Raw genomic sequence first — 114,990 nt, forward strand, 5'->3', positions numbered from 1 at the left:
TTTCATGCCATTGTCACTGTAGACCCACACAGGGGATTACTGCTGACTTGAACAATACCAATATGTGCCTGTACATCGTCTGTGTACTCTTGCAGTCTTGAAAACAGACGCTGGATTGTTGTGGATTACGTAATGCTTACTCTCTGATTGATACCGATCACAGATTGACGCATATAGAACATATTGAAAAGAAGAGTCAGCTGGGTTTAACTCTGCTGTTAAGTTCTATTGTTATGTTTCACAGATTAAAGATAGTATGCAGCAGAGAGGGTTCGGGTGATCCTGGCACAGTCAGGCTGGTAAGGCTCATCATCAGCTCAGGGCCCTTGCCCCCTCTACACGCAGCCCAGACAGCGAATGGGACTTCTCCCAGGAAACGCTGCCTAGTCGAACCCACCAAGAACTTGCCTGAGAATATGAAGGCTCCCCAACACTGCAGCCTTCTGCATTACTCAGAGTGTCAGAAGGGCTGTACTCCCGGTGGAGAACCCGGGCACTCTCCTGATCTGCGCCAAGAGATCAGGAGGTACCAAACCAAGGGCACCGAGAACAATGGGGATCCTGGCGACAGTGTACTTAGGATGCAAGCGAAACATTTCAAAGGCGAGGTCCGCATATTTATCATGCTTTTCCTGAATCTTGCCAATCACATTGGTGTCAAAAGGGACAGAAAATTCAATGATATAAATAAATTCATTGGCTTTATCAAAAAGGACAAGATCAGGTTTGTTGGCTGGAATTCTTCTGAGGCTGTATATGGGCCTAATCCAGAGAAGTTTGAAAGCATCATTTTCCATGACGCCCTGGACATGTTCAGGGTCGTACCATGGATGGACCTCGGAGTCAAAGCCACAGGCATGTCTGAGACGGTAGTAAAAGCAACGAGCTATGCCATCATGTCGTTAAAGATATGCTGTTTGTGCCAAGGAAGGGCATCCAACGACAAGGTGTTGGACAGTCTCCGTGAATTCTTTGCAAAGTCGACATTTCATATTGATATTTTCTTTAAGAATCACACTTAGGCGATTATTATCATTAGCCTTCTGCATTACCCAGAGTGTCAGACTCACCCACACTGCAGCCTTCTGCATTACCCAGAGTGTCGGATTCACCCACACTGCAACCTTCTGCATTACCCAGAGTGTCGGATTCACCCACACTGCAGCCTTCTGCATTACCCAGAGTGTCAGATTCACCAGCACTGCAGCCTTCTGCATTACCCAGAGCGTCAGATTCACCAACACTGCAGCCTTCTGCATTACCCAGAGTGTCAGACTCACTAACACTGCAGCCTTCTGCATTACCCAAAGCGTCAGATTCACTAACACTGCAGCCTTCTGCATTACCAGCAGCCTTCTGCATTACCCAGAGTGTAAGATTCACTAACACTGCAGCCTTCTGCATTACCCAGTCGGACTCACTAACACTGCAGCCTTCTGCATTACCCAGAGTGTCAGATTCACCCACACTGCAGCCTTCTGCATTACCCAGAGTGTCAGATTCACCTAACACTGCACTGCATTACCCCTTCTGCATCAGACTCACTAACATTACCCAGAGTGTCAGATTCACTAACACTGCAGCCTTCTGCATTACCCAGAGTGTCAGACCTCACCAACACTGCAGCCTTCTGCATTACCCAGAGTGTGTCACTGCACTACACTAACAGAGTGTCAGACTCAGAGTGTGGACTCACTAACACTGCAGCCTTCTGTATTACCCAAAGCGTGTCAGATTCACTAACACTGCAGCCTTCTGCACCCAGAGTGTAAGATTCACCAACACTGCAGCCTTCAGAGTGTGCATTACTTTCACTAACACTGCCTTTTGTATTACCCAAAGCGTCAGATTCACCAACACTGCAGCCTTCTGCATTACCCAGAGTGTCAGGCTCACCAACACTGCAGCCTTCTGCATTACCCAGAGTGTCAGACTCACTAACACTGCAGCCTTCTGCATTACCCAGAGTGTCAGACTCACTAACACTGCAGCCTTCTGCATTACCCAGAGTGTCAGACTCACTAACACTGCAGCCTTCTGCATTACCCAGAGTGTAAGACTCACTAACACTGCAGCCTTCTGCATTACCCAGAGTGTAAGGCTCACTAACACTGCAGCCTTCTGCATTACCCAGAGCGTCAGACTCACTAACACTGTAGCCTTCTGCATTACCCAGAGTGTCAGATTCACCAACACTGCAGCCTTCTGCATTACCCAGAGTGTCAGACTCACTAACACTGCAGCCTTCTGCATTACCCAGAGTGTAAGGCTCACTAACACTACAGCCTTCTGCATTACCCAGAGTAAGTAAGGCTCACTAACACTGCAGGCATTACCCTCACTCACTAACACACTGCAGGCCTTCTGCATTACCCAGAGTGTAAGGCTCACTAACACTGTAGCCTTCTGCATTACCCAGAGTGTCACTAACAGGCTTCACATTAAGGCTCACTAACACAGCCTTCTTCTGCATTACCCAGAGTGTCAGGTGAGTCAGCTCACTAACACTGCAGCCTTCTGCATTACCCAGAGTGTAAGGCTCACTAACACTGCAGCCTTCTGCATTACCCAGAGTGTAAGGCTCACTAACACTGCAGCCTTCTGCATTACCCAGAGTGTAAGGCTCACTAACACTGCAGCCTTCTGCATTACCCAGAGTGTAAGGCTCACTAACACTGCAGCCTTCTAACATTACAGCCAGCTACCCAGTGTAAGGCTCACTAACACTGCAGCCTTCTGCATTACCCAGAGTGTAAGGCTCACTAACACTGCAGCCTTCTGCATTAGCCTTCTGCATTACCAGAGTGTACTTCAGCATTGTCAGAGTCTTCTAACACTGCAGCCTTCTGCATTACCCAGAGTGTAAGGACTCACTAACACTGCAGCCTTCTGCAGCCTTCTGCATTACCCAGAGTGTAAGGCTCACTAACACTGCAGCCTTCTGTAAGGCTCACTGCAGCCTTCTGCATTACCCAGAGTGTAAGGCTCACTAACACTACAGCCTTCTGCATTACCCAGAGTGTCAGACTCACTAACACTGCAGCCTTCTGCATTACCCAGAGTGTAAGGCTCACTAACACTGCAGCCTTCTGCATTACCCAGAGCTGGACAGCCTTCAAACCAGGTGTCAGACTCACTAACACTAGCCTCTGCAGAATGTCTGTGTTCTCAAAAGTACTCTGATCAGTCAAAACCTAAACTACACAATGAATAGTTGGGCAGCTTGGTACTTCGTAAGAGAGGTTTTCGTATTTATCCTGCTAATCTTGAATCTTATCAATCGCAAAAGGGACAAAACTTAATGATGCTATAATTTCATTGGTTTTACGAAAAGAAAACTGGTAAGGCCTGGTTTGATGGCTTTAGTACGCCTGATGGTGTATACGGACCTGCTCCAAAGATGGAGTCAAAGTCACAAGCATGGCGAATACTGTAATCAAGATCAGTTCACCTCACATACCAAAGCTGGGCATCCAATCAGGATGTGCTCGTTAAATTCATTACATAATCTACATTTCATATTTACAGCCTGATACAATATAACGCACGGTGGGAAGTGACTGGTCCTGGGCAGCAATCAGAAAGCCTTCAGTTTCACGTTTCAGTCCAGTTAACTTCATGTTCTGAGCACATTGCACACAGACACGTCGCTGCAGTCGCTCAGAGGACCTTTCCATGAAAAACTGAGCCTGTCCCGATATGTGTGGCTCTGCCTGGTTTGAGAGTCGTTTGTTATTGCATATGGTGGATGGTCGTACACGTGTCTGGAGACAAAGGAACACAGTCATGGCTCGCCGCAATATCCAGGAGACGGTTCCCTTTTGGGGAGGGTCAATCGTGGTATGGGGATGCATTGTCTTGGAGCTGATTACAATTCGTGGTAACCTAAATGGGCCTGGGTATCGACAGGGTTCCTTGAGGCGGCTGTTGTCCCACATTTTCATAACCATCCACTAGCCCCAAGACCATTTTTATGGATGACAATACCTGGAGTCACAGAGCACGTGTTGTCACCCAGTTCTTGTAACAGAATGCTGTTGAGACCGTCCCATGGCCAGCCATGAGTCCAGGTCTGTACCCCATCGAGCATCTGTGGTGGGATACTTTAAGTGTTCGACAGAGAGACCCACCTGTCCAAACTCTTAGTGTATTGACTGTTGCTTTGCTCAAGGAAAGGAACAGGATTCCTCAGAATCAAATTGGTGACTGATCCAAAGAATGACATTTTCGGTTGATATGAGGGATGTTCAAACTTGAACAAACTGCGCTGAACAGTTGAGAGCCTTCTTAGCATCAAGAGTCATATGGTTTATAGACGCCTGCCATGTAAGGTTTGTAGAAAGTAGCATACCAAGGTGATGATGAACCTTTAATTGGAGCAAGTTTGTAGATCCACTTTTCCGTTCTAGAAAGTCTGCCCCCATGTTTAAATACAACAATGATTGTCTTGTTTAAATTTACTTGAAGATTCCTTGTTTCGCAGTAATTCTCCATAATGTCAATTTGCCTATGGAGTCCAATTACAGTATCAGAAAACGCAACAGCGTCATCAGCAACTAAAAGAAGGAACAGCTCGAGTAAGTCAGGGATGAACTTAGCAAGGCTGCGAAATGGATTTGGTTTGGAATACATCTTCAGTGTGTACATGTCATGTCGCATGGCTTAGAATCCATCCATTATTGGCGCTGCTCAGTTGACAAAACATTACTGTTACACTGCCGGCTTGATGGATGATAGCCAATCTACCATGTATAAACTCAGATTACATTAGTTACCGACCAGTAACCACGTGTTATCGACTGTTGGTTCCCGTGTTCCCAAACAGTGTAACAGGCTCGTCATATATACAAACTAAGGGAAGAAACTTGAATGAGTTACATATATGATTGATGCATTCCGTGAAGTATAAAGTATATACGGTCTGTGTAATCAATATGCAGTGAATTTATACAAGCTGTAGAATGCCACACATGCATGACACATGGGAACTGGAGATCAATCTGAAGACGTAATTAATAAATGATATACTGAAACATATAACACGCTATTAGTTGTGTGTGCAACGTCCTGGCAACGTGCCCGGGTTCCAGAGCACGTCTGCCAAAACTACTGCCCCAGGAAACTGAACATACGTCTATATATAGAATCGAATTCTTCTCAGAGAGCCGAACTGTTTTGCATTATATGCAGCCATTTACCGACGTGGGTTGGGCGAGGCCGTATATCTAAGTCAGGAGAGGGTGAGGAAGTTTCTACACGTCACCAGAATACTGCGTCAAGTGTACGTGTCACCAGAATTAAGTTGTCTTAGGACACGTGTTACCAAAATACTGTTTTATCTAAGTGCACGTGTCAGCGGATTAACGCTCGAAGTGTACGAGTCACGGGAATAATGACTGCTGTAAGTGCACGTGTCAGCGGATTAAAGTTCTGTCTAAGTGTACGAGTCACGGGAATAATGACTGCTGTAAGTGCACGTGTCAGCGGATTAACGCTCTAAGTGTACGAGTCACAGGAATAATGACTGCTGTAAGTGCACGTGTCAGCGGATTAACGCTCGAAGTGTACGAGTCACGGGAATAATGACTGATGTAAGTGCACGTGTCAGCGGATTAACGCTCTAAGTGTACGAGTCACAGGAATAAAGACTGCTGTAAGTGCACGTGTCAGCGGATTAACGCTCTAAGTGTACGCGTCACGGGAATAATGACTGCTGTAAGTGCACGTGTCACCAAAATAATCTTGTCTTAGTACACGTGTCACAAGAACAATGTCCGTCTCACTGCAAGTATCACCAGAGTAAGACCAGGGCCTGCTATGTGGGTTACCATTTGAGTATAGTATTATAACATGGCGCTCATACGAATAGAAATATGTGCTTCATAAACTTCACTTCCCGCAGTCACCCAAACAATGGAGTATTCTCAGCAAGGAGACGGCAGACATTAAATACAATCATTATGCTCTGATTGTGTAAAGCCATTGTTCATCCATTGTCTGCCTTGTGGATGTGATACTAAATATATTGGAGATTGGTTGAATGTGTATAGATCACGCCCCAGGGTTAAGTCACAGAGTGGTAGTGCCCCTAACAACGTCCTCCGTCCCAATCAATGACGATGACGGTGATGGTACGACGGTCCTCGCCATTAACAGACAACCGGAAGTCACTCGCTCCGTGCCGAGTGTAGATGAAGCGGCAACATTGTTGACTTTGTTGATCAGATTCGATCGCACTCAAGAAAAGCATGATGTAAACTCCTTCAAGACTTCAAGACGTAAAGACTTTGTTACCATGGAGAGATTAAAACAACAATACACCAGTTTCTTTCTCCGAAAGCACGAGTCATCTTAAGCTTATAGCTGTATGTAAACACCATTAGATCACAAATAGTTAAGAGGGTATATTTTTTTGCTTTAGACAAAATAGCTGGCAGGTTGATTATTTTATATTGATCACACGTTTTCAACGCAAAGATGTCACTTTGCAGTTATTGATCATTTTGTTGTGTTATGTTGGAAAATCGTTATGAGCATTGTTGACTTTTCCAAGTATAAAATAACGAGCGCTTATCTATTTCAGAAACTACTCAGTAAACCGTCGATATGGCAGAAAACACGTGTACGGACTCGAGAAACAGGAAGTGGAACATCTTTTTACAAGTTTAATAGTTAAGCTGCTGAGGTTGTAGTTACCCAATAGTTACCTAATAGTTACCCAACAGTCAATCCCCTTGCATACAAGGAAACAAGACACGTCTAAATATACAGAAATTCTGCACTCCGCGCTGACACACAATCTCTATTTTCAAAGAATTGATGTCGCAGAGTGTCTGCATTCGATTACAAAACAAATAGTTGGAAGGGATAACGACAGACACGCATGCACGTTTTTGGACAATGAATCTCAACTCACCAAACAACGAAAATGAATTATTTACGAAATAGCATGCATATGCTCAAAAGATCGGTATGTCGGTTCCCAGACCTGAATGTATGAGGCGCAATGTTCACATGGAAACGGTCTGGAGCCTTCTGGAATTCAAAGTCGAAGGACTCCTTGTCCTTGTTTCCTTGTGGTGTCCTTAGTTGAGTTCATACGCTGGCGATTTCATACCACATTGAATCGCGTCTGTGTAACCTAAGGGCAGTAAAGTCATCATTCCTGGCACATTTGCCAAAATCCTTCTCCGTAATACTCCAAAACTCCAAAGATATTTTACGTGTCGAAACGCCTAATCTCCAACATGCAGTCAGTATTAGTTAAAGGTAAGCTGGTAATGGTACTAAGTTCTCATATAAAACTAAATATATTAAGTACAGCGTCAACAACGTTAACGTAAATGCGATTCCACGAAGAGACACAACTTCCCCGACAGTAACATGCTAACCACCGACATTACAACCATTGTGATCCACACACCCTCCGCTGTAACCACTGTGACCATCGACTGACAGGGTCAAGGGCAGGACGATATGGCGACCATTGACAGCTGACAAGTATTGACAACCAACAACATGGTTTATACTATAAACTGCCAGCCAGCAACTAGCTAGTACATCCTACAATTGCACAGCAACAGATTAGAACAGTATCTCAGACTGAATGGCACAGTAACACATAGTTAGGACAGGATTGCACCTTATGTAAGACTGGATTTCATTGTATCTAGGACAGGATTGCACCTTATGTAAGACTGGATTTCATTGTATCTAGGACAAGATTGCACCTTATGTAAGACTGGATTTCATTGTATCTAGGACAGGATTGCACCTTATGTAAGACTGGATTTCATTGTATCTAGGACAGGATTGCACCTTATGTAAGACTGGATTTCATTGTATCTAGGACAGGATTGCACCTTAATTAAGACTAGATTTCATTGTATCTAGGACAGGGATGTACAGTATGTAAGACTGGATTTCATTGTACCAAGGACAGGATGGCACCTTACGTAAGGTGAGGTGAAATTGGGTTTAACGTCGTGCTTGAGAATATTTCGCTCATATGACGACGTGCATGCGTGTGTATGAGTATGTGCGGCTGCTTGTACTAGCCCAGACTGAAGCTGGTTTTATAGTGCTAGCCCACTGAGATACCATGCCGCAGTGAAGCATGAATACAACACTCAGACACAATATACTGACTCCGAGCCGACCAGTCCTTGTACCCATTAATGCCGAGCGCCAGGCAGGAACCAACAAGAACCATATTTTAACGTCTTTTGGTATGACGCGGTCGGGGATCGAACCCGCGACCTTCCGCTCTCCGGGCGGACGCTCTAACCACTACACCACGGAGGCGGTCACCTTACGTAAGACAGGCTTATACAATATGTAAGAGAGAGTTGTACAGCATGTAAGAGAGAGTTGTACAGTATGCAAGAGAGAGTTGTACAGCATGTAAGGGAGAGAGTTGTACAGTATGTAAGAGAGTTGTACACTATGCAAGAGAGTTGTACAATATGTAAGAGAGTTGTACAGTATGTAAGAGAGAGTTGTACAATATGTAAGAGAGAGTTGTACAGCATGTAAGGGAGAGAGTTGTACAGTATGTAAGAGAGTTGTACAATATGTAAGAGAGAGTTGTACAGCATGTAAGGGAGAGAGTTGTACAGTATGTAAGAGAGTTGTACAATATGTAAGAGAGAGTTGTACAGCATGTAAGAGAGTTGTACAATATGTAAGAGAGAGTTGTACAATATGTTATGTAAGAGAGAGTTGTACAGCATGTAAGAGAGTTGTACAATATGTAAGAGAGTTGTACAATATGTAAGAGAGTTGTGCAGTATGTAAGAGAGAGTTGTACAATACGTAAGAGAGAGTTGTACAGCATGTAAGAGAGTTGTACAATATGTAAGAGAGAGTTGTACAGTATGTAAGAGAGTTGTACAATATGCAAGAGAGAGTTGTACAGCATGTTGTAATGGGAGGGAGAGTTGTATGTAAAGAGAGAGTTGTATGTAAGGGAGAGTTGCACATGCAAAGAGATATGTACAATATGTAAGAGAGAGTTGTACAGTACATGTAGAGAGTTGTACAGTATGCAAGAGAGTTGTATGCAAGAGAGAGTTGTACAATATGTAAAGAGAGAGTTGTACAATATTGTACTATGTAAGAGAGTTGTAAGTTGTACAATATGTAAGAGAGAGTTGTACACTATGCAAGAGAGAGTTGTACAATATGTAAGAGAGTTGTACAATATGCAAGAGAGAGTTGTACAGCATGTAAGAGAGAGTTGTACAATATGCATGTAAGAGAGAGAGAGTTGTACACTATGTAAAGAGAGTTGTACAATATGTAAGAGAGAGTTGTACAGCATGTAAAGAGAGTTGTACAATATGTAAGAGAGAGTTGTACAGCATGTAAGAGAGTTGTACAATATGCAAGAGAGAGTTGTACAGCATGTAAGAGAGAGTTGTACAATATGTAAGAGAGAGTTGTACAATATGTAATGTGAGAGAGTTGTACAATATGTAAGAGAGAGTTGTACAGTATGTAAGAGAGTTGTACAACATGTAAAGATGTATGTAAGAGAGAGTTGTACAGTATGTAAGAGAGTTGTACAATATGTAAGAGAGAGTTGTAAAACATGTAAGGGAGAGAGTTGTACAATATGGAAGAGAGTTGTACACTATGCAAGAGAGAGTTGTATAATATGTAAGAGAGAGTTGTACAGCATGTAAGGGAGAGAGTTGTACAATATGTAAGAGAGAGTTGTACAATATGCAAGAGAGAGTTGTACAATATGCAAGAGAGAGTTGTACAATATGTAAGAGAGTTGTACACTATGCAAGAGAGTTGTACAATATGTAAGAGAGTTGTACAATATGTAAGAGAGAGTTGTACAATATATAAGAAAGAGTTGTACAGCATGTACGGGAGAGAGTTGTACAGTATGTAAGAGAGTTGTACACTATGCAAGAGAGAGTTGTACACTATGTAAGAGAGTTGTACAATGTTGTACAATATGTAAGAGAAAGTTTGTAAGAGAGAGAGTTGTACAGTATGTAAGAGAGTTGTACACTATGTAAGACAGGGACAGAATCAGAAAACACACCTGGAATCTACATTGGACTCTGATTTTAGCGGAGATTGGGGAAAGGATTGTATCACTTCTATTTCTGAAAGAGAAACAAATGAACCAAACTCAATTAAGTAACCTCATACAGAGTGGACTACCAAGTCTATATTCATTCTAAAACTCATCCGTTTGACTTGAGCTGTTAAAATGAGTCCTTACAATTTGACCTGCAGCTATCAATGGCCGTCTATTGATTGGTTCAGAATACCCGGTGGACTCACAACAAAGTGTTCAATGGAATCACCCTCGGGAAATGCGTAGTTTTCTTAAGTGGAAATAAGCATCTTTACATCGATAAGTTCAGAATTGTGAACGATCAGCGAGTGGCCTTTACTCGGGATGACTATCCTTCTTGCTTGACGAAGTCTGTGGATTAATCTATAATACTGCTTGGAAACGTAGCCCTGAGACGTGGAATCCCAATACACAGACTACACAAACATAGTTAGTTCAACGGCAGAGGGACGCTACTTACTGGACAGCTCACAGTTTCACTTGGGTATAGTCCCTGTCAGTACTGTCCACGATTATAGGATCACCACATAGCGTGAAAAGTGAGACAAATGTTTATCTGGGCAGTCTGTAATTATATGAACCACAGTTAAGTGTTGGTGGGAAGTAACCATGGGTATTGACCACCACACACTCAAGGAAGACAGTTCGAGATTTGGACACGCTAGACAACCGGGTAGACAGATAATAATAGTTTCTGAGTAATGATATCTAACTGAAACAGATATATTAGTAATTATAGGAATACGAGCCGCGATGCCCTGTAGCTCACCTGACTTTTAAAGAAACATATTTTGAAACTTAAACCTTTTTTGTTACCAACAGCTATAGAAGTTAGGGAAAGATTGATCGTTGAAGACAGCGACGTTGAGAGTAAATAGTGATGCCTTGATCGAATTTTGATATTCATGTTGTCATTGCATATACACAAAGTGTAAACCATATACTGTCTGTAAATGTGGATATTTTAAATGAGTGATATGAACAAGCTGATACGTCATCACAATCAAGAACCCGCATACCTATTTCAGCGTCATCACTCAAGCAACATCAGAGAACATATTTAAGAATACACAATGCCATTTAGGACTTGGCCAAATGTAACACGTTATATTTGGGATTACACTTTCTCAGTAAAGTACAGATTCAAGTACGTTTGTTGGACACAAAGTCGAGTGAGTGGCTGAGTGGGTTAGAAGGCTGACTTTGTGTGATGCAGCCTGACTCTGAGAGTGTGGGTTCGATTCCCGGATGGGGCTAGAATCTGTACTTCACTGAGAAAGTGTAATCCTAAATATAACGTGTTAGATATTTAAGAGCATGATAAACCAAAGCAACGGCTTGTTTTAATTGACCTGCAAGGGGTATCTGACAAACTAGCCAAAACACACTGGTAAACACGCTGGCCTGTCGCCCGGGGACGGTTAGGGAGTGTCGCCGGAACTTGGATCCTCTATCTAGACACTGGACCATCCCACCAACAGACTCTCTGGGCGTTGAACCTACGGGGTTTTTCAGATGGTTTCATTTCCTATTCCTCTTCGATGTGGACAGATAAGTTGTTGACATGGGTGCAGACTGGTGTGAGATTGGGTCTAACATACGCTCATTTCAGTTTGGGACCTATCTATTTGCATTGCGCATGACATCATGTTCAGTGTGGTGACACACGCGACTGTGCTGTTAGGGTTGAATCAGTCTCCAAATTCATAATTGCGCCGCACGTGGAACACGCGATAGGACTCACTACTAACCACATATATGCAAGGTGTCATTACCTTTAGAAACAAGATGGCTGATATATGTAGTAACATTGGGACAATAGGGATAACTGAAGTCCAGGTTGAGTTGGATCAAAATCAAACTGGAAAAAATCGTTTTACTCCGAAAACCAAGTACTTGGTGAGGATGAGCAACGTCACATGCAGGAACGGCGGAGTTATGTCTCAAAATGACGTTCTTGTCGGAGTGGTTATCATGTATGGTATGAATCACATTTTTTAATCCAAGGAGCTCTTTTCAGAGAGACCATGATCAGGCGAGGCGAGGCGAGGTTCACATGGCTGGGGACGTGAAGTAAAACGGGACTGAATGTCGTGGATTACAGCACATCTACTGGACATGCTGGTGTCGGTCTGGTGCTGGTGTTATGGCGCTAGAACACTGATATAGGCTGCTGCACTTTAACAGATTCCTTATCATTTAATAAGTACATTGCACAATAATATATGCTGACGTGGTAAAACTGACACTTCCAATGTCCGCGACATGGCCAATCACATCCGAGTTATGTCAGCACGGGACACCATCGGGAAAATAACTGCAGAAGTTAACGACGTTGTGACGCACTGACAACACGCCTCCACCTTCAGTCAGGTGAGCTGAAAAATCATATATAGTTTGAAATTTGGTTTCATTCTTGTGTCACAGTGAGGTAGTTTATAGCATCAGAAACAGGAGATAATCATCAGGCAATTAACCTGTGTTGGCATAGATGAAACAGCTGTCCGATACACCTCCCCTTCGGACTTGTGGCCAGCCCATACAACGTCACGTTCATACGTCTATCCCATACAACGTCAAGTTCATACGTCAATCACACACACAAGGTCAAGCCCATACAACGTCAATCTCATACGTCAAGCCCCTACAACGTCAAGCTCACACGTCAATCCTATACAAGGTCAAGCTCATGCATCAACCCCATACAAGGTCAAGCCCATACAACGTCAAGCCCATTCAACGTCAAGGTCATACGTCGATCCCATACAAGGTCAAGCTCACACGTCAATCCTTTACAAGGTCAAACCCATACAACACTAGGCCCATACTAAGTCACGTACATACAGCATACAGCCCGTATTTAGCATGATAATCATAACAGATACACCATTTTCAGATTTATCAGTTTTATTCAGTTTTGACAGAGAGCTGATACTGTCTCTTCAACCAGAATGACTTTTACTCAATATTGAAAACAAGTGAATACACAGTGAAAGACAAGATACGGCAGCTAATGTACACCTGTCAGCTTCAACCTCTAATGTGATGCTTATATTTATACAGACCAATTCTTAGGCATCCTGAGACACTTTGCATTATTCCTTGAGATTTAAAGTTTCCTAATCTCCTATCCAATGAACTTATGGTTAGCCTAAGTATCTTATATTCACCAGTTAATAATTGAGATCTAAACTGTTCTATCATGCTAATACAAATCAATATAGATCAATAATAAAAGTACACTGTTTAAATGCCTTGTAATATAAAAATATTGATATTGTACAGATCACATAGACAAACACTATATCCATTGCATAGTGGTGGTTAGGAGTGGCCACTGGACTCATGGAGGTATGTGTAACAGCAATACAACCACTACAGCAGCAGGCTCTTGTCCAGCTCCTAGGACAGTGATTCACAGCCTTGACCAGCCATTCACATAGACAACCATGCCAAGTTATAACCTGTCATGAAACAAGAAGTGACCAGTTGTTTTCAGAGACTGTATCTTAACAATAACTGGAGCTGCATGTGCAACTTTCCTGAGATTACACCTCTCACACTTACGATATACTTCACAATGAAGTTACTTCTACTTACATACATGCTTCTACTCACACAAATTACACACAAAATCTACAAAAGTATGATTATTTGACAAAACCAACTTAAGTGTTGTCTATTGTCTCAAGATCTATTATTAGTTGGCTAAAGTTGACAGTACACTACAGGATACACCTGCCCACTAGACAGTACACACCACGTGGTGCGTGCATCCGTGATGTACACACCACGTGCTGCGTGTATCCGTGACGTACACACAACATGCTGCATGTATCCGTAACGTACACACCACGTGGTGCATGTATCCGTGACATACACACCACGTGCTGCGTGTATCCGTGACGTACACACCACGTGCTGCGTCTATCTGTGACGTACACACCACGTGGTGCGTGTATCTGTGACGTAGCTAACTTAGAGTGTTTCTATTCCTGGACTGCTGACACTTTCACAGTTGTCTTCATGTAAACATTCTCATTACAGAAAAAGATGTTTCATGAAAATAAGCTTGATTATGCTTGAGTGATGAATACATAAGGAAATTACTATTTTAAAAGACCCTGTATTTGCTGTGTGATGAAACATTAAAACAAAACACGTTACCATGCCCTTCCCATGATGCTGTTGCCGATGTCAGCACCTGGCTTATCTTAAGTTGCGTATTGCTGTAATTCATGTCAGGAACAAAACACTTCTGTGCATAGTCGCAACATCACAAATGTCATATTACTTTAACATTTTGCATTAACAAACAAGTGCAGGAATTTGGCATTCATGAAAAAACAAACAAGTTGACTCCAGAACAGTGAAAGACACAGAAGCATCTGATGTGAACATCTCCTCCAGTACACACCCTGGTGTCACTATGTACCCTGATGTGACCCGGTCAACACCACTAGGACTACACTGGAATCTCCTCCAGTACACACCCTGGTGTCACTCAACACCCTGGTGTCACTCCAGTACACACCCTGGTGTCACTATGTACCCTGATGTGACCCGGTCAACACCACAAGGACTACACTGGACCCCGGACCTGCATATGTCCACCACACATCAGTCAGGCTTGGCCAGGGTCTGTGAGGTTATACAAGCCGAGTCCAGAGTAGCCATGCTGGACAGAGGTCCAGTCTAGAGTGGTAGTTGTGGACCAGATATGTGAATTTGTTGTAGATATTGGACGGATGAATCTGGTCTGCGTATGAAGATCAGTATGTATCACAGACATTGCTAATTGAATTACGTGAATAATGTATAAGTAATGGTCACTGTAAAGCAGATCTCTCCATTCCTACAGCTACATGCTGCCACAAGAGGACATATATACATCGGACTCCAGCCCCTCATTCTCTCTACACCTGTCATGATGCTGCCACAAGAGGACATATATACATCTGACTCCAGCCACTTCTCCAGCCCCTCATTCTCTCTACACCTATCATGATCACCAGTCCCACTGAAGCATAATGTGCCATTCAAAGGTAGAAACTTCAAGCCCATATAAACAAATCTACATAAATTGTTTGATTATAATCAAGGGAACAACAATTTAAAACTCTCAAATGCAATGTTTTCTACCTCAGACCTATGCCACAGTACTGCAGTCTATTTACTGACGGGTTATATTTAGCAACCAAACACCCCATACAGTTACCGGAATGTAAACAACGGAGATGATAAATGCTCACTTTCAGATCAGTGACATGCTCACTCACATATATGTACATGACGCATAACAATTCATTTGGTATAAAACAAATGGTACAATATGTTACAATTATTTAGGTAAAATGTGTATGTGTTATAAAAAATAAATAGTCTCTATATACAGGAATGTTGCTGCCAGCCAGATAGACAGGCAGTTGTGCAGCTAGCTGCTTGTGTATCACAGTGATGAGGATGCTGCAGCTGTTGCTGCTGGAGATGCTGTGTTCAGCGGGAAGGGGCACATGACTAAATAGTTCAATAAACACTTTGTATTTGGTTGGAATGTCCTCAAAGACCTTGTTATGGTCAGAATATAACGAGAGTGCTACTGACAGGTGGGAGGAGGGGAATTAAAATGTAACTAGCATAACACAGCAGTAGCAGCAGCAGCAGCAGGAACAGCTTGACAATGTCATGGCACTCTCGTCAGTGTAAGTTAAAACAGTACATTGATCTTGACACGAACATGAAGGACTGCTGTGTATTTGCACATGAGAACTTTCCATGGTCCTGTGTTGAACCAGCGTTTACTGAGCTGGAGCTGTTGCTAGTCACAGGCCTTCTTTCATCACCATCCTGTGAAGGGAACAGACCATAATTAATATGCAAATAAAATAATCAGTTGACAAAAAAGCACAAAGTAAACTCTTCCTATTTCAATTTTCTGATATGATCATCATAAAAACAGATCAGGTTAAATATTTCTGTTGTGTTGTTATAGATACAAGGATCAGTTTTCAGCAGGGCTGGCTATTGATACAGATCAATAACTGCTAAGTGATTATTAATCAATTTTCATTAAATATCGGAAAAGAAAGTTTGAGCAAAAATGAAAAAAAGAACCTGAAAAACAAATCCACATATTTTACATCAGTTGTGAGTGGTGACATATGTAAGCTTGGATTACTAACAAAACCTAACATCCTGAACATAATTTATAATTTAGAAGCAGCCCAGTTAAGAAAGATCCGACTTTGTGTAATGTGTGAATACATTAATACTTCATCACAGTAATTTATGTATGATATTATCGATGGCACAATTTAAAGATTGATTATCTAAAATAATTTTTTCGATATTTTCGATGATGAATCTTTTAAGACAGCTCTAGTTTTCACAGAGACAGAAGTTTATTACCACATGAGGTACATTAAACACACAAAATACAAGAAGACAGCACATCTAGTGTATTGTCTGAGGAAGTCAAGTTACTCTACAAGCAACACATGCCTCCAGCACTTCTACAACATGATGTCAGTGGTAAGAAATGCTAGGAAACAATACAGATAAACTGAAAATGTTAATGAAACCAGTACTGCTTGCATAAAAGGGAATATAAATATGTTCAGAGCAAATTGCATAAAGATTTCAGAGATTTAAAAATGATTTGGAAACAGTCCTGGAAAAATCTGATTACTTCCTATGGAAAGTTGTTGCGTGAGCAATTTGATATTCCTGTGTTACATGTAGACTGGCCAACCTATTCCACTTCCATACTCAGAAGGAATTTTGAGAGACAGTTAGGACACATGGTTCCTTGTATCTGGCCTCATATACTAACATGGCTTCACAATTTCATCAACTTTCTACAGAAACCAGTTTTGAGACCCGCTGTGGATGAATGTACAAAAATGACCTTGACTCACACAAACAGTTATTCCAAAGAGTTATCACCATTTCACACTTGTACATGATGTGGGCTGGCACACAGCAATCATACAACCCAATCTTCTGTCTACTTGCCATACTTGTCATATATTTCTCAAAATATTTTGCTAATGCTGTTTTAATCAAACTTAAAATATGCATAGTTTCAGATGGAGTGAAAAACCCCATTCAAAGAGTGTTAGTTTAGTTGTCACATGTGTGTGTGTGTGTGTGTGTTTGGTTACCCTGACCATGATGTGACTGGAAGCTGGCGGTTGAAAGCAGACACAAGATAATACATGTATGTATAACTGGCAAAATACAAAAATATGAATACCACTAAACTAGCATCACCCGAACCACAAATGGACACGACAGAACATACAGAACACCTGGTGTTGTACAGTGCAGATAGATCGTACAGAACATCAAGGGGAAATACATCAAGCTTTTTGGGAGCTAAGGGAGAAGTACACGACACTTTCTATGTGTCATTTATCAAAGGGGAAATACACAAACAGCTTTCATAATGTGACTTAATTTGAACACTTTCCAATGATTTTCACTCTAACAGTTTCATATGAAAGATTACAACAAAGCGACATCCCACTGTAGAATTCCCAGGTTACTGTACACGATGTATCAACAGGAAGAGGGAGGGAGCATCTGTACCACCTGCAGTGTCCCCATCACTACAACACAGACAAGTTACCTGTCTTGGACCGGGTCAGTCTACACCTGGCAAATAAAACATACAATTGAGTGCAGAGCATGGAAAGAACATGATTGCTGCCGCTGTGCACCAAGCAAGGGTACAAGCCACGGGTGGATGTACTAACTGTGGGGTAAGTGTAGATAGGGCAGGTTGCAGGACATTCTCACACACCCAGGGTAATCTCTCCAATGCTGCTCCAACTAAAACCTTCACCCCTCACGTCATCACAAAGTAATATGCACCAAACAAATGTTGATTGACTATTTACTTGTAGTGTCTTACCAAATCAGTAGAAGATGAATGCTTCATCTGTTACCCCCAAAAAACCTCCTCACTATCATGGAGTGGATGTACGGAACTATTTCTGCGTTGATCCAGAAACAGTCACCAAGTAACATCTTAACATTCTCCTGCCCAATAAGATCACAAACTGTCCAAATGTACACCACATGGACAGGTATAATGTGGTAACATTACTTAGGCATGATTCCTATCTGTGGATTCAGGTACTAACTGAATCAGCATGGAGACCCCCCCTAGGTGTGAGGGTGAGTTCAGAGGGTGGCGAGGCAACTCACCATCCCCACTCCGTGTGCGAATCTGGCCTGTGTGGATGTCATACTTGAGACTGTTGTAGAAGTTAAAATTGAGGTTTCCTTCATCATTTGAAGGAGTCCTGTAAGATCAGGGCAGGTTAGTGCATTTCAGTAACTGATCATGCTTAATTTCATTGAGCACATTGTTCTATACATGTGAAATACAAACTGCTGACCATTGGTGGTAGCTAATTACTTCGTCATATAAACAATTCCAGATCTCACAACAACATGTTTGTATCTCACAAGTATTATTTTCTGTACATAATTACACAGTTGAAGGTCATTAACCCGTACACCTCTTAACAGTCTCTGGATATATCCTGATGTTTGGCCTCCACATTACAAGACATGAGACAGCATTACATGACATTACATGACATTACATGACATTACATGACATTGACTATGAGGGTGTTGCTGTGAAGCTACGAGGCACACACACACAGGAGGGGGAGAAGGCTGGGACGTCGTACCTGGCTAGTCTGTGTGCTGGAGTCATCTTCCTTCCTCCTGCTGGCTGGATGGGGGGTTTGGGGGTGAATGTCTGTTTCCCAGGCTTCACCTCTGCAGGCTGAGCATAGTTAAGCGTCCTCTGAGCAGCGTGAGCCTGAGCAACCATTGCCTGGTGCTTAGCCTTACTCTGCTCAAGAAGCGCTTTGCTCTGCTCCATGAGCCTCTGCTGTTTGACGGACTGCTGCTGTGCCAGGTGATACTGCCGGCTGTTGGAGGAGGGGTTCTGGTAGTTCTGGGGCTGGACACCGGTCACCTGGCTGTACGCGGTCATCAGGTCACTCTGCCACTGAGCACCAGGATCGTCAATGAAACTGTTAAATGTTGCATTAGCATTGTCCATGTTAATATTAGTCTGCCTGTGTTTGCCGGTCATCTGGTGGTCTGTACGAAGCCGGTTGGACCCAGAAGATGAGGATGGGCGAGATCGAATTATTTGTTCCTCCATTGTTAAATATCTTTGTAGTGGCTGGACAGCGTCCTGTCTGCGGCTAGGCTGCTGTGACATTATGCTGGAGGAACTCCCACTAAGTTCACCTCCATTCAGTAAATAGTCACTGTTTTGTCTGGAGTGTGTGGCACTGCCTGGCCGGCTGCCAGTAGGGGTACCGAGAGGGTGGATGAGTTGGTCTGGCTGAAGGGCACTGGTGCCATTGAAGGCTGAGTACTGACGGGCTTGTTGTCGGACAGCTAAACGCTGCAGAGCGTCATGGATTGCCTGCTCATTGTAGGTGTCTGTAGACAAGAGCATGATCATCAGCCAACATACATGGATACAACTCATAGCTCAGCTTTATACTGCAAGATTTACACAGTAAGTTTTACAGAGCATTTATGTAACATGTTATACACAGCAAGTTTTACATAGCATTTACAGTACAACCAGAAATTATTGAGAATTTAAAGATTGTAATTTTTTTTAAAAATTACACTCATTACTCACATTTTAAATGTGAATATTAGCTGAACATAACTCCAGATTCAAAGACAGGTGAACAGTTAGTATTTTGTCAAGTCACCATGGGCAGCAATGCAGGCTTCAAGTCCATGCTGTCCCAATAACGGACCACTTCTTCTTTCATTTCAGCAATATTTGTCAGATTTTTTTTATTGACACTTTCCTTCATAAGTTCTGTTGGATTAGGTCAGGGCTATAGCTTGGCCAATCTAATAATGTCATATTTTGGGTCCGAAACCAGGCCTGTGAATGCTTTGAATGATGTTTTGGGTCGTTGTCCTGCGAATATCTGTGTACCGCTCACTGTTCATATTCCCTTCAAATACACAGAGAGGCGTTCCCCCTAACACAGATATGCCACCCTACACGTTAAATTTCGGACTGTACTTTGGGCGCTGATACAAAGGTTTTTCAGTTTGTTTGGTCCAGAATTTCAGGGTTTAGGAAACAGCCACACAGAACTTTCATCTGAGAAAATCACATTGTCCCAGTTAAAATTTCTATGCTGTAATGTAATTTTTGGAGTAAAATTGATATTTTATACTTATCCTGACTCATGCTCTTTTTGCTTGTCTTCTTCTTCTTGCGAACATAGTGGAACACTTGTATCTCCCTAATTGAAGCTCCCTTCAATTTAAAATCACTAATTAGTATTCACCACGAGTTACCTCCTTTCCACAAGCTGGCGGGGAGCAGAGAGCCACCCTCTACCCATGTGCCTCACTCTCTCCTCATATACTGAGCCCAACATTTGAATTTACAGGAAATCCAAAGTGTTATTTGGGGAGGATGGGAGGGCTGACCTCATGAGTCAGGATAAGTATAAAATATCAATTTTACTCCAAAATTACATATTTTTCCTTATCCTGACTCATGCTCTTGCTTGTAGCATCCTACAGCGGAGGTGGGAATATCTAATACTTTGGATTTTTAATAATTAGTGATTTGAACTGTGATGATTGTAATAACCCTATGGGAACTTCATAAAGGCACTGAATTGATGAATTCCTGCTGCTAACTTATCAGCTGCCATATAAAGGTTATTACCATGTACTTATTATGATAAAGTATATATAACATTAATACAATGCTTAAGACTAATAGACTTAAGCTTGTTAATATGCTAGTATAAACTCCTTAGAGTTTGTTAGCTAAAATACTTTAAGATATAACATAGTACTAAGCTTAAGATATGATTAAACTTAAGCTAATTATATAATAGCAAACTCTTTAGAGTTTGTTAGTTAATATACTTATATGATATAGATATAATGCTGAGCTTAAGATATGAATAAGCTTTAGCTACATATATAATAGCAAAAACTCTGTAGAGTTTGTTAGCTAATATATTTTTATAATATGAGTATAGTACTGTGCTTAAGCTATAATTAACTTAAGCTACATATATAATAGCCAAACTCTGTAGAGTTTGTTAGCTAATATATTTTTATAATATGAGTATAGTACTGTGCTTAAGCTATAATTAACTTAAGCTACATATATAATAGCCAAACTCTGTAGAGTTTGTTAGCTAATATATATTTATAATATTAGTATAGTACTGAGCTTAAGATATAATTAACTTAAGCTACATATATATAGCAAAACTCTGTAGGGTTTTGTTAGCTAATATATTTTTACAATATGAGTATAGTAGTGTGCTTAAGATATAATTAACTTAAGCTACATATATAATAGCAAAACTCCGTAGAGTTTGTTAGCTAATATATTTTACAATATGAGTATAGTAGTGTGCTTAAGATATAATGAACTTAAGCAACATATATAATAGCAGAACTCCGTAGAGTTTGTTAGCTAATATATTTTACAATATGAGTATAGTATTGTGCTTAAGATATTATTAACTTAAGCTACATATATAATAGCCAAAAAACTCTGTAGAGTTTATTAGCTAATATGTTTATAGTGTAACCATAGTACTAAGCTTATAGTACTGAGCTTAAGTTATGATGAAACTTAAGCTATATATATATAATAACAAAACTCCATTAGAGTTTTGTTAGCTATCTGCTATAATGTAACCATACTGCTTAAGATATGATGAAAACTTAAGCTAATTGTATAATAAGTGAAAACAACCCTTTAGAGTTTGTTAGCTATGATATAAACCTAGTATTGAGCTTATGAAGGAAAACTTAAGCTACATATATAATAGCAAGAACTCCGTAGAGTTTGTTAGCTAATACATGTTATAATGTAACTATAAAGCTTAAAATATGATGAAACTTAAGCGAAATATATAATAGCAAAACCCTCTTTTAGAGTTTTGATAGCTAATATACCTATATGATATAAACATAGTACTGCGCTTAAGATATGAATAAGCTTAAGTTACATATATAATAGCTAAAACTCTGTAGAGTTTGTTAGCTAATACATGTTATAATATAACCATATTGCTTAGAAATATGATGATACTTAAGCCAAATAGCAAAAAACTCTTTAGAGTTTGTTAGCTAATCTACTTATATGATATAAACATAGTACTAAGCTTAAGATATGAATAAGCTTAAGCTACCTATATAATAGCAAAACTCCTTAGAGTTTGTTAGCCAATATATTTTAATAATATGAGTATAGTACTATGCTTAAGGTATAATTAGCTTAAGTTACCTATATAATAGTAAAACTCCGTAGAGTTTGTTAGCTTAATTAACTTAAGCTATGTATAAAATAGCCAAAAACTCTGTAGAGTTTGTTAGCTGATGCATTTATCATGTAACCATAATATTACTCTTAAGATATGAATAACTTAAGGTAAATATATATAATAACAAACTCTGTAGAGTTGTTAACTTATATATTGTATGATGTAATAATCATAGTACTGTGATGATAAAAGGAACTTAAGTAAATTATATATAGCATGAAGCTATTTAGTATTGTTATAAGATAAGTAAAATCTGTTAGATTGACTTATCTTCTCGAGAACTGTCAGCTGTTGTGCGAGGACCATGGGATCGAATTGGTGTATACCTGAGGCGTCCTCGGTGGTGATATCTCTCAGATAATGGTTTGCAACCACCATATCGGATCTCAGAAATAAACCCTCCAATATTTCAATCACATTTGTGTGGAACAATTGTAGAAGTTAAGCTATAATATCATGAGTATTAAGCTCATGGAGGGTCGGAATAGGTCCATCCGCATATGCCGTAGTATGACAGTTCTGATCCAAATGGAGATATAGTACATGAGACTTCTCTCTGCGTAAGTTGATGATAGAGGAAATAATCTGTTGCATTTTTACTCCTGTTTGGTTTGGTGGAGATAAATTTACAGTGCTCTTGCTGGCCATCTTGATAGAATCATCGTATCATGGGGTCCAAGTATGTCATCAGGCGTGTTCATAAACCTCACTTGTGAGGTGTTGGAACACTATATTCATATCCCAGGTTGGGCGTGAAATTTCCGTTTATTCTCCAAACAGAAGTTTAGTAGGTTTACTAACCATCTAGTTGTGTTAGTTAAGCTTGATGAAATTCAGCTGTAGTCTGAAGCGCTGTGGATTTAGATCCACTTGTATCTTTCGTCTAGGTAATTAAGCTGCGAAGTCCTTGGCGATGTAGGTGCACAACCAGGTGTGTCTGTCCTCGTTGAACTTTATGTAAAATCGCCTGACTGCCGATCCCTCGTCTTAACTTGACAGGGGAGGTCTCTATCTTGAAGAAAGGCAGTCTAATCATGAATGTTCAGGTTAACTGGACTGTAATGAGGCTTGCTCGTTCACTGATATATAGTTGTCACTTGTGGCGTAAGTCTTGAACTGTGAATAGAGATCGACCTCTGTGTAGGTCGTTGTCCCTCATGGTCCAATCAGAACAAGGCATTTTGATTCTGTATAATACCAGCTGTGATGTCACCGGTGTAGCGGGGAAAAACCCACCTTGAATAAATTCTTGTCGTCGTTGATATTAGCATAAGCGTCGGTCTTCACCGTAGCTTCGAAGTTATCCGGTGACCACGTGTTTGAGGGTTAATGGTAACCGTTGCGAAACCTCCGGCGTATGAAATATCTCGCTCTGTAATTTTATGCTGGGTAGGTTATTTTCCTGGTTGTCGTGAAAGTAATTTCAGTTTTGAATATAATTCCGACTTCCTTATATATAAGGGTATAAACAACTTGCAAGTTGTGAGCTTGTAGACTGTATACATGAATGTATCGTCATAATTGTAGAATTAACGTTGAACTTGTTGTACATATTTCTTCTCAGAAACTTTGGCGATTAAGAGTTATACTCGCTGTAACAAGGCTGCTGTTCAATTTCGATATTGAATTGTCTGCAGATATGCGTAATGGTCGCATGTAGATAATCGTATCGTCGTCGGGATTGTATATTAGCAATTTATACGGAATAGTTGATTTCTGTGAAGATCTATGAAATGTCGTTGACTAATAATACAGCGGCGTTCTGTGTTGTAAATAGCCTGAGCAATTATCTTGGCGTAGGCTTATAGGCGGCATCTGGCATACAGTTGATAATCAACTTATGCGGCGTCTTGAACGGACTGACGAGTAGCTATATATGGCGAGTGGCTAGTATATGGAAACCTTGGAGGAGACTTCCTCGGTGAGCGCCGGAGACTTCGCGAAGTTCTCGAAGTATCCCTTCTAGATCTTCTGGGTGAAGTAGACTTGGAGCCACTTAGCCTTAGCGACCATCGCGAAGGTGTCGAGAATCAAAGCCCGATTAGTATATATATATATATATATATATAATATATATATATGGCGCTTGTTTCGTGAACAGCCTCTGTGTTTAACAGGATGTGGGATCGGCGGCGCTTGCCTAAGTATGGCGCATGGATCATCTTATCATATTCAGAAGTCGTGTTACGAAGTCTGGTGATAAGTGTCTAATTGATCGTTCTAGATCTATTTAGGCCAGCGAACATACGTCTCGTCATGGATTCAACAGAACCAATATCACGATTGTAGTTCTTATACTTGATATCGATGATCAACTTGTCTATGGGTTGATCTTCTCGGAGACTTGTGAGGAGCGTTGATAGTTTCGCGAAGCTCTTGTATAGTCCCTCGATGTCCTTCTAGATGATGATGATCTGGATTCAGGTGTCCTTGGCGCATGCCTTAGCGAAGCTTCCTCTGCGTCGGTCGGAGAGCGGCGATATGACCTTCAGCGAAGGCTTCCGTGATGTCTGATGGTCGAGTCCACATCTAGGGATGAAACCGCATAAGGTGATGATCTATCCTGCCTTAGCGAAGTCCTTCGCGAAGGCTGTATCTAGGTTCTTTCGCCTCGCCGCGAAGGCTGTACATCTAGGTCCTTTCGCCTTCGCGAAGGCCTTAGCGAAAGGCTGTACATCTAGGTCGCCGTCAAGGTGGTCCGTGACTTCCGCCAGCGAAGGTGACATCGTCCTGGCTGCTACGTTGGACGGGGGTGCCTCTGGGGTGCTGTCTACGTTGGAGCCTTCGCGAAAACTTCGGACCCTGCTACCGCAGATATTGGTCCTCCATGATGTTCATAATTTGTCGCATCATGTCTTCTGGGATGGTCTGCGGCGAGGTCGTCGGTGCTTTATCTGCGGTGTTAATGGAGGGTCCACGGAAAATCGTCCGACATCAGTGTAGAGGCATCAGGCTGCATGGTGATCTCTGCTGATGTCGTTGTAGCTAATCCCGGTCGTTTCTTGTGGCGTGCGTCGGGGATGATGATCAGCTGATCATCGTAGAGGTCCAGGTCATCGGCTGGAACAATCTCGGTTGAAAGTCCTAGTAGACCGTTGATTTTCCCTCAGAGGTCGGCGCTGCCCTGGGTGTGCGGCGTCTGCGTTGAGTGTTGGTAATGATGGGACCCTCAGGGCGATCATCGCATATCTGCGTTGGTACATCAGGCTGCATGCTGATCTGTGCCGACATCGGTCAATCTTTGATGTACATCGGTATGATGACCGGCTGATCATCATACAGGCCCAAAACCGATGGGAGCGGTCTCGGTTGTTGAGATGTAGTAGAAAAACCCTCTAGTCTTCTGCTGCGGCGATGGGATGTCTGGGAAGCAGAATGCTTCTTGGAGATGGCGGACTCGTCCCACACCTCTCCACCACTCTAGCGGAACACCACACGGGAGAGTCGGCCAACAGCAGTAGACTGGCGAGGGTTCCGTGTATCAGTCATACTAGACTCTGCTGCATCGCGACCTATCTGCTGTGCGTGCCAAGCGCAAAGTAAATATTAATAAAGAGGTAGAATTGGATAAATTAGTACCGCAACTGCAATGTGAATATAATAAACATGGCGCCGTACATCATATTAAAGGTGGATCAGCAGCAGCATAAAAGCGTAATCTGCAATAGTACAGAATTTTCATCAGCGTAATCCACTGAAACAAACACGGCGTCCGTGAATAAACTGTAGAAAAGCGACTAAATATCAATATATAATCGTTGAAGGATACTAGCTAAACCTCTATAGATGTCTATCACGAGGTAACTAACTAAATATAATCAAAGGATATAGTGTGTCGGGAGACACAGAGCTCTCACGTCCAGCTCACTGGAAGAAGAAGGAGAGAGAGAGGCACATGGGTAGAGGTGAAGCCCTCGTTCAGCTTGTGGAAAGGAGGTAACTTCGTGGTGAATACTAATTAGTGATTTTAAATTGAAGGGAGCTTCAATTAGGGAGATACAAGTGTTCCACTATGTTGCAGAAGAAGAAGAAGACAAGCAAAAGAGCATGAGTCAGGATAAGGAAAAAGCTACATTCACATACGGTATGAAGGTTCACAATCAACTTAGGACAGTACAGCATGTTTTATATTCACCCTCTCCATCCAATAACTGAAATCTCAGACTAAATATTGACAAAAATGGAAACAGAACCATGTATGAACTCTGTACACAGCAGTGGTCGACATGCAGTAGACATATTGAGGCGGATTTCAGACAAATATGTTAGTCTTTGATACATGCCAGTACATATCCCCGTACTGGAAACAGGGCAACTTACCAACACTGGGTTCTGACATACCAGAAACACACAATAACTTACTCACAGTGAATTCTGATGTACCACAAGGACACATACCTTACTCACAGTGAATTCTGATGTACCACAAGGACACAATAACTTACTCACAGTGAATTCTGACAAACCAGAAACACACAATAACTTACCCACTGTGAATTCTGATGTACCACAAGGACACAATAACTTACTCACAGTGAATTCTGATGTACCACAAGGACACAATAACTTACTCACAGTGAATTCTGATGTACCACAAGGACACAATACCTTACTCACAGTGAATTCTGATGTACCACAAGGACACAATACCTTACTCACAGTGAATTCTGATGTACCACAAGGACACAATACCTTACTCACAGTGAATTCTGATGTACCACAAGGACACAATAACTTACTCACAGTGAATTCTGATGTACCACAAGGACACAATACCTTACTCACAGTGAATTCTGACATACCAGAAACACACAATAACTTACCCACTGTGAATTCTGATGTACCACAAGGACACAATACCTTACTCACAGTGAATTCTGACATACCAGAAACACACAATAACTTACTCAAAGTGAATTCTGATGTACCACAAGGACACAATAACTTACTCACAGTGAATTCTTACATACCAGAAACACACAATAACTTACCCACTGTGAATTCTGATGTACCACAAGGACACAATACCTTACTCACAGTGAATTCTGATGTACCACAAGGACACAATAACTTACTCACAGTGAATTCTGACATACCAGAAACACACAATAACTTACCCACAGTGAATTCTGATGTACCACAAGGACACAATAACTTACTCACAGTGAATTCTGATGTACCACAAGGACACAATACCTTACTCACAGTGAATTCTGATGTACATCAAGGACACAATAACTTACTCACAGTGAATTCTGATGTACCACAAGGACACAATAACTTACTCACAGTGAATTCTGTTTACCACAAGGACACAATAACTTACTCACAGTGAATTCTGATGTACCACAAGGACACAATACCTTACTCACAGTGAATTCTGATGTACATCAAGGACACAATAACTTACTCACAGTGAATTCTGATGTACCACAAGGACACAATAACTTACTCACAGTGAATTCTGTTTACCAGGACACAATAACTTACCAACTGTGGATTCTGACCTATCAGCAGGACATAATACTTTACCAACACTAAATTCTGACATACAAAGACAAACTTACCAACTGTGGGTTCTGAAGTGGTGTAAGACGATGCTGATGAAGGCCGGGATTGTACTGAGGCTGATGATGGTCGAGCAAAGGGCGGCCGGCCACCTGGGTTAGTTGAAGACTAGGTTAAAGACTACATTCACACAGTCTACACAATACTGTATTGGTTACATGTGTCAGACGACAGGAGAATGATACCAGTACCATGATCATATGCTCATGAATTTCTTAATTTTATTGATGCCAATGTCAGCTTCTTAGCTGTTTTCTATTTTTTACTAGATATTTTACACAGCATATGTCACACGTAAAAAGCATTTATGAAAAGTAAGTATTTAGGTGTTTGGTTGTTCTATTTGTTTATTTGTTACTTAACACAGCACTCAGCATATTCCAGCTATATGGCTATATAAGTATAACTGAGTCTGGACCAGACAATCCAGTGATCAACATCATGAGCATCAATCTACACAATTGGGATATGATGACATGTGTCAACCAAGTCAGCGAGTTTGACCACCAAATCATGTTAATCGCCTCTTATGACAAGCAAAGGTTGCTGAAGATCACTTCTACCCCAGATCTTCATGGGTAAAGTATCTTAGTGAGTGTTGTTGAATGAGGTGTTGAAATCTGACAGCCTTCACTAGTGAAACAGAAATGATCAGGGACTATACTGAGTTCATGGAAATATTACATAGAGTGAAATGTGTTGCTATGTAAGTCCTCCATCTACTACTGAGCTCTGGGCCCAGTTTCACAAAGCAGAAGTAGTTTCCATTCTTTTACATAGGCTCACAGTCATCACGTCGACACTTAGACTGCTTTGTGAATCGGTGTCTGCACCATGTTCCCCTCCATGTTAATCTACCTACACAAACAGTGAGTTGGTCTGCTACACTAGTCTGCTGTCCTAGTCTGTGCTTACCTTTACAAAACTCACCATACACATTAGGAACATATGTAAAAGGGATGGTCTGAACATAAACCTCTGCAATAAATAGACCAAACAATACAGAAACGTGGTCCGCAAGCAGTTCTACACAAGCAGGAAGCAATCTGAAGCCCAACTACTTTGGTCTAGTGTGTGAGCAGGTTTCACTTTAACACCACCTTTCACAGTGATTCGTTATATCATGGTTTGACAGCATACTGTGACAGGTCTCCCACCTCCACCACTTCGGTGAAACACAAGAGCACAGGTACAGTGATGATAAACATAGAACATACTCAGGCCATTCAGGATTTGAAACCATGATCATAGGTCTATGTGTTTCCAAGGGATGAAATAATGGTCCAAATAAAATTGCTACATTACAAACAAAATGATGCAAGAGGCAAGTTGGGACCTGCAGATCTATGCCATGCCATCATCGGGTAGTGTAATATAAAACCTTCTGCCTTGACCATAGTTGTTACAGTCAGGAGAACATGAATACAACACAGGGAAGGCAAAATACATGTGAACATAATTAGAAATATAATACCATTTAAAATATCCTACTAAAGTTTACAAACTGAATTTTCAGATCTAAAAGTGAGAAATCAACTTCTCTCTGCTAAAATGCAATAAAAACCTCAAGTTGACAATGTTCTTTCTAACAGCCAACAAGCACTGCTAAGGAATCTACTACAGCTAGAAGCAGAAGAACCCAAAGGCCTAAAACTGAAAGGAAAACAAATGAGTTTTATATCTAAGTCTAATCTAACTTCCCACTTCACAATGTAGGTTCTTTTAGGGGATTCTCACATCACAATGAAGTTCACACTAGGGGATTTCCCACTTCAAAACTAAAGTTATATTAGGGAATGTCCTATTTCACAATGTAGGTCAAACTAGGGGATTTCCCATTTCACAATGTAGGTCAAACTAGCGGATTTCTCAGATAGGTAACAGAATGTAGGTAAAACATTCTAGGTCATGACTGTTAGATTCGTGGATTTCCTACTTCACAACATAATCTATAGTTGATTTACATGAGTTGTGTGGTCAGATTGTGAACATCATTCTTAGCACATCTGCAACATTAGAAGCCTCACCAGACAGTGCATCTGTTGTGAGTGATGATAGGGGAGTACCTGTTTTGTGATTGCTGACAATAGCAGACCTTGGTCGTGTCAGTTTCTGGCTGTATATGGACACAGCATTGTTGTAAGATGAAGGAGGGGCTAGATGGGCGGAGGCAGGCCGCGGCAAGCTGTGCGAACCCCCACTGTCATATCTAATATCAGCATTTGAAGCACTGCGCACTGAGTGGAGAAAGGGGACAGATTCATGCACAGAGTGATGTTAAATTACACTGGAAGAAATAATTAAATGCTTAGTGGAAACAAAGGAAACAGCATTTCTTTTATGCTTGGAAATCTTGAACAGTTATGCTTTCTTCCCCAAATCACACTACATTACATTGTCTCTGTTCCCTGCGTGAGGTGATGATGTCTTCCTTTGTTTTACTATAAAACGCTTCACAGCATAGTCAATGATGTGTACCAACGTTTGTGAAGTCATTCTGAACAGATTGTTAAATCAGAACATTAACAATTACTGAAACACTTTTGATCTTATGTAACTGTATGTGCAACATGTTAATTTAGTACTTCAAGGTCAACTAGTGCAGTGGGAAGATCTTGATTGTCCATGCTACTTCCTGTTAAGCCATCACCATGGGTGCTACAAGCCAAAGCCAATGAAGGGTTCATGTACAATTGAAAGTCTAAATACAACTTTTGCTTTTACAGATCATAATTTAGCAGAATTTAATAAGGATGAAATACTAAACGAGATTACTATCTAGTCTAATGTTATTTACAGAAGCATCTTATGTTAACTGTAACACTGACATGAATCCTTCTGTGCAGCACATGTCTAGCACTGCTGCCTGTAAGCGATCATACCTCGAGGGATGTCCTCCCAGTTGGAGTCATACGGCAACTCACTGGATTCTTTACGTTTCACAAGTGAACTATCGTTGCGGACACAACCAGACGGTGCTCCCCCAGCCTGACTATCAGAGGAGGTCTTGGCATTGCTTCCCAGGAAGATGCTGGCCGACTTGTTAAGCTTGGTGTAGGTTGTCAACACCTCCTCCAGTTCTGCTTCACTGCAAATACCCAGGCACAAATACACAATCCAGCTATCCATGACTACGATCACTTCATCATTCCATAAATGTTATACAGAAGTGAAATTAGAAGTTCGTGACTGAAAGTGTCAATTAGTGTTTGGTCAAGCATTTATAACATTTTGTCCAACAGATAACAGGAGGCCATTGTCCATTTGTTAGGAGGCAGAGTTTCTGCCATTGAAACTTTCCAGATGCACTCATCCCTGTGACATAGTTTGTGACAGTTCTTGCCAAGTAGTGTACACAAACAGTGCTTACCAAACAGCAATCATAATCAGTTCTTACAATGAAGCATTCACAAACAGTTCTCACCAAACAATGTTCACAAACAGTTCTCACCAAACAATGTTCACAAACAGTTCTCACCAAACAATGTTCACAAACAGTTCTCACCAAACAATGTTCACAAACAGTTCTCACCAAACAATGTTCACAAACAGTTCTCACCAAACAATGTTCACAAACAGTTCTCACCAAACAATGTTCACAAACAGTTCTCACCATGCAGTGTTCACAAACTTCTCAAACTTAGATTCATGGAGACCCTCCATACTGTCACTGCGACGCAGGTGTCTCCGATCTATCATCTTCCTCGCCCGGAGTTGCTCAGTCTCCTGAGATCACAGAATGCGAATAATTATTAGTTCTCCATGTGTTTGGACGATATTCAGCTTGTGGGACAGAACAGCAAATTACAATGTTACATAACTGATGGCATATTTAATTGGAAGGACAACAATATAGATCCAAACACTACTTCAAGACAGGTGCTATAACAAATCTCTACCTTGTTGTAGATGTGTACGAAGTCCCCCAGCTGTTTGGCCAGTATCCGCCTGCGATCTGACAACGGTAATTTCCGACTGGGGACAATGACTTTGAATGACTGCTGGAGATTTACAGCTGCTCGTTTGAGGAATCTCAGAACTAGATCCTGCAACAGATAGGAGCAGTGAATAAAACTAAACTACAACTTAATTCAAATGTCTTCAAAGTAAATGTAACTCAGATAAGCAATAAGCACTTTGAGTATCCATGGCAACACAAGCAGAAAGTCCTACCATCTGCTCATTGAGAGCCTCCACATCCTCCTGAGACAAGGCACCGGTGTCACTGATGAGCCTCTGCTGGACCCGGACCAGGTACATGGCAAACGCTGACCGTGCCTGGACCTTACTGCCAACAATTGAAACCAACACATTAGGACATCCATTCAGTCAGATACATCAAGCAACATTTGTGTCAGTATTCAAGCCATATCAGGTAAGGCAGAAATTCAAGAAGTGCCCCTCCCATACAAACTCAGTTGGGAAAATGTAGTATTCCTTGTAGTACTAAAAAAAAACAGATTGATGATGAATAACCAGTTGACCATTATTTTAACTCAGGATTTTGTGGATTAATCATGGACTGTTCACAAACAAACATTTAGTATTCTACAATTCTCTCAATGTGAGACTAAGAACTTATCAGTCCACTTCTGCACGCAATGTGGGAAAGATTCCTAAACAGAAGCATACTGACAACAACAGTGACTGATGGGCACCGAGTTTATCAACCCATATATTATCACAGACGGATTCTGGGTCGCTGGCAACAGAGACATATATACAGAGCATGTATTATGAGTCACTATGTCATCAATACCAGGGATCAGTCACGATGTCATCAATACCAAGGATCAGTCACTTTGTCATCAATACCAGGGATCAGTCACTATGTCATCAATACCAGGGATCAGTCACCATGTCATCAATACCAGGGATCAGTCACTATGTCATCAATACCAGGGATCAGTCACTATGTCATCAATACCAGGGATCAGTCACTGATGTCATCAATACCAGGGATCATGGATCAGTCAGTCACTGTGTCATCAATACCAGGGATCAGTCAATAGCTGTCATGTCAATACCAGAGATCAGTCACTGTGTCATCAATACCAGGGATCAGTCATGATGTCATCAATACCAGGGATCAGTCACTGTGTCATCAATACCAGGGATCAGTCATGATGTCATCAATACCAGAGATCAGTCACTATGTCATCAATACCAGGGATCAGTCACTATGTCATCAATACCAGGGATCAGTCACGATGTCATCAATACCAGGGATCAGTCAGTGTCATCAATACCAGGGGATCATCAATCAGGGATCAGTGTGTGTCATCAATACCAGGGATCAGTCACTATGTCATCAATACCAGGGATCAGTCACTATGTCATCAATACCAGGGTCATGTCATCAATACCAGGGATCAGTCACTATGTCATCAATACAAGGGATCAGTCACTATGTCATCAATACCAGGGATCAGTCAGTGTCATCAATACCAGGGATCAGTCAGTGTCATCAATACCAGGGATCAGTCAGTGTCATCAATACCAGGGATCAGTCACTATGTCATCAATACCAGGGATCAGTCACTATGTCATCAATACCAGGGATCAGTCAGTGTCATCAATACCAGGGATCAGTCACCAGGGATATGTCATCAATACCAGGGATCAGTCAGTGTCATCAATACCAGGGATCAGTCACTATGTCATCAATACCAGGGATCAGTCAGTATGTCATCAATACCAGGGATCAGTCACTATGTCATCAATACCAGGGATATGTCATCAATACCAGGGATCAGTCATGTCATGTCATCAGGGATCAGTCAGAGTCATCAATACCAGGGATCAGTCACTATGTCATCAATACCAGGGATCAGTCACTGATGTCATCAATACCAGGGATCAGTCACCACGATGTCATCAATACCAGGGATCAGTCACTATGTCATCAATGTCATCAATACCAGGATCAGTCACTATGTCATCAATACCAGGGATCAGTCAGTGTCATCAATACCAGGGATCAGTCACTATGTCATCAATACCAGGGATCAGTCACTATGTCATCATCAATACCAGGGATCAGTCACTATGTCATTAATACCAGGGATCAGTCACTATGTCATCAATACCAGGGATCAGTCACTATGTCATCAATACCAGGGATCAGTCACTATGTCATCAATACCAGGATCAGTCACTATGTCATCAATACCAGGGAGCAGACAAAATGAGTAACTAAACTAAGGATCAGCCTCACCTGAGTGAACCACCCTTGAGGAGGAGCTCTACAACATTATACTTGGGCACTGGTTCAGGTTCTGCCTCCGTACACTTTGTCTCCAACGCCTTCTCCTCCTCTGTCGTTGGACTGGGTGGAGTTGGAGAGGTGTCTTTCACTTCTTCTGGAGCAGCAGCCTCACTTGGTATCTGTATCGGCTCCACTAGCTCCACTGGCTGCACCTTCTCCTCTTCCTTCACACTGGGCTCCGGCTTTTGCTGATTAGTTGATTCTTCATCCGACACTTGGTCTTCCTCCAGATCTTCTGGTACACCCTGAACTAGTTTTGACTTGGGTTCTAAGAAACAGTGCCACTGTGGTTAGGTGATGCTCAGACATGTATGATGTGTTAAATGGGAAAATTTACACAAGGTGAAACTCCTCATCTTCATGTTAAGAAACCATTCCTCCCAGCTCCAGAGTACTGTATGCTGTGATTCATGAATTGTCTACCACTTTATTATACGGACATCAACACCATCAACATGTGCCAGATAGCAAGTGAGTTCTGATCAGTTTTACAATTGTATCACGGCATGTCAGGTACGGAACCGTCAAAATTTGTAACATCCACATGCGAAAGAAGCAATAAAACACAAATAAACCTGGCACCTTAGAATCATGTCCCTGTTGCCAACCTTAGGCCAGGGTAAATGTGAACTGATGGTAAATTACCTTTCTTATTAGCGAGTCTAGCCTTCTTCCTGTTCTTGATCTTCCTCCTCTTGTGCCCGAGCCGCCTCTCGTACTGCCTGGTTCGGATAATTGCCTGAGCATAAGCCTCTACATGACGAGGCTGCAACATGGATACAGCGTTACACCGACGACAGAATACATACTGACTAGAGGAACTGTGGAACAGAATATGTGTTAAAGTGACGAAGAGAGTATATTGAGTATCTTACATCATTCTCGCCTTTAGCCTGGTTTGAACCTGTGATCTGTAGGTAGCCAGTCCTGCAACCAGACACCAGTGTGTTAACACTAACGGGTAACAATGTCTAAATGTACAACACTTATTTACTTCTGTAAAATCAGATATATTTCGAAACTGAAGAAAACAAAAATCCATAAAAACAGTGACAACTGTAACAGAGATTACTTGAAAAAAAAAAAAAAAAAAAAAAATATAGATGAAGAGGGGATAACATATGCAGTGTGTTTTAGAATCTTACCTTGACCTTGACCCTAAAGAAGTTGCACCAGTCGTTGCCAGCTTCCCAAGATTCCCTTTATGTCTGAAAATTACAAGACATCAGCAAGTGTAGTTCAGTGAGTGAGTGAAATGGATTTTACATTGCTTTTAGCAATATTTGAGAACAGCAATATTCTTGAACAGCAATATCATGGCAGGGGACAGCAGAAATGGGCTTCACTCATTGTATCCATTAGGGAATGGAACCTGGGTCCTTGGTTTGACAAGTAAATGCTTCATCCACTATGCTACTCCACAGGCCCACGTAGATTGTCTGAATATTAACAGACACAATGATATCAACAATCATGATACTGAGGCCCACTTGTCTGAGGGCGACCATATTGGGTGTCAAGGGGTCATCAAACACTTGTTAGTGTCAACTGTGTCTAACCACCCAACCCATAGCATCCCCAGGACACAACAAGCATTCCCCAGGGGACAAACCAGCTGTACTCACCTCTCTGGGTACAGTCTCTGGTGCAGCATCAGGTTGTGGGTGGTGTTGAACTGGAGGAATGGCCTGAAGGAGAGAGAGAGTAAATATATCTCCCAACCATCGGAGTAAACACTTGCTAAGCAACAGATGTAAGGGAGGTAACTCTCTGAGGCTTTGCTCTTGAAGTAACTTTAACCAATATGTCCAATGCTTGGGATCAGTGGAATGACAGTGAGTTTGCGGATGTTACTTTTGGGATTGTGTGTATACGTAGTCGTGGTTAGGACGCCCATGAACATTTGACCTGAACTGAACCTTTAGTTACCGGGTACTGACTCCTAAGATGATCTACAAGACTCATGGACATCACACACTGACTTACGAATAGATCTCCCACGAATCTGCTGTTGGGAATATTTTCACCCATCCTCCCTTTCGCTGTTCCTCTTCTTTACAACGCCTGATAATCTTGATCTCCTCGCTATTGAGGCCTCCCAAGTTCTTGTTGGCATTTTTGTCTTTCGCTGCCCGTTGCATTAACCGGTCCAGCAGAGAGAGGTCTCTGACGCTGCATTGTAAAGGCTGATTATTATATGGCACAAACGACTTGTGTAAAATGACATCCAAACCCAAAAACTGAGACATTATTAACTTATACTGAGAACAAAAAGTAACCCGAAGTTATTTTAGGTATAACACTATTACAACAAACAAGATTGTCAGCATATCTGTGACTACCAACTTAGCTCTTTCCATTCAAAGGACGAGATATCACGTCTGAGGGTCACAACCCTTCAATACGAGACTATTTTAGCAAGATGACACTTACATACGAGGGACGTGATATCACGTCTCCATGGTTGCAACAGTTGACATGGACCATTCAAGAGGAACATAACACTTGAACTGATTTTTTTCAAAACATCTTTATTCACTTTTATTAAACTATTCCAGACTAAAAGAGAAAATATTAGGTCGTCTTTAGCCCAGAAACATTGGAAATGCAGTTTTTTCTAAAAGGAGAAACATAATTGAACTTACACAGCAGTATGATAATTATGACAAATTTTTCAATCCTGTGACTACACTACGGGGGAAAACAACCACAATTTAGTAGATTTATGTCATCACTTAGGATTATGGCCTTGACATCCAAAGAACGAATGACACGAGTGTTACCTGTGGTAACAGTTATAAGAGCAGTCAACAGTCAAAGAACATTGCTAACAATCAAACATCAAACGTTGTACCAGTTACTCGCATCATCACAAATGACAGAACTTGGCTTGCAGTCCTATACGATTTTCCACAATCAGCCATTTAATGCTGTGTGGTCACCGAATATCAAGATCATATAGCACGTGGTTTTCACCAGGGGAGATAATCAAGTAATTCCTAAATAATGCAATGTCACAAAGTACACGAATTGCATTGGAAGGACGAGCATACACGGCTAGAAAACTGTGAACTATGTTTAGTATGAGTAGACGGGTTATCACGTGTCGCGTATGGACATTGTCAAATATCGGACTTTAATATCTCGTCCATCGAATTCAGAGGCTACGGTTGGAAAAATCTGGTTGTATGCAAGGGTTGTAGATGCCTGGACATGATATCATGTCCTTAGGATATATGTGCATCTGTGAAAATTTCCATCGTATGGAAAGAGTTAACATGGTTCAGGAAGTATAAATGTGCAACGCAAACTGTAAACATGTTGAAGGTCCTGAAGGACAACACAAGACATTTACATGGATCACTGTTTAACACTGTATGAGTTCAGTCTGCAAATACATTTGAACATGAAAGACTTTGAGGTTCACTGATGGAAACATGCTCTGGCATTAAAAAACCTGAAAAGAATCCCCAAATAACACAAAGATGATGTTGCTCAACTGATAAACAGGAGTGAACCAGAGAGCTTGATGTATAGCTGTATCCTTTCCTGTCATCCACACTGTCAGCCATAATGATTGAGGTGACATTGGGCAGTCTCCAGTATAAGTCTTGGACAATAGTTTAAACTTCCCCTCTGTCTCACAGACTCAAATCAAAGTCTAACAGAAGACATTCTCATGGACAACAAAATGTCTACAGAAATCACCTTCTCCATACAGACTGGTATTCTCCCATGAATTTCAAAGTTTATCACAGAAACATAGATAATACATTACAAGAGAACAAAGACATCCACATGAGTTCGTTTGGGAGACATGCCCTATAGCCTGACTGTATACACAACAAAAAACCAAGTTGTTGGTGGAGACACAACACAGACACTAGTTATATACACAACATAAAACCAGGAGGGTAAGTGTGCATGAAAACCATGTGTATGGTTAATTAGGTGGGGACAATCACAGGCGCTGGGGTACAGGTCAAACAGAGGCACAGGGGTATAGGTCAAACACAGGTGCTGTGGGACAGGTCAAACACGGGCTGGGGGAACAGGTCAAACACGTGCTGGGGAACAGGTCAAACAGGCCTGATGTACAGGTCAAACACAGGCGCTGGGGTACAGGTCAAACACAGGCACAGGGGTATAGTCAAACACAGGTGCTGGGGTACAGGTCAAACACAGGTGTTGGGGAACAGGTCAAACACAGGACTGGGGAACAGGTCAAACACAGGCCTGATGTACAGGTCAAACACAGGTGCTGGGGTACAGGTCAAACAAAGGCACAGGGGTATAGTCAAACACAGGGGCTGGGGGACAAGTCAAACACAGGTGCTGGGGTACAGGTCAATCATAGGCGCAGGGGTATAGGTCAAACACAGGACAGGGGAACAGGTTAAACACAGGTGCTGGGGTACAGGTCAATCACAGGCGCAGGGGTATAGGTCAAACACAGGACAGGGGAACAGGTTAAACACAGGTGCTGGGGTACAGGTCAATCACAGGCGCAGGGGTATAGGTCAAACACAGGACAGGGGAACAGGTTAAACACAGGTGCTGGGGTGCAGGTCAATCACAGGCGCAGGGGTATAGGTCAAACACAGGACAGGGGAACAGGTTAAACACAGGTGCTGGGGTACAGGTCAATCACAGGCGCAGGGGTACAGGTCAAACACAGGTGCTAGGTAGGCGAGGAACAGTAACTTACCGCTGCAGATGACACAGGTCTAGTGCGCGCTGACTGGAAAATACACCGTATTAACATGTGAGTGCATGCTAAAACTACAATCCCTACGGTGACAAGAGTGGTTTCCCTTGTTTGTGTACCAACTCTTGAGTATTTCTCTATATTTGAAGCTGTAGCATTGTGAGGTTAGTAAAAGCTTTCAAATTCAACTGTGTGCATGCATTTTAAATAGAAGCACTTATGCAGAGTTAGAGGCATATGCTTCCCACACAGTAAGCCATCAGTTCACAATCAAGCATTATGTCATTTAGCTCACTGTCAAGCATTATGTCATTTAGCTCACAGTCAAGCATTAGGGCAAGCATGCTTAGAAGCAATATCATCATAAGGTAGACACAATGTTAGCTGATTAAAATGGTAAACCTTGATAACATTATTTTATAAGTTTAATATCCAACCCAAAACACTGGGCACTGACAGGATGTCTTCTTTAAAGTTTTAACACCACCCATATAAAACTGGTAGAACTGAAACATGTTAAGGTTATATGGAAGCATCCTTTTAAAAGTGCACCTTGATTAGACCAAGTAGGGAATAACATAGTTTTGATTCACATGCAACATGTTAGTCATTTCTCATTATATATATACATGAACTAGAGTAATCTACTTGGCAGATATTGCCACTGAAGTTATCAATTCTATGTGTTAGCATCGATATCATCATACTCTGACAGTAGAATGTCTAGCTTTTCTACAAAAACTTCACAGACTTATGACATCTACACATAGTTGTGGACTTACTGCAGAGGATTTGACTATCTGTAATATGTATGAAGGTATGTAAGCACGGTGATCAATTGTTGTCATCAATAAATGGGAACAGATGTTGATGAAACATGTTGCCATCAATAAAAACGAAACATAAGCCATCACGTTCATCATGAAATCCTTTCGCACAAAATGTCTCATAATTGTATCATTTTTTATTATTCATCTTTAGTTTGTATCTTTGTATCAAGTGACAGAGAAACAAGTACCTTAGCTCGGGCGGCCATTTTGGAAGCAATTTCCTGATTGCGTCGACTCTGCTGCATGTTCCTCATCATGGGGTCATGACACACCACACCTGGAACATAACCACATGACACACCACACCTGGAACATAACCACATGACACACCACACCTGGAACATAACCACATGACACACCACACCTGGAACATAACCACATGACACACCACACCTGGAACATAACCACATGACCACACCACACCTGGAACATAACCACATGTCACACCACACCTGGAACATAACCACATGACACACCACACCTGGAACATAACCACATGACACACCACACCTGGAACATAACCACATGACACACCACACCTGGAACATGTCAACCACACCTGTAACATGACACACCACACCTGGAACATAATGACACACCACACCTGGAACATAACACACCACCACCTGGAACATAACCACATGACACACCACACCTGGAACATAACCACATGACACACCACACCTGGAACATAACCACATGTCACACCACACCTGGAACATAACCACATGTCACACCACACCTGGAACATAACCACATGTCACACCACACCTGGAACATAACCACATGTCACACCACACCTGGAACCTAACCACATGCAGCCAGCTGTCAATCACAACCCACTGTAGCACATGACACACAGCTGTCAATCACAACCTGGAACTGCAGCACCCAGCTGTCAATCACAACCTGGAACAGCAGCCAGCTGTCAATCACAACCTACTGTAGCAGCCAGCTGAACATCACAACCACATCACAACCTACTGTAGCAGTCAGCTGTCAATCACAACTACCTGTAGCAGCCAGCTGTCAATCACAACTCCACTGTCACAGCACACCAGCTGTCAATCACAACCTACTGGAACATAAGCAGCCAGCTGTCAATCACAACCTACCGCAGCACCCAGCTGTCAATCACAACCTACTGCAGCAGCCAGCTGTCAATCACAACCTACTGTAGCAGCCTGCTGTCAATCACAACCTACTGTAGCAGCCAGCTGTCAATCACAACCTGCTGTAGCAGCCAGCTGTCAATCACAACCTGCAACAGCACCCAGCTGTCAATCACAACCTACTGTAGCAGCCAGCTGTCAATCACAACCTACTGTAGCAGCCAGCTGTCAATCACAACCTGCTGTAGCAGCCAGCTGTCAATCACAACCTACTGTAGCACCCAGCTGTCAATCACAACCTACTGTAGCAGTCAGCTGTCAATCACAACCTACTGTAGCAGCCAGCTGTCAATCACAACCTACTGTAGCAGCCAGCTGTCAATCACAACCTAACCCAGCTGTCAACTGTAGCAGTCATTGTCAATCACAACCACTGTAGCAGAAAACCAGCTGTCAATCACAACCTAGCAGCCAGCTGTCAATCACAACCTACTGTAGCAGCCAGCTGTCAATCACAACCTACTGTAGCACCCAGCTGTCAATCACAACCTACTGTAGCAGCCAGCTGTCAATCACAACCTACTGTAGCAGCCAGCTGTCAATCACAACCTACTGTAGCAGGGTTACAGGGTTACTGTCCTTGTAGGTATCTCTAGTTACTGAACTCACCCGCCAATGAGAACAGGTCACACAACATGTTGGCTTTAATCTTCAGATCAAGGGGACTGTCACTGAAAACAGATAATTAACATCATCCACAATATCACAAAGTTTTACCTGTAAACCATGCAATACAAGTAACAGAACAATGACCAAACATATTTTACAAAATAACCAGGAAGTTATGTTTGGTTCATCTGACCTGTGTTTAAATGTACGAGTGTCTTCAGTAGTTGAAGCTTATACTTAGCCTGAATCTACTGTAACTAATGTCGACATCAATAGCGACAGCCGTCCTGTGTTACTCACCAGGCTAATGATGGCGATAGGTTGACTTCTAGCACCCATGGTTTGAGGTTGTCGTCAATGAGAATATCAAATCCGTACAACTCTGCAAAAGCACAGTCAGATATGAACATCATTCATCAATACAGCATATACATGTGACTATACCATGACAGTAACCATAGTAACAGAGGATGAGAATTACACTGCATCATCAGGACATGAGTATACTGATGAAGAATATCTCCATTAGAACTGCACTGTAGCACTGGTATACTACTAGTAGCCACACCGATCTCATTATCTTCATCACTATAACACCATCTCAAATATCTCATACAGGAATATCTCATTGAAGCAGTCACACTGATCTCATTATCTCATCAGTAAAACACCATCTCCCCCGGTGTGGCATGAACATCTTGCAGGCCGTGGCAATCGGCAGCTCCACCGAGATGATTGTCTTGATTATGACATCTTCAATACGCATCATCAATGCTGGAACAACACACCATGACTTACAGACAGTTTGTGAAATGTAGAAGCACCAGTTGCAATCAAAGCTGACCGTTTACATATTCAGAGAACCGTTCCAATCTACCCAATGCCAATAACCAAACTTAACTGGTTAACTCCGAAACAGTCATCTTAATGCATTCACACTCACACTACTTGAGAAGTTTTTCAGTTTGGCACAATATCACATGTATGTTGTTACTAGTAGTACCACTACCACACATCCAGTGATGTGTACCCTGACATCCCTGACGGCCCACCTGCTGTGTCTCTTCCTTGGGACCTCAAGTAGCGCAGCAGAGCTCCAAGAGACCACTTGTTGCCATAGTCCTCCACGTCTGGGTCATCATTCCTGGAAACAAGAAATTCTTGGAAACTTCACACTTCAACTTGGTTACATTAACATGAAACCAATGACCAGTCCACTAACTACAATGAGCTTTACATGTTACCGTCAACATTCATGGTTAGGAATTGACCTCGAACATGTGCACAAGACATATACTGCAGACTTCAGAACAATACTGATTATGGAAGAGAGGGTATTCTTAAAGCCTTAGGAAACTTATTGCTTTTTCTAATCAAGTTTCCTCCAAAAATCAATAAACTTGAGATAAGATTAAGAATTAAGAAAAGGCACCTACAAGAGGGATCATAATCAAAAAGAAGAAACTGAGAATCTCTCAGGACAAATGTCCGAACAGTGAAAAATATAACAATTTGCTCTTCTCAATAGACAGCTGTCTCACCTAACATAGTCCTGGCTCTTCTTGTTGACACTGTAGTTGGTCAGGTGCATGCACTGGTTCCGGATGTGCTTGTTGCTCTTCTCATACTTCACAGTTGCAAATCTGACATGAAAACTAACAGTAAGTACAGACAGGTCACACTGCTTCCACCAACAGTCTGCTGACTATTTATTGCTTTTAACTATCTCACAAAAGTGTGGAAACAGTTAAACTAAAGACCTTGTCTACGGATCTTGTGTACAGATTTTGTGAACAGACCCTGGTTTAGACACATCCAGGAGTAGGCTACTGACTACTAATGACTACTACACATAATTTCTCTCCCAATCAAATCATTAGACAAAAACCACCATTGATCTGCCAGCTAGATTTAAATGATGGTGTCTATATCTGTATTGGTTGACACATAAACACAAGAAAGGAAGTGGATGAAGGGTCACAGACCTTGTTAGTCCCTCCTCAAATAGGTAGATGGTGAGTGGATCATAGGAAGTGACCGCGATGTACAACCGGACATCAAACTTGAACCCTGGAGAGAAGGACACATGTGTCATTGGGCAGCTTTGTTACCATGGTGATACTGACAGACTGCTATGCGAAGGGGAGTGATAGCCAGGGACAATAAACAGCAGGGACAATAAACAGCAGGGACAATAGCCAGCAGGGACAATAGCCAGAAGGGACAATAAACAACAGGGACAATAAACAGCAGGGATAATAGCCAGCAGGGACAATAAACAGCAGGGATAATAGCCAGCAGGGACAATAAACAGCAGGGATAATAGCCAGCAGGGACAATAGCCAGCAGGGACAATAAACAGCAGGGAGAATAGCCAGCAGGGACAATAAACAGCAGGGATAATAGCCAGCAGGGACAATAAACAGCAGGGACAATAGCCAGCAGGGACAATAAACAGCAGGGATAATAGCCAGCAGGGATAATAGCCAGCAGGGACAATAAACAGCAGGGATAATAGCCAGCAGGGACAATAAACAGCAGGGATAATAGCCAGCAGGGACAATAAACAGCAGGGATAATAGCCAGCAGGGACAATAGCCAGCAGGGACAATAAACAGCAGGGAGAATAGCCAGCAGGGACAATAAACAGCAGGGATAATAGCCAGCAGGGACAAAAAACAGCAGGATAATAGCCAGCAGGATAATAGCCAGCAGGACAGGATAATAGCCAGCAAGGATAATAGCCAGCAGGGACAATAAACAGCAGGGACAATAGCCAGCAGGGACAATAAACAGCAGGGATAATAGCCAGCAGGGATAATAGCCAGCAGGGATAATAAACAGCAGGGATAATAGCCAGCAGGGACAATAGCCAGCAGGGACAATAGCCAGCAGGGAGAATAGCCAGCAGGGAGAATAGCCAGCAGGGACAATAGCCAGCAAGGACAATAGCCAGCAGGGATAATAGCCTGCAGGGACAATAAACAGCAGGGAGAATAGCCAGCAGGGACAATAAACAGCAGGGAGAATAGCCAGCAGGGACAATAAACAGCAGGGATAATAGCCAGCAGGGACAATAAACAGCAATAGCCAGCAGGGACAATAAACAGCAGGGATAATAGCCAGCAGGGACAATAAACAGCAGGGATAATAGCCAGCAGGGACAATAAACAGCAGGGACAATAGCCAGCAGGGAGAATAGCCAGCAGGGATAATAGCCAGCAGGGACAATTGCCAGCAGGGACAATAGCCAGCAGGGACAATAAACAGCAGGGATAATAGCCAGCAGGGACAATAGCCAGCAGGGAGAATAGCCAGCAGGGAGAATAGCCAGCAGGGACAATAGCCAGCAAGGACAATAGCCAGCAGGGACAATAAACAGCAGGGACAATAGCCAGTATTTCATTTCATCTTCACTGTGCAGCCATACTCTTTGAAACACATGTTAACAAGTGTAATTAATGTTTATTTACCAAGAATATTTCAGGCTTCTCCATCATATTATAACTATTGCTATCTGTCTTTGTACATTATTTTCAATCCCCTCTGAGGCTGCAGCCATACTGTTGTAGTGTACTGCCACACACAGCCTGTACATACCAGCCATTATCATCTTCAGGATAAACATACTGCCAGCAGAAAAGACCATGAGTTTTAATTACTGGACCTTCTTACATTCACTGTATTTATCACAAGGAGTATATACATGAATTTGCATGTGATGTATGAAGTAATCTTTCATTTGCCCAGAAATTGGTGTAACATTCCGGGATAACTCCCGCGATAACTCGTATGTCAACCAGTTTCAGTTACTTACCATCCACAAGCAGAGGGTTACCCAAGTACTTGCACACAATGATGTTCTCATCCAGCGGAATCTGATCTGGCTGGAATCAAGGAATGTATTCTATACACATCTCAGCCATGTACTATGTAAAACATAAACTCACAATTTAAAACAACTAGAAAATCTCGACATGTGAGGAAGACCCATTCATTATTGGATTGTCAGAGGAGGATATACAAGGTTGAGGAGGAAATTCTTCATACTACTACAAGGATGGGGCCAGTGGGTACTACAAGGATGGGGCCAGTGGGTACTACAAGGATTGGATGGGGCCAGTGGGTACTACAAGGATGGGGCCAGTGGGTACTACAAGGATGGGGCCAGTGGGTACTACAAGGATTGGGGCCAGTGGGTACTACAAGGATGGGGCCAGTGGGTACTACAAGGATGGGGCCAGTGGGTACTACAAGAATGGGGCCAGTGGGTACTACAAGAATGGGGCCAGTGGGTACTACAAGGATTGGGGCCAGTGGGTACTACAAGGATGGGGCCAGTGGGTACTACAAGGATGGGGCCAGTGGGTACTACAAGAATGGGGCCAGTGGGTACTACAAGGATGGGGCCAGTGGGTACTACAAGGATGGGGCCAGTGGGTACTACAAGGATGCAGGGGCCAGTGGGTACTACAAGGATGGGGCCAGTGGGTACTACAAGAATGGGGCCAGTGGGTACTACAAGAATGGGGCCAGTGGGTACTACAAGAATGGGGCCAGTGGGTACTACAAGGATGGGGCCAGTGGGTACTACAAGAATGGGGCCAGTGGGTACTACAAGGATGGGGCCAGTGGGTACTACAAGGATGGGGCCCAGGGAGTACAAGATTGGGGTGATGGGGTGCTAAAAGAATGGGGACCATGAATACTGACTGACTGACTGAGTTTGGTTTTACGCTGCTTTTAGCAATATTTCAGCAACATCACAGCGCGGGGACCAAGAATACAAGAATGGGGACAGCCGATACTGCAAGAACAGGTTTTTGATGAGGGAATGTCTTACCCAAATAATCACCAGGGTGTGTTAACAGAAGTTTAGTTACTTACATGGTTGATGAGGAAGACTCCCCTTCCTCTAGAGGAAGCAACTGGTTTCACAATCCAGTGACCCTTTTCTCTAAGAAATGCAGCTGGAACAAGAAAAAAATGTTTAAATAGAACTTTAATACTCCAGAGGACATAAATGATGCTAATGTTATCAGTGTCAACTAATTCAAAACTGGCCTTAAACCAATTTACTTCCCTTCATCAATATTGTTTCATTAAAAATGTAATTTTTAAAGTAAAATTGATATTTTATACTTATCCTGACTCATGATCTTTTGCTTATCTCCCTATCCCTTGCCAATGGTAGTGGAACACTTGAATCCCTTGAAGTTCCTGAAGCGGACGTATAAATACACTCACCCACGAGCTACCTCCCTTTGCCCTTTCCCGCGCAACCAAGTGATGTGACGTGCCTTACTTGTCACTCTCTCCTGATTTTCCGCCCATGCACTTGGATCTGCTGTGAAATCTCAAATGTCTTCAACGGGGAGGTTGGGGGGCTTCTTCGTCATGAGTCAGGAAAAGCATGAAATATCAATTTTACTTAAAAAATTACATATTTTTCCTTATCCTGACTCATGATCTTTTGCTTATAGAATCCGACAGACTGGTGGGGGTCAAGCCACTGGATTCAACAGCTGTCCTTAGATACGCCCTGTATCCCCCCCCATGGGAACTGCGAACGGCATTTCCGTGATCCTATTCTTCCAAATTCCGTTATAACTCGGGGGGACCACTTTCTTGTCTTACTTCCATCTCAGACAAGTTGAATCATCTTGATTCATGTGGCTATAGATAAACTAGTATCCTCCTATTACTAGATATCTTATAACAACCCATAGATTATGATAAGATCTTTATCATTAATGAGTTGCGACCCCTTCACGTAGAGGTAAGATCTTTACCTGTACAGGATCTTTAATCACTCATGCTAGCCTGTCTTAGACTGTGCGCATGGACTTTCAAACTAGTACTTTTCCTTAGTAAAAGTTATCAACAAGTCAACGTGATAAAGGGTGAGATTTTCCAACTCAGCGCTTTTGAGGAACAGTTAGTTGCTGTGCTACAACGAGAGGCCCAAATTGGTGAATGCCTGAGACGTCTTCGGTGGCTATGTCTCGGAGGTAGTGGTTGGCAAACACTGTGTCCGACTTCCAAAAGCAGCCCTCCATAATTGTCGGTATAGAGCAATTTCCGTGCAGAGCTAGTGTTGACGCCAGTGCTCTGACTTCGTGTGGGTTGGAAGCTCTAGGAGGTTCTAGTCCTGCTGCTTTATAGGCTCTCAATATGACGGTTCTCCATCCAGAACGATATGGTCGTTCTTAGAAGTCTCTGTTGATAATGGGATGAACTGTGGGTTGGAAGCTCTAGGAGGTTCTAGTCCTGCTGCTTTATAGGCTCTCAATATAACGGTTCTCATCCAGAACGATATGGTCGTTCAGAAATGATAATGATGAACTGTGGGTTGGAAGCTCTAGGAGGTTCTAGTCCTGCTGCTTTATAGGCTCTCAATATAACGGCTCTCATCCAGAATGATATGGTCGTTCTTGAGACTTCTGCTGAAGTCTCTGTTGATAATGGGATGAACAGGCTTGAATTTTTGTCTCCTCGTCTCAGTCTTTTGAAGATATATCTTCAGGGCTCTGACTGGACACAAGGATAGGTCTTGCATATCCTCTGGTCCGAGGATTGTGGATAGCGCTGGTACATGGAACTGTCTATCTGGCTGACCAGGCAGTTGGTTCTTGGCAATAAAGTCCCATCTAAGTTCTAGATGTACTGCATCAAGATGCCTCGTGTCGAACCTAGTTCGACAAACGTCCAGCGCATGTATCTCTGATATTCGAGCTGCCGTGGCTAATGCAAGCAGGAACAGAGTCTTCTGTGTAAGCAGCTCGAAGGTAGACTGATCTAGAGGTTCGTAGGCACCACTGATGAGATGACATAGAATCACATTCAGATCCCAGGCCGGAGGAGCTCTGAACTTCTTTTGCTAGTCCTCCAGTTTAAAAAATCTCAGCAGAGCAAGTAATTCTGACTTCATAAGGTTCACCAGCCATCCTAGTTGAGTGAGCAACTTGATTGTGAAGTTCAGCTGTAGTTTGAGTTGACTGGCACTTTGGTGAACTTGAATGCTGTCGTCCAGGTAGAAGGCATTGCGTACTCGTGTGAATAGCCACGGGGCCGAAGATATTCCAAACGGTAGGACGTTCCGAACCCCAATATCAACGTCTAGTTCCTCTGGGAGTGCGGCCTCTCCCGGAGTTCCCTCTGTAATTTCCGGATGGGCGACGAAAGGAACCTTTCCCGCCTCTGAAGCTGGAGTACTTCTTCCCCTTAGCCTTCTGGATGCCGGAATATTTGGACTTGCTGTTGTACTTCTGGGAAGTATGACGAATGACGTTGGCTAGAGTATCTATAGACTTTGTCATCATGATTTCTCTTGAACCGTGAGTAGCTTCCTTAGCTGCATCGTCTATCTCTCCTCCAAAGATAGTAGGCGCGCCTCCCACGGAGCTCTAAGCAGCGGTTGGGTGAATCTGTCACTCCATGAACAAGATGCCAGTAGACATTGTCTGCGTAGCAAAGTGAGACCTGCAGATATTGATGCCACATGGTCCGATAAAAAAGTATTGGTCCTTCTTCTGAGTGAGCAGAGCCGATAATATCATTCTATCTTCATCCGAACTTGGGTTCTGGAACTTATTAATCAATGCTTCATTGATAGCTCTGGACCTGGCCAAACCGAAGAAGGATCTCCTTGTAGCAGTATCAAGTTGAGATAACTTTTTATCTTCCACTTTGTATATCTTGTTCCGAGAGTCGTTGACTAACTTCAGGCGCCTTCATAAAAGGATCCATGTGATGTAAGGGAAATCTCTTCACATTAAAGGATGGCAGATGCTGATTCTGGAACTTGGTAGCTTTCTCGAAAGCTGTGCGTAGGCTGGAAGATACCTTGGATAGAGGTTCAATCGGAGGGATTGTCAGCGAATCCAAGTCGTCATTACGCATCTTATAAGTGTAGACTTCATCTATATCCTTAGAAGGAGACTCCAAGTTCAAACCATTGGCTATCCAAGCTGTAACCTCTGAGTCCGGGAAGACGAAGTCTGCTTGTTCATCAGCTATCTCTTGATCAGTAGAGCTATGCCTCTGCGAATCATCCTTCTGCGAACCTGTATCCCTTCTCAAACCTCCATCATCCTTTCGCTAACCTCTATCTGTAGATTCCTCCCTTTGCGAATGTCTATCTTGAGAGTCTTCGCGAACCTCTATCTCTGGATACATCTCTTCGCGAACCTCTGTGTAGTGAGCCTTCTCTTCACGAACCTCTGTCTCGTGATGAGTGAATTCACGAACGTCTGTGAGAGATATGTGATCTCGATCTAGAGCGGCTTGGTGTAGGAGATGGATCCTTAGGTGTTCTCGAACAGAGGGTTTGCAGCTGTTGAAGAGTGAGTAGGCTTCTCATGTCTTCTATCCTCCTCCAAGATAACAGAGTCGTCAGACTGTGGAGACCTTCGCAAAGGTGTACGTTCGCCAACGTAGTCTTGAGAGGTAGATCAATGAGGAGTAGGTTCGTGCAAGTCCGTGGGTTTGCGCACGTTGTCAGCAGATGAGAGGTTCCGTCGAGCCTTCGCCTCTTCCTCGAACCTACGTTCCATCATGGCCATCATCTGGTTGGTGAATTGCCTCATAAATTCACCTGGATCAAAGTTCTGCTTTGATTGAAGCTGCTGTATTGAAGCTGCTAACGCTGATGAGTGTAGCCAACTTCACTCCGCTGAGAAGTACTGTAAACGCATTCTATATTCGCGTGGCAATTTTCGCGAATTGACAGTTTAGACTACATCGCTACGTCAATTATTCAAGAATCAGTAATTGCCGAACTGCCAGCCGTCTCTTTGGCCGCCACTAATAGCAGTGAAAACAAACAGAGTGGCTTAACCTGTCAGGGCGGCATTTATTACTTACTCACAGGAAATCCCTATCTGTGCGTATATACTAGTACACAGTAACCCGCTTACTCCCGAAGAGATGAAAACACATCAGTATTATGTTCAATTTTGACGATCTGACTAATTAACTTATACTGTATATGAAGCTTTTGTGATTTCAAACAAGCCGGTTGTTGTGAATGAGATGATTGAGTGTTAGTGACTATTCGCTTCATGATGATACGCTTGTATCTAAATGAATAAATAAAATACTGCTGTATTATTTCTTTCCCGAAGTCGCTTTCGTGGTAATCTGTTTTGTATCAAACCATCTGTCATGTGACCAATTTCCATGGCGCCACAACACACATTGCTGTTTTCGCTTAATTCGGGCGATGGGTTTTGGCTCATTATTTAATTATGTTTTGGGAAATCCATTACAGTTTACAGTTAAGTTTGATTCTTTATGCTACTATCAGTCGCCATTTTAAGATTCCCGTAGATTTCTGTCTTCAAACTTGATGTGTTATGGTAACAACTCAGGGGCGAGCGTGGTTAGACTGAATGAATGACAGGTTTATTCGCGGTGTATAAATTTTCGCACTAAAATGTTTTGCGTGAAAAGCGCGAAAATAAAACCTGCGCGAAATATACTACGTTTACAGTAGGTGGTAGTTCGTCAAACATCTGGCCTGCTGTGATTGTTGCAGGAGACGATCTAGTAGTCGTGTAAGTCGATTGAGTCGCCGATCTAGTAGGTACTTCAGGTAGAAGTAACGGGGGATCCTCAAAAACGTCTACTTCATGAGGAGGTATAATCTCTTCGTTGAAGGATTTCTGATGCGTTGACTTACTAGGCCGCGCAGATTTAACTTCTGATCTGGTAACAGATGCTTTCTTCTGCGACGTAGAAGAAGATGACGTCTTTTTCTTACTTTAAGTCGGTGTCAACTGCGTTGTAGCCGATCTCTTTTTCGCCCCGTACCAGCAGACTGCCCCTGCAACGTACTCAACATAGCACTAGTATTAGGAATTTCAGCAGTAGCAAGCAACATACAGTTTGCAGGCTGATCTCCTGATTTATCAGCCGTGACTTGTGATGACTTCCTCACCCGATCCATGGCACGTCTATAGATATAAGACAAATATTGATTAAATTGTAGATTTGATAAATCAACACAATAAGTCCAACGCAAGCTGGAAGAACATGGTTTGATGCACGAAGGGCATGGAGGGTGAGGATCAGCCACGGATAACCTGTGCCTGCGAACACTGCAAGATTTCATGAAATGTAAACAAGTTACATTATCATGATTATGATGAAATGATGACACAAATACAAATACTTTTTTTACAATTTTTTTTAACATATAATACAAAGTAATTATAGCCAAATCCATACACAGCTTAATTTTTAAGAATAGGATCTAAATAAAAAGGATATAATGCCGTATACGGGACTCCAGTGCTCACCCAACCATCCACTTGGGCGAAAAGGGAGAGAGTGACAAGTAAGGCTGGTCACATGACTGTTTACGCAGAAAAGGGAGGTAACCCGTGGGTGAGTGTATTTTTATGTCCGCTTCGGGAACTTCAAAGGATTCAAGTGTTCCACTGCCATTCGCATAGGAAAGGGAGATAAGCAAAAAGATCATGAGTCAGGATAACAAAAAAATTAGCATCATTAATGATGACAGGAAAGATGTTCAAAATACGCATCAGGTCATTACCACAGAAATCCTGGTATTCTCCTGGAAGAACAAAGCTGTTGGGGATGAAATCGAAATGCCTATGTCCCTGAAAAAAAAAGAAATATCAACCTATCAGACTTTGAGCAACAGGTTGTGGAGACAGATATGTAAGGGTGTACAGACAGGTATATGAGGATGTAATGTACAGACAAGTATATAAGGATGTACAGACAGGTATATAACATTGTACAGACAGGTATATAACGTACAGACAGGTATAATAGTTGTACAGACAGGTACATAATGTTGTACAGACAGGTATGTAATGATGTACAGACAGGTGTGTAAGGTTGTACGTACAGGTATATAACAATGTACAAACGGGTATATAAGTATGTACAGACAAGTATATAAGGATGTAAAGACAGGTATATAAAGGTGTACAGACAGATACATAAGGGTGTACAGACAGATATATAGGATGTACAGTATAAGGGTGTACAGACAGGTATGTGAGAATGTAAAGACAAGTACATAACATACAGTCAGGTATATTAGGGTGTACAGACAGGTATATAAAGGTGTACAGACAGGGATATAAAGATGTACAGACAGGTACATCAGGACTAGAGACAGGTATGTAAGGATGAACAGACAGGTATATAATGACGTAGACAGGTATATAACATTGTACAGTATAAGGATGTACAAACAGGTATATAGGGGTGTACAAACAGGTATATAGGGGTGTACAGACAGGTGTGCAAGGATTTACGGACAGGTATACAACCATGTACAAACAGGTATATAAGGTGAGTGAGTGAGTGAGTGAGTTTAGTTTTACGCCATACTGAGCAATATTCCAGCTTTAAGGTGGGGTCTGTAAATAATCGAGTCTGGACCAGCACACAGTCCAGGGATCAACACAATGACCATCGACCTGCGCAATTTGGATACAATGACACGTGTCAATCCGGTCAGCGAGCCTGACCATCCAATCCTGTTAGTCGCCTCTTACGACAAACATGGGTTACTGAAGATCAATTCTAACCCGGACCTTCACGGTTAGGTATATAAGGATGTACAGACACGTATATAAGGGTGTACAGACAGGTACCATGCCGTCATATGATTCCATGGTACTTGTGTTTCCGTGGCCTTTTCTAATGACATAATTTCTCACGAGCCACTTACCAAATCGCGCCACCTATCGATTACGTTTACGTTTATCAGTCGATTGTCACGGCTTATGAGCAAAAAATGTTCAGACTTTCATCAATTTGCGTACGTACAGTCATCTACTATTAAAAACTAATGCAATTTTATGTCTAGCACGTAATGCACATTTTCTATAAACTTATTCAGCTTCAAAGATTTCCAAACATCGGTCGTCTGCTAGCTGATGCCATCAATAAAAACAATCACGTGACCTAAGGGGGGGAATGCCAGCTCTATTTTTTAAACTATGGACGCCCGATAGGGTCATCTCTTCAGTTGTTTTTTCACTTTTCATTTCACGTATCAGACAGGAATATAAGGATGTACAGAAGTATATAAGGATTTACAGAGTATATAGGTGAGGTGAAATTGGGTTTAACGTCGTGCTTGAGAATATTTCGCTCATATGACGACGTGCATGTGTGTGTATGTGTATGTGCGGCTGCTTATACTAGCCCAGACTGAAGCTGGTTTTATAGTGCTAGTCCACTGAGATACCATGCCGCAGTGAAGCATGAATACCCCACTCAGACACATTATACTGACTCCGAGCCGACCAGTCCTTGTTGTACCCATTAATGCCGAGCGCCAGGCAGGGACCATCTAGTACCATATTTAAACGTCTTTTGGTATGACGCGGTCGGGGATCGAACCCACTTGCTCTCTGGGCGGACGCTCTAACCACTACACCACGGAGGCGGTCTCACAGAGTATATAAGGTTGTACAGACAGGTATATAAGGATGTACAGAAGTATATAATGTTGTACAGACAGGTATATAAGGATGTACAGAAGTATATAATGTTGTACAGACAGGTGTATAAGGATGAACAGACAGGTATATACGGATGTACAGAGGTACATAAGCATGTACAGAGGTATATACGGATGTACAGACAGGTATAAAAGCATGTACAGAGGTATATATGGATGAACAGACAGGTATATACGGATGTACAGACAGGTATATACGGATGTACAGAGGTACATAAGCATGTACAGAGGTATATACGGATGTACAGACAGGTATATAAGCATGTACAGAGGTATATACGGATGTACAGACAGGTATATACGGATGAACAGACAGGTATATAAGCATGTACAGACAGGTATATACGGATGTACAGACAGGTATATAAGCATGTACAGACAGGTATATAAGCATGTACAGACAGGTACACAGGGCATATACTGCTGCATGGTCCACTACTCACCTTTATCTGCTGCATTCTCTGAACATTCTTGAACAGCCGGTCTTTCCGTGTCAGTTCATAGGATCTGGAAATTTAATAGCAGATTCTTACAATTGATCTATTGGCTTCAGCTAAACATTATGGCCACCATCCACAACGCAGAAGAAATGATATGACTAATATACAAGTGACTGATTATTAAACTTTTATACTGCTGAAATAAGTCAGTAACCCTTTTACCTCGCAACCACAACCCCAGTGATGAACAATGTATCACTGAATAATGACAACACCTATATCATGTATATGAGAAGCCTCTTCAGTTTGACAGTGCTCAGTTTACTTGACTGACCTGGGAAAGTGGTTGATCTTCTGGAACTCAGTCATGCTGCGGAGCGTAAATGGTTTAAGATGGGCATTGGTCCACAGGAGGTTGAAGTCAGCACTGTTGGGGTGGACCTGCATGAAATCACTCACATCCTGTACCTTGTTTTAAAATATGTTACAACTACAAATGCTCTACACAATACATGTAGTGATTCCCTGATGCTACAGAAACAGCAGTATGACACATCTGAGGACATCAGGTCACAATGACCTTTCACTCAACCAATCACAGCATCACTTAAACAATGCTGAAAGTGAAAGTCCAAATGCGTTTTCAGACTGTACTACAGGTTCCCTCACAATCATCCTTCAATGGGACAAACATTTGAATCGAAAGAGACTTTCCATAGCAAGTAGAAAGAAATGCCATTTGATCTATTGGACATTCCAGAATTGTCTTTTTTCAGTTGTAAATGGAAATCCTGAGCTTTTGTGTGGCAGTAGCGAGCACTTAGATCTGATCTAATGAGACTGAGCTATATGGATGATGGATGTCATTACTTGATGTAGAGTCAGTATCAGTGTAGGTCAGACAGCCGAGAACCTACTGATGCAGGACATATAGACAATGATGTGTATCCATACAGTGTGAGCATGATTGTCAAGTTTTATACTTCCTATGCTGAATATGTAAAGTCTCTTGCTATTTTTAAGTTATTGATAGACAAAAACAGTGTATGTAAGTACAAAGTTTTGAATCAGTGATCTAGATATGTATACCAATATGGGGTGAATATCAGAACTAATTGTTACCTCATGAAAACCATGGGAGGTGAGAATGTTTCGGACAATCTTGCATTCGGTTGTCCCGAATTTGAATGCCAAGTGATATCGCTCTGTAAACAATCACATACATTGGAATTAATAATATTTCATAGGTAAAGATACAGGTATGTAATTAGTGAGTTTAGTTTTACTCCACACTCAGCAATATTTCAGCTAAATGGCGGCGGTCAGTAAATAATCAGATCAGGACAATCTAGGGATCAACAGCATGAACATCAATGATACGATGACATGTGTCAACCAAGTCAGCGAGCCTGACCGACCGACCCCATGAGTCGCCGCTTACGACAAGCATGGGTTACTGAAGATCAATTCTAACCTGAATCTTCACGGGTCAGGTATGTAATTAATACATGGTGAAGTATAAATTTAAGATTAACGTGGATAATTTGGTACTGGATTCTAATAATGTTAATATTGAGTTGAAACTTATATAAACTCGAACTAACCTGTAGAGGTTTCAGATTCTTTGAATATATTCCTCCTTGGGGTACATATAAGCATTTAAATGTCCATTTAAAGTCCCTACGACAGTTTTAACAATATTTGAATAAAAATATTTACAAAACAAAAAACTATGTTTCTGTCTTGTGAGACCACCCCTACAGGGCCCTACGGCCCCCTACAGCCAAGAGCAGGTAACTCTAGCCTATAACCTCGTACCTCACTTTCCATGCTAAACGTAATCAGACAGAATGTGGGGAGGTGGGTGGCCGTACCCCAAGGAGGAATATATTCAAAGAATCTGAAACCTCTACAGGTTAGTTCGATTCTTTTTCATATATTCCTCCTTGGGGTATATATAAGCAAAAGACAGACTCCTTAAGATTGAGCTAGGGAGAGGTATTCTGTCTGTATACAAACAACCCCGACAATAAGAGTAATTCCCGAGCTAAAAATAGCAGAAAAGCTCACTTACCTGGTCACGTGTCCACCACAGCCAATCGGGTGGGGGCATGAGCCAGGGTCAGGGGTCGAACATATTATGTTTATAATGCGAAACCTCGCTAATGTAAACTGCTCAAATAATCCCCCCTCCCTCCCGTAAGTAGTCGGAAGCGAATATAAGGGAATTTATCAATAAACCCGAGAAAATATTTTGACGTATAATACAAGCAAAGGTTTTCATGGCAATAGGACTAGAGCAGTACGGAGGAATGCAAAGTACATGGGATAAAAATCACCACCATAAAACCTGACACCAAGGGAACAGGTAGGAAAGTTTTAGATACCCAACACCAGGTGAAATCGGCAGATAAATGGTTCATGTCTTAAAACCTCGAAAGCTCAATCGGCTAGAGAGGTAGAACCCTGCCTACTGGAGAGAACTGACTGACCGAACCGAGCACGCTCGCTAGAGTGTCTGTCAAGTTGATAGTGACGGATGAACGTACTCGGTTGGCTGCATATAGCCGCTGAGCAGATCTCCTCAATGGGCAGGGCTGCAGCATATGCCTTCGACGTAGCCACTGCCCTAACCGAATGAGCCTTCAACCCTTTAGGTGGTATACGACCTTTGTGCGTATATCCTATATAAATGGCAGAGACATGCCAACTAGAAATGGTTCGCTTGTTCGCCGGAAGACCAGCCTTGACCCCGCCATAACAGCAAAACAATTGGTTATCCTCACGGATACCTCTTGTCTGCTTGATATAAGCCTTAAGCGTCTTACGGACATCTAAGACGTGATCACGTCGTAGAGAGGTACCGGGCAGGGAAGGCTGTGTGAAAGCCGGGAGCTCAATAGGCCGTTACATGAAAAGCACTATCTCTCTTAGGACGGTAAGTGTCAGGCAACCGAATGCTAACACTGTCTATATGAAAAACAGTTAGCGCGGGGTCGGCTGACATTGCATGAATATCGCCTACCCGCCTGCCCGAAGTTACCGCCACAAGAAAAGCTGCCTTCCATGTTAACAGCTGGAGGGAAAGAGCCGACAGTTTGTGAAATAGAGGACTGGACAGCCAATCAAGAACGATTGACAAGTTCCACAGGGGACAATCCGCCGGATAGTCGGAAGGATTCTGTCCACGCCTGCTAAAAAGAGCTGAACAAGATGGTGTTGCCCCAAGAGTGCACCGTCAACAGGAATATGAAATGCCAAAATAGCCGTTGAATATCCTCGAACAGTTGAAGCCGCTAGACCGGCTTCCAACCAAGACTGGAGGAATTCTAACACAGATACTAAATCTGCACAAAAGGGATCGAGAATCCCCCTGTTGACACACCAGCAGGCCCATCTATCCTCATACTGAACGTTTGTTGAATCCCTCCGCAAAGCCAGAATTGTATCTGCAACTGATGCAGGAATTCCTCTCGCTTGGAGGCGATTCCGGACAGCGGCCAAACCACCCACTGAATCCTGGGATTCAGGTGGGGCGCTCCATTCTGGGATAGGAGGTCCGGTCAAAAAAGTAATAGTACAGGAGGCTGAGCCAGAAACCTGAGGATTACCGGAAACCAACTTTGAGCCGACCAAAGAGGTGCAAGGAGCACAAGAAGTCGAGCTGGTTGAGCGGCTAGCTGAGACATGACTTTGGGAATCAGCGGTATTGGTGGGAACGCCCACAGTACCCTGCCCGTCCAATCTAACTGAAAGGCGTCGTTGGTTATCACTCTCGGATCAGGAATCCGAGAACAAAACACAGGAATCTGATTCGTCACCCCAGACGCAAACAGATCTACCTGGAACGACCCGAACAACTGGGAGATAATCCCGAATATCCCGGTCGAGCATTCATTCGTGTGGGGCTAGTATATGTCGTGAGAGAGCATCTGCACGCACGTTGTCTACCCCCGGAAGATAAACAGGCAAAACCTGAATGTTGAACTGGTCGCACCACAATAGAAACTGCCACGCCTCCTGAAGGAGTGACGGGCACACTTTGCCACCTTGCTTTAGAATGTAAGTCTTGGCCGTCTGATTGTCCATTTCAAGACGAATCACTCGGCCACGGACAAACTCTAGAAAGCTCTCGAACACCCGGCGGACTGCTCTCAACTCTAACACATTGATGTGCAGGCTGACTTCCTGCTCCGACCATAGGCCTGAGGCTGAGTGGTCGCCAGGGTCAACTTTGACAATAAAGTCTGGAACTAGGGAAACAATCCCCTGCTCCGTATTGAACCTTGCCCCCAAGAACACCAGATCCTGCGTTGGAACGAGTTCTGATTTCTTGAGGTTAATAATCCAGCCCAGTTTCACCAGAATATCCATCACAAGCAGTGTGGATTCTCTGCTTAACTGTTGGCCTAGCGCCCTGAGAAACCAGTCGTCCAGGTACGGGTAACAACACCTGCCCTGAGACCTGGCTAACTGAGCTGGGATTAACATAAGTTTGGTGAACACCCTTGGCGCCGTGGAGATGCCGAAGGGGAGCACACGAAACTGGTAGCACATCCCGTCGAAGGAAAACCGAAGGTACTTCTTGATCTCGGGGTGCATCAGAACACAATCAGAAACCTCCTCAACTGATACCGCTTGCCAACATCCGGTAAGTCGAACCGAGAACGTGCACCAGTCAGCAGAGGATTCACTACCTCACTCACCAGTGACGGCAGAATGCGTAACCGTACCTCGGCGACCCGGGTAGGCGCAAAAGCCTCCCCCGTGAGCCTAAATTCCTCGGGGTCGGGCGCCTGTACCGGTATATCCATCTGGGGCAGCACTTCAGCGATACGTTCGCAGGGACGACCCGGAGGAGTACAGAACCCCAACTTCCGACTCCTCTCTCCCCTCATCCTCCTCCATGTCGACATCTACACACACCTCGGCTACCATACTCTCATAATCAAGAGAGGTCGCCGAGGGCGCCACTGATGCCGAACACGTAGTGCTCAGAAGGTCAAGTTGGGCCAGAAGGCTCGGGTCGCCCTGCCCCCTGGTGGAATCCACACCGGGGCGACAAGCACCCGAGAACCTGCCCCTACATGCTTCCCGGGCAACCCAGACTGCACACAGGGCACCGAGGTGTCCCTGACCTGGCGAAGACAGGTCAAGACCTGATTCGCCGGCACCTTGCGCCTGTGATTAACCTGAGCCTGAAGCTAGGTCGCCACAAGGTGCCCTAGGCAAGCTATCTCCAGATAGATACAGGAGTAGAGACAGGGGTAGAGATAGGGGTAGTAGAGGTCTCCTTGACGACCTTAGCTTTTTTAGGAGCTGACTCTGTAGAGGAGGTGGCTCCAGAAGACCCCTTCTTTTTGTACGAACGCTTGGACGGGGGATCCTTGCCCCAGATATCACCCCCCGCCCTGATTAAGTTGCTGTAGAACAGCGCATCCACCCTTCGAGACTTAATAGTTTTGGGGGAAAAACAGTCGCACGCTGGACAACTCTTCTCTTCATGATTACCCTCCGTAAGACAACGTAAACACACCTCATGAGTGTCTTTAACGGGGATAGACGAGAGGCATAAAGCACAGGTTTTAAACTGCAAAAAGTGAAAAACGTGCAACAACCTGCCCTTATAACATATACATAAAACACACACATGGGCGATAACAACTAATGCTAATGTAACTAACACATACATGTGAAAGATAAAGCAAGCATTAAGCTGAACACCAGCAAATAATAATAGGCTGGGCCCGCCGCAACATACCAGAACATACGACTAATATCGTATATATGAAAAACAAGCAATGGAAAAACCGCCCTAACGTATGCCAAAATACAATTGACACACTATAACTAGACTAAACATTGACGAAATCCTAAGAGGATACAATGAAAAAGTGAGCACAGCGAAGGCACCCATCCGCCATCTTGACAAGCACATGGCAAGCCGACCGGGACAGGGTACAATGTTACAACAAAAGATGAATGAAAAATTTCAGAAACAATCTCTAAATCGCCCATGCTGGGAAAAAAGAGAACCATACATACAGTAGCTGTTTCGGAACCACTCATCTTTAAGCAGGGAATTTTCAAAAATCAACTCTCTTGTCGATCTGGACACCACGTCTAGTCGGTCAAATGACAGCATCGAAAGTGAGGTACGAGGTTATAGGCTAGAGTTACCTGCTCTTGGCTGTAGGGGTCCGTGGGGCCCTGTTGGGGTGGTCTCACAAGACAAAAACGTATTTTTGTTTTGTAATTATATTTATTCAAATATTGTTACAACTGTCGTAGGGATTTTAAATGGACATTTAAATGCTTATATGTACCCCAAGGAGGAATATATGAAAAAGAATGTGAAAAAATGATGTCATGCACACTAGTGGTGGTCTGATTAATTGAAATAATCGAAGATTGGTTGCAGTGACTAAACGACCAAGCAATCGATAATGTTTTCTCACAATCGAACACAATTTTTGGTCACTTGTTTGCATTAACAATATTTTTCGCAAGGTAGGTTTTGTCTGTTACAATTCATAGGCACTACAAGCTCGTTCCAAGTCATGATTGAATTTATCTTAAACACTCCAGAAAATTTATCTCCCTAACATACTAGTCATCCTTTAAAGATGTGAAATTTGCAAATGCATTTTGTGAAATTTGCACAAAACATCCCGAAAGAACTACATGTTTTTTCTTTAATTTTTGTGCATTAACAAACATAACCAGGAAAATTTGATAAATGATGTTAACTGATTATTTTCGATGATTGATCGGTTGTAATGAACCAATTATGAGATTGTAACCAATGCCTAACACTAATGCACACTTCAACAAACATCAGGAAGTTTAGGATAACTGTTTACACCATGAACGTGATCCATGTTATTATCATGCTCTGTACTGTGTTGTAAGCACAACATGCCGGAGCTAGCAATGGTACCTCCTATAGTCTTCAGATCAGGCTTTTTCTGCATGACACCCTCAACTTTGAAAACAATCACCGCAGTCTTCTTCCCAAACCCTGTCCACACGACATTTGAGTGGTCAGATCTGAAACCACAACAACAAATATCCATTAGGAATCCATTAGACACTCATGATATGTATGCTATTAAGTGTGATCTTGCCATGGAGTTATATACTCAGAACTTATCTCCACTTGACTAATACAAACGGTAATGTAATGACTACACAAAATGATTGAGACCACTTCAATGGTAAACAGATACGAGAGCCTGTAGCATTACACGGGGAGATTTGGGGGACATACCCTTTGCTCTTATCTTCCTCCTCTTCATCTGTTTCATAGTCCGAGTCATGTTCACTTCTCTCCTCACCATCACTCTGTTCAGACGGGGTCAGTGACCCTGTGTCCGAGTCTGTTGCCTTGGCAGCCATCATGCACAACGTGTGTGTGTCGCCCTAGTTGCTAGTGCACACATGCACCATGGAAGGGCACAACCTCATCTAAACCGTTTCCACCAGGAGAACAAGGAGTCCTGGATAAAGATGACTAGGTTTAAATAGGTCGGGGATTAGTCAACAGACACACTGTTTAATGCATAAGCCAAGACATCATGGTGACACCACTAACTTTGTAACAGACAACATCTTTAAGGAAACCCTATTTATGGCATGATTGAATTAAAACTACAAACCGCAGTGTTCATCAGTCTAAGTAAACTTAGGCTCAGTATTATTCGTTACACTGCTATACTGAGCCTAACAAAAAACCTAATAGAAGGTCGCGTCAGCTAACCTTTTCGACTGACCAATCAGAACACAGCTTACCAAATCGCGAAAGTTAACATTCGCACATACCGTTTGAACCTTTACCTCAGAAACTCGACCGATTCTGAATGCTATTTTTCCGCACGATTGCTTCCGAGTGATAAACGCAATGAGTAAACAGTTGCTGAAAATAGCGTTTTTGTCAACATTCAAGGATGGCATCTTGCGAAAATATACGGAAAGCAAATAGTAACCATGTCATTAGAAACCCATAAGCGTATATACTGCAGGTCAAATATCTGTGTTTTATGCGGATTTTTGTTTGTTGATAGATCAGTGTCAGCGACCAGGGAAGAGAAAATCCAAAAACCGTCTTGTAAGTCCCGCCGAACCCTAACAAGTAGTCATTGTCTGATTGGTGAAATCTGTTCGGACGCCTCACGTTTGATTGGACGGTCATAGGTTGCTCAAAGGTTAGCTGACATGACCTTCTACTAGGTTTTGTTAGACTCAGTATAGCAGTGTAACGAATAATACTGCGCCTAAGTTCACTTAGACTGCAGTGTTCATATACTCCATTCAATCTGTAAATATACCTAAACATAATACATTCATCACAGTCCTTGAAACTAATTGTACCGTCAAACACTGTTGTGTTGGAGGGACCTACATAAATACTGAGTTATCTGAGGATCGACACAACTGAACAACAACTTGGGAAATATTTACCAATTTACATGATGAAAGAAGAACACGGAAACATGAATTTGCAATTTACTTTGAGAAGCTTGCTCAGTTGTAGTCACTGCTTCCTACTGTTAGTGTAGGAACATCTAAAGACTAATCCGTCTTATACCTTGAGATTATGTACATAATAATATTTATATATGCAGGATTCAAAATTTCCATAGTCTCAGACAGGATAAATCCAGGAAGTACCTGTGAAATGTTGATGTGGGCTACCACCTTTACAATTACTACATATTACGTAGATGCAGCTCGGAAGCAGGTCATTTTTTAGGACAAGTGAGTGAGTGAGTTTAGTTTTACGACACTTTTAGCAATATTCCATCAATATCATGGCAGGGATATGGGCTTCACATATTCTACCCATTTTGGGAATCTGTGTGACGAGTGAACGCTTTAACCACTATGCTACCCCACCACCCCCTTTCAGGACAAGTGAAAATATAAATAATATACAAACATAACACATGATTGTAGTTGGCAGCCTTGGCATGGCTGGCAGACATGAACTTGACAAACATGAACATGACCATTCCCACCAAATGCACAGTATGGTTCATAAAGAAACCCTGTCCTTCTATTATTATTTCAATTTCTAACAATTAAATTCAATATGGCAAATCACAACATTTTTGTTAAGCATTTGAAAATGACATGTTATCTCCAATATGGAAAATATTTTCATTTAACACCATTTAAAGGAGAAAAGTCTTAAAACTTTTTAATATTTACCATTGAAAGATCACAAATACACCAATAGTTTCATAGGACGTCCAAATCTTCTTGTTACTCAGAAAGTAAAAACTATGGATGTATAATGAAATCATATATACCTAGCGAAAACCTAAACAAAATCATAATGTCAACATTCTACATCTTGTACAGGTTCTTTGAAACATATCCATCTGTTGTTATTTCTGACAAAGAGTTGCTCTTGTCATACCACATTGTACGATTGCTTCATGCAACATGGTCCAGTCGGGAAAAAGATGTAAAATAAGGTCTGTGCATACTGAGAGCAGGTGAGGTTGGTCCCTCTGTATATGGTCTCTGGTCTGACAGAGCTAACTTATTACAAAAAAATGTGTATTTCCCTTTCCCTTTTTTACGAAAAACATAACGTTACGTTATATATCAGATAAGCCTAAGTCAAATCAATGCTTAACTCTGATGAATCCTACAAAGTGAGGATTCTCAAAATGTGTCATTATACGAGTTGACCTACTTATAGCCTGATAGTTTACAGTAACCATAGACACACAATTCAATATGGCGGTTGCTGTACCGGAAGCTTATATTAATATATAAAACCACAACAAACTATGATATAACAAGCATGAAAAGTCCAAATATTATTTTTAAATGGTTTATAAGATGCATATGCATAAGTGGTTACATGTAAGCCTTCAAATTCTAAGTATTTCTTCGGGTGACCAACAGCGTTATCAGGCGGGAAGACCACCAGTTTGTTTTTGTCTGAACAAGTAAACACTAAACTCAATCACTAAAACAACATTGATTTTCAACATACCTTCCATTAATATCAGCAAACAGGACTCAGAGGGTACATCAAGTTCGAGTTTTTATCTTGAAACCAGTCAAAACAACATAATACTCACGACGGGTGAAGTCAACATTGAGCTTGACAGAACACGCGCACTGCCAACTTCCGGATATGATGGGAAAACATGGCGGCGCCCGTGATTCAGAAGTTTAGACCAAGAATCGTCTCACAAACTGGTTTAAAATGCACTGCATCCATAATCTTTTTTCACGGTTCTGGTGAGCCCTATTATGTAACTATAGAATGTGTTAGTCCCACCAGAGACCATATATCGGTATATGGTCTCTGGTCCCCACGATAAGGGTTAGGGGTGTAACTGTAGAATCCTTCCCTTTGAGTTTGGGTTAGGGACGAACATATTCATGGGTTTCTAGTTTGGGTTTGTTTAGGGGCGAATATATTCTGCAGGCGCTCCGATTAGGTATTAATTAGGTATCAAAATTGTTTGAATTGTCCATATTTTCTAATTAACTTAAGAGAGCTAATGGCCGTTACCAAACCTCCTAAAGCAACCCCTCAAAGGAGTGATCTACAAGATTGATAACTGTGGCTGAAGGGGGTCGTTGTCGGCACAGGTACTACGACAAACTACAGAAACGTATCCGGTACCCTAAACGACGGATGCGTCCATATTCCGCAACCCAATACTGAAACCGTATGTAGTTATTCCCTTTCAGCTGATTGCGAGTGGTGTACGTTGTGCACCGCGAAATATTCGTTACTGTGTATGCTCTTATATAACGCAATGAAATGCATCTAATACAACAGTATGACAGTTCTGATTAAGAAAACTCCACAATGCAGAATGGAATCGTCCAAGGTACGTTTCTGTATTCTGATTTTGGTTAGGGTACATTTCTGTATACAGAAACGTACCTGTGGTACACATTTGTAGTACCCATGCTGACAACGACCCCTTCAGCATAACTGTGACTGTGGTGACTCCTATAGGTGAAACCTACCCTCCCATAGATATCAGCATCAAAGAAGCGTAAAACCTCAACGGCCCCAAATTCGACAAAGTTGAAATGCTATCCACCGAGAATCAGGATTTCACGAAAATAAACGATTTGGAAGCTATCGATATCCGCCAACACAAACCTTTGATTAACATAACACTGGCCTTGGAAGAACTTATCAAACTATAGACTTTATCAATTAGAACACCCGCGAAGGTCCGGGTTAGAATATTGATCTTCAGTAACCCATGCTTGTCGTAGGAGGTGACTTAACGGGATCGGGTGGTCAAGCTTGCAGACTTGGTTGACACATGTCATCGGTTCCCAGTTGCGCATTATGATGCTCATGCTGTTGATCACTGGATTGTCTGGTCCAGACTCGATTATTTACAGACCGCCGCCATATAGTTGGAATATTGCAGAGTGCGGCGTAAAACTCAACTCATTCACTATCAATTAGAAACCTATCAGCCTGTTTTCACTACTAATCCCTCCAACTTATTGGCTCATCACCTGAGGTATTTGTTGTTCTTACTCCCCAACTGGCCACATCCAATTATGTACCACTTGCTTTTCAATTACATGCTGCTGTTAATGTTAATCTGATGTTTGTCACAACACTCTACATATATGGCATCAGGCTAACTGTTCCTCGGATATTCTATATATTCTTCCCAATACTTTGTTGTAATCACTTTTTAGCTTGAAAACAGTGTGCTGTAAGAATGTACACCGAAACACCGCTCTGTTCAATAAACAAAAAGTTGTTATCCATAAAGTTGTATGCTTTATTATTGACTCTCCAACTTCTGGAATGCTCATCAAACAAAACTCATGGTCATGTTGATGCTAACTGTCTTCTATGCTTATACTCATAGCTAATTAGTTTGTGGATCCTTTGACAACAGAGATGCAGTTTACTGCGCTTACAATTGGCTGGTACTCAGGTTTTCGTTCATAGATTTGTGTCTCCCTAATCCTGCGTTGCGTTAGGGTTAGGGTAGATTGCACCATATCCTATCTTCAGCTCTTTTGCAATATGGCTGGAATATGACCTAGACGTGACTATCTCTATTCTGTTATAATCCAGTATGTTACTAGTCTTATACTTGATTATCTCCAGTCTGAGATAAGATTTACAATATGCCATGAATATTGTTCACTGGGGTATATAAAACACCCTGCAACAACATTTGCTCACTAGATAGATAGACATCTTCACTGTCACTTTCACTGGGACTGAAACTGTAACAAGTTTATGATTATATCAACTATTGTTTCCATGTAATCTTGTTTATATTTATGTTTCTTGGCCCTTTTCTGTTTTGGTCCTTAGTAATGTATCAGGGGTTACTACATTCACTATTGTGGTGGTACTGAACCCACATTAAGGCCTGATAATTTTATGAATAAATTCAATATGAATGAATGAAGTATTTCTGGCCATGTTGGAGGTGGTCAGTTTCCACCCTGTCACTATTCAAACCAATTGGAAGTTGTTAAATGTAACTCTAATCTGAAGTGGTACACATGGCAGATTTGACATATGACCATAAAAAAGTGAATTTCTGACACATAATTTGCTTTGAACCTATAATTAGTTGTAACTACTGAACTGATCATTTGTTATACTTGGTATCAGTAATACCATCAACAGTATTTATCAGTATAGTACAATTGTACGGAAAACAGTTGAAATATATCAGAATATTGATAATGATAGAGCAATACACCCATATTGTATGTTATTGTCGTCATCATCCTGACGGATACCTCTCCTCTGCAGGTGACACAGGGAGAGGTATTGAAGAATGGCTGGGGTCTCTGTGTGGAGGACAGTTCAACTTCCCCCACATCAGAACAGTGTTTCCATCAGCGCCAATGAGGTAATCATGGTGACGAAATCAGTGTTTACTACCGATCTACCAGACCATTTCTAGTATCTTCTCAATATTACTATTTCCTTTACTTTGTTAATACTGCATCTGAGTAACCATTTGAATAAACACAGGCAACTATAAGACAACAAGTACGTAAACTTTAGCACAGACTCCGAGCGGCATCGGGGCGGTGGGGTAGCCAAGTGATGACAGCATTCGCTCGTCACGCCAAAGACCCGGGTTCGATTCCCCACATGGGTACAATATGTGAAGCCCAATTCTGGTGTACCCCATCGTGATATTGCTGGAATATTGCTAAAAGTGGCGTAAAACTCACTCACTAACTCCAAGCAGCATATTAAAGGCTGAAGGTGCTGTTTACTGAGTGCATTGGGAAGTATTGTTTTCTCCTCAAGACTCCTGTGTATGTATATCTAACGTTGTGTTCAAGACGCTGCAGCTACATGGGAGGATCACCTATGCACATGTGGTTTGACCGGCTGGCAGTGTCTCCCGATGTTGGCGAACACGATTCAGTGCATGAAATATGTCATGAGATATCTCACCTTATTGATGCAGAGGTTCAGGCAGGAATTCCCAAACACAGAATTCTGCTGGGTAAGACATATTTATAATTGTATCATGGACCACAACAAGCTTATTTATTTTGTTTGCAGTGGTTGCTTACTTTAGGAGTCAAGTTATCCCTCTTTGATTGTGGTGGTTGCATATTGAAAGTGTTAAATTATCTGCCCTTGTTTGGAGTGGTTGTCTACTGAAAGTGTTAAATTATCTGCCCTTGTTTGGAGTGGTTCTGAAACTGTTAAATTATCTGCCCTTGTTTGGAGTGGTTGTCTGCCCTTGTTTGGAGTGGTTGTCTACTGATGTGTTAAATTATCTGCCCTTGTTTGGAGTGGTCTACTGAAAGTGTTAAATTATCTGCCCTTGTTTGGAGTGGTTGTCTACTGAAAGTGTTAAATTATCTGCCCTTGTTTGTGGTTGTCTACTAAATTATCTGCCCTTGTTTGTGGTTGTCTACTGAAGTGTTAAATTATCTGCCCTTGTGTGGGCCGGTTGTCTACTGCAGTGTTAAATTATCTGCCCTTGTTTGGAGTGGTTGTCTACTGAAAGTGTTAAATTATCTGCCCTTGTTTGGAGTGATTGTCTGTCCTTGTTTGGAGTGGTTGTCTACTGATGTGTTAAATTATCTGCCCTTGTTTGGATCGGTTGTCTACTGAAAGTGTTGATTGTCTGGAGTGGTTGTCTACTGAAAGTGTTAAATTATCTGCCCTTGTTTGGAGCGGTTGTCTACTGAAAGTGTTAAATTATCTGCCCTTGTTTGGAGTGGTTGTCTACTGAAAGTGTTAAATTATCTGCCCTTGTTTGGAGTGGTTGTCTGCCCTTGTTTGGAGTGGTTGTCTACTGAAGTGTTAAATTATCTGCCCTTGTTTGGAGTGGTTGTCTACTGAAAGTGTTTAATTATATGCCCTTGTTTGGAGTGGTTGTCTACTGAAAGTGTTAAATTATCTGCCCTTGTTTGGAGTGGTTGTGTACTGAAAGTGTTAAGTTATCTGCCCTTGTTTGGAGTGGTTTTCTACTGAAAGTGTTAAATTATCTGCCCTTGTTTGGAGTGGTTGTCTACTGAAAGAGTCATTTTGTCTGCCCTAATTTGCAGTGGTTGTGTACTGAAAGTGTTAAATTATCTACCCTTGTACATGCAATCCAGGGACATTATAAGTGTGATATAAACACTATGATACACACACAACCATGTAATACCACTCCTTGTGTGCTGATACAACACTTGTCCCCCACTGATCATGCAAGGCTGTTACAGTAGTTACCACACAAACAGTGGTCATGTGTTCCAATGCTGGTTTCTATGCACCATTCCCATGATAATGGGTTTCACAAAAGAGGTAAAACACTTGTCATTGTCATATACATTTCCTTGTTTGGAGTATAATCAAACATCTAGTACAGAAAGTAAAACACTTGTCATTGTCATATACATTTCCTTGTCTTGAAGTATAATCAAACATCTAGTACAGAAAGTAAAACACTTGTCATTGTCATATACATTTCCTTGTCTTGAAGTATAATCAAACATCTAGTACAGAAAGTAAAACACTTGTCACGTTGTCATATACATTTCCTTGTTTGAAGTAAAATCAAACATCTAGTACAGAAGTAAAACACTTGTCATATACATTTCCTTGTTTGAAGTATCAAACAATCAAACATCTATTTCCTTGTTTGAAGTAAAATCAAACATCTAGTACAGAAGTAAAGTAAAAACACTTGTCATCTAGTACAGAAGTAAAACACATATACATTTCCTTGTTTGAAGTAAAATCAAACATCTAGAACAGAAGTAAAACACTTGTCGTTGTCATATACATTTCCTTGTTTGAAGTAAAATCAAACATCTAGTACAGAAGTAAAACACTTGTCGTTGTCATATACATTTCCTTGTTTGAAGTAAAATCAAACATCTAGTACAGAAGTAAAACACTTGTCTGAAATGTTTCCAGGTGGATTTTCCAATGGAGGCTGCTTGTCTCTTCACCTCGGTTACCGGTTCCACAGAGATGTGGCTGGGATCTTCAACCTCTCCAGCTTCCTGCAGACAGAGTCATCTGTGTACAAGGTGGGCTTCCGAATTAGTAAAACTATTTAAGATTTATTATTTGTTCATCACGGCAAACTGTAAACAACAACTGTGTGAAGTATTACATACAATGCAGCAGTTCTGAATCACTCTCAGGACAAGTTCCATGACCAGAACTGCCAGATGTTGAAGCTGAAATCGTCAATACAACAAATCTGAGACTTGACTAGAACAAACTTTATCTTACAGTTACAAAGCTATGAAACATCTTTACTGAGTCACAAGTTGAGAAACATTAAGCTCCTCTTCTATCAACTACTGACATAGTGTCAATGAGTATTTCGCTTTACAATGGCCAGTTCGATAGATATATTTCTGTCTCTCTTATCTCTTACTTGGCAGCACAGTACTTGTCTCACTCATGATCTATAAACTAGCAAGCAATCAAAATGTCTCATGAATGAGAGTTTGACAGAGAATGAGAGAGGTATACTTCACACGTGGCTGCCTGTCACGAGTTAGCTAGGATGTAAGCTACATAGAAGAAGCTAATGAACACTCAGGGGCCATATCCATGATGGCAGATAGATTGTAAAGCACAATCTGTGGGTCTTTGAATTCTGTCATATAGTTGTTGAATTGGAATAATGATCTTAATGATTTATCTTATAGCTGAAATAGACGTGTTTGTCATTGAACATGGTGAAATGTTGGGCATAAAATGAACATGTAAATGTTTCCAGGTGTGGACAGGAGATATTCTAAACAATGGAAGATGTGTCAGGTATTCAGTGAATCATGTCAGGTATTCAAGGAGTCATGTCAGGTATTCAAGGAGTCATGTCAGGTATTCAAGGAGTCATGACAGGTATTCAGGGAGTCATGACAGGTATTCAGGTCAGGTATTCAGGTATTCAGTATTCAGAATCATGTCAGGTATTCAGGAGTCATGTCAGGTATTCAGTCATGTCAGGTATTCAGTGAATCATGTCAGGTATTCAGGTCAGTATTCAGGAGTCATGTCAGGTATTCAGGAGTCATGTCAGGTATTCAGGGAATCATGTCAGGTATTCAGGTAGTCATGTCATGTCAGAGTCGCGTCAGGTAAGGAGTCATGTCAGGTATTCAGGGAGTCATGTCAGATATTCAGGAATCATGTCAGGTATTCAGGTAGTCATGTCAGGTATTCAGGAGTCATGTCAGGTATTCAGGGAGTCATTTCAGGTATTCAGGGAGTCATGTCAGGTATTCAGGGAGTCATGTCATGTCAGGTATTCAGGTAGTCATGTCAGGTATTCAGGGAGTCATGTCAGGTATTCAGGTATCCATGTCAGCTATTCAAGAGTCATGTCTGGTATTCAGGTAGTCATGTCAGGTATTCAGGTAGTCATGTCAGGTATTCAGGGTGTCATGTCAGGTATTCAGGTAGTCATGTCAGGTATTCAGGTAGTCATGTCAGGTATTCAGGTATCCATGTCAGGTATTTAGGAGTGAATTCAGATGGTCTGTTTCTCTTCTGCAGGCCTTGCAGCAAGATGCATCACATTTACCTCCCCTGTTTCAATGCCATGGAAAGGAAGACCCCTTAGTGGACTACAAGTGGGGGGAGAGCACATGGAACCGCCTGAAGGAGCTTGGGGTGAAGGGGGAGTTCCACGGGATTGAGGGACTCGACCATCAGATGAGCATTAGAGAGATCCAGATGCTGAGCAAGTGGATTACAGACAGGGTTCCTGAAGATGGTGGCACTACTGCAGCTCAACTATAGACATGGCAGGACCTGTCGGTGGACGCAGTATGTTTACAAGAAGAATCCAGTATAGACGCTGTTCATTTACACAGTCAGGGATGGACACGGATGGATGTTGAATATTAGCCTCACTGTCCATGAAGTGATAAATGCAATGAGGGGCAAACATTTTGGAAATAATTTCTGGAAGGAAATGTTAGCCATGTCCACACTTTAATTACACATTTGTTGTGTCTCTTACTCACAATAGCTGTAAAAGAATTTCTCATGAGTTTTACCAACTTGTTGCTAGATGTAATGGTGGTTTGTGAGGACATTTAGATATTTATAAGGACCAGGAAACCATTCACTGAAACAAGCAGATTTGTAACTTTGTCTGTACTGCCAGGCCTTTATCTGGGTATCAGCTTGCTGTGAATTTCAGAAGATAGGAATTGATTTAAATGTTACGAAGTGTTAAAATTAAAATTTCAGTATACCAATCCTATTTCACAACGAGCATATAAGCAGCTGTTTATTCTTACAAGGCATATTGTTGCACTCAATGAAGTATCATGTGTTTCGAGAATAAGAACAGTTGAAGTTTAACCAGAACATTATTCTTTGTGCCAGTGGTTGTTATGTTGTTAAGATGTATGTTGTTACGATGTATGTCGTTACAATCTATGTCGTTACTATGTATGTTGTTACGATGTATGTCATTACGATGTATGTCGTTACGATGTATGTCATTACGATGTATGTCGTTACGATGTATGTCGTTACGATGTATGTCGTTACGACGTATGTTGTTACGATGTATGTCGTTACGATGTATGTCGTTACAATCTATGTCGTTACTATGTATGTCGTTACGATGTACGTTGTTACGATGTACGTCGTTACGATGAATGTATGTTGTTATGATGTACGTTGTGACGATGTATGTCGTTACAATGTGTTACGATGGATGTATGTTGTTACGATGTACGTTGTGACGATGTATGTTGTTACGATGTACGGTATGTGATCAAGGGTAAAGGAGTGGACTAATGTTTTACTTATGTTAACAGTGCAATGAATAGCTGGAGAGTGCTATATATTGAGGCCCGTACCACTCTGCATACTCAGCACTCCAACAAATAATCAGTCTGCTGTAGAAGATGGCATTTACAATTTCAAGCCCGAAACTAGTTACATATATAGTCACATTTCAGAGCAAGAAAATATGCTTTTATTCTTTTCATACTTTACCTAGATATTGTCTTTTTCTCCTGAATAATGCTTCAAATATGCAGAGCAAATTGTTGATGTACCGGTGACATGGAACATTCTAAGCTGACCAATCAGAGCTGTGCTTTAAACTACCCGTTACTCAGTGGAACAAGTAAATACATACACTTTCATTGATGAGACACACAGAGAACTTAACTCCTCTCGAAGTGAAGTGTCAATTATGGCTGACATCTGTGGATTTACTGTCGTCTTAGAAGAGTAAGAAGAATAATTACTGGTTGTTATACATGTTTAGTAATGTTTGGGATATGGTGATGATTCATGCGGAAGTATTTGCTATTTTATGTGCCAAAACATCTGTAAGAGCCATATGATGTGGTCAGCAGGATGTGAATTAATCCAACAAGTCTGTATACTGGATCACTGCTGACTGCATGGAGTCCTTGAGGCATCTTGACCACATAAAGATGGTTCTCGTCTTACTTTATCCAGACTGTTTGACAGGTGAATGCTATATCATGGTGTGATGGTGCATGGTGTGATGGTGCATGGTGTGATGGTGTTACGTTATTCAGTATAGCATACATTGATGACTGACTAAGGTGGATGTGAACTGGGATATGGGAAATATGGTGATCTGTTGTTTTTTGTACACAAGTATTGTTACATTATATTTTACAACCTGAAAATAAATTTTATATATAACCATCTTATTCTTTGTTTGTTGATTTCATATGTTTGTCTCACTTGTGATGTTGGGTTAGAATACAAAGTGTCTCTTGAGTTTGATTCCTGGTGGGTCTGCGCCATACATGTGGCTGTGGGTGTCACCACCATGGTCAACTTCTGCATCACTCCAATCATTAGCTTACCCGGAAATGCTGACTGTCACTCACCTCATTTATCATGTTAGACACTGGGATTAAATACTCTGTTGCCCCAGGTTATTTGTCAGCTTGTTGTATTGATACAGACACGCCTGTACCTGAAGTTTGGTTGGCTGGTTGGTTGTTTATCGCCGCGCTCAGCAATATTACAGCTATATTACAGCTATATTACAGCAATATTACAGCTATATTACAGCAATATTACAGCTATATGGCAGCGGTCTGTATATAATCATGTCTTGACCAGACAGTCCAGTGATCAACAGCGTGAGCATCGATCTACACTGTTGTGTTACTATTGTACGAGAAGGCCAATACACAATGCTTGTCAACAGCTACAGTAAGAACAAAGCAGCATGAACTGGTCGGTTAAGGATCAGCCGTGAGAGCAACATGTTGATTTCAGGGTAGAACTGAACATCAGCAAAGATAAGATTTCCAGAACACTTTATGATTGAAATGGTCTCTAGCAAGTATCGACCTCCAGTACACTGTGAATTGCCAGGATTAGACTTGGTCCTCAAGGATCAAACTTCATGAACACCATGAGGATTGTGGGGTTAGAATTGATCCCCCAGCAGAGATCAAACTTCATGAACACCATGAGGATTGTGGGGTTAGAATTGATCCCCCAGCAGGGATCAAACTAAATGAACACCATGAGGATTGTGGGGTTAGAATTGATCCCCCAGCAGAGATCAAACTTCATGAACACCATGAGGATTGTGGGGTTAGAATTGATCCCCCAGCAGGGATCAAACTAAATGAACACCATGAGGATTGTGGGGTTAGAATTGATCCCCCAGCAGAGATCAAACTTCATGAACACCATGAGGATTGTGGGGTTAGAATTGATCCCCCAGCAGAGATCAAACTTCATGAACACCATGAGGATTGTGGGGTTAGAATTGATCCCCCAGCAGAGATCAAACTTCATGAACACCATGAGGATTGTGGGGTTAGAATTGATCCCCCAATCCAGACATAGGAAAATCCTGTTGAAAATAAAAGTCTGCGAAGTCCAGTTACCCAATTTATCGTTCCATCATTATCAAAAATCTTTGACATATCATAGCAAGCTTTGGGATATCGCCCTGACAGCATACATAAAAGTCTGCTCCAGTAGCTGACACAGCGACTGAAATATTTAACACAAACTGGATGCCTCCCTACATCTAACACCATACGAGCTGGGGTGAATTTTGATACATTTAAACATCGTTTGAAAAACAGACTCTGTACTCTTTCAATATTACCTCTGTAGGAGAAACCCCATATTTCAGCCCCGTACAATAGAATAGGCATTATCTTTGTATCAAATATGTTTACAACTACTTTGAATGGAAGAGCAGGATATACTTTCATCAATTTATTAATAGGAAACGGAGCTATTCTAGCCTGTAAAGAGAGGGCATCGCATGCTCTGGACCAAACTAATCTTGACGTACAAATAATGCATGTACCCAGGGACTTATAATACGTTACAAAAACCTGAACCTGTTTGCCTGAATAAAACCACTTTTCTACACCCTATAAGTAACCACCATTTCTAAAAACAATTATATTTGATTTATCAAGGTTGACTTCTATGCCCCACTTCACACAATAATCATATAAAAAATCTAATCTTTTTCTGCAAACCAACTACGGAATCGTCAAATAACATCATCAGCGAATAACAGTAGCAAAATTTCTTCTATTTCTTCTGTAACAAAAATCCCTCTGAAGGTACCATTTCTAAAATCTAGTGTTTTTAATTAATCCCAAGCAAGGATGAAACTTCCAGAAATCTATGTGGACTCCTGCTCCAGATTCGGTCTCTGTCAAATGGCTGATCTGGTTGATAGCTTGACATTACATATGCAATGTTAGATCTGTATGTTAGTATGTCATCGTATGCATTGCCACACTGCCAGCCTCATCATATCATCATTTGCATGTGCATAGTTACGTCCCTTGGGCACCCGGAAACATGTGATTTGGGTTTTGAATTCCAGTTAGAGCCGATAATGTTTTCAGTTAGTTTTTGTCAACTTTGTGGGATTCCTGAAATTGCGGAGGTCTTTCCATCCACGTTAAGCTGGCGCCCCGCGATACAACACAAGTACTGCGCAAGTGGCATTGAACCAAACTCACTCACTCACTCAGTCACTCGCTCACTTATCGTACGGAAGGAAGTGGATCGCCCGACACAGACCCTGTTATTTTAAAGTCAATCATGGATCAATAATTATATATCCATTTCATACATATATCCTAGTCATAGATCAAACACTTAAGACATCTTAACACAGATCAAGTGTTAAAATCACACCAAACGTTAGGTAGTTTCATGTAAGCCATACAACCTTCCGTTGGAGACGTTTTCCCGAGGAATGGAATTCCACCCTATAAAGCATTTCAAACTCTGCTATATTTCCATATGAAGACAATCATGAATCACCAATGAATTATAAACAGAAACGTTTCGACGGCGGTAAGCGGCCGATTAGCTAGAAACAACACGAGCCCGACCCAGGCTACTTATAAGTGAATTGAGACGAATCATATGAAGTTTAGCTTGGATAAACCTTCACATTTTGTGTTAGATTTAAGAAGAAATAATAAATGGAATTATAATTGACAAACTTTCCATCGAAACACACAAAACAACAAAATATTTAGAATAGTATGATTCACCTGAGAGCTAGCGAGCATCTGCAAAGATAAAAATAAAACAACACTAACATGGTACATCAACTTTTGGGTCTTAACATATTGTGTGTTTTTTTCCACTTTTTTAATTTGGGTGGTGGGTGTATCTATTTTTCGTTGTGATCTGCCTCAGCCCTGGTTTTAAGAAAGACTGAGGAGAGAAGCGTCTGAGGATAGGGAAGTGATGGGGGAAGGGCAAAGAAAGTAGGAGATTGTGTGGTGTCTTCGGAAGCAACCCCTAAGATTCCCAGGATTGGTTGTAAAACAAGGTGTCTGGAACAAGTTTAAATAATGATCATAACGATTTACTTGAGAGATCGAATAGAAATTTGTACAGTTTCGTTGCGCGGTCCCTCGCTATTTTATGTAGTGGTATGCAATACATCGCGAATATTTACCTCCCTTTGAAATGATTTGGTTGACAACAAATAGTTTACATATGGCGACCAAGGCGTTCTGAGAGACTTGTGATAAGGTAGTTTCTTCAAAATGTCATCCCAGACAGAGGTGCCGGGGGTAAATAATGCCGTGGCGAAGCTTCAGGAACTTGGTGAGTTAATGATCTTTGTTTTGGAATGGACCCACAAATGTAGTTGTGACTGCTAAATAAACAGATCGTTAGCGACATGCAGCAGAGACCGTACGAAAGATCAGCGAAATATACTTCTCATCAAAGGTTTAGACTCACTAGTGTAAATATAATTACTTCAGGCAACTGTACTAAACTAAATTTTGCAAAATATTCCATACTGTTTAAAGGTACTGTTTACACATGAACTGATGTATCGTAAAACAAATTCGTAACGTTGAAAAGATTATTGTCATGAGTTCAGTAAATGATGAAAATCAGTGAAAAGTGGCGAATTCTTAACAAAACTTTACACCACAATGCAGCTGTTCACATGCACGATATTTGCACCTGCTTTTCAGCAATTTGATGCATGATCCTCATGCAATTCAGCTGCATATAGTTTGCAGTTGGTTCCCCTAAGTTAGTGGAGAAATCAATCTTCGATGTAACCATATATATATACACAAATAGTGAGTGCTTTAAGTGAGTCTAAACTTTTAAGCGAAGTATATATACTAGGCCTTATATAGTCCCTGCATGCAGTAAATCCAAGAGATCTAATTGTTGAAAGCAGGAATTTAAAGTGATTGGTTTATTTTGAAAACCTGTCCATCATTTTAAACAGAAATATCACGTTGTTTAATATTGTTTCTATGCAAAGAAAAGTTGAGTTAGAAAACAAAGTTGGAAATTATAGGGCGTCATTCTATATTTCAATATTTTCATACACCATCAAATCAAAGGAATGAATTTCATTTGCATCCCACACAAAAAATAATTAAACTTACAATGTGATGTGAAACAGATATTGACTTCTTCAAGAGTTTGGAGGTGACTGTGAATCGTGTGATCAAACCGTGTGATTTTCCGATAGCAGATATCGACGCCAAGCAGATGATTTATCACTTACGTTTTTGACAGCACTAAAACTTTTTACAAACTTTTCAACATTCTATTTTTCATAGAGGTTAGTTCTCAGTGATCTATGTTTCAAACTGACATATGTTTCTCAAATTTTATCAAACATTGTGTAATAGTAATTGTTTGTGTTTTTAATTTTAAAATTGTGTTTATTTTTATATTATGCAGACATGTGTATGTAGCTTTATTCAGAGTATTTTGTCACATGAGCGGTAGTGGGAAAATGTGTGTTAACAAACAAACTGCCAGTGAAGTCACATCTTGTAAATTACCAGAAAAACACTATTCGATATGGTCAAGTGTAAATATATGCCAAGCAAAAATGTGACGGTACAATAAATGATAATAAATGATGTTTTCTTTATTGCAGGTGACCGAATGAGATCCGAACATTTTGGATTTCTTGACAGTGATGTTAGCAATATTGACAAAGTTATAGAAGCACTCCATGAGCTGGTAAGTATCAAGATAGTTTTCAGATATGAATTTATTACCTATGGTCACTTAGAAATATACATGTTGTGATTTATTAGATTAGACAAAATCAGTTTACAGATATGATTAGATAAGATGCATGTACATATTGGTTAAAAATAGCACAAGTATTCTTACTTCCCATGTGGATGCTACAGACCACAGCATGTACAGTATGATCTGAATCGTCTGCATTTGGTTTTTCATATTTTGAAATTGTGTTTGTCGGTTTGTTGGTTAGAAGCATTTAGTTTGTTATGTAGATTACTCCAACAACAAATATATTATTTACTGCACTGTAGGAACAAGAGCGCAAGCAGCTTCATGATGAATTGGAGACAGAAACTATCAAAGCCAGTGTTAATCGTCACAAGTTACAATTTCTGCCTGCTGAAATCAAAGAAGAAATTATGGGTGAGTAAGATGTTTTATTGATTAGTCTGAGACATTATATAAGTCTAGGTGATATGAAGGGATTAAATAAATTCCCTTTGTGAGCATGATGGTTGATTGTCATATTGTGTTTCTAAATGTTTTATTTCTACAAAAACAACTCATTGCCATTTTGTGAATTTTCTTATTTTCGCAGTTGCGGTCAACTCTGCCCGTCAGTCTAATGCGAAAGCCCAACAGGAAATGCAGGACAAGCTTGACAACATCAACAAGAATATTGTGTATCAGGGAGAGCGCCACCAAGAGCTGGAGAAGGAAAACTCCATACTGCAGTAGGTACCCAGCTGAGTGTGTTACTACTGTCTGTCAGAATGTTTTATCCTTCACCTTGGAAAACAAACAGAAAGCTCAAATCTCATCGTTTTCCTCCCAGTATTTACTGTACAGAGCCCCTCTCAATGCAGCAAACTTAGCACCACAACTGTTGGAGGTTTTGTGCTGAGATCAACTAGCTGAAAAGTCTCAGAGGACCAAGTGAATAGCTTAGAACTTCTTGTGGTTTACCAGAAACCCATGATTGGGTCTAGAAGGCCAGAATCACCCTGATGATGTCCATGCTTGCAGGTGCAAGTGTTAAACGTCTAACATCTACATCATGTCAATCACACAAAACAGATACACTGGAATAAATAACATAAATACTGTTCTTAGTGGTATTTAACTGACTGACTGACTGACTGACTCACCCTCAGGTTGAGCAGAAATGGCTTGATAGTATGGTATGATAAAGTACCAACAACTTAAATTGTGTATGATTGTTGATCTGATGCGTTGGTTCTGTTTTTCCAGCCCTGAGAGAGAGTTGGTTCGTCAGCAGCATGAAGAGATCATATCCCAGCTTAACCAGAGGATGGCAGAGAAAGCCAGGTGAGACCTGAGTCTCTCAGACGCCTCCTATGCTATCATATCTTCAAATGTATAACTTTCCAAACCAAAGCCAAAATAATTTCAGAATTTGGTGCATGGTTAACATATGATACAAGTAATTCTTTGTTTTAAATCAAACATTTTATGTTAACTACAACTGTCAGGTGTACCCTTGTAATATATGTTGACACATTTGGAGGCAGTGGTCAACTTATCCAGTTCTGTCTGTGGTAGGTTCCTCATGCAAGTTGACTTCATCCTATATTTTGTCATATGTCATGAAGACATTGATATTGGTGTCATAATCAATGTATCTAATGTCTTAAACTTTCAGCATGCAGATTGCCTTGAATGAGACCAGAGACAAAGTTCGCCAAGCCAATCAGAATGTATGTATTTGAGGGGTGATAGTTTAAATAATTGTGATCTATATTGGGACCCTAAAATACACTGGAAATGGTTGTAATACTACAAATGTGTGAAGTCCTCAGTTTGTGGAATAAACATGCATGCTGCTCTGTACCTGAGTCAGTTTCTGAAAAGTACAATGCTCTGTGCTGATCTGGTTCTCTGTGTAGATTGTGGACCTGGTGTACTATGCTCTGTGCTGATCTGGTTCTCTGTGTAGATTGTGGACCTGGTATACAATGCTCTGTGCTGATCTGGTTCTCTGTGTAGATTGTGGACCTGGTATACAATGCTCTGTGCTGATCTGGTTCTCTGTGTAGATTGTGGACCTGGTGTACTATGCTCTGTGCTGATCTGGTTCTCTGTGTAGATTGTGGACCTGGTGTACTATGCTCTGTGCTGATCTGGTTCTCTGTGTAGATTGTGGACCTGGTGTACTATGCTCTGTGCTGATCTGGTTGGTCTGTGTGTAGATTGTGGACCTGGTATACTATGCTCTGTGCTGATCTGGTTCTCTGTGTAGATTGTGACCTGGTGTACTATGCCCTGTTCTCTGTGTAGATTGTGGACCTGGTGTACAATGCTCTGTGCTGATCTGGTTCTCTGTGTAGATTGTGGACCCTGGTGATACAATGCTCTGTGCTGATCTCTGGTTCTCTGTGTAGATTGTGGACCTGGTGTACTATGCTCTGTGCTGATCTGGTTCTCTGTGTGTGTGGACCTGGTATACAATGCTCTCTCTGTAGATTGTGATCTGGTGCTGATCTCTCTGTGTAGATTGTGGACCTGTGTGGTTCTCTACAATGCTCTGTGCTGATCTGGTTCTCTGTGTAGATTGTGGACCTGGTATACAATGCTCTGTGCTGATCTGGTTCTCTGTGTAGATTGTGGACCTGGTGTACTATGCTCTGTGCTGATCTGGTTCTCTGTGTAGATTGTGGACCTGGTGTACAATGAGTGTGCTGAATGCTCTGTGCTGATCTGGTTCTCTGTGTAGATTGTGGACCTGGTGTACTATGCTCTGTGCTGATCTGGTTCTCTGTGTAGATTGTGGACCTGGTGTACTATGCTCTGTGCTGATCTGGTTCTCTGTGTAGATTGTGGACCTGGTGTACTATGCTCTGTGCTGATCTGGTTCTCTGTGTAGATTGTGGACCTGGTGTACTATGCTCTGTGCTGATCTGGTTCTCTGTGTAGATTGTGGACCTGGTGTACTATGCTCTGTGCTGATCTGGTTCTCTGTGTAGATTGTGGACCTGGTGTACTGTATGCTCTGTGCTGATCTGGTTCTCTGTGTAGATTGTGGACCTGGTGTACAATGCTCTGTGCTGATCTGGTTCTCTGTGTAGATTGTGGACCTGGTGTACTATGCTCTGTGCTCTGTGCTGATCTGGTTCTCTGTGTAGATTGTGGACCTGGTGTACTATGCTCTGTGCTGATCTGGTTCTCTGTGTAGATTGTGGACCTGGTGTACTATGCTCTGTGCTGATCTGGTTCTCTGTGTAGATTGTGGACCTGGTGTACTATGCTCTGTGCTGATCTGGTTCTCCTGATTGTGGACCTGGTGTACAATGCTCTGTGCTGATCTGGTTCTCTGTGTAGATTGTGGACCTGGTGTACAATGCTCTGTGCTGATCTGGTTCTCTGTGTAGATTGTGGACCTGGTGTACTATGCTCTGTGCTGATCTGGTTCTCTGTGTAGATTGTGGACCTGGTGTACAATGCTCTGTGCTGATCTGGTTCTCTGTGTAGATTGTGGACCTGGTGTACTATGCTCTGTGCTGATCTGGTTCTCTGTGTAGATTGTGGACCTGGTGTACTATGCTCTGTGCTGTACTATGCTCTGTGCTGATCTGGTTCTCTGTGTAGATTCTCTGTGTAGATGCTCTGTGCTGATCTGGTTCTCTGTGTAGATTGTGGACCTTGTGTACTATGCTCTGTGCTGATCTGGTTCTCTGTGTAGATTGTGGACCTGGAGGACGGGATCCTGCAGCTGAAGGAGGACCTGATCCAGGAGAGGACGGAGGCGAGGCACGAGAAGAAGAGACTGAAAAAAGCTGTGGTGAGTGAGAAGGAGAACATAAATATATGATGTACAACTCACTTCACAGGGGAACATAAAAATATGATGTACAACTCACTTCACAGGAGAACATAAATATATGATGTACAACTTACTTCACAGGGGAACATAAATATATGATGTACAACTCACTTCACAGGAGAACATAAATATATGATGTACAACTTACTTCACAGGGGAACAGGTAGAATCATGAAGCACATGTTGAGTCAGATGTTAGAAGTGGTTACCCTAATGCCTGTGGTGACGTGTGATGTTTGGTTGTGTTCCAGGCTGATACGGCAGAGAAGACCAAAGACCAGCGAGAATACAACATGGGCAAAAAGAAGTGAGTGATCAGATATAGCACATGATCAGTGTAATGAAACAGGAATAAGATTCCTTTGGAGTTTGGGATGATGCATCAGAACCAGTTTGAACCCATTACATGATGTAGACCTTCAGTTCATGAGGACAACTATGTATGATAATGTGTTAAAACGTTCACAACTGAGATGTCAGGTTATACTTGGAGGCAACATCAGTGGGTCCTACCCAGGTGCGGATGCAGCTTTTTGAGAAAGGGGGTTGCACACTATTGAGAAAAGTGGGGGTGCACACTTCATTTTTACCTGAGTTTCAATGGTCAAGAGGGGGGGGGGGGACACTCCTGCAGCCCCCCTCTGGATCTGCCTATGCTACCTGCACGCTTCCTACACAGTACTGTAAGTACTTGTCTGTTTCAGAGAGCTGGACATTCATCATGAGCTGCTGACCGACAGTGAAGGGAAGCTGGATGCACTCAGGAAGGTGACCTAACACAACTTGCTTAACCAAATCAGTATCGTTTTATTTAAAGATTATAAACATTATACTTACATTTGATTTATGTAAAGTCTTTGTAAGTGTTTTCCAACAACACAAAGTTTGTGAGTCTATGATTTAAGTCATTTTGGTCTCTAGGAATGTGATTTGATTTAGTTCCACTGCTCATATAAATTTAAGTCTTTTGTAATACTGAAAATTCAGTTTGTTTAAAGTCATACTCAGCACTACTCCAGCTTTTTCTTACATGGCAGCATGTAGATAGTCAGGTCCGACAGTCCAGTTGTGGTACAATGACAGACTATCAGACAAGTCACCAAGTCCGACAGTCCAGTTGTGGTACAATAACACACTATCAGTCAAGTCACCAAGTCCGACAGTCCAGTTGTGGTACAATAACAAACTATCAGACAAGCCACCAAGTCCGACAGTCCAGTTGTGGTACAATGACACACTATCAGACAAGTCACCAAGTCTGACCAGTCCAGCTGTGGTACAATAACACACTATCAGACAAGTCACCAAGTCCGACAGTCCAGTTGTGGTACAATGACACACTATCAGACAAGTCACCAAATCTGACCAGTCCAGCTGTGGTACAATAACACACTATCAGACAAGTCACCAAGTCCGACAGTCCAGTTGTGGTACAATGACACACTATCAGACAAGTCACCAAATCTGACCAATCCAGCTGTGGTACAATAACACACTATCAGACAAGTCACCATGTCTGACAGTCCAGTTGTGGTACAATGACACACTATCAGACAAGTCACCAAGTCCGACAGTCCAGTTGTGATACAATGACACACTATCAGACAAGTCACCAAGTCCGACAGTCCAGTTGTGGTACAATGACACACTATCAGACAAGTCACCAAATCTGACCAGTCCAGTTGTGGTACATTGACACACTATCAGACAAGTCACCAAGTCTGACAGTCCAGTTGTGGTACAATGACACACTATCAGACAAGTCACCAAATCTGACCAGTCCAGCTGTGGTACAATAACACACTATCAGACAAGTCACCAAGTCCGACAGTCCAGTTGTGGTACAATGACACACTATCAGACAAGTCACCAAATCTGACCAGTCCAGCTGTGGTACAATAACACACTATCAGACAAGTCACCAAGTCCGACAGTCCAGTTGTGATACAATAACACACTATCAGACAAGTCACCAAGTCCGACAGTCCAGTTGTGGTACAATGACACACTATCAGACAAGTCACCAAGTCAGTCCAGTTGTGGTACAAACAAGTCACCAAATCTGACCAGTCCAGTTGTGGTACATTGACACACTATCAGACAAGTCACCAAGTCCGACAGTCCAGTTGTGGTACAATAACACACTATCAGACAAGTCACCAAATCTGACCAGTCAAAATGTGGTACAATGACACACTATCAGACAAGTCACCAAGTCCGACAGTCCAGTTGTGGTACAATAACACACTATCAGACAAGTCACCAAGTCCGACAGTCCATATATTTGGTCAACTCTCACGACTAGCAGAGGTGGCTGGAGACTCATTCTATCCCTTAAAGGGTTGAAAATCCAGATGTAATACTATGATTTAGATTAGTATTAGATTGAATGTTTCCCTTCAACTGTTCTGTTGCCTGCAGAGTATCCGTCGGTTTGAGACGACCAAGTCGAGGCTGGAGGAGGAGGAGAACAACCTTAGTGCTCGACTGGCGAGGGAGATGAAGATGAACAAGGCGCTGCAGGCCAAGGGGTAGGCCAGACTCCCTCACACACCATCACCTAGTCACCCCAACACTCTACTCAGATCCCTCACACACCATCACCTAGTCACCCCAACGCTCTACTCAGATCCCTCACACACCATCACCTAGTCACCCCAACACTCTACTCAGATCCCTCACACACCATCACCTAGTCACCCCAACGCTCTACTCAGATCCCTCACACACCATCACCTAGTCACCCCAACACTCTACTCAGATCCCTCACACACCATCACCTAGTCACCCCAACACTCTACTCAGATCCCTCACACACCATCACCTAGTCACCCCAACACTCTACTCAGATCCCTCACACACCATCACCTAGTCACCCCAACACTCTACTCAGATCCCTCACACACCATCACCTAGTCACCCCAACACTCTACTCAGATCCCTCACACACCATCACCTAGTCACCCCAACACTCTACTCAGATCCCTCACACACCATCACCTAGTCACCCCAACACTCTACTCAGATCCCTCACACACCATCACCTAGTCACCCCAACACTCTACTCAGATCCCTCACACACCATCACCTAGTCACCCCAACGCTCTACTCAGATCCCTCACACACCATCACCTAGTCACCCCAACACTCTCTACTCAGATCCCTCACACACCATCACCTAGTCACCCTAACCGCTCTACTCAGATCCCTCACACACCATCACCTAGTCACCCCAACACTCTACTCAGATCCCTCACACACCATCACCTAGTCACCCCAACACTCTACTCAGATCCCTCACACACCATCACCTAGTCACCCCAACACTCTACTCAGATCCCTCACACACACCATCACCTAGTCACCCCAACACTCTATCCCTCACACACAGATCCCTCACACACCATCACCTAGTCACCCCAACGCTCTACTCAGATCCCTCACACACACCATCACCTAGTCACCCCAAGCTCTACTCTATCCCTCACACACCATCACCTAGATCCCTCACACACTCAGATCCCTCACACACCATCACCTAGTCACCCCAACACTCAGACCCTCACACACACTCAGATCCCTCACACACCATCACCTAGTCACCCCAACACTCTACTCAGATCCCTCACACACCATCACCTAGTCACCCCAACACTCTACTCAGATCCCTCACACACCATCACCTAGTCACCCCAACGCTCTACTCAGATCCCTCACACACCATCACCTAGTCACCCCAACACTCTACTCAGATCCCTCACACACCATCACCTAGTCACCCCAACACTCTACTCAGATCCCTCACACACCATCACCTAGTCACCCCAACACTCTACTCAGATCCTCACACACCATCACCTAGTCACCCCAACACTCTACTCAGATCCCTCACACACCATCACCTAGTCACCCCCCCTCTCCTCAGATCCCTCACACACCATCACCTAGTCACCCCAACACTCTACTCTCAGATCCCACACACCATCACCCTAGTCACCCCAACGCTCTACTCAGATCCCTCACACACCATCACCTAGTCACCCCAACGCTCTACTCAGATCCCTCACACACCATCACCTAGTCACCCCAACACTCTACTCAGATCCCTCACACACCATCACCTAGTCACCCCAACACTCTACTCAGATCCCTCACACACCATCACCTAGTCACCCCAACGCTCTACTCAGATCCCTCACGTCTGTCAGGCATTCATATACAGGATACTTTTGTTTAGAGATTACAATTTCTGTAGTTTTTGTGATGAGGTTTCAAGGATGCTTCTTACCCACGTGAATACTGAGTGAATATTTTAATAGATATCCTGTTTACACACTGCTGGATTAATGTACAGAGTCAGTGGCATCAAGGAGAGACAAGGCAGTAATGTACAATGAAGATATAGTGACATGGAAGATATAGCTGGGTCACACCCCATTGTGTCTTTGTGAGGATTAAAGATTATAAAAAATGTCTACAGAAATTTGAGATGACCCCCTGACTCGAAATGCTTCACAGTACAATACATAATGACAAGGCCAGACACTTCGGTGTATCCTACCCGACTGCTTTGCCGATCGCTACGCTATCATCGCATGCAGTCTTGACACAAATGGATGACATTATATCAGCACAAAATGGGGGTGAGGTCGAAGCAAGACCTCTGGTTGGTTGATGTTTGTTAGGGAGACATTTACAACTGATGCTTTCTTTTGAGAAGCCATTGCTTGAAAAAATCTAACATTTCCTCCAAGTCAAGCAGTTGATGAAAGTAAAAATTTATAAAGAATGTGCAGACTTACAAGCGTTAACCAATCAGAGCGCTTGTTTCACTGAAACAGTTCCCATGTAATCTGGACGTATACTCTGTTAATTATGTAATGGGGGCAAGTAATCATCGTTCTGCCCCAGCTGTGTATTGTAATACCAGGTGATCACACAAATTCAGATGCTGGCACTACATGGACATATGTGTTGGAGCATGTCCCATGTTAAGGACATGAGAAGGTACTTGTGTGTTGTAACATGGATGAGATATCCTCATTTGTCATGTTGGTGTTGGTGTTGCCCAGGCAGAAGATTCTAGGAGAGACGGAGGCTGAGAAGAAGAGGTTTGAAGAAGATGAGAAGAAACTGACTGACAAGATAAACCAGGTTTGTATAATGCTGATTCTTAATGTTTAACAAGAGCGAGTCTGTGACGTGAAGGTTCAATCAGGCTGCAGATGTCTCTACTGCTGCATGATGTTACAAATAATCTGAGGCTTTTATGTGACACTTTTTGCCACATCCTGCTCTTGTACCAGTACTTGTACTCTTGCTCCGGAACTGTTTGTTTCCAGTTTGATCGTGAGGTTGAAGAGGAAGGAGAGAGTCTGAAGGAACTAGAGATGGTTAAGATGGACCTACAAGCCGGTGAGTATCTGTACAGACTGGACATGTGGTAAATCATCCCAAAATGTGAAAAGCATTACAGGAAGGTCATTGTTTTCAGTTCATTTGTAGTGGAACACATTAGAACATTACCAGGTGCCCCTAGCTATGATTTATTCATTAGCACTTCACATGCCATCATTAAGAAGTCTCCTGTGCGCCCCCTGTGTTCCGACTATCACTCCGTTGGTATAGCCTCAGAGATTCCCGGTTGTTGTCTTGATGTGTGCACGAGCTGTTATTTCTAATTCCCAGATCTGCGAGAGAAGTTGGAGAAGAAGAAAGCAGATGCAGATAGGGTTGAGGAACTGGACAAACTGTGAGTAATGTGTATTAGGTAGATATACTGTGAGTAATGTGTATTAGGTGGACATACTTTGAGTAGAGTGTATTAGGTGGACATACTGTGAGTAGAGTGTATTAGGTGGACATACTGTGAGTAGAGTGTATTAGGTGGACATATTGTAAGTAGAGTGTTTTAGGTGGACATACTGTGAGTAGAGTATTAGGTGGACATACTGTGAGTAGAGTGTATTAGGTGGACATACTGTGAGTAGAGTGTATTAGGTGGACATACTGTGAGTAGAGTGTTTTAGGTGGACATACTGTGAGTAGAGTATTAGGTGGACATACTGTGAGTAGAGTGTATTAGGTGGACATACTGTGAGTAGAGTGTATTAGGTGGACAAATTGTGAGTAGAGTGTATGAGGTGGACATATTGTGAGTAGTGTGTATTAGGTGGACATACTGTGAGTAGAGCGTATTAGGTGGACATATTGTGAGTAGAGTGTATGAGATGGACATATTGTGAGTAGAGTGTTTTAGGTGGACATACTGTGAGTAGAGTGTATTAGGTGGACATATCGTGAGTAGTGTGTATTAGGTGGACATACTGTGAGTAGAGTGTATGAGGTGGAGATACTGTGAGTAGAGTATTAGGTGGACTTACTGTGAGTAGAGTGTATTAGGTGGACATACTGTGAGTAGAGTGTATTAGGTGGACATACTGTGAGTAGAGTGTATTAGGTGGACATACTGTGAGTAGAGTGTATTAGGTGGACATACTGTGAGTAGAGTGTATTAGGTGGACATACTGTGAGTAGAGTGTATTAGGTGGACATACTGTGAGTAGAGTGTATTAGGTGGACATACTGTGAGTAAAGTGTATTAGGTGGACATACTGTGAGTAGAGTGTTTTAGGTGGACATACTGTGAGTAGAGTATTAGGTGGACATACTGTGAGTAGAGTGTATTAAGTGGACATACTGTGAGTAGAGTGTATTAGGTGGACATACTGTGAGTAGAGAGTATTAGGTGGACGTAGCCCAGATTCCAGATTGTGTTCCAAATGTTCCAATTCTATGCACTCTACTCACAGTATGACATACTGTGAGTAGAGCGTATTAGGTGGACATATTGTGAGTAGAGTGTATTAGATGGACATATTGTGAGTAGAGTGTTTTAGGTGGACATACTGTGAGTAGAGTGTATTAGGTGGACATATGGTGAGTAGTGTGTATTAGGTGGACATACTGTGAGTAGAGTGTATTAGGTGGAGATACTGTGAGTAGAGTATTAGGTGGACTTACTGTGAGTAGAGTGTATTAGGTGGACATACTGTGAGTAGAGTGTATTAGGTGGACATACTGTGAGTAGTGTGTATTAGGTGGACATACTGTGAGTAGAGCGTATTAGGTGGACATACTGTGAGTAGAGTGTATTAGGTGGACATACTGTGAGTAGAGTGTATTAGGTGGACATACTGTGAGTAGAGTGTATTAGATGGACATACTGTGAGTAGAGTGTATTAGGTGGACATACTGTGAGTAGAGTGTATTAGGTGGACATACTGTGAGTAGAGTGTATTAGGTGGACATACTGTGAGTAGAGTGTATTAGGTGGACAAACTGTGAGTAGAGTGTATGAGGTGGACATATTGTGAGTAGAGTGTATTAGATGGACATATTGTGAGTAGAGTTTATTAGATGGACATACTGTGAGTAGAGTGTATTAGGTGGACATACTGTGAGTAGAGCGTATGAGATGACTTTGAGAAGTATGTGTATTAGGTGTTAATACGTAAGTAGTGTGTATTAGGTGACTTTGCATCCTTACAAAATCCTGTAACAAAATATTAACATTTTCATGTTCCAATTTTGTTTGAAGATTACAATCAGCAAAGCAAAACTTGACCATGAAGGCTGAAGATGTGGGCCGCATGCAAGCAGAGAACATCGACATGACTGAAGAGATAGAGAACGTGGCAGAATCTCACAAGTACGTCCAACTGTACTGTTTGTGTGACTATGTTGTACTGTTTGTACTATATTGTACTGTTTGTGTGACTATATTGTACTGTTTGTGTGACTATACTGTACTGTTTGTGTGACTATATTGTACTGTTTGTGTGACTATATTGTACTGTTTGTGTGACTATGTTGTACTGTTTGTGTGACTTTATTGTACTGTTTGTGTGACTATGTTGTACTGTTTGTGTGACTATGTTGTACTGTTTGTGTGACTTTATTGTACTGTTTGTGTGACTATATTTGTACTGTTTGTGTGTGACTATATTTTGTACTGTTTGTTTGTGTGACTATATTGTACTGTTTGTGTGACTATATTGTACTGTTTGTGTGACTATATTGTACTGTTTGTGTGACTATATTGTACTGTTTGTGTGACTATATTGTACTGTTTGTGTGACTATATTGTACTGTTTGTGTGACTATATTGTACTGTTTGTGTGACTATGTTGTACTGTTTGTGTGACTATATTGTACTGTTTGTGTGACTATACTGTACTTTTTGTGTGACAGGGCCGTGGTGGCGCAGCTCAACAAGCAACTGGAGGAGTTCAGGGAGATGCTCAACAATGAGAGGAAGGACAGGTAACTCTGGTTGTGGTGGTTGAGTGGAGGAAGGACAGGTAACTCTGGTTGTGGTGGTTGAGTGGAGGAAGGACAGGTAACTCTGGTTGTGGTGGTTGAGTGGAGGAAGGACAGGTAACTCTGGTTGTGGTGGTTGAGTGGAGGAAGGACAGGTAACTCTGGTTGTGGTAACTCTGGTTTGTGGGTGGACAAGGTAACTCTGGTTATGGTTGAGTGGAGGAAGGACAGGTAACTCTGGTTGTGGTGGTTGAGTGGAGGAAGGACAGGTAACTCTGGTTGTGGTGGTTGAGTGGAGGAAGGACAGGTAACTCTGGTTGTGGTGGTTGTGTGGAGGAAGGACAGGTAACTCTGGTTGTGGTGGTTGAGTGGAGGAAGGACAGGTAACTCTGGTTGTGGTGGTTGTGTGGAGGAAGGACAGGTAACTCTGGTGTGTGGGTGGTTGAGTGGAGGAAGGACAGAGTAACTCTGGTTGTGGTGGTTGAGTGGAGGAAGGACAGGTAACTCTGGTTGTGGTGGTTGAGTGGAGGAAGGACAGGTAACTCTGGTTGTGGTGGTTGGAGTGGAGGAAGGACAGGTAACTCTGGTTGTGGTGGTGAGTGGGTGGTGTGGACAGGTAACTCTAGGTTGTGGTGGTTGAGTGGAGGAAGGACAGGTAACTCTGGTTGTGGTGGTTGAGTGGAGGAAGGACAGGTAACTCTGGTTGTGGTGGTGGTTGAGTGGAGGAAGGACAGGTAACTCTGGTTGTGGTGGTTGAGTTGAGTGGAGGAAGGACAGGTAACTCTGGTTGTGGTGGTTTGGAGGAAGGACAGGTGGTTGAGGAAAGGACAGGTAACCTGGTTGTGGTGGTTGTGGTGGTTGAGTGGAGGAAGGACAGGTAACTCTGGTTGTGGTGGTTGAGTGGAGGAAGGACAGGTAACTCTGGTTGTGGTGGTTGGTGGAGGAAGGACAGGACAGGTAACAGGTAACTCTGGTTGTGGTGGTTGTGTGGAGGAAGGACAGGTAACTCTGGTTGTGGTGGTTGAGTGGAGGAAGGACAGGTAACTCTGGTTGTGGTGGTTGTGAGTGGAGGAAGTGTGGAGGAAGGACAGGTAACTCTGGTTGTGGTGGTTGTGTGGAGGAAGGACAGGTAACTCTGGTTGTGGTGGTTGAGTGGAGGAAGGACAGGTAACTCTGGTTGTGGTGGTTGAGTGGAGGAAGGACAGGTTGTGTAACTCTGGTGGTGGTGGTTGTGTGGAGGAGGAAGTAACTCTGGTTGTGGTGGTTGTTGAGTGGAGGAAGGACAGGTAACTGGTTGTGGTGGTTGAGTGGAGGAAGGACAGGTAACTCTGGTTGTGGTGGTTGAGTGGAGGAAGGACAGGTAACTCTGGTTGTGGTGGTTGAGTTGACGTGGGTCAGGATGATGTGATGGGTGTGGGAGGTATTGGCTGATGTTTGGTGTGTTTTGTTGAGGTTGTGGGGTGGAATGTGTGGTGTTGAAGGGTGTGAGTGTTGAGTAAGTGACTAGGTGACTCTAGTTGTGAATGGTGGGGGTGAGTGAAGGGTTTGGATGTGGGTTGGAAGTGATAATTATGGTTGGTGTAGGAGGTGGTGTGGGTTGTGGTTGGTTCTGGAATGTGTGGTGTTGAAGGTTTGTGGTGAGGGTAAGTGAAGGGTTTGGATGTGGGTTGAAGTAGATAATGATGTTGGTGTAGGAAGGTGTGGATTGTGGTTGGTGGAATGGTGTTGGGGTGAGTGGTAGATAATGGGGGTAAGTGAAGGGTTTGGATGTGGGTTGAAGTAGATAATGATGTTGGTGTAGGAGGTGGTGTGGGTTGTGGTTGGTGGTGGAATGTATGGTGTTGAAGGTGGGTCGTGCGGGTGGGTTGGGGGTGAGTGAAGGGTTTGGATGTGGGTTGAAGTAGATAATGATGTTGGTGTAGGAGGTGGTGTGGATTGTGGTTGGGGGTGGAATGTGTGGTGTTGAAGGTGGGTCGTGCAAGTGGTAGGGGTGAGTGAAGCGTTTGGATGTGGGTTGAAGTAGATAATGATGTTGGTGTAGGAGGTGGTGTGGGTTGTGGTTTGGGGGTGAAGGTCAAGTGTGGATGTGGTTAGTTACTGCCAGACATTGAAGCAGTAGCACAAGGCTTCACCACATGATGCATGTTTTCACTTCTAAAATTGTTTGCAAAATCTAGAGCTCACTCACAGTATAACTGCTATATGTATTCACAATGGCAGGGGTACATGTCATAACAAACCCATGAAGTACTGATCACGGAAGTTGTGTGGATGCCAGTAGCTGCCTTTATGTGTTGATGTAGGTGTCGGTTCACACACTGATGGTTTGTGTAGTGGAGGCTGTGCTGGTAAGCAACTGAGGAAAACTAACCTTGATCTTGATTGTGTCCTCAGATTTGATATGCAAGGTAAGAAGGACCATGTACAGAAGGATCTGGAGGACTTCAAGACTGAACAGCAGAGATTCATGCAGTCTGTCAACCAGAAGATCCAGGAGGGGAAGACAAAGCACGTGGAGCTCGCTAATGAGGTAATAAACCAAGTCACTTGGTCCAACCACCAGGTCCATTCGGTCATCTCTTACAATCAGCAGAAGTTGCTTAGGTCCATGTCCATGGGAAGTTCAGACAAGGAGGTGTCCTGTTGTGTTCTGTTTTCTTATTGTGTGTTTGTTGCAGGGTGCCCAGATTCAGAAGGACCTACGTAAAGATGAGGAGGAGATTCACAAACTGCAAGCGGAGTTGAGCACGCTGGAGGAGAGGTATAAAGACATGTTCTCCGCCATGCACAGCAAGACAACGGCCTTGGAGGTAAGGTCAAGGTCAGGTCATTCTATAGCCTGGCAGGTCACTTAGGATCAACATCATGCTTAGTAGATCAGCGTAGCAGCCACCATTGGCTGGGAGTTGTCTCCATTCATCACGATCTAAAGACACTGAGAATCATACATGCCAATAAGTGTTCTTGTGAAACAGTTGAGTATGGTCATTCTCTGCCCCCAACATCATGTCAGCCATTTGGAATACAATAGGCAGAATAAAAATATGTTCAGTTACTATTAGATCTTGGCTAGAGTTTACTTAGTCCTGTAATGTTGATGTAAGCAGGATATGAGGTTTAGATGCACTTTACACTGGACATTCAGTCAGTAAAGATATGGCCTAGAACAAGGCGATTGACTTGTCTCAGAGGTGATGTACTGTCAACAGTAAGCTGAAGGTGTCATACAATACATAGTGTTCTCAGGACAAAACACCTGCTGAAGTCAGGGATGCGTCGACACAGGTAGGTGAAACTTTGTATACCGAGGGATCACCAGGTGTCATCAGGGTGTTGGTTATATTTAATGAGGGAGGATGTATACCAGCCGGAGCCGGTATGTGTCAGCTGTTTATTGAGGTAGAGTGCTGTGGCTGAGTGCAAGGGACCTCTCACTCCTAACAACTATGTCAAATGTTGAAGTGAGTCTGTCTCTCTCTGTAACCAGTCTTAGACACTGTTCTTCTCAATGTCTCATTTGCATTTCAAATAATGGGAGTTTGGATAATTTTCTTTCTAAATACTCATCTAATTTGGCTGGTTAAACAGATTCTTCATTATTAATGTAACAAGTTTGATCAAAATTAAACAGAACAACTTCAGTTCTCTATACTGTGTTGGCCAGACAGATGTGGTAGAGATCCAGAGTGATGTTCGTATACACCCCTGTCACATCTGTGACAGAGAGAGAAATTACAGAAATAACTTTCCTGTTTTGCAATGTCTTCAGACGTGTGTTTTTAGATTTGCAGGAGATAGTGAGTATTCAAATACCTGCATCTGATAACATATATTGCTTATTTCCTAATCTGGAATTGGTACTTGATTCAAATAACAGCATGTATGTGATGTAATTATGTGTGTACAGGTGGGGGCTGAATGTCTACTGGTGGGCAGAACAACACTGGTGTATACACACTCTGGTGTTATGTGCTGTGTATATCTCGTTGTTATAGCCACAAGTTCTCTATCATTCTCAGTATAACATTACTGATGGTCACACAGATGATAGAGATAAAAGTCTATAAAAATGTTACATTTTCATGTTCCTTGAGAGCAGTTCAGTTGCATCTGTATTGAAACATTTTATACCCACAATGACTGCTCCTTGTCATGTATTGCACACACAGGGGCTCCGCACCAGGGTGTGTTGGGTCGTGTGGTGTGGGTATCTTTCTCCATCACCTTTATCCTTAAATCATCAAGTGGTCAACATAATCACACCTGTTGACATTTTGGCCTGTGTTCACCCTATGTGACCCATCATTCCCAGGTGACGGTTAATGACACTGACAGTTTCATGTCTACCAAGGGGCAGTTTTAGTTGCATGTATATTTGATAACATGGCTGAAGCCGGAATGTTGCGTGGGACTGTTGTGTTTCATCAGTAAACAACAGGAACAAACAAGGGAACGCATACTGGGATTTCTTCATATGATTTGTTTGTTTTAATGCCTCATTTTGGTGTGTTTGTAAATAATCAAGTCTGTTCCAGAGAATCCAGTGATTGACGGCATGAGCATGATCCACTCATTTGGGATCTGAATTGAGGGGATTGATGCTCTTGATATCACTCACTAGGTTGTCTGTAATACAGATTAGTGGTGTGTTAGAGGTACAGGAATATAAATATGTGTAAACATCGATTGATCCGCATCTTGCACTTGTAGAACCAACTTGTACATGTATTTCTATCTGTGTATAACAGACAGCTGAACACTTATATGAAGAAGGCAAGGAACTAAGGGTAAGATGGTGGTTAGGTAACAGTGGTGTATTGTTTATAACTGGACAATACTGGGAGCAGGATGTAACACCACCGTAATGTAACACCACTGTAACACAACTGTAACCTAAACAAAAACATCTATAGCAACATGAACAATAATGGGGAGTAAGAGGGAGGTATTTTAAAACAGATGTATTGCACTTAATACAAGAATAGCCTAAGTTATAACAACAAAGTCTTTAAGGTAGAATACAAATAATGTATTGTACACTTATAACACATGTATATCATTCAGGTGTAACACATTTACATCATACAGGTTACATAACACATACACACACACACACACACACAGAGGTGTAACACAAAGAAACAAGTTTAATATCAGGTACAGGTTTAACATGAGGATCCAGCCTAACTAGCAGAGAGGTGTAACATATAGGTACAGGTTTAATATCAGATACAGATGTACCACATATAGACTGGTTTAACAGTTGTAACACAAAGGTACAGATGTAACCCAAAGGTACAGATGTAACCCAAAGGTACAGATGTAACAAAGGTACAGATGTAACCCAAAGGTACAGATGTAACCCAAAGGTACAGATGTAACCCAAAGGTACAGTTGTAACACAAAGGTACCGATGTAACCCAAAGGTACAGATGTAACCCAAAGGTACAGATGTAACAAAGGTACAGATGTAACCCAAAGGTACAGTTGTAACCCAAAGGTACAGATGTAACAAAGGTACAGATGTAACAATTAAGGTACAGATGTAACCCAAAGGTACAGTTGTAACCCAAAGGTACCGATGTAACACAAAGGTACAGATGTAACCAAAGGTACAGATGTAACAAAGGTACAGATGTAACAATTAAGGTACAGATGTAACCAAAAGGTACAGATGTAACAAAGGTACATGTAACAATTAAGGTAACCCAAAGGTACAGTTGTAACCCAAAGGTACAGATGTAACAAAGGTACAGATGTAACAATTAAAGGTACAGATGTAACCCAAAGGTACAGATGTAACACAAAGGTACCGATGTAACGATGTAACTAAAAGGTACAGATGTAACAAAGGTACAGATGTAACAATAAAGGTACAGATGTAACAAAGGTACAGATGTAACAAAGGTACAGATGTAACAATACAAGGTACAGATGTAACCCAAAGGTACAGTTGTAACCCAAAGGTACAGATGTAACAAAGGTACAGATGTAACAATTAAGGTACAGATGTAACCCAAAGGTACAGTTGTAACACAAAGGTACCGATGTAACACAAAGGTACAGATGTAACCCAAAGGTACAGATGTAACAAAGGTACAGATGTAACAATTAAGGTACAGATGTAACCCAAAGGTACAGATGTAACAAAGGTACAGATGTAACAATTAAGGTACAGATGTAACCCAAAGGTACAGATGTAACAAAGGTACAGATGTAACCCAAAGGTACAGATGTAACCCAAAGGTACAGATGTAACAATTAAGGTACAGATGTAACCCAAAGGTACAGTTGTAACACAAAGGTACCGATGTAACCCAAAGGTACAGATGTAACCCAAAGGTACAGATGTAACAAAGGTACAGATGTAACCCAAAGGTACAGTTGTAACCCAAAGGTACAGATGTAACAAAGGTACAGATGTAACAATTAAGGTACAGATGTAACCCAAAGGTACAGTTGTAACCCAAAGGTACCGATGTAACACAAAGGTACAGATGTAACCCAAAGGTACAGATGTAACAAAGGTACAGATGTAACAATTAAGGTACAGATGTAACCCAAAGGTACAGTTGTAACCCAAAGGTACAGATGTAACAAAGGTACAGATGTAACCAAAAGGTACAGTTGTAAAGGTACAGATGTAACCCAAAGGTACAGTTGTAACACAAAGGTACCGATGTAACACAAAGGTACAGATGTAACCCAAAGGTACAGATGTAACAAAGGTACAGATGTAACAATTAAGGTACAGATGTAACCCAAAGGTACAGATGTAACAAAGGTACAGATGTAACAATTAAGGTACAGATGTAACCCAAAGGTACAGTTGTAACCCAAAGGTACAGATGTAACAAAGGTACAGATGTAACAATTAAGGTACAGATGTAACCCAAAGGTACAGTTGTAACACAAAGGTACCGATGTAACACAAAGGTACAGATGTAACCCAAAGGTACAGATGTAACAAAGGTACAGATGTAACAATTAAGGTACAGATGTAACCCAAAGGTACAGATGTAACAAAGGTACAGATGTAACAATTAAGGTACAGATGTAGCACAAAGGTACAGATGTAACAAAGGTACAGATGTAACAATTAAGGTACAGATGTAACCCAAAGGTACAGATGTAACAAAGGTACAGATGTAACAATTAAGGTACAGATGTAGCACAAAGGTACGGATGTAACAATTAAGATACAGATGTGCCACATATAGACAGGTTTAACAAAGGTACAGGTATAACAGAAGTATATGCTCTTGCTGCTAACACTTTATCTGGTGTGTTGATTGTCAGGTTGTTATGTTTGGGAATGAAGCAAAAGGTCGACTGTAGGGTCCTCTCTACAGATCTTGGTATGACACTTCATGTCCGAACGTTGATCACTCCTGTAACCTTTGACAACTGTGTGTCTCAACATGAACTCAGTATAATCCGACATACTAAACAAAGCTTCATTTTGGTGAATTGTGAAACTGATCTAGCTAACAATTATTGTCAAGTTCATGTATGTAAAACAACTTGTTAGACATGAATCAAACATGATGGCAATATCATTATTGTTGCTGTCTTAAAGATATCTTGTAATCCTGGTATACTCCAGTGTTTGATGAGATTGTCTTTTGACTGTGACTGAATTATAAACACACAGACTCACAGCAGGTTTACATGAAGCAGTCCAACATATAACCCTGGTTTTGTCCAGGATCAACTGGGTGGCTGGATGGTGGCAATGTACGATACAGTACTTACCTCCAACCTCCTCCTCCCCAATCCTCCTACCCCCAATAACTGACCAACGCCAAGAGACCCAGGTTTGTCTTCGCCATGGGTTCAGTGTGTCCATTCCTGGCAATCTGTAAAAAGGCATCACTCACTCATGTTACAGGAGGAGATTGTTACCATGGAGACTGACCAAGTGACCAAGTCCCAGCAGGTGTGTGAGCAGATGCCAGTGTTTCAGCAGCTGGAGGTGAGCTTTGAAGAGAGGTCAGCGGCCTACGACAAGATGAAGAAGGATGTTGTAGGTGAGAGGCTGACAACTTGGATGGAAATGATACTACCCATCAAAAGCTTAGACTTGCTTAGATCAATCACTATATGTATTGTATGTACATATGGTTACAACGAAGATGGATTTCTCCCCTAACTTGGGGGAAACATTTGCAAACCTCATGCAGATTAATTGCACTAGGATCATGCATCAAATTGCTGAAGCATGTGCAAATATCGTTCATGTGAACAGCTGTGTTTTGGTGTAAAGTTTTTTTTAAAAATCGCCATTTTCCACTGAGTTTCATCATTTATTGAACACATGACAATAAACTTTTCAACATCACGAATTTGTTTTACAGTACATCAGTTCATGTGTAGACAGTACCTTTAAACTGTATGGATTATTTTGCAAAATTTAGTTCAGAGCAGTTGACTGAAGTAAGTGGCTACATTTACACTAGTGAGTCTCAACTTTTCATGGGGAGTATATGTGGGAGCAGATGATCATATGTAATAACAGCGGTGATGTAACTGAACATATGATCATATGTAATAACAGCAGTGATGTAACTGAACATATGATCATATGTAATAACAGTGGTGATGTAACTGAACAGATGATCATATGTAACAACAGCGGTGATGTAACTGAACATATGATCATATGTAATAACAGCGGTGATGTAACTGAACATATGATCATATGTAATAACAGCGGTGATGTAACTGAACATATGATCATATGTAACAACAGCGGTGATGAAACTGAACAGATGATCATATGTAACAATAGCGGTGATGTAACTGAACAGATGATCATATGTAACAACAGCGGTGATGTAACTGAACATATGATCATATGTAATAACAGCGGTGATGTAGCTGAACATATGATCATATGTAATAACAGTGGTGATGTAACTGAACAGATGATCATATGTAACAACAGCGGTGATGTAACTGAACAGATGATCATATGTAATAACAGCGGTGATGTAACTGAACATATGATCATATCTAATAACAGCAGGTGATGTAACTGAACATATGATCATATGTAACAACAGATCATATGAGCGTGTGATGAAATCTGAACAGATGATCATATGTAATGTAACAACAGTGATGTAACTGAACTGATGATCATATGTAACAACAGCGGTGATGTAACTGAACAGATGATCATATGTAACAACAGCGGTGATGTAACTGAACAGATGATCATATGTAACAACAGCGGTGATGTAACTGAACAGATGATCATATGTAATAACAGCGGTGATGTAACTGAACAGATGATCATATGTAACAACAGCGGTGATGTAACTGAACATATGATCATATGTAATAACAGCGGTGATGTAGCTGAACAGATGATCATATGTAATAACAGCGGTGATGTAACTGAACATATGATCATATGTAATAACAGTGGTGATGTAACTGAACATATGATCATATGTAACAGCGGTGATGTAATTGAACAGATGATCATATGTAATAACAGCGGTGATGTAACTGAACATATGATCATATGTAATAACAGCGGTGATGTAACTGAACAGATGATCATATGTAATGACAACAGTGATGTAACTGAGCAGATGATCATATGTAACAACAGCGGTGATGTAACTGAACAGATGATCATATGTAATAACAGCGGTTATTTAACGAAGCAGATGATCATATGTAATAACAACAGTGATTTAACTAAGCAGATGATCATATGTAACAACAGCGGTTATTTAACTGACCAGATGATCATATGTAACAACAGCGGTTATTTAACGAAGCAGTTGATCATTTGTAACAACAGCAGTGATGTAACTGAGCAGATGATCATATGTAATGTTTTTTTAGCAATATTTTAAAATGTTACTGTTTGATATCCCTACCACTGCCATGCATTTCTTCTTCTTCTGATCATATCATGTTTTGTGAACTGGTTTTATGTTCAGAGATACAGTAAATAGTTAGTTAACACAGGTTACACCCAGACTTAAACTAAGTTAGCTGCTAACCAGAATCATACAGTTTGGTTTGTTTGTTTGTTTTTTAACTGAAAATATATCATTATAAAATATATCGTTATCAAATATATCATTATCAAATATATCATTATCAAATATATCATTATCAAATATATCATTATAAAATATTTTCATCATAAACTCAGTGCTTTTAGACACTAGAAGCCTAACTCTGTACTTTAACATAAAATATCCTGAAAACAATGTCAATGGCCAATATTTTGGTTAATACACTCAAAACGTTTTGGCACAGACAGCCAATGTGTGTAATGACCCCTGTCTTATGACTGACATGATGAATGTCTCATCTAAGGACTGGCGTGGTAATTGAATTGCGGTATGTGTGACGTCATGAGTGAGTTATAGTCACAGTGGCAGTATTGCAGCCATATTGTGACTAAAAATAGTTTTAAAATTCATGATAAATACGTATCATATGATACATTTTAAAACCTGTTGACAAAGGAGTTTCCTGTTTTATGATACACATTTTGAACAATCTGTTTTGCGATCATCGTTTTGAAACCCTGTGTTATGATTGGCATGATGAGTGTCCTGTGTTATGATTGACATTGTGGACCCACTGTGTTGTCGCTGACATGATGAATGTCCTGTGTTATGATTGACATTGTAGACCCACTGTGTTGTCGCTGACATGACGAATGTCCTGTGTTATGATTGACATTGTGGACCCACTGTGTTGTCACTGATATGATGAATGTCCTGTGTTATGATTGACATTGTAGACCCACTGTGTCGTCTGTGTTATGATTGACATTGTGGACCCACTGTGTTGTCACTGACATGATGAATGTCCTGTGTTATGATTGACATTGTAGACCCACTGTGTTGTTGCTGACATGATGAATGTCCTGTGTTATGATTGACATTGTGGACCCACTGTGTTGTCACTGACATGATGAATGTCCTGTGTTATGATTGACATTGTGGACCCACTGTGTCGTCACTGACATGATGAATGTCCTGTGTTATGATTGACATTGTAGACCCACTGTGTCGTCACTGACATGAATGACATGACGAATGTCCTGTGTTATGAATGTGGACCCTGTGTTATGATTGACATTGTAGACCCACTGTGTTGTCACTGACATGATGAATGTCCTGTGTTATGATTGACATTGTGGACCCACTGTGTCGTCACTGACATGACGAATGTCCTGTGTTATGATTGACATTGTGGACCCACTGTGTTGTCACTGACATGACGAATGTCCTGTGTTATGATTGACATTGTAGACCCACTGTGTCGTCACTGACATGACGAATGTCCTGTGTTATGATTGACATTGTGGACCCACTGTGTTGTCGCTGACATGATGAATGTCCTGTGTTATGATTGACATTGTAGACCCACTGTGTCGTCACTGACATGACGAATGTCCTGTGTTATGATTGACATTGTGGACCCACTGTGTTGTCACTGACATGATGAATGTCCTGTGTTATGATTGACATTGTGGACCCACTGTGTCGTCACTGACATGACGAATGTCCTGTGTTATGATTGACATTGTGGACCCACTGTGTCGTCACTGACATGATGAATGTCCTGTGTTATGATTGACATTGTGGACCCACTGTGTTGTCACTGACATGATGAATGTCCTGTGTTATGATTGACATTGTGGACCCACTGTGTTGTCACTGACATGATGAATGTCCTGTGTTATGATTGACATTGTAGACCCACTGTGTCGTCACTGACATGACGAATGTCCTGTGTTATGATTGACATTGTGGACCCACTGTGTTGTCACTGACATGATGAATGTCCTGTGTTATGATTGACATTGTAGACCCACTGTGTCGTCACTGACATGACGAATGTCCGAATGTCCTGTGTTATGATTGACATTGTGGACCCACTGTGTTGTCACTGACATGACGAATGTCCTGTGTTATGATTGACATTGTAGACCCACTGTGTTGTCACTGACATGACGAATGTCCTGTGTTATGATTGACATTGTGGACCCACTGTGTTGTCACTGACATGACGAATGTCCTGTGTTATGATTGACATTGTAGACCCACTGTGTTGTCACTGACATGACGAATGTCCTGTGTTATGATTGACATTGTGGACCCACTGTGTTGTTGCTGACATGATGAATGTCCTGTGTTATGATTGACATTGTAGACCCACTGTGTCGTCACTGACATGACGTGGGACCCACTGTGTTGTTGCTGACGGATGAATGTCCTGTGTTATGATTGACATTGTAGACCCACTGTGTCGTCACTGACATGACGAATGTCCTGTGTTATGATTGACATTGTGGACCCACTCTGTTGTCACTGACATGATTAATATACTGTGTCATGACTGATGAATGAGTGTCCTGCTTCAGGCTTGAAGAACAAGAAAATGAGTTTAGAAGATGCAATAATGAAGTCCAAGCGAGAGAAGGAGGCCATGGCGGCGCCCCAGGTGAGTACACATCTAAACACAGTAAACAGGAACAACTGGAGTGATATCTGAGTATCACTATCAAGTTGAGTAGTAGTTCGAAATACCTGCCTGCCCGATCGCCGGGGACAGGTTATTTTCAACACGGACTGACAGATTCTCAAATTCACCTGTCTGACGGTCGGGTTAAAATTTAGACATGTATATAAAGAAATTTTGTGGGAAGGTAAGTTTTGGTCAGGGCTGGCAGGTTTTGCATCTAACCAGCCCTGTGGTCTGGCTGAATTTTTGGGGAGTTTCATACCCTGTTATTACGCAGATTGGACAACTTAGTCTATAGCTTTACATTGTTTGAAGAAAACAAGGTCAAATGGTTATAACCACTATAAAATGTCTAGATGACATGCTACAATGCCAACTGTGTGCAGGTCAAGCTAAGAGAGGACCTGAAGCAGCTGCGAGGGGAGTCCCTAACACAGATGAAGGCTCAGGGCCAGCTGATGCAGACCACGGAGGAACAGATCTACATGGAGGGCAGTAAGCTGAAGAAGGTCATGGAGGAGAACCACAGGTTTCAGGAGGTGAGTGATGAGCGTCAGGGTTGTCCAGGTGGATGTCGCAGGTTTCTATAAGTGTTCAATCCCAGACTTGCCCTTGTTGTGATCCATTGCCCACTAGAATATGTTGTGACTGTGACTTGCATCTTCTCTGGTATTCCTCTCCCATATGTTGTTATAAGACTTTTCAAAATCATGGAAAGATTGATGGACCACTGACTGTCTGCCTGTAGAGTTGCAAGAAGCTGGAGGCTGACATTGTGGACATCCAGTCTCAGATGGAGATGAACGAGGAGGCCACCATGCGGCTACAGAAAGAACTGGTCAAGTCTAAAGGTAGGGACTGGAGATAACAGTAGGGTAGACCACTACTGAGGTGGGGAGGGGTGGGGTTGACCACTACTGGAGTGAGGGGTGGTGGGGTTGACCACTACTGGGGTGGGGAGCGGTGGGGTTGACCACTACTGGGATGGGGAGGGGTGGGGTTGACCACTACTGAGGTGGGGAGGGGTGGGGTTGACCACTACTGGGGTGGGGAATGGTGGGGTAGACCACTACTGGGGTGGGGAGGGGTGGGGTTGACCACTACTAGGGTGGGGTAGACCACTACTGGGGTGGGGAATGTTGGGGTTGACCACTACTGGGATGGGGAGCGGTGGAGTTGACCACACTGGGGTGGGGAATGGTGGGGTAGACCACTACTGGGGTGGGAGGGGTGGGGTTGACCACTACTGGGGTGGGGAATGGTGGGTAGACCACTACTGAGGTGGGGAGTGGTGGGGTTGACCACTACTGGGGTGGGGAATGGTGGAGTAGACCACTACTGGGATGGGGAGGGGTGGGGTGGGGTTGACCACCACTGGGATGGGGAGGGGTGGGGAATGGTGGGGAGGGTGGGGACCACTACTGGGGGGAGGGGGGGAGGGGTGGGGTTGACCACTACTGGGGTGGGGAATGGTGGGGTTGACCACTACTGAGGTGGGGAGTGGTGGGGTTGACCACTACTGGGATGGGGAGTGGTGGAGTTGACCACTACTGGGATGGGGGGGTGGGGGAGCGGTGGGGTTGACCACTACTGGGATGGGGAGGGGTGGGGTTGACCACTACTGGGATGGGGAGGGTGGGGTTGACCACTACTGGGATGGGGAGGGGTGGGGTTGACCACTACTGGGATGGGGAGGGGTGGGCTGACCACTACTGAGGGTGGGGTTGACCACTACTGGGATGGGGAGGGGTGGGGTTGACCACTACTGAGGTGGGGAGGGTGGGGTTGACCACTACTGGGATGGGGGCGGTGGGGTTGACCACTACTGGGATTGGGGAGTGGTGGGGTAGACCACTACTGGGGTGGGGAATGGTGGGGTAGACCACTACTGGGGTGGGGAGTGGTGGGGTTGACCACTACTGGGGTGGGGAGAGGTGGGGTAGACCACGACTGGGGTGGGGAGTGGTGGGGTTGACCACTACTGGGATGGGGAGTGGTGGGGTTGACCACTACTGGGGTGGGGAGTGGTGGGGTTGACCACGACTGGGGTGGGGAGTGGTGGGGTAGACCACTACTGGGGTGGGGAGTGGTAGTGTTAGCCACTGCATGGGTTGAGGATGTTGGGGTTGCCCATTTCTGAGGTGAGGAGAGATGGGTAGGTGCAGTGAATTTCTTGGTTAGAAATACATCATATTGGGCAACAGAAGGAAAGGTTATATATGCACTTTTTAGATTTTAGTCATCTCCAATTCAAAACAAAATATCAAAAATCAGCTGTCATTGTGATGTTGTATTTTACAGAGGCCCTTGTTACCAGCTGGGAGTCAGACCGGGTCATGCAGGAGGTATGGTTAGCCAGACATGCAACACAAACAAAACTTGGCCAGACAATTACTGTTGTCAGTTTCATCTGAAAGTAAAACCAGACAGATGATGTAGGTCATAATATGTGTCAGGAGAAAATCTGGAACTTATCACAGGGTTTAGATATTACAATAAATTCTCCGAAAACAGAACATTGATGCAAGAACCAAAATAACCTGTAACTATTCCTGTCACCCAATCACAATAGCCAAATAACCTGTAACTATTCCTGTCACCCAATCGTAACAGCCACATAACCTGTAACTATTCCTGTCACCCAATCGTAACAGCCAAATAACCTATAACTATTCCTGTCACCCAATCGTAACAGCCAAATAACCTATAACTATTCCTGTCACCCAATCGTCAACAGCCAAATAACCTATAACTATTCCTGTCACCCAATCGTAACAGCCAAATAACCTATAACTATTCCTGTCACCCAATCGTAACAGCCAAATAACCTATAACTATTCCTGTCACCCAATCCTGTAACAGCTGTCAAAAATAACCTATAACTATTCCTGTCACCCAATCACTGTAAATAGCCAAATAAGCCAAATGTAACTATTCCTGTCACCCAATCACAATAGCCAAATAACCTGTAACTATTCCTGTCACCCAATCACAATAGCCAAATAACCTGTAACTATTCCTGTCACCCAATCGTAACAGCCAAATAACCTGTAACTATTCCTGTCACCCAATCGTAACAGCCAAGATAACTTATCACGTTTGATCCCACAGTTGTTTGCTAACCGAGACAAGGAGACGGTAGAAGCGTTTGGGCGTCTGCTGGAGAAGACGGGGAACCGCGAGACCACTATCTCTGATGTGACGGGTCGACTGACGGATGAGCTTTCCGTTCTGGCTAATTTTCTGGACAATGTGTCCAGTAGACGACCTCGAGGTGAGTATTGGTCAGACATTAACCAGTAATGGTGAACCAGACCTGGTGAAGTGAATGATCACAACTCTTCAACTTGATCTATGGAGATAGCTACACAGCAGCACTCGGAGTATACAGGCTAACTGTGTCAGTAAATGTACCTGTGTGTCACTGATGTCTGAGAAAACACACGACATACACTGATTTCCTTACAGACTGAAACATGACATGGTATAAGACCAACTTTGTGTAACTTGGCCAGAATGCACACATATATTGTTTTACATAATGTCCCTCCACTATTTTCCACCTTGACCAAGTGTAACTTGCACAGCAATACAATTTATGATCTGATATGCATGTGAAGAGCACTTCCACTGTAGTATAGAATAACTGTCACTTTAATGCTTGCTCTTGGTTTGTTGGTCCTCCCATGTGTGATAGTCCTGAGTATGTGTTAGTGTATGCATGGGCAACATGTCTCTGTGTTTGGATGCTGAGTCCTCCTCTCTGTGCATGTATACTGACAGTCCTCCCATGTGTGATAGTCCTCAGTGTGTTAGTATATGCATTGGAAACATGTCTCTGTGTTTGGATGCTGAGTCCGCCTCTGTGTGTGTGTATACTGACAGTCCTCCCATGTGTGATAGTCCTGAGTGTGTGTTAGTATATGCATGGGAAACATGTCTCTGTGTTTGAATGCTGAGTCCTCCTCTGTGTGTGTGTATACTGACAGTCCTCCCATGTGTGATAGTCCTCAGTGTGTTAGTATATGCATGGGAAACATGTCTCTGTGTTTGAATGCTGAGTCCTCCTCTGTGTGTGTGTATACTGACAGTCCTCCCATGTGTGATAGTCCTCAGTGTGTTAGTGTATGCATGGGAAACATGTCTCTGTGTTTGGATGCTGAGTCCGCCTCTGTGTGTGTGTATACTGACAGTCCTCCCATGTGTGATAGTCCTCAGTGTGTTAGTATATGCATGGGAAACATGTCTCTGTGTTTGGATGCTGAGTCCTCCTCTGTGTGTGTGTATACTGACAGTCCTCCCATGTGTGATAGTCCTGAATATGTGTTAGTATATGCATGGGAAACATGTCTCTGTGTTTGAATGCTGAGTCCTCCTCTGTGTGTGTGTATACTGACAGTCCTCCCATGTGTGATAGTCCTCAGTGTGTTAGTGTATGCATGGGCAACATGTCTCTGTGTTTGAATGCTGAGTCCTCCTCTGTGTGTGTGTATACTGACAGTCCTCCCATGTGTGATAGTCCTCAGTGTGTTAGTGTATGCATGGGAAACATGTCTCTGTGTTTGAATGCTGAGTCCTCCTCTGTGTGTGTGTATACTGACAGTCCTCCCATGTGTGATAGTCCTGAATATGTGTTAGTATATGCATGGGAAACATGTCTCTGTGTTTGAATGCTGAGTCCTCCTCTGTGTGTGTGTATACTGACAGTCCTCCCATGTGTGTGTGTGTGCATGCGTGTGTGCGGGAGGGCGCGCGCGTGCATGCATGCTGACAGTCCTCCCATATGAGAGTGTGTGAATGCATGCATGCTTGCGTGTGTACATGTGTGTGCATGCGTGCGTGCGTACTGACAGTCCTCCCATGTGTGCGTGTGTGTGTGAGTGCGTGCTTGCGTGCTGACAGTCTTCCCATGTGCATGCTTGCTGACAGTCCTCCCGTGTGTGTGCGTGCATGCGGACAGTCCTCCCATGTGTGTGCACATAGATCAGCACCCTGCATGTGTTTGTTGCATGCACCTGCTACTAATGTCCTTCTTATGCACTAACAACAGGCAAACAGCGAATCTCAAGGTAAGGCACTTTTGAAGCTTGTTTCTTACTTTGTATTTATTGGTTACTCTTTATGAATAAACATTGTCATTGTCTGTTTATTGGTGTGTTTATTTACCCTGCAACCCCATCATTCTGTCACTACCCCCTTGCTGCTTTTACAGTACCCAGTGACTTGATTCTCTTTCTACAACCATTGGTTCTGTTACTAAATATAACCTTGTTATTCTGTTAATTTATGTCACCCATTGGTTCTGTTACTATACAAGAGGTAGGACTTTAAAGTCATTGTGACAGATGCTATATCAAGACTTGACCATGTTTATTCCTGGAGAGAGTGGTGAAGGGGCTTGATCACGCTCTAAGGACAGACCATTTGACATTCATGAGAGTTTGGGATTTTCTTACAAAAGACTTGGACTCAAGTTTTACACAGACAGTGGATTGTGTAAAGAAAATTGTTTGGTTCATGCATTTTATGAAGTCCCTGCCCCAAACACCCCACTCCCATCCCCTGGCCCACCCCTCCCCATGCCCTGGCCCACCCCTCCCTACAACTACATGTGTAAAGGTCTTTGATTTTTGCAATGATAACGCTTCCATCATTTATATCAGACAGTTTTCTCACTCCTAACTGTCCATGTTGGTTGTCTTGCAGCAAATTAAGTACACTGAGTGCATGAGGGCAATTCTTCACTTGCACTAAAAGCTCAGTGTGTAAGAAGCACTTGAATCCGAGAAAGTGAAATCCCAAATATAACATGTGTTACATTTGATCATTTTCTAAATGGTGTTATGTATTCATAACAGTGTTTTCTGTCAGGCGTGGGTGTGCATTCTATTACATTCACTATTAAGCTGTTTAAGTTACGTGTTTCTCAGAACCGTCTTCTCCCTAATATTAGCTTTAATGTTAAAGGTCACATGCAACGTAAAACACAACTTTGCAGATTCTGATACCTTTGGGTATGGACTTACCGAAACAAATCGTCAAAAATGCAAATTCAACTTATAAAGTTGAAAAATAACGCGATGAAAAAAAACACGCGAAATCGGAGTTCAAACGTTTCACTAATTTTCCCCCGACTTTTCTGGGGAAAACAGGTTTCAACAGCGGGGCTGCGCTCATAGCACGTGCGCAGTGAAATAGGTTCGCGTAGCTTGGAAGGCTTTGGTGTGAGCTATTTTTCTAATGTTTTGTTGATATCTCACAGGCGCGAGCTTTTTATATGTTATGACAGTAAATTAACTGTTTATATAATTTCACCACACGTTCTTCTTACCGAGTCACTTTCTCAGTTCGATACTTAAAAGCAATGTCATTATTTAGCGTTGACAGAATTTCTAACTGTGATATAGATATGTCTTTGTCACAGACAAAACTCAATGTCTTGTTTTATTGACACCTGTGTGTCTGCCTGCCTGTCTGCTAATGACAATATTCAATACACAGCTGCTATCACTGACCACATGCAATTTGAACTTAACACCAATCAGGCTATACACCATAAACAAAATGCATTGATTTATGTCCCGAGTTCGGTCTCTGTCACATTATGTAATTACACAGACAGGCAGGTGTGATAGTTGAACACATGACATGTTATGATGTCTGTTGATTGCAAAATGTTATACACAAAAAATGAGCATGTATTTACAAAACCCAACATCTCTACATATACACACACAATAAGCCGTGAGGGCATACTGCAAATGAACCAGCCGTTACACTTGAGTGCACACCCACCCGCTCTGACTGGGTTCGGTATCCCGGCTGCTTCGTTTCTTGGGAAGTAAACCGAAGTACACAATATTGCACTTTTGATTTGCGATTGTACGCTTATAATTTTGTTTATATGTTTTTTCATAACCAGCAATGTATATTATATGTCACGAATAAGTGATAATCGGGTTTTAATTATGTTTGATTTTTTGGTTGCATGTGACCTTTAAGCATTGTTAAGAAACAACTTTCCAAGTTAATTTTGTTCATGCTCCAGATTCCCCTTTCTGCAATCCATAATATGCCCGACTTGCAGGGGAACTATTGTCTGTGGCCAGTAGGGGCCACGTGGTTTATTAAAAGTTCATTTTACACATTTATCAGTAAGTAGCATGAGAAACAAAACTGTTTTCTCCCTTGGTCTTATTTCCTGACCTTGTGTATTGTTTAGCTGATTCCTGGGATGCTTCAGACATCTTGTTGGTAGGCTCACTCAGCTCTGAAGTAACATTGAAGTAACATTTTAGGTGAAGAAGCAGCTTGTGATGGATCAGCTTGTTGCTTGAAATATCATTGTTTATTCACAAACATGCTCGCTACGGTCAAATATGAATTTACTCTAATTCCATTTTCGATTTCCTTCAACACGCTTTTAATGACAGCCATGACATTTTTCAGGCATATGTAATCAAGCAGCCCCATGTCCGATTCTTTCAGGTTTTGTCAGGAGTTTGCCTCCACCACTACTGTACTTTGTATTGGAATCCACGCTGAGTTTCTAGACACATCAGGGATATCATGTCATCCCCATGGGGAAATACTGGGAAACAAGTATCAGTCATGTCAAAGATAATGTCATCCTTCTGGCCATTGTCTTAAGAAAGGTTATTTGAAAAAGTGTAAAAGCATTTGATGTATGCCACTGAAATTTTGGTACGTGTTCTGTGAGGCAAAGCTGCAATCTGGGATGGTCAAGGTCAGGGTCACAGAGATGATTACTAAAATATGTTTGCCATTTTCACTGATATGCCATTACCTGCAGATATGTTTAAGCCATTACAACCAAATCACGATGCAGATCAATGCATCAGTGGGACCAAATAAAATGTCTTTGACAGAGGGTCTTACTTTATGATAAGTTTCGGACTGAAACTTTGTGCCGATATAGACAGAGTGCCGGTGTTTACATAGGCCGGTATTGACAGAGTCCACTGTATACGACAGGTCAAACCAATCTTATGGAGTCAGTAGTAGCTCATGCTTGCCTACTTTGAATGAGAAGTATATGCTGTGTTTGTGATTAAGCTGTCTGTAATAGACACAGGTTTCCTCAAACAGGATGTTATGGAACTTTTTTAAGTGGTGGTCAGTGGCTTCTCTGGTTGACAGTTTTCTGGTAATAATCAAACAATGTGTTGTTTCTATCGGAGTGAGGTGCCCCTCGTGGACATCTATTGCTGTATATTCTACAAGTATGGTGGAATTACTCTCCCAAATGTTGACAACTTGTTCTTAATCTTAAAAGTTTTATTTTTATTTTGGATGTACGTACAAATGATCTGTTCAGTTTCTGTACATCCTCGTGTTTATTTAACATACATTTGATTATATGCAGATTATATGTGGATTATATGCAGATTATATGCAGTCTATAAGCACAAATACTTAAAACTTGCATGTAGCAATATTTTATAAATCTTTAGATGAGGAATGATATGATCCAGGCCATGATATTATTTGATGACAGATAAATAATTCTATTTCTTGGCTGTGCTCAAATGTTTGTAAATATTGTTGGCACTATAGATATATGAATCTACTCAGAAAAAGTCATCTGATTTACTTTTACAAACTAGATATGTTAGATTTAATCTTCAGTTGATAACTCATCGATCGCTATCTTAATGTTATCTGAAACTTTCATTACAGAAACGAGAAGCGGCCTGCGACCAAACAAAGCCAGCGCCCGGAGACCCGGGACGGGCAGCACCCATCGAGCTCACAGCGCAGTCGAAGCAGTAGCCGCTGCAAATCTCGCGTCACCTGGGACACCACATCCCCCGGGTCTCGACCTGAGAGCCAGTCGCCAGTCAAACACAGAGAAAAGTCTGACATCTCGACCCACCACTTCAGGGTCAAGACCAGCCTCTAAAAGCACAACTAACTTCAGAACCCCTCGGTCCACCAGGGTTGTAACAACACCTAAGTCTGCCAAATCATGAACAATTTCATAGAAATACTTAAAGCTAAGCTGTGATTTACTAGTTATTGAGAGATTATAAGATGTATATTGTATTCATGGATGTTTATATTGTGTTGCAATGTAACTTCAGGAACACTAAAAGGCTCTTCAACTGACAGTTTGTATTGTTTTTTCGTAAATCCAATCATTTGTAAAAACAAATGAAAGAGAAGTAACCATAGATAACAAGCACATGTTATCTGGATCATTGTAACGACAGGCAAAGGTTATCGGGAATCTAGTACCCACAGACAACAAGCATGTGATCTGGAATGTAGTACCCACAGACAACAAGCATGTGATCTGGAATCTAGTACCCAAAGACAACAAGCATGTGATCTGGAATCTAGTACCCACAGTCAACAAGCATGTGATCTGGAATGTAGTACCCACAGACAACAAGCATGTGATCTGGAATGTAGTATCCACAGACAACAAGCATGTGATCTGGAATGTAGTACCCACAGACAACAAGCATGTGATCTGGAATGTAGTACCCACAGACAACAAGCATGTGATCTGGAATGTAGTACCCACACACAACAAGCATGTGATCTGGAATCTAGTACCCACAGACAACAAGCATGTGATCTGGAATCTAGTACCCACAGACAACAAGCATGTGATCTGGAATGTAGTACCCACAGACAACAAGCATGTGATCTGGAATGTAGTACCCACAGACAACAAGCATGTGATCTGGAATCTAGTACCCACAGACAACAAGCATGTGATCTGGAATGTAGTACCCACAGACAACAAGCATGTGATCTGGAATCTAGTACCCACAGACAACAAGCATGTGATCTGGAATGTAGTACCCATAGACAACAAGCATGTGATCTGGAATGTAGTACCCACAGACAACAAGCATGTGATCTGGAATGTAGTACCCACAGACAACAAGCATGTGATCTGGAATGTAGTACCCACAGACAACAAGCATGTGATCTGGAATCTAGTACCCATAGACAACAAGCATGTGATCTGGAATGTAGTACCCACAGACAACAAGCATGTGATCTGGAATCTTGTACCCACAGACAACAAGCATGTGATCTGGAATGTAGTACCAACAGACAACAAGCATGTGATCTGGAATCTAGTACCCAAAGACAACAAGCATGTGATCTGGAATCTAGTACCCACAGTCAACAAGCATGTGATCTGGAATGTAGTACCCACAGACAACAAGCATGTGATCTGGAATGTAGTATCCACAGACAACAAGCATGTGATCTGGAATGTAGTACCCACAGACAACAAGCATGTGATCTGGAATGTAGTACCCACAGACAACAAGCATGTGATCTGGAATGTAGTACCCACACACAACAAGCATGTGATCTGGAATCTAGTACCCACAGACAACAAGCATGTGATCTGGAATCTAGTACCCACAGACAACAAGCATGTGATCTGGAATGTAGTACCCACAGACAACAAGCATGTGATCTGGAATGTAGTACCCACAGACAACAAGCATGTGATCTGGAATCTAGTACCCACAGACAACAAGCATGTGATCTGAATGTAGTACCCACAGACAACAAGCATGTGATCTGGAATCTAGTACCCACAGACAACAAGCATGTGATCTGGAATGTAGTACCCATAGACAACAAGCATGTGATCTGGAATGTAGTACCCACAGACAACAAGCATGTGATCTGGAATGTAGTACCCACAGACAACAAGCATGTGATCTGGAATGTAGTACCCACAGACAACAAGCATGTGATCTGGAATCTAGTACCCATAGACAACAAGCATGTGATCTGGAATGTAGTACCCACAGACAACAAGCATGTGATCTGGAATCTTGTACCCACAGACAACAAGCATGTGATCTGGAATGTAGTACCAACAGACAACAAGCATGTGATCTGGAATCTTGTACCCACAGACAACAAGCATGTGATCTGGAATCTAGTACCCATAGACAACAAGCATGTGATCTGGAATGTAGTACCCACAGACAACAAGCATGTGATCTGGAATGTAGTACCCACAGACAACAAGCATGTGATCTGGAATCTAGTACCCACAGACAACAAGCATGTGATCTGGAATGTAGTACCCACAGACAACAAGCATGTGATCTGGAATCTAGTACCCACGGACAACAAGCATGTGATCTGGAATCTAGTACCAACAGACAACAAGCATGTGATCTGGAATCTAGTACCAACAGACAACAAGCATGTGATCTGGAATGTAGTACCCACAGTCAACAAGCATGTGATCTGGAATCTAGTACCCACAGACAACAAGCATGTGATCTGGAATCTAGTACCCACAGACAACAAGCATGTGATCTGGAATCTAGTACCCACAGTCAACAAGCATGTGATCTGGAATCTAGTACCCACAGACAACAAGCATGTGATCTGGAATCTAGTACCCACAGTCAACAAGCATGTGATCTGGAATGTAGTACCCACAGACAACAAGCATGTGATCTGGAATCTAGTACCCACAGACAACAAGCATGTGATCTGGAATCTAGTACCCACAGACAACAAGCATGTGATCTGGATTCTAGTACCCACAGATAACAAGCATGTGATCTGGAATCTAGTACCGACAGTCAACAAGCATGTGATCTGGAATGTAGTACCCACAGACAACAAGCATGTGATCTGGAATCTAGTACCCACAGTCAACAAGCATGTGATCTGGAATGTAGTACCCACAGACAACAAGCATGTGATCTGGAATCTAGTACCCACAGAC

The 114,990-nt window shown here is 42.2% G+C and overlaps 3 protein-coding genes across 4 annotated transcripts; 2 read left to right on the plus strand and 1 right to left on the minus strand.

The window, feature by feature from the left end:
* Positions 1 to 14,636: 14,636 nt before the first annotated feature.
* On the minus strand, positions 14,637 to 64,691 carry LOC124279362 (tubulin polyglutamylase TTLL5-like). Its single transcript, XM_046715176.1, is given in 34 exon segments — positions 14,637 to 15,946; positions 18,311 to 18,408; positions 18,805 to 19,576; positions 28,038 to 28,130; positions 30,105 to 30,275; positions 30,921 to 31,126; positions 31,652 to 31,764; positions 31,938 to 32,084; positions 32,212 to 32,326; positions 34,256 to 34,574; positions 34,952 to 35,072; positions 35,182 to 35,233; positions 35,452 to 35,514; positions 35,932 to 35,994; positions 36,293 to 36,403; positions 36,405 to 36,478; positions 39,015 to 39,047; positions 40,033 to 40,121; positions 41,626 to 41,687; positions 41,926 to 42,008; positions 42,256 to 42,263; positions 42,301 to 42,399; positions 42,678 to 42,769; positions 43,167 to 43,268; positions 43,611 to 43,695; positions 45,443 to 45,512; positions 46,513 to 46,595; positions 52,184 to 52,250; positions 54,580 to 54,643; positions 54,911 to 55,017; positions 55,699 to 55,781; positions 61,517 to 61,626; positions 61,847 to 62,075; positions 64,586 to 64,691. Coding segments are annotated over 33 exon segments (3,894 nt in total). The 5' UTR covers positions 61,978 to 62,075; positions 64,586 to 64,691; the 3' UTR covers positions 14,637 to 15,938.
* LOC124279363 (lysophospholipase-like protein 1) lies at positions 64,582 to 73,746 on the plus strand. Its single transcript, XM_046715177.1, has 5 exons — positions 64,582 to 64,836; positions 67,364 to 67,463; positions 67,909 to 68,075; positions 69,992 to 70,107; positions 71,591 to 73,746. The coding sequence occupies exons 1-5, from the start codon at positions 64,743 to 64,745 to the stop codon at positions 71,834 to 71,836; spliced, it is 723 nt and encodes a 240-aa protein (XP_046571133.1). The 5' UTR covers positions 64,582 to 64,742; the 3' UTR covers positions 71,837 to 73,746.
* Positions 73,747 to 77,041: 3,295 nt separating this feature from the next.
* LOC124279364 (coiled-coil domain-containing protein 175-like) lies at positions 77,042 to 112,372 on the plus strand. 2 transcript variants are annotated; one of them, XM_046715180.1, is made up of 25 exons: positions 77,042 to 77,164; positions 78,477 to 78,562; positions 78,883 to 78,994; positions 79,170 to 79,305; positions 79,823 to 79,900; positions 80,235 to 80,289; positions 82,272 to 82,370; positions 82,664 to 82,719; positions 83,117 to 83,180; positions 84,834 to 84,943; positions 87,485 to 87,566; positions 87,755 to 87,827; positions 88,101 to 88,164; positions 90,013 to 90,123; positions 90,666 to 90,737; positions 93,129 to 93,264; positions 93,413 to 93,544; positions 98,626 to 98,764; positions 103,141 to 103,220; positions 103,628 to 103,780; positions 103,990 to 104,092; positions 105,543 to 105,586; positions 106,353 to 106,515; positions 108,292 to 108,310; positions 111,942 to 112,372. In XM_046715180.1, the coding sequence occupies exons 1-25, from the start codon at positions 77,104 to 77,106 to the stop codon at positions 112,162 to 112,164; spliced, it is 2,451 nt and encodes an 816-aa protein (XP_046571136.1). In that variant the 5' UTR covers positions 77,042 to 77,103; the 3' UTR covers positions 112,165 to 112,372. The 2 variants fall into 2 exon arrangements, with proteins under 2 accessions (XP_046571136.1, XP_046571135.1); XM_046715179.1 differs by lacking the exon at positions 108,292 to 108,310.
* The last annotated feature ends 2,618 nt before the right edge of the window (positions 112,373 to 114,990 follow it).

Source organism: Haliotis rubra, unplaced genomic scaffold (genome assembly GCF_003918875.1).
Source record: "Haliotis rubra isolate DU_JTF1 unplaced genomic scaffold, ASM391887v1 Scf25, whole genome shotgun sequence".
Classification (NCBI taxonomy): domain Eukaryota; kingdom Metazoa; phylum Mollusca; class Gastropoda; order Lepetellida; family Haliotidae; genus Haliotis; species Haliotis rubra.

Excerpts from the sequence above, each read along its gene's own strand:
- LOC124279363 (XM_046715177.1), top strand. The coding sequence starts at position 64,743 with ATGGCGGCGCCCGTGATTCAGAAGTTTAGACCAAGAATCGTCTCACAA. Across the intron at positions 64,837-67,363 it reads AATCTTTTTTCACGGTTCTG|GTGACACAGGGAGAGGTATT; the intron begins GTGAGCCCTATT and ends TCTCCTCTGCAG. Across the intron at positions 68,076-69,991 it reads CAAACACAGAATTCTGCTGG|GTGGATTTTCCAATGGAGGC; the intron begins GTAAGACATATT and ends AAATGTTTCCAG.
- LOC124279364 (XM_046715179.1), top strand. The coding sequence starts at position 77,104 with ATGTCATCCCAGACAGAGGTGCCGGGGGTAAATAATGCCGTGGCGAAG. Across the intron at positions 82,720-83,116 it reads TACAACATGGGCAAAAAGAA|AGAGCTGGACATTCATCATG; the intron begins GTGAGTGATCAG and ends TGTCTGTTTCAG. Across the intron at positions 84,944-87,484 it reads AAGGCGCTGCAGGCCAAGGG|GCAGAAGATTCTAGGAGAGA; the intron begins GTAGGCCAGACT and ends GGTGTTGCCCAG.